The sequence below is a fragment of the Saccopteryx bilineata genome, chromosome 1, assembly GCF_036850765.1.
Source record: "Saccopteryx bilineata isolate mSacBil1 chromosome 1, mSacBil1_pri_phased_curated, whole genome shotgun sequence".
NCBI lineage: Eukaryota > Metazoa > Chordata > Mammalia > Chiroptera > Emballonuridae > Saccopteryx > Saccopteryx bilineata.
The window spans coordinates 214505369-214649547 of record NC_089490.1 but is presented as its reverse complement, the minus strand read 5'-3'; the positions used below and the strand labels follow the sequence as shown (position 1 = coordinate 214649547).

The 144179-nt window shown below is 43.2% G+C and overlaps 2 protein-coding genes and 1 long non-coding RNA gene across 7 annotated transcripts; 1 reads left to right on the top strand and 2 right to left on the bottom strand.

The window, feature by feature from the left end:
• Positions 1-45987: 45987 nt before the first annotated feature.
• On the top strand, positions 45988-133154 carry TARBP1 (TAR (HIV-1) RNA binding protein 1). Of its 4 annotated transcripts, none has more exons than XM_066235322.1 (30): positions 45988-46904; positions 51101-51198; positions 52586-52655; positions 54874-55022; positions 56912-56964; positions 58615-58712; positions 60830-60965; positions 62010-62106; positions 63156-63245; positions 66231-66372; positions 71012-71108; positions 72756-72928; positions 78359-78456; positions 81621-81782; positions 84800-84987; positions 85404-85662; positions 85767-85952; positions 87923-88113; positions 88282-88353; positions 91317-91437; positions 108354-108464; positions 110049-110198; positions 112495-112581; positions 120881-121077; positions 125596-125677; positions 127438-127609; positions 130424-130615; positions 130763-130887; positions 131306-131442; positions 131775-133154. In XM_066235322.1, the coding sequence occupies exons 1-30, from the start codon at positions 46019-46021 to the stop codon at positions 131941-131943; spliced, it is 4788 nt and encodes a 1595-aa protein (XP_066091419.1). In that variant the 5' UTR covers positions 45988-46018; the 3' UTR covers positions 131944-133154. The 4 variants fall into 4 exon arrangements, with proteins under 4 accessions (XP_066091419.1, XP_066091410.1, XP_066091428.1 ...); XM_066235313.1 differs by having other exon boundaries at positions 71009-71108; XM_066235331.1 differs by lacking the exon at positions 81621-81782 and having other exon boundaries at positions 71009-71108.
• LOC136308159 (uncharacterized) lies at positions 78944-114961 on the bottom strand. Its single transcript, XR_010726060.1, has 2 exons — positions 114840-114961; positions 78944-79447 (listed from the first exon to the last, which is right to left on the bottom strand). It is a non-coding gene; the product is annotated as an uncharacterized lncRNA (long non-coding RNA).
• A 114-nt stretch (positions 133155-133268) lies between the features above and the next one.
• COA6 (cytochrome c oxidase assembly factor 6) lies at positions 133269-142512 on the bottom strand. Of its 2 annotated transcripts, XR_010726056.1 has the most exons (5): positions 142356-142512; positions 141831-141983; positions 138713-139067; positions 136096-136233; positions 133269-133617 (listed from the first exon to the last, which is right to left on the bottom strand). XR_010726056.1 is itself a non-coding variant. In XM_066235349.1 (3 exons), the coding sequence occupies exons 2-3, from the start codon at positions 141972-141974 to the stop codon at positions 133522-133524; spliced, it is 240 nt and encodes a 79-aa protein (XP_066091446.1). In that variant the 5' UTR covers positions 141975-141983; positions 142356-142509; the 3' UTR covers positions 133269-133521. The 2 variants fall into 2 exon arrangements, 1 of the variants encoding a protein (XP_066091446.1); XM_066235349.1 differs by lacking the exons at positions 136096-136233; positions 138713-139067 and having other exon boundaries at positions 142356-142509.
• Between the last annotated feature and the right edge of the window lie 1667 nt (positions 142513-144179).

Sequence of the window (144179 nt, the reverse complement as noted above, 5' to 3'; positions counted from 1 at the left end):
AGGCTAGTTTGAGCGGATTTGTCCTTTCTCAGTTTGAAGAAAGTCGCTCTCTTGACTAGGAAGTACGGTGACCCACCAGCAAGAGAGCCTGGCCACCTGTGGCCTCTGTGCTTCTATGGCGGAGGATGAATCAGGAACTTGTGAGTTAGGGTGAATCCAGTTGCAGCAGAAGTGTGGACAAGAAGGCACATTAAAAGGCCACTGTTTGGCCACTGCAGAGGGGAAGAATGAAGCCTGGGGGGCAGGGTGACAAGGGAAACAAGGGAATGACGGGAGAGAGGGCCTGGGCAACCACACTCTGCACCAGCAGCAGCTCTGACTGCTCAGCACTCCAGTCTGTGCACTCTCTCTGTGCATTGCTGTTTGTAGGATCATGGGGATGAACATGGAATGTTCTAGAATAGAGTCAGGTTGTGGAGCATTCCCCAGACATTGTAACATCCAACCAGTCACTCCTAGCCTTCTAGGGTTAATCCCTGTGAAGAACAACCGCGAATATTTTTTGAGCACCTGTCATCTCACAGCACACGAGTATGAATTATCTTCCTCCCTTCCCACATCAGCCCTGTCACCATTCCCAGTGAGGCAGGTAATCTATGTTTTTCATCAGAGGGAGCCAGGGTTTGGGGGGCTAAGTAAGCTGACAGTCAGTCGTGAGGGGAGCCTGTCTGTGGTGTCCCATCACAAGGCAATGGCCTGAGGCTTTGGCCTGTTGACTTCTCATCTTTAATATCATTTTTGTATTTGATGTCAAAATGAGGGTCCTCATGGGGTACACACAGAAATGCATCACCTCTTTGCTCTGGCCTGGCAGCTCAGTCATGTGCTGTGTTATGTCACCAACTTTGTTCCCCAGTGCATTGGGCCATCTCTGAGTAGGACTGAGATACCTGCTACCTGGGCAGGGTTTTGGGGTCACTCCCCCACCCTTATTCTACTCACTGACCATCATAATGACCATAAAAAATGTCACACTTTTACTAATAAAGTTAGTATCAGAGTCACTAGACCTTAGCCTGTTAGCTCACTGGTAGAGCGTCGGCTTAGTGTATGGATGTCCTGGGTTCAATTTCTGATCAGAGCACACAGGAGAAGCAACCATCTCCACCCCCACCCTATCCCCCTTCTCTATCTCCTTTTCTTTCTCTCCTGTAGCTATGGCTCAGCTGGTTCGAGTCCATCAGCGCTGGGCGCTGAAGATGGCTCTGTAGAGCTTCCACCTCAGATACTAAAAATAGCTCAGGTGTGAGCATGGCCCCAGATGGGCAGAGCATCAGCCCCACATGGGGATTGCTGGATGGATCCTAGTTGAGGTGCATGCAGGAGTCTGTCTCTCTGTTTCCCCTCCTCTCACTTGGAAAAGAAGAAAAATAAAAAAAAAATAAAGAATCACTAAAATGTAAGCTTTCAGGTCAAAGCCACCAATAAGTATTTTCAGCAAACCATTGAATTTGACATTTTTAAAGTGAAGATTATTTTCCAGAGCTGATGCCACGTTTGTATGTTTGCTATTTGCTGAGTACCTACAATGTGCTTAGTATGTTCCCATTAACACAGACTCTGTGGGCATGGCCATGTAGCTCACAGGCTTAGAGTGGGCATTGGCACCTCTCTATACCCTGAAGAAAGCTTTTCTTGTCATTTTGCACAGAACTCAGCTCTCCCTCTCCCTGGTGACAGCTCCAGCTGTGAGAGAAATTAAAAATACCATCTTGGAATCGTTATCTGATACTCCTCAGTGTGATGGCTAATGTTGCCAACAGGACCTTTCTACCAGCAGCTGGTTGAGGCAAGGGGAGAAAGAGGTAGAGAAGGTAGCTGTCACTGTTGTTTCTAAATAACAAGACTGGTTTTATCACCACAGTGTAATTATTAGTGCTGCACATCACTTTACATCTTATTTATGTAATATTCCATGAAGCTAAAATTTTATTAACAAATGGTATCACAGACACTTGCTAAATTGGGTTGAGTACTGGCTCCTCCTTAGATCATAAGTATATTTGTTTTCTATTGCTGTGTAACAAATACCCACAAACCTGGCACCTCAAAAACACAGGCATTTATTCACTCAGAGCTTCCACAAGTGAGCAGGGCAATCTGCACAGGGTCGCATGGGATGCAGGGTGTTGGCTGGGGACCCATCCAGGCTCAGGCCCCCAAGGCCCATGGTGGGGAGCCGTGACACTGCAGCCCTCCTGGCACCCCACTTCTGCAAGGCCAGCGAGGAAGGGAGAGTCGCTGCTCAGAGTCTCCGACTTCTTGACTCCTTTTAAAGAGCTCATCTGATTAGGTCAGACCTACCCAGGATAGTCTCTCTTTTGATTAACTTAAAGACAGCTGATTAGAGATCTTAATTACATATGCAAAATCCTTTCACCTTTGCGACACAACATAATGAAATCACAGGAATGATAGCCCATCACCTTTGATGCATTCTGTTGGTTAGAAGCCAATTAAGGCCCTGCTCACGTGAAGAGGGGGAGACGCTCCAAGGGCTGGGGCGTGGGGTCAGCCCATAAGGCAACTCATGGATTGGAAGGTTGTCTTGTAGATTTTTTTGATCTGTCGTTATGTTTAGCAGAGCAATCAGCACATAACAGAAAAATAAGTGGTGGACACTGAACATTTAGTGATTGCAAAGAAATTCATGCTTTTAAGATACAGAGTTTCTTCCAGAGTACCCTCTGGAAAAGGTCATTTTTTTCCTCAATAGGTCTTAATGGGTTGGGGTAGATGGGTGTGTGAATATGTAACAATAAAAAAAAAGCACATGAGCTGAAAGAAAGAAAAGAGAGCTGAAGAACTGAGGCCCCCAATTCCAATCCATCCTCTGCAAGCTGTGGAGCTCACCTCGCTACAGAGGGGGATATGGTACCTGCCATCCTCGCAGGGCTGCTGACAAGCAAAATGAGACGATGGGCGACGGCTTTGAAAGAACAGATTGTGGCACAAAGCTCTCATTGTCCTGACCCAGACCACCGAGGAGCCGGTGGTTAATAATATGCTGCTATCTCAAAAGGTGGACATATGATCACATAGCCAGGAGTTTTCTTTTTTCTTTTTCAATGACAACCAGTGAGGCATGTTTGAGAAAGAGCCCCAATCTCTCCCATAAACTGGGGGATGAGTTTTCTGTGTAATATGAGAGAGAGCCCCTTCCAAAGTTCCTTCCAAGTTTAACCCTAAACTTGAGGTCTAGGTCAAAATCTCTTGTGCAGCCTCCAGAGCTGACTTCCAAGGTCTCCTGTGAGTATGCAAGGCACACAGAGGAAGTGAGGTCTTAGGGAGTCTGGGCCATCCTCAGTCACGTGACGATTCCCAATTAGCCAGAGCGCAGCTGCCTAGGACAAAGCAGATGGAGGCCAGGCTGGGAGGCGATCCGCAGAGACCACTGTGAACAGGCTGCCTTCCCACCAGGAAGAGTTGGTTGATAGTATTTTAAGATCAGTTTAATGCAGGAAATAAACATGTAATAAATAATAATAGTGTCATAATAGTGATTGTTGTTGCAATGGTTATATCTGTTGAAAATATAAGATCTAGCGCAGGGGTCGGGAACCTTTTTGGCTGAGAGAGCCATGAACGCCACATATATAAAATGTAATTCTGTGAGAGCCATACAATATGTTTAACACTAAATACAAGTAAATGTGTGCATTTTATGTAAGACCAACACTTTTAAAGTACAATAAGTCTCTGAATTCTTTTTAATAACGTTGTTAAGCTGTTGCTAACCAATGATGAATAAAGTACTTCTTACCATTAATGCGACTTCTGGTGCTGCATGGTTTTGCTGATGGCTTTGTAGTCTGGTTGATACGTGGTGAGGTTAAGCTTCATGCAGGCGTTGAGACTCCATCTGTTAAATGTGATCGTAGGTTGGTCTTAATGTTCTTTAGATGTGAGAAAGACTGCTCACATGCATACGTAGAGCCAAACATTGTCAGTACAGCAATACTCACATGCGGCAGTGTGTGGTATGTGATGGGAAGTGTGTTCTAAGTTTTGACAATCAGCTGGTCCGTGGGTTGAAGTTTTTTCATTTCCCCCCACTTGTGTTTGCTCGCCAACTCTGCTTGCTGTCATGCAGGTCTTTCCAAATCTTCATTCAGTGACTTGAACTTATTCACCCACATGTGTGAGGCCTTCAGGTCAGCAGCTTGTAGCTCAAAATCTCTGACAGAGACACCAGGGATGTAACTCAGGTCAGCGCTGTCCACTGCACATTCGTGTGGATGGATGATGAACTTAAAAAGACAGGTGCACTCATGAAATTCTCCAAAGCGCGCTTTCAATGACTGCAGGAGATTAGATATGAAGCTCGCTAGCTGCTGGAGATCAAGATGTTGAGCAGGGTCACTTGCTGTGCATGCATCTTTAAACTTAACTCCCAGTTTTTCAAAGTGTAGTAAACGACCTATTTCAATGTCAGTGATGAAGAATTCTAGCTTGTTTTCAAATGCAAACACTGCTTGTTGAAGGGATAAGACTGTATTTCCAACGCCTTGCATTTTCACATTGAGCTGGTTTAGATGTTCAGTCTATCACGAGATAGTAGAACTTCAGGAGCCACTCAGTGTTAGCTAACTCAGGATGCTCGACATTTCTCATTTCAAGAAAAGTCCGAATTTTGCTCAGACAAGCTTCGAAACGGCTGAGCACCTTCCCTCTTAACAACCAACGCACAATGCAGTGGTCCCCAACCCCCGGGCCACGGACCAGTATTGGTCCGTGGGCCATTTGGTGCCGGTCTGCAGAGAAAGAAAAAATAACTTACATTATTTCTGTTTTATTTATATTTAAGTCTGAATGATGTTCTATTTTTAAAAAATGACCAGATTCCTTCTGTTATATCCATCTAAGACTCACTCTTGACAGTTGTCTCAGTCACGTGATACATTTAGCCATCCCACCCTAAAGGCCGGTCCGTGAATATATTATCTGACATTAAACCGGTCCGTGGCCCAAAAAAAGGTTGGGGACCACTGCTGTGCAGAAACAGACCAGGATAATTATTCCCAACTTCATCCAGCAGTGTTTTAAACTGGCAATCATTTAAAGCTCGGGCAACAATCAAATTGACCACCCGAATGACCAGTGACACCACTTCACCAAGCTGCTCGCCACACATCTGAGCACAAAGCACCTCCTGATGTAGGATGCAGTGAAAACTTAGGATGGGTCTCTTTTCATGTTCACGAAGAAGCGCTACGAATCCTCTGTTTTTCCCCACCATGTATGGAGTACCATCAGTACACACCGAAATAAGTTTATCCATTGGTAGATTTTTTCTTTAGTGAACTCAGTGAAAGACTTGAATAAATCCTCCCCTCTTGTTGTCTCTTTCATAGGCAAAACAGCAAGACTTTCCTCACATAGTGTGTCACTGACAGCATACCTTGCAATCAGCACACGACACTGAACTGGGATAAATGGCTTATGTCTGTTGACTCATCCAAAGCGAGAGAAAAGAATGGTGCTGCATTTATGTCCTTCACTTGTGTTGCCTCAATTTGATTTGCCATCATGATGGTACGATCGTGAACAGTTCTTGCCGACAGAGGCATGTCTTTTATTTGTTTGATTATCTTGTCTTTATCTGAAAAGTCGTCAAAAAGTTCACTGGCAAAATCAAGCATGAATGTTTTGGCATACTCCCCATCTGTGAATGGCTTTCCGTTTCTCACAATTGCTAAAGCACCAGCAAAGCTAGCCAAATTCCAGTCACCTTGTTGGGTCCAAACACGGAGTTGCTGCTGACTAGCTTGCACTCTACACAGTAGCTCTTTTTTTTTCTTTTCTGAAGTTGGAAACAGGGAGGCAGTCAGACAGACTCCCGCATGCACCCCACCAGGATCCACCTGGCATGCCCACCAGGGGGCGATGCTCTGCCCATCTGGGGCATCGTTCTGTTGCAACCAGAGCCATTCTAGCACCTGAGGCAGAGGCCATAGAGCCATCCTCAGTGCCCGGGCCAACTTTGCTCCAGTGGAGCCTTGACTGTGGGAGGGAAAGAGAGAGACAGAGAGGAAGGAGAGGGGGAGAGTTGGAGAAGCAGATGAGCACTTCTCCTGTGTGCCCTGGCCAGGAATTGAACCCGGGACTCCTGCACGCCAGGCCGACGCTCTACCACTGAGCTAACCAGCCAGGGCCTGCACAGTAGCTCTTGACATGCTTTCTTCCTGCTGTCCCCTGCTGGATATTTCGATGCAAATGTAGTATGGCATGTGTCGAAGTGCCACTTTATATTTGACCGTTTCATTGATGCAATTTTATCATTGTATATTAGACACACTGCAGAACCTGCTCTCTCCACAAAGGCGAATTCCTCTGTCCATTCCTGCTGAAAAGTACTATACTCCTTATCTTTTTTTTTAATGGGGTGACATCAATAAATCAGGGTACATATATTCAAAGAAAACATGTCCAGGTTATCTTGTCATTCAATTCTGTTGCATACTCATCACCCAAAGTCAGATTGTCCTCCGTCACCCTCTATCTAGTTTTCTTTGTGTCCCTCCCCCTTCCCCTCCCTCTCTCCCTCCTTCCCTCCCCCCCATAACCACTACACTCTTGTCCATGTCTCTTAGTCTTGTTTTTATATCCCACCAATGTATTTTTTATTCATCTTCTTCGTCAAAAGGGTTTCTGCAATTAGCTAGCTGACTACTTGATTAAAAGGAGGGAAGTTTACTTCCTGACCTCACAATGACCCGTGTATGTTATGCATTATCCAAAAAAATTTGGTGTTGTCCCAGAGGACAGCTGTGATTGCCTCCAGCCACCCGCAACCATGAACATGAGCAGTAGGAAATGAATGGATTGTAATACATGAGAATGCTTTATATTTTTAACGTTATTATTATTTTTTATTAAAGATTTGTCTGAAAGCCAGATGCAGCCATCAAAAGACCCACATCTGGCTTGCGAGCCATAGGTTCCCGACCCCTGATCTAGCATATAGATTTCCTGGGCTAATTTTGCCCTTATTTATTGATAAAAGAAACTGGCAGATGTATTTTATAAAACAGAAGATAATTTAAAAAGAAAATCATTGAAGAATATTGTAAGGTATTTTTCCCCAGCAAGGAAGAAGGAAGGGCGTAGCCATGAAGTGTGGAATAATAAAAGCTTTAATCAGAGCGTTTCCCGGATGATGTTCTCTGGTCCAGGGGACAGGGGCCAGAGAAGTCGCATGGGGGGGATCCACGTGGGGGAAATTTAAAGGGTCATTAGGGTGGTCGAGTTAATATAACCGTAGTGAAATTTCATTGGCTGACAGACGATTACTCTTTTCCAAAAGACTCCTGGGAAGTTTCTTTTGGTGTGCATGGGTGTGGGCAGTTCCAGCCAAAGTTCCCAGGTCTGGTTCCTCACGAGACCTTCCCCCATTGCCTACGAACTTCACAAACATCAACTCATTTTCCTTGTTTAACCATTACCTTATTTTTTTTTGACTGAGAAAGAATAAGCCAATCTTGGTTGTTGTTGTTGTTTTTGTTTTGTTTTCTTTACAGGGACAGAGAGAGAGAGAGAGAGAGAGAGTCAGAGAGAGGGGTAGATAGGGACAGACAGACAGGAATGGAAAGAGATGAGAAGCATCAATCATCAGTTTTTCGCTGCGACACCTTAGTTGTTCATTGATTGCTTTCTCATATGTGCCTTGACCACAGGCCTTCAGCAGACCGAGTAACCCCTTGCTTGAGCCAGCGACCTTGGGTCTAAGCTGGTGAGCATTTTTTATTTTGCTCAAGCCAGATGAGCCCATGCTCAAGCTGGCAACCTCAGGGTCTCGAACCTGGATCCTCAGCATCCCAGTCCAACGCTCTATCCACTGCGCCACCGCCTGGTCAGGCTAGTCTTGGTTTTTTAAAGAACTGATATTTATACTCTGTTCCCATCTTGGGCCCTCCCTCTGCTCAGTTCTTCCAAGCTGCTCGTTAGACACAAGGCCAGGCCTGGTTCTAAAGTCTCTCCTGGGTTTCAACCTTCAATCCCAGGTTGTGGTCATTTACATGGAAAACAAATGAGCATTTTGAATGATCCGGAAGCCAGCTCAGTTTATGATCTGCACACCTCAGAGCTTTCAGTTCCTGGAACCACTCCAATAGCATTATCTCCGTGTGAAGCTGCTGTCTCATCAGCAAGAACACTGGTGTGCCCAGAGGGCCTGGTGGCTGCTTCTCGAGTCTTCCTGTGCCGAGTCAACGTAAATGCTGGAGCATGAGGCAATGTGAGTAAACTGCTGTGCTTTGAGTCACATGCCTAAGATATGTTTGTATATGAAATGCTTGAAGCACCACTTCTACAGGGGCATCTACGATCAAGGCCGAGTGAGAAACAGGAAGTGAAACTTGTAATAACTGCCTGGTCTGGACTGGGGACTTCCTTGGAATTTTCAAATGAGGAAATCTTGATGTGTTTGAAAGCCATGTTGACAAATGAATACTATATTTTTAGCATGCCTTCAGTGGAAAATGTACAAGATATGTGAACAATATATTTCCAAATATGTCACATATTTATAAAACATAGTCAATACACGACAGATTGAGAAGGATATGTGGAAAAAATAACAGCTGTGGTATACCCTATTTCTTAGCAAATTCATACCAACAAATAACACTCATGTCCTACGTTGTGCAATATCTACTTTTTAAGCATTTTAGGAAAAGATATAGATAGAGAATGACAACAAAAATTTGCAAAATAAAAATTGCAAGACCGATGTAGATTTAAGTGGCACGTCACATGTTTATTGCATGTAAAACGAGCTCTGCATAGGTGACCCCGTCGCCCCCATCACGCGCCTTTTGCTGGAAATGGTCTGAAGTGAGGTATGTGAATGATCTGAATTTTAAGGTGAGCTAACATGCTGGATGGGAGTGAAAGTAGATGGAAAGTTTCAGCACTTAAAACAAGCAATATGTGTTCAATGATGTTATGATTTACTTGGATGGAATAGAACTGAAGTCAAAGATGATATTTCACAGCATTTAAGACTAGACTGGGTTCTAAACTGAGAAAAGTCTGACTAGGGACATGTAGATTTCAAGAGTAGGCCACAGGATTCCTAAAGCAGGAATTAGCTTAAGAAGCCATATTTTTAAGGGGATAGTTTTAGCAGCTGTGAGTATGACAGTGGTAGGGTGACCTCTAAGGATAATGTGAGGAATCCCTTGCATTTGTAACATAGATGTTTGTGATATACAAATGCGTCTTCTGGTTTTCAAACCCATAATTTTGTGTGAGTTATGAAGCAACCCTGTGAGGCAGGCAAGAACAGGTTTATCACTCACATTTCCCCACAAAGAAATCCAGTATGTGACTGCAAGTCACAGTTAAAAACAGGAAGGGTGGTTCTTAACAACAGGACTGTGTTCCTTTAGGATAATTCCTAGGAGACAAGGGTTACAGAGATATTTTTCCCCTTCCTCTTATTTTTTAGTTTTTTTCCAAATTTTCTGCAAGGAACAAATGTTATATTATAAAAATGATGTCACACTCACACCTTTGAGTCTTTTCTTAGCTCCCTACTTGAAACTGGCATGTCTCTCCTGTGCCATCCGTGACCGGCCTCTGCCCCCAGAACTGGGCTCAGGGAGCTCGTCTCTCTTTTTAGACAGAGCTGGTATAAGTCAATGTGGCACAGACCAGGCGGTGAATCTGGAAACTGAATTTGCATCCTATTTTCAACAATGATGGGAAGTGCCTTTGTATGTGTGACCTAGTTTCCTGTTCTGCATTCTTTCTACCAGATATGAAGTGTTTCAAGATTCTGAAACAAACATTGCCTTATGAGAGAAAGGTGATACCATTAGGATGTTAAAATACTGAGGTTGAGTCTTCTGCTGAGACCTGGCCTATTTCAAGGAGACTTGGGCATCAGGAGTGTGGGAGGGCGGGGTTGGGGGTGGGTGGGTATGGGAGAGGTCGGAGAGTGAGGTGTGTCCGCTGAACTGAAATGGACCTGACCAGCAGGCACCAAGCTTCCTCTGGCCCTACCCTGTGAGCATGGCTCTAATGGGTCGATCCTGATTAATGAATGTGCCCAGTAACTCACGTAAAGACGCCCTCTGATCTAGTGTCACAGGTGATGGACCAGCTGCTTCACTGACCTTGGACAAGCAAAGTTAGCCTCTCCATTCCCCACTTTCTCTATCTGTAAATAATTTCACTGGGAGGCAGAGAATATTTGAGATCAAATATCTGAAGGATTTTTAACTCCTAAAATTCATCACTTTTAACCTTTGGCGGGGGGTAGAGGGGGCTCTTGAACCACTGAGAATCTAATAAAAACTTGGAGACCACCTCCCAGAAAAATGTATACATACCCATCAACTTTTCATATCAATTCAAGTGGTTTATAGATTCCCTAAAGCTAAACTTCCTTTAGGTTGAGAAAAAAAGGGGGAAAAACATATCTTAGAAGTGCTAAAAATACTTAAAGACTAATAATGTATCATTTTTATTGTGTCACTGACATTCTTGTGGACTTCATTCAGGTAGCTAATATACTATGACATCATCATTATTCTCATTTCATTATCATTATTAAAAATAAGGGCCCTGGCCAATTGGCTCAGTGATAGAGCATAGGCACGGCATGTGAATGTCCCGGGTTCGATTTCCGGCCAGGGCACACAGGAGAAGCGCCCATCTGCTTCTCCATCCCTCACCTCTTGCTTCTCTCTCTCTCTCTTTTTCTCCTTCTTCTTTCCTACTGTGGCCATGGCTCGACTGAGTGAGTTGGCCCTGGGCACTGAGGATGGCTCCACGGCCTCCACTTCAGCCGCTAAAAAATGCCTCTGGTTGCGACAGAGCAAGGACCTCAGATGGACAGATCATCGCCCCCTAGTGGGCTTGCCGGGTGGATCCTTGTCTGGGCCTGTGTGGGAGTCTGTCTCTGTCTCTCCTTCTCTCACTAAAAATAAAAAGTCTGCTGCCTGACCAGGCGGTTGCGCAGTGGATAGAGCGTTGGACTGGGATGCGGAAGGACCCAGGTTTGAGACCCCGAGATTGCCAGCTTGAGTGTGGGTTATCTGGCTTGAGCAAAATAAAAATGCTCACCAGCTTGGACCCAAGGTCGCTGGCTCCAGCAAGGGGTTACTCAGTCTGCTGAAGGCCTGCGGTCAAGGCATATATGAGAAAGCAATCAATGAACAACTAAGGTGTCGCAACGAAAAGCTGGTGATTGATGCTTCTCATCTCTCTCCGTTCCTATCTGTCCCTATCTATCCCTCTCTCTGACTCTCTCTCTCTCTGTTCCTGTAAAGAAAAAAATAAAATAAAAATAAATAAATAAATAAATAAATAAAAAGTCTGCTACTATTTCTGTTGGTCATCCTTCCCCTACTCCCACCCCTTGGCCTTTTTCTTTTTCTTTTTTTTTGGTTTTGATTATTTACACTTTGGAGGCTTGGAATTCAACATGCTTTTGCTGTTGGTCTTCTATGCAAGAGAACATAAATTCCTTCCATCTCAGCATAATCTAGTAGATATATAAGAATATGCATAACGGAAGCGAGTTTTTAAAATGGATTCTTCTTCGTCACTCTTCTACAGTTAAAATTACTAAGCCTGAGAGAGCATGAAAAGTGGCCTCTCCACACTTTATAGAGGACACTTGACATAAGCATTCAATCCAAGAATGATGAATATTTGCATAATTATTATTCTTTTTTTTTTTTTTCATTTTTTTTTTTTCTGAAGCTGGAAACAGGGAGAGACAGTCAGACAGACTCCCGCATGCGCCCGACCGGGATCCACCCGGCACGCCCACCAGGGGCGACGCTCTGCCCACCAGGGGGCGATGCTCTGCCCATCCTGGGCGTCGCCATGTTGCGACCAGAGCCACTCTAGCGCCTGAGGCAGAGGCCACAGAGCCATCCCCAGCGCCCGGGCCATCTTTGCTCCAATGGAGCCTTGGCTGCGGGAGGGGAAGAGAGAGACAGAGAGGAAAGCGCGGCGGAGGGGTGGAGAAGCAAATGGGCGCTTCTCCTGTGTGCCCTGGCCGGGAATCGAACCGGGTCCTCCGCACGCTAGGCTGACGCTCTACCGCTGAGCCAACCGGCCAGGGCCATAATTACTATTCTTATTTATCCTAAAATAATTGAAAAGCAATGGTCTTGAAGAAAGTTTTTTATTTTATTTATTTATTTACTTATTAATTTTAATGGGGTGACATTGATCAATCAGGGTATATATGTTCAGAGAAAACATCTCCAGGTTATTTTGACATTTGATTGTGTTGCATACCAATCACCCAAAGTCAAATTGTCTTCTGTCACTTTCTATTTGGTTTTCTTTGTGCCCCTCCTCTCCCCCCCTCTCCTTCCTCCCCCCCCCCATAACCACCACATGTCCATGTCCCTGAGTCTCATTTTTATGTCCCACCTATGTATGGAATTATATAGTTCTTAGTTTTTCTGATTTACTTATTTCACTCAGTATAATGGTCTCAAGGTCCATTCATGTTGTTGTAAACAATCCGATGTCATCATTTCTTATGGCTGAGTAGTATTCCATAGTATATATGTTGTAAAGACACATGCAGCCCCATGTTCATTGCAGCATTGTTCACAGTGGCCAAGACATGGAAACAACCAAAAAACCCTTCAATAGATGATTGGATAAAGAAGATGTGGTACCTATATACTATGGAGAAAGTTTTTTAAAAATGGTATTCTATGCATAGATTTGAAAGGAATCAGCCCATTTATTCAATAATGAAAAAAATAATTATTTTCACATTCCCACCTAATGTCTTCTGTTTTCTTCTATCATTATTTAGCTCAGCTGAGAATTAGGCATACTCTTTATTTATGCTTTTAAAAAAACTAGCATTATGAAAACAGTATCTTTGGTTGACAACTGGACTTAGTTGGCAGGAAGACACCTGAGATATTGAGGCACTTCTTCTAGTGAAACTTTCTTTTTTCTTTTTTCTTTTTTTTTAGTCACAATGTATAGTATTTCAGCACACCATGTATAAGGACCTACAGTTTTCTCTCCCTCTCTCCATATATTTATGTTCCCCCTTTACTATCTTCTATAAAAGGAGTCTATATTGACTGCAGCTGACTGAGCTGCCCGAGTTGATATCCAAGCAACACTAACCCAGATAGAGATTAGCATTACATCAGCCGGCAGGCAAGGGAGCTTGGCAGCGTGCCAGCCTGTAAACCAGACACATGCGTCACTGTTCCCTTGGTAATGCTTCTTGGAGCCTTGTCAGCTGTCCCCTGAGATTGTTTCCTTAATAAGTCAACAGACATTCCTGAATCTTTAATGCTGAATAGCTCTTTTCCTTTTCCAAAAGCACTTAGGTGACCAAGCAGCTGGTGCATCTTGTTGCTATGATCTTTTAAAATGTGTTTCTTTCATGAAATATGTGTTTGTTCTATTCAAAACGTTTGGGGGGGGTGGGAGGTTAAGAAGGTTTAGATTTCTGCTTCTACATGTGAGAGGACCTATTTTTGAAGAAACGGGGCAGCCAGCTCAGTGCTGAGAGCCGCCTCTCTGCTCTTATCTTCCTTAGTAAAAACCCTTATTCCCTCACTAGCCTATCCAAAGCCTCCAATTATCCTGTTACAGGGTGGCATTCCATAGAACAAAATGGTGGTGGAGACTGGCTGGAAGCTGCCTCCAAGTGTGCTGTGTTCTCTGACCTTGCTCTAAGAAAGTCGGTGAGACAGAAGAACGTGTGGGCAGTGACCTTGAGCTTCCCCTGCTTGCTCGAAGCCATTGTCAACTATGGCCCATGTGAAAGCCATCTCCTTGTTTATCCCTGTCTTGATTTGCTAAACTGGAAACTTGATCTCCACTTTCATCTTGGAATATTTTACATTGAAAACTACCATATCCAAGTGGGTGAAAAGAGCCTGGAGCTAAGACCCTTTCCTTCTTCCCGCACGTGGACACAGCTCACTGAAGGTTGGTTACCTCCCCGCACACTAACACTCACATTATTGTGCAGTTGCAATAGCAGTTAATCACAGTCCACAGTCTGAGCAGCTTAAATTTGGAAATAAGTCATTTGCTTTTTGGGGTTTTTTTCTGGGGGAGAGGGCGTCAAAGTAGAGGTATTATTAAATTCACTTAATCGTGAGTGACTGTGAGGGAGTAATTGGGAAAAAGACATTTCCCCTGTGTGAGCATCACGCACCACTCTCAGGGGGCTGCCTTTCACCACTAGCTGGGGGCAGCACAGGTCTTAGCCTTTGGAAACATGCTAAAAGCACGGGCCATTTGTGGCCATGGAACCTGCCTCTGGGCTGGGGCCCCTGAGCACGCTACCACCACCTTCTGCCAATACTACTTTTGTTCCACAGTTCTTATGCCCTGAATGCCAGCCTCCTGGAATCACTCCACTGAGGACGGTTCCACTGCTTCACTGGAGGGGGATGGAAACCAAGCTGCTCAGAAGGGGAGAGGTTTAGATTCACTGGATTTTACAATTGAGATGAATTTTTAGATTTAGTAAAATCCAAGCTCCTCGTTTATTTTGAGAGTGAGAACTCCAAAGTCCAGAGACGCTAAATGACTTAACTGGTATGGTCAAGTCAGTGCCAGATCTGGGATGGAAACCCACATCTCTGCACAGTCTCTGCCCTTCTTAGCCCAGCAGCCTGCTCCTGTCCAGGGGCAGGGCCAGCCTGGGCAGACCGTGGTCCTCTGCCTCTGTCCAGTGGAGCATGAGAGGCTCAGGGACCAGTAAGGCTCTGTGCGGTATGGAAGTGAATGGGGACAATAGGGTCAGCTCCAGGGGTGTCACCTGTATACTGCTTTTCCTCACTTAGCTGGGTGAGCACCGAACAACTGTCCTCTCTGCTCTTAGAACCCACTTAGACCTGCTGGGTGTATTGTCCCCAGACTGTACTTGTCCCCTGGCAGCACTGGAGAGGCAGCAAGGAGCAGCCCAGCAGTGGGCTGTGGGGTCAGGGCAGAGAACTTGGATGATGCTGGGACAGCATTGAACTAGACTTTCCCTCCCTCTGCCTGGGGATCCATGAGGGTGTGGGGGTTGGGATAGCATAGACACATGTGAGGAAGGGGAAAGGGTCTTGTATAACCAGAATATACATATTTTCCTTATCCTTCACTCCTTCCCTTTCCCTGAAATCCATGCATCCCCCAGGGGCTGGGATGTTGCATGGTTGGCTGGGCTTGGTGACTGTGATTCACAGCAAGGACTTCGGGATCTGACCTCCTGAGTTTGGATTCAGGCTCTGCCCCTCAATAGTTGTGTGATCTTGGACAAGATTTTATCCTCTTTGAACCTTAGTGTCTTCATCTGAAAAATGGGGATAATACTGGTTAGTTTAAGGAATATATAAGTTGGGATTAATTACATAAAGTCTGTAGAGTGCTTAAACAAGCACTAGGCACAGAAGGGAGTAGGACACGTCAGTCACTACTGTGATTGCCACTGATAGAACTTCTGGGGAGAATCTCAAGGCGACCAATAGACACTCATCCTTTAGTTACCAGGTGGGAATTCATCAATAATCAAAGTATGGGCTTGGTGAGCAAGAAGCACAGCATGGTGGGATAGCACAAACTGCCTTGACCTTGACCAGAAGAGTCAGAGCCAGCCGGTCCTATCTGGGGAGCCCAAATTCTACCTTTAAGGGCCAACAGCACTAGCTGCGGGTACCTGGTTCTCCCATGCAGTCTAGTGCTTGGACATGGCCATCGTCACAGAGATTAATAGAAGCAGAAAGGTAGCAAAGGTTAGCGCTTGCACAGCCACGACAGTTAGGGAAGGCTCTACCAACTTCTGCTGAGGAAACATGTAGTGTTTTATACCAGTGGTCCCCAACCTTTTTTGGACCATGGACTGGTTTAATGTCAGATAATATTTTCACAGACCAGCCTTTAGAGTGGGATGGATAAATGTATCACGTGACCAAGACAAGCGTCAAGAGTGAGTCTTAGACTGATGTAACAGAGGGAATCTGGTCATTTTTAAAAAATAAAACATGGTTCAGACTTAAATATAAATAAAATGGAATAATGTAAGTTATTTATTCTTTCTCTGGGTACCAAATGGCCCACGGACCAGTACCGGTCCGTGGCCCGGGGGTTGGGGACTACTGTTTTATACTATCACCTGTTTAGAGATGAAAAATCAAATTCGCAGACAGGTTACAGGATTTGTCCCAAAAGAGTAGTAACTGTTGAGAGTTAGGCCTCAACTCTCCTCTCCTTCCTTAGAATGTTTCTCCCTTGCCACACACACTCATATGTGTGCACACATGGACACCCATGCACACATGTGCATGCACACATATGTGCACACAGGGTGAGTGACCCGAGGCCTGTGCTCTGCTTGCCCAGTCCCCGGAACCTGCAGCACCTGGCGAGGTAACTGCTGACGCTGCGGTCTGGGCTCGCTGTTCTGAGGAGTAGACAAACCAGACCAATGACTGCAGCTCTCATTTCCCAAAAGGACCAGGGCTGAGAGACTGGGTGCAGGAAAAACTGGAATGTTCCCTTTTTTGCATCTTGACACCTGAGAAGAGGCTGACTTGGGAATCCATCTTTCTCTCTTAAGCTTTGGAATGAGTCATTTGGCAAATTGCTTCATGTAGGAATTACAAACCTTCCATGTCACCCATGGGAACCCTGGTCTTTAGAAACCACGGTGGGGGGAGGGATGTTTGTTTTGCTGTGTTTTGCTGACTCCTCACTTAAGCAGTGCGAGTGATATGGGACAGCACCCACCACACAGAAGCTGCCCATGTCACACATGCAGATGTGTGAATTCCACTTAGCCTGGAGCCCCTGTGGTTTCACCGTTGGCGGGCCCACCTTCCCTACCGCCAGCATCAGCCACAGCTCTGCCTTGTGCACCTCCCTCACTCCAGCACAGGTTTGACCAGAACCCCAGAGTGAGCCTGGGTCTGCACCATGCTCTGCAAGGGGCCCCTGGTGCCAAAAGACAACCTCATCTGAGAACACTTGGGACAGGTTTTGAGGGGGCATTTTCTTGCTTTGTGTTTTCTACAGATGTTGGGAGTTTCTTTACTCCTTTGGGGATAAAAATCTTTATAATAAAACCATAAATCTTGCCATGCCTATGATATCTATGCTTTTTCATGGTTAATTGAAAATTTTTTTCCTGCAAAGTAGCTCACAATTTTTTATAGCAAACTTTTATCCCAGGAGCAATCACACATATTAATTCAGCCCCTCAGAAAGTCTCCTGAGCACTCTCTATGGCCCAGGGAACAACACAGACATACTTCTTGTCCTCAGGAAGCTTATATTCCAGTAATGACTAAAAATAACATCATAGACATGTCACAAACCAAAACTAGAATTAGCCTGACCAGGCGGTGGCGCAGTGGATAGAGCGTCGAACTAGGATGCAGAGGACCCAGGTTCGAGACCCAGAGGTCGCCAGCTTGAGCGTGGGCTCATCTGGTTTGAGCAAAAAGCTCACCAGCTTGGATCCAAGGTCACTGGCTCGAGCAAGGGGTTACTCGGTCTGCTGAAGGCCCGTAGTCAAGGCACATATGAGAAAGCAATCAATGAATAACTAAGGTGTTGCAACGTGCAACAAAAAACTAATGATTAATGCTTTTCATCTCTCATTTCCTGTATGTCTGTCTCTGTCTATCCCTCTCTTGGACTCTCTATCTCTGTAAAAAAACAAAACTAGAATTAAAGTCAATACATGAAGCCTCAGTTGAACTTGATGGCCTACCTTTACTCATATATTTTGAAATATTGTTATGAAGTCACTTATTGGTGATCTGAATTTGAGGAGTGGGCTGCATTTCTTCTCAGAAACCCCAAGCTCACCTCCTGATGTCACTGGTCTTTGCTATACATAGACGTGACCAGATGTCCTGCAGACAGAGGCTATTATCACAGAAAATCTAGGACTCTGTTTATTCTCCTATGGTGATTATAGGCATTTGACAAGACTGCTGGAAGGGTACCACCCAACCTACTAAAATTAGGTTTTGCTGAAGGTTAATCTTGGGAAAGGATTGGTAAGTAAAATATAATTTAAATGATTCATTTTTTTTAGAGACATAGAAAACAACTATTTAAACAAGCTGCTTATTTTTGTAAATCTGGCCCTTGCTGATTTTAATGGGCAGCTCGTTCATTCATTCATCTGTTGAATGTGCTGGTGGTGGAGGCATTGTGCTGTGTGGTTGAAACACTGTTTATTTATTTATTTATTATATTTTTTTCTGAAGTTGGAAACGGAGAGGCAGTCAGACAGACTCCCGCATGCGGCCGACCAGGATCCACCCGGCATGTCCACCAGGGGGCGATGCTCTGCCCCTCCGGGGCGTCGCTCTGTTGCGACCAGAGCCACTCTAGCGCCTGAGGCAGAGGCCATAGAGCCATCCTCAGCGCCCGGGCCAACTTTGCTCCAATGGAGCCTTGGCTGCGGGAGGGGAAGAGAGAGACAGAGAGGAAGGAGAGGGGGAGGGGTGGAGAAGCAGATGGGCACTTCTCCTGTGTGCCCTGGCTGGGAATTGAACCTGGGACTCCTGCACACCAGGCCGATGCTCTACCACTGAGCCAACCGGCCAGGGCCTGAAACACTGTTTAATGACACCTGATCCCTGCCTTCAAGGAGCTCAACCCTGTGAGTGAAGCAGAGGTGGCGCCTATGGCAGGCGCTGTACCTGAGGTGGGTGATGGGCTCCACCCAGATGGACAAGGGCATCGGGGGAAGGTTTCGAAAAGAAAACACTTGAACTGTATCTTCAGTGGGAATTTACAGATAACAAGTATCTCCTCCGAGCTGCTGTCTGGCCTCCATCCTTCTCTCTCTAACATTGGTTCACGGTGGCCACATTTTCCAGCCATCAGTAAAAAGTTGCACGTGCCCTTTTATGGAATAAGCTGCTTAGTATTCTATTCTGTGCAATCAGAGATTAAGTTCCAAATTCACTGGCACTGAAGATGAACAGCTAATTGTATGCAGTAATTGCATTTAAAATCCATGTCTTTAAATGACTGATGAAATCCTCTGTTTTAAATACTCCTGGAACTCACCCTGTGCCTGACTGTGCTGAAAGGCAGCACATGTTCAGCCTTATACTGTGGGCACAGAGTCACGCTTCTCCACCTGCTTCCTATCTTGGAAATCAGTCTGTGCATTTAAAAAATACTTTTGTTAGAAAGGAAGAAGTAAACTTGTCTGTGTTTGCACATGACATGATAGTATATATAAAAAACCCTAAAGACTCCACCAAAAAACTTTAGAACTAATAAATTCAGTGAAGTTGCAGAATACAAAATCAATATACAAAATCAGTTGTTTCTTTTTTTTCTTCTCCTTCTTCTTTTCTTCTTCTTCCTCTCCTCCTCCTCCTCCTCCTTCTCCTCCTCTTCCTCCTCCTCTTCCTCCTTCTCTTCCTTCTCCTCCTTTTCCTCTTCCTCCTCCTCCTCCTCCTTCTCCTCCTCCTTCTTCCCCTTCTTCTTCTTCAATGAAATGAGGGGAGATAATGAGGCAGACTCCTGCACTCACCCTGACCAAGATCCACCTGGCAACCCCATCTGGGGCCAATGCTTGATTACCAAGCTATCTTTAGCACCTGAAGCTGATGCACTGCAGTGGAGCTATCCTCAGCACCCAGGGCCATGCTCAAACCAATCAAACCACTGACTGTGGGAGGAGAAGAGGGAAAAACGGGAGAGTGAGAGGGGAAGAGAAGGAGATGGTCGCTTCTCCTGTGTGCCCTGACCAGAAATGAACCTGGGATGTCAAATGCTAGGCCAACACTAGCCACTGAGCCACCAGCCAGGGTCAATCAGTTGTATTTCTATATGCTAACAATGATGTGTGAAAGAGAAATTAAGAAAAAACGCCATTTACAATAAACATTAAAAAAGGAAAATACTTAGAAATAAATGTAATCAAAAAAGGTGAAAGATTTCTACATTGAAAATTATGACATTGATGAAATAAATTAAAGAAGATAGAAAGAAATAGAAAGATATTACATGCTCATATATTAGAAAAATTAATATTGTTAAAATGTCCATAGTACCCAAAGCAATCTACAGGTTCAATGCAATCTCTTATCAAAATTCCAATGGCTTTTTTCACAGAAATAGAAAAAACAATCCTAAGAGTGTAAGAAACCCCAAAAGACCTTGAACAGTCACAGCAGTCATAAGAAAGAATAACAAAAGTGGAGGCATTACACTTTCTGATTTCAAAGTACACTGCTCACAAAAAGTAGGGAATATTTTATAGCTTCATATTCATTTTGAAATATCCCCTACTTTTTGTGAGCAGTATATATTACAAAGCTATAGTAATCAAAACAGTATGATATTGGCATAAAAGCAGACACATAGATCAATAGATAGTCCAGAAATAAGCCCATACATATATTGTCAGTTAATTATCAACAAAGAAGCCAAAAATATACAATGGAGAAAGAATAGTTTCTTTAATAAATAGTATTGGGAAGGCCCTGGCTGGTTGGTTCAGTGGTAGAGTGTCGGCCTGGTGTGCAGGAGTCCCAGGTTCGATTCCTGGCCAGGGCACACAGGAGAGGTGCCCATCTGCTTCTCCACCCCTCCCCCTCTCCTTCCTCTCTGTCTCTCTCTTCCCCTCCCGCAGCCAAGGCTCCATTGGAGCAAAGTTGGCCCGGGCGCTGAGGATGGCTCTATGGCCTCTGCCTCAGGCGCTAGAATGGCTCTGGTTGCAACAGAGCAACTCCCCAGATGGGCAGAGCATCACCCCCTGGTGGGCATGCCGGGTGGATCCCAGTCGGGCGCATGCGGGAGTCTGTCTGACTGCCTCCCTGTGTCCAACTTCAGAAATATACAAAAAAAATAGTATTGGGGAAACTAGATATCCACATGCAAAAGAATGAAACTGAATCCCTACTTACACTGTACACAAAATTCAACTCAAAATGAATCAAAGACTTAAACATAAGACTTGAAATCATAGAAGAAAACATAGAGGAAAATCTCCTTGGCATTGTTCTTGGCAGTAGTGCTATGGCTTTGACATGAGAAGCAAGGCAAAAAAAAGCAAAAATAAACAAGTGGGACTATATCAAACTAAAAAGCTTCTGCACAGCAGAAGACACCATAAAAAATAGAAATAAAATGAAAAGTCACCTATGGAATGGGAGGAAATATTTGCACACATCTGATAAGGGGTTAGCATAAAAAATGTACAAGGAGCTCATATAATTCAAGAGCAAAAAAACAAATAACCCAACTTTTTAAATAGGCAGAGAACCTGAATAGGCATTCTTCTGAAGAGGACATATAAATGGCCAACAGGCATATGAAAAGGTGCACAACATCACTCATCACCAGGGAAATGCAAATCGAAACCACAACAAGATATCATCTCATATCTGTTAAGATGTCTATTCTCAAAAAGACAGATATCAAATGCTAGTGAATATGTAGAGAAAGGGGAATCCTTTTGCACTTTGGTAGGAATCTAAACTGGTGCAACCAGCCTGACCAGGTGGTGGCGCAGTGGATAGAGTGTCGGACTGGGATGCAGAGGACCCAGGTTCGAGACCCCGAGGTTGCCAGCTTGAGCGTGGGCTCATCTGGTTTGAGCAAAGCTCACCAGCTTGGACTCAAGGTCGCTGACTTGAGCAAGGGGTTACCTGGTCTGCTATAGCCCCACAATCAAGGCACATATGAGAAAGCAATCAGTGAATGTGTAAGGTGAAGCAATCAGTAAGGTGTCAATGAAAAACTGATGATTGATGCTTCTCATCTCTCTCCATTCCTGTCTGTCTGTCCCTATCTATCCCTCTCTCTGACTCTCTCTCTGTCCCTGAAAAAAAAAAAAAAAAAAAGATGCTTAAACTGGTGCAACCACTGTGGATGTGTATGAAGAAGATTCTTCAAGGAATTAAAAGCAAAACTACCATAGAATCAAACAATTCCAGTTCTGGGAACTCATCTAAAGGAAATAATACTATTATCTCAGAGATGTCAGTGCGTTTATGGTCACTCAGCATTATTTACAATAGATAGGTATGAAAACAGCCTAAAAGTCTTTTAACAGATGAATAAATGAAGAAAATTGGATATATCTATATCAGTCTATATCAGAATATTACACAGCCTTAAATTAAAAAAATAAAAAAAGAAAGAAACCCTGTCATTTGCAGCAACATGGGTGAACCCAGAGGGCATTATGCTAAGTGAAATTAGCCAGAGAGAGACCAATACTGCATGGTGGCACTGAAATGTGGAATCTTAAAAAAAGGTCAAATTCATAAAAGCAGAGAGTAGAATGGAGGTTACTAAGGGTTAGGGAGTGGGTGAAATCAGAAGAGGTTGTAAAAGGGTACAAACCTTCAGCTATATGATGAATAAGGTTTGCCCTGACCCAATAGCTTGGTTGGTTAGAGCATCTTCCCCATATGCGAAGGTTATAGGTTCAATTCCTGATTAGGGCACGTACAGAAACAGATTGATGTTTCTGTCTCTCTCTCCCTTCCTCTCTTTTTAAAAATCAATAAATAAATGTTTTAAAAAAAGATGAATGAGGTCTGAAGACCTAATGTATAATGTGGTGACTACTGTTGATAATACTGCATGATATCATTTGTTAAGAGACTAGACTTTAAGTGTTCTCACCAATAAATAAACAAATAAACAAATGCAGTGATGGATGTTCTCAGTTGTGAGAATCTTTTCACAGTGTACATGTATATCAAATTAACATGTCAAACACTTTAAATATATTGCAATTTTATCAATTATACCTCAATAAAGCTGAAAAAACTTTTGTTACCTTTTATCTATGCCTCACAGTTGTTGACCTAACTGAAGTCAATAAGAAAAGAGATACTTATGGGTGGATATATATCTATGTATCTTTTTTTTTTTTAGTTTGTTCATTTTAGAGAGAGGAGAGAGAGAGAAGAGAGGGAGAAGCAGGAAGCATCAACTCCCATTTGTTCCTTGACCAGGCAAGCCCGGGGTTTTGAACCAGTGACCTTAGCATTCCAGGTCGACGGTTTACCCACTGTGCCACCGCAGGTCAGGCTCTATGTATCTTGAAGGAAAGAAAGTGAGGCAGAGAAGAAGAAAAAAATCACTGAAGTATTAGAAATAGTATGAGAACCTGTATCTATAGTTAATTAAGATAACATAATATATAATCATCATAAATTATAGTAAGATGACATGAATTGATAATAATTGTGTAATAACATGATAGCAAATGTATGTTTATTTTTAAAAGTTTTCTATAAAATATTTTAAGGTTTATAATATAAACATTTGTAATTTAGAGGATTTTAAATATATATGTAAGACTCTGCAGTATTTTTACTTTAGTGATTGGTTATTATAATGTATTCAGTCATTAACAGAATTCGTAGAACCCAGTATTCATCATAAACATCTGGGGAAGAGCAGGTACTCAGACCTTACCTGGTACCAGAGCCGCTGCTGGGGAAAGCAACTTGGGATACATCTCTGTGTTGCCAGGACATTAGGCTTAATTTTTCTGCTGGTGGAGGCTTTGGAACCATTTCAGTTGAATGAGAAATGAAAGAAGTTATGTCAGATGAATCATTTCATTTTTTGTTGCTCTTAAGACTCACTTCCCCTGGATAATTAACAGAAGATGGACAGAAAGACTGTCCCTGGGATAATTAGCAGGCAGTTTCAGGTTCAGAATGGAGCTTTCATTTTCTCATTGACTAAACTGAGCACCTAGTTTTTGCCATTTGAGGACTTGGGGGCACCAAGGAGGTGGCCTTAGATCCAATGAAGAGCCAACCCTTGTTGGAACCCAGTTCAGGGCTTTCTGTCTGTCCTTCTTACTAGCCAGACCTGGGGGAAGCTGTGGTGGCCCTTAAGAGCCCCTGGCCCACTCCTCCAACTGCCTCTCCAGGACGGCCCACTAGTCTTGGCATTTCCTAGCATGGATACACATCTTTATAATGAGATAAAGTTTCCTACTTCTAGGCAAGTAAGTCAGGCAGTGCAAATTAAAGTGGTATTTTTTTTCCTGTTTTTACATAAGATGATGCATATGTCCAGGAATTCCAAGCCCTGTTTGGTCAAAAAATAATGTGAGCATAGAGCTCATACTAAATCTAATTGCCCCAAACCCTGAAAACCAATATAGGGACAATAATATTTGCTCTTTGGGTCAAAATGCAGACCTGACTGTCACCCATTCTTTCCTTACTGTGGTTTCCATATATTTTGCTTTTAAACTACATTGTTTCTGCTTGAATTTTAATTCCATATCTGATTTACTTTAGTAGAATAATGCTTTTGGATTCAACTGTCATGCAATATGGTGCAACTTTATTAATAATCTTGATAATATTATTAATGTTAAAAATATATCTCTGGGGCCTGGCCGGTTGGCTCAGTGGTAGAGCGTCGGCCTGGCGTGCAGAAGTCCTGGGTTCGATTCCCGGCCAGGGCACACAGAGCGCCCATCTGCTTCTCCACCCCTCCCCCTCTCCTTCCTCTCCCTCTCTTCCCCTCCCGCAGTGAGGCTCCATTGGAGCAAAGATGGCCCGGGCGCTGGGGATGGCTCCTTGGCCTCTGCCCCAGGCGCTGGAGTGGCTCTGGTCGCAACAGAGCGACACCCCAGAGGGGCAGAGCATCGCCCCCTGGTGGGTAGAGCGTCGCCCCCTGGTGGGCGTGCCGGGTAGATCCCGGTCAAGCGCATGTGGGAGTCTGTCTGACTGTCTCTCCCCGTTTCCAGCTTCAGAAAAATACAAAATATATATATATCTCTCTCTGGCACTGACTAGGTGTATGAGCCCCTGCAAGTCATTTAAAAGCTTTGAACTTCACTTTCCCCAAATGTAAAAGGTGGAGACTGACATAGAATGTTATTAGTTCCTTTCAGTGCTAACACTCTATAATTCTGAAGTGTGCCCTGGTGGCTTGGGCACAACTGTTCGGTTTGATTGTGAGATATCTGGGGGCTAACCTACTAAGGACTCAGTCTATCCCCTTCCGGGCCTCTTCCCCTGTCCTCTTTCCATCTGTCCTCTGATTCTCCCTAGGAGAACCTCTCAGGGTCTGCTGCCCAGACCAAGAGCTCAGACCCACTAGCCACGTGGAAGAGGCCACATGGAGTCCAGCCCACCCTGCTGATGAGGAGCTCTGGGCCACCACTGGGCCGGCCATCCAGAACTTAATCCTGGTTTCTCCTCTGTCCCCATGTCCACTGCTATCAGGGATCCTCCTTCCAGCAGGATGGCCCTCTGCTTTCTTTTGACCACTTCATTAAAAATTTATTAATTTAGATTGTTTTCATGTTTTGAGAACAAGAAAGTAGCCTCCTCAGAAAATGAGCACACGTGGGCTCTCCCCTGTGACTTGCGTGTCCCAACAACCTCCTGGGATTGGTGGGGCACCAGCATGGTGTCCGAGTGCTGATTCCTGGATCCTCCTCCCCTCTCTCCCATGACCAGAGTCATGGGCTTGCTTCACAGACCGACCAGCAGGATCCTTTTCTCTTCTCTTTGAACTTTCTCAGCTACCCACAGCACCCAGAGGCACTCTCTGAACTCCTGGCATCTCTTGTTTAACACTTTCTCTCCTATCAGAACAAGAGAGCTATGGGCCCACCCTAGGTGCTTTTGTGCCTCATTGAGTCCCCCGCATTCGCATTCACAGTGTGTTTACAGGTGTTAAATGGAAGTGTCAGCACTCAGCCTCATCCTGAGTCAAGGTGCACTGGCTCTGAAAAGCTGCCCTGGTAGTCCCTGGCCCTCAGCTTAGACACACACACCCTCCAGCCCTCCCTCAGAGAACCAGAGAATTGGAAGAATATTTTAAAACCCCAAAGGGGACAAAGATGAAAAAAAAAAAAGATCAGTTTTTCAGCATTCCCTATAAGCAAGCTGCATCATGAATGTACAAAATAGTAAATCTTTGATAAGATGTATTTACTACTACACACTTAGTTCTAGGACTGAATACTCCTCAGACTTCTGCCAGTAAGGGGAATAAGAAAACCACAGCCATTACTCTCCCAGAGATGTACCTCATTATAGTGCACATCTATAGATAAGGGAATCTCTCTAAATGTAAAATTATCTATTTAGAGAGGAGGCAGCTATTAATTAATCAAGGACCTGCCACCTAGTTTGGACTTGACCAGGCTCTCACATTTCTCCTTATTTCTCTTCCCCAGCCTCATGGGTATTTGGGACCACTGTGAGCCAGCAAGGGAAAAGAGCAAGGAAGGGAGAGAGATGAGAAGCATCAACTTGTAGTTGTGGCACCTGAGTTGCTCACTGATTGCTTTCTCATATGTGCCTTGACCAGTGGGCTTTAGCTGAGCCAGTGACTCCTTGATCAAGACAGTAACCTTGGGCTCCAGCCGGCGAGTCCGTGCTCAAGCTGGTGAGCCTGTGTTCAAGCTGGTGACTTCGGGATTTTGAACCTGGGTCCTCAGCATCCCAAGCCGACACCCTATCCACTCTACCACCACCAGGTCAGGCAGAACCATGGCTTTTTAAAATAGTTGTTTAACTTGAATTCTTGCAAGATCTTTGGATGGTCTTTGTACCTGATTTCTTTATAATTCTCCTAGTTCCTTTAATTAAACTGGGTCATTTCAAGCTGGTTGTACAGAGGATCTTAGTGATTTAAAACAAAACATTTTCTACCTGGCCATGCCATTTGAAGGACATTTTCTTGTCCTTTCTCTGAAGCCCTGGGGTCAGAGTGGGGTGATCTAGTCTGCTTTGCATGGAGACCAACAATTTTGGGGAGTGTACAAACAAGCCAGTCCCATGGCTTGCCTTACATGAGTGCTTTGAGAAGTTACCAGTTAGTGAATAGAAAGAACTACAGAAACCTAATTTGTTTCTAAAAATGCAAAACAATAAGACATTTCTCAAAAGGGCCTCAGTCCCTTCAGTATTTTACAGGAATTCCACCTCAAGCAGCTTTATACAGCCATTGTCACTTAATTACCCACATAAATCTCACTAGCAACTTCCATAACTTCATTTGCAAATGATATGCATGCTTCCTAAATCATCCCCTCCTTTTCTCTGGGCCCCAATTTATCCTGAGAGGAACCAAGAGGAACTCGCAGCCACCGTGACTTGCACAGAGGAGTCCCGGTTGCCCAGTGTCATCCCAGGCCATCGTGCACCTGGAACACAGCATTCAGACCATAAATCCCTTCTGGCATGGGTGGGTGGGGGCAGACGTAGGGCAGAAACCTGGCACCATCTGCCTGAAAGGTTCACAAACCACAGTGAACTTTTTAGTGATCTCAGGCCAAGTTTCCGGTATGTAATGAAAACTGAAACCTGGTTTTGGGTTTCCTCACCAAATTCACACAGAGCTAGTCATGACGAGATGTGTGAGGTGGCAAGGACAAGGACAAGCAGTGCTGAGGCAGAAGGGAGACACACAGCACTGGGCTCTATTTGTAGCCAGACCACCAACTTGTGTGGCCAGGGGCCAGTCCCCTACCCTTATCCGACTTAGTGAATGTTGTCCAAGTACTGGGACCTTTTTACCACAGCTTACTCTTTCTGGGACCTGGGGTGTTGGTGGTATGACATAATAGTGCTCTTTGGAATCGCTTTTAATTATAGTACACACAATGTCAGAATATTACAGTCATCCCGTCCATACCAACATATCTCTATCTATCTATCTATCTCTATCTATCTATCTATCTATCTATCTATATTCCATTTTTAAAGAAAACTAAAAGAAATCTAATGCGTTTAATTTATTTTAGGCCCTCTGTCTGCATTACCAAGTTTGGCTCATTTGTCAGGTTTTGATTTCAGGCACACTGATGCTTGTTTGTCTTTCAACTTATGAAAAAGGTTTCTTGTATCACTTAGAAGGTACATCTAAATGACCCCCACATTCTTCCCAACTTGAAGGTTCTGCAAATGCCCTGTGAAGCAGACAAAGCCCAGGCTTTGAAGTCCGACATACTTGGTTCCTGCTCCTAGCTTTCATGTTTACTAGCTGTGTGGCTTTGGGCAAGCTACTTAACCTCTCTGAGCCTAGGTTCCTCATCTAAAAAATTGGATCAATGCCAACCATCAAATTGTTGCCATGAAGATGGAATAAAAAAAGTATGTATAAAAAAAAACATGGAACAGATTGTCAGGCATATAAATAAGTGCCAACATAAACATTAGATTCAGCTTTTCCTTATTCCCGCAAGTCTCTGATTGGTCCAAAATGTAGGCCATAATATATTTAAATATTGCTTCTTCCTTTCCAGGGTCCTACTTCAGAAAGAGAAACAAAGAAGGAAATAGTAACTCTCAGAATCCTTCTGCAAGCATCACCCAGCCACTGAAACAGATTTTGCATTCAAAAACTAGGTTATTAATTATTCATTGTTATTTGAACTGAAAATAAGAACAGGCTCCCTGCTGACAACCCAGAGCTGCACAGCTAGAGTGTTCCAATCACTTCATTTCAATTATTTCCTGGTAGGGTAGGTGTAACACACCCCAAGTCTGAGGCTGGCAAACTTCAGACCCAATAACTGTCAGCACCACTTAGTAAGTGCCCAGGAATGACTGTTCTCTCAGATTTTATTTCCACCCGGGTGCTGCATTTTTGGGGGATTATTTAACTGCATGGGTGGCCTGCGTCCCTTGGCCTCCAGCCTGTGGCTCATTCTAGCGCTCTGGGCAAGCAGTATCCACCCCAAGTGCAAGTCTTCCTGTCATGCCCAGTGGGGTGAGTAATACCATTAACTCTGGGGCTGAGGTTTGGATGACGTAAAAGCCTCTCACCCCACCATGCTGCAATCATAACACCGGAGTAACAGCGTTTGCACCGCCTGGTTCCATGCCAGACATGTGGTTGTCCCAATCAACAATCCTCGAGAGGTTTTTCCGAGGACGGTGGGTTTCAGAGTGGAACCTCTATGAAACGACTGGGCCGGAGGAGACAGCCTCAGAAACTTCAGACCAGGGGACGTGCCCCCAGGAGGGACAGGACAGGCGGGACTCTGCTGCGCAGTATGGTGCTTCCCATGCTTCTCTGTGGACGAGCCCTTCACTGAGTGAAAATGTCGGGACAGAGGAGCACAGCACCGCAGGCCTGGTCTGCACGGTGGATTCCGCGCGCCATCTGGTGGCATAAGGCTGACATTGCGTGCCTTGTCCCGGCTTGTATTCCATCAGCGTAACTTAATTCATCCAAAGAGTGCAGTGTGGGCTTCCAAGTTCTTGTGGGAAGTATCACCGGAGACCTCGAGGAAAACACAGAGCATCACATGTTCTGAATCGCATTCCTTATTCTACAATGGGATATTGTGGAAACAGGTTCTTGTAGAAACAGGTAAGGATCCTCTTGACAGCACCATGAGCACTCAGCTCTGAGCAGCCTGGACCTCCTGCTCTCCGTTCTGTGTCACCAATACACAAGTCTGGGCACAGCAGTCTTTCTTTTGTACACCCTAGAGCACACTTCTGTTCCCTTCTCCAGCCTTCTGAACCTACACTGCCCAAAGCTCGGTCAATAAGCATCTTTACCACCTTGAACTCTGCCTTGTTACTTGCTTACACTGATGTTTCCAAAGCATGTTTTAAGAACACGAATTTTACTACTCAGAATGGTGTCTCTGAAAACAAAAGGCATTTTGAGCTTGGGAAACTCTGGTTACACCCAATTATATCAAATGCTATTGAGGGACATCTCAAGAGCTTTGACAACTGAGGTTGTAGTGGATTCTGAAGAAGGAACTATGGTTTGCTAGAGTTGCTAAATGTGTTTGACAGAGAAACCTCTCCCTCACCCCCACTCTGAATTGCTTCTGAAGATACTACATTTGACAAAGTGACGTGAGGGAGAACTTGGTTTGTCTTGCTAACTGGACCCATGTATAGACATCCATCTTTCTAAAAGCGAAAGATGCCTGTGTTCGTCGGCTTCAGTTGCCATTATAAGGTACCATCCCCAGGCGGCTGAGACAGCAGAGATCCGTTTTCTCACAGCGTCTTCTGAGGCCTCTCCTTTGCGTGTAGATGGGCACCTTCTCCCAGTGTCCTCATGTGATCTTCAGTCTGTGTCTCCATCTCCTTTTCTTATAAGGACACCAGTCATAGTGGATTAGGGCCTTCCCTGATGACCTCATTTTACCTTGAATGCCTCCTTAAAAGCCCTGACTCCAACTAGAGTCACATTTTGAGGTACTAAGGGGGACTCAGTTTGACTCATAATAATATCTTATTTCTTCTATCTGCTGGAGAAAAGTTGTGCTACAGTGGAAAACTACATTCTTTAGAGTGGGGTCAGCAAACTACAGCCAGCAGGCCGATATGGCTTGCCACATGTATTTATCAATAAAGTTTTGACACACAGCTACACTTGTTCCTCCAGGGCTTGACTATGGTTACTTTCACATTCAACAGTAGAGTTGAGTCATTGTAACAAACACCATATGGCTTACGAAAACTAAAATATTTTATATCTGGCCCTTTTTAGAAAAAGTTTGCCCACCCCTGGCCCGTAGCAGGATACTCAGGGTTGTCTGCTCTGAGAGTCTGTGGGGACTTTGCATTTTCCACTGCCTTTGAGCAGCTTTACAACTCATTGGGTTGCAGATAACGTAGCAATGCAAAAGATGACAATGCAAAATAATTTATTCCCCAGACTTAAGTCAGTTTTGCCTTCATTTGCTTCTGTCTTTTGACAGCCCTCATCTATAAATGTGTCTGTTCTTGTATTCTCTTTGGAGCTGCTTGTGACATCTTACAGGTCCCTTGTTAATCATGAGTTAAATAAAATCTTTCACACATGCTTACTTTATAATTTGAATAAGAATCATGATTTTACTATTTTGAAAATCTTCCTTTAACATATCAGTGCTACTCTCTTGGGGATGATAATAGCACTGGAATTACAAGGGGCAATGCTTTTGTTCTTAGATGACATGAACTGAAGCAGTGTCATGATGCCCACAGTTTATTTTCAAATGGTTCAGCTCATGCACACACACACAAACACACACACACTAGTTACACATACATATGATAGACAGAGGAAGAGAAAAAGAAAAGGGAAGACATAAATGGTAAAATAATAGCAATGAGTGAATCTAGGTGCAACAGCATATTCTAAGCGCCCATAGTAATGTGTATTTAGTTCATAGGTGAAAAAATATTGCAAGTGAGGATGCAATCAAGAAGCAATATGAAACTTTAAATAACAGTTTTATTGTTTTTTGTCAGGTACCATTTAATATTCTTTCATTAATATTTTAAAACTTTCTTATAATCTAGTTTTGTGTACTTCTTTTATTGTTCTTATTTAAGTATTAAATGCACGAAATAATAAACTGCCCTTCAAAATATCACTTTTTTTACACTTAAAACAGTCCTTACGGCAGAGAACTGGTTGTTAAATTCTTTGAACCCCACCACTGCATGTGGATGTCTCTCCAGCACCACAGAGAGCAGCCAGGACATTTCTTAGCCACTTGACTCTGCAGTGAGTACCACAAATAAGAATAAGGAAATGAAACACTGATGTCTTGATTGTCTTGTGGTTCGAGTTTCCTTACAGTTCTTAATGGTATCAAGTGGACAAGATGTTAAGGTAGAATTTTTTAAACTTGATTTCTCATATTCCCAAAAAAGTCTTTGAAAGAAATAACTCTTTTAAGATGAACTCAAGATCTGAGGACCATTCAAAGGATGTTCATGTTCAAGCTTAGGGTACTACTTTTAGGTGGAGTCGTTGAGTTCTATATCTCTCCATTACTGTCCAGTTATTGGACACTTGCCTTCCTACCCCCAGCTTGACATCATGCTCTTAATCTAGTTAGGGATTCAATTACTATGTACAGTGCCAGGTGGGACCACTTTGTAAAGTATACTGCTCACAAAAATTAGGGGATATTTCAAAATGAATATGAAGCTATAAAATATCTCCTAACTTTTGTGAGCAGTATATATGATTGCACTATGCTGTACACCTGAAACTAATACAAAAGAATATTGATTGTAAACTAATATTGAAAAATAAAAACCATTGCTAGGGACTCTTTTAATTGCAATTTGTTTGCTGTTTGGGTTGGGACTGTAATATCTGGAGCCTCAGTGTGTTTAGAGGCATGAACAGTGAAGGAACAATGAGGGAAGAAGTCAGCGAGACTCCCAAGCACTGTGTCATCAGTGTGGAGGTTTGAGATTGAAATTTTCTGCCTGAGGGAAGCAGAAAAAATGAGTTCTTACCGAATACTGCTGCTTCTAAATCTAAAAGCACACTAAAAATAGCCAAAGGGGCTGAGTTGTCCAGAGGCTTTTGAGGTTGCCAGGTGGGAGTTACTTTTGCAAAAGCTGTCCTTCAATTGCCTTCAAGCTGTTGTGTGTGAAGGGCTGTCATCTGGTCATCAGGAAGCAGGGGCCATAGTGGACACCCTTAATTGAAGAGGACCCTCAAGGAGAGACTTCCAAACTCTGACTGAGGCTGCAGGTTCTGCAGAGAGAGGCACAGTGTGGGCTCAAAGACCAGACCGTCCAGAGCTTGGCCTAGAGCCAATGGTTTTGACCACAGCTAACACTAACTAGTATGTCCCCTGTATGTTTTTATGCTAAGTAGCCATCTGTCTCCTTCTACTCGCACCTTCCATCACAAAGCTCCCCGCCTCCTGCCTGGTCTTTTACCTTTACTCAGGTCAGGTTGGTGCTGGCTCAGGGACAGGGAGAGGGAAGTAAGCCAGCCAGCACACTGATTTTTGTAAACTGTAGGAAGTATATAATGGAGGGATGTGGATAAATTAATCTCAACTGATTGATTACTTGATTTAAAAGTTAAATAGCACCTGTTTCCTACACACTAGAAACACCGAGATAATTATTCATCCATGAGAGAAACACAACTTAAAAGATAAACTACCTATGATTAGAAATATAGGATATTGACAAGTTAAAAACACAACAATCTTTAAAATGAACTTCTTGATTTCTTCAACAAACATGTCTGTTCTTTTTTCACTTTATTGACATTTGTGTTTAGCAAAGAATGTTTTTAGAAGTGCTTAAGGGTTTGTGAACCCTTGTGTACTCATCAGTGTTCTCCAGAGAAACAGAACCAAGAGGGTGTGTGCACATATAGAGAGAAAGAGAGTTATTATAGGGAGCTGTCTAAGCAATTATGGGGGCTGGGGAGTCCAAGTCTGCAGTGTGGACCAGCAGGCCAGACACCTAGGATAGCCGATGGTCCAAATGAAGTCTGACAGCCGTCTGCTGCAGGGTTTTCTCTTGGTAGGGAGGCCAGATGTTTTTGTTTCTTTGTTTCATTAAAACCATCAACTGATTGGATGTGGCCAACTCACACTATGGAGGGCAATTTGTTTGACTCAAAGTCTACTGTTATAATGTAAAAGCTCAACCAAAAACACTCTCCAAGTTGACACATAAAGTTAACCATCACTTCTTCTATGTAAAGAGAGCTCAGAAGAGAACATATTTAGTGAGAAAAAGATGTAAGTGCCACACTGCACAAGATCAGGACCAAGCCTGAGACTACCACACAGAGGTGAGTGGCATCCATGACACCTGTTTTGTGGTGTTTTCTAGATCAGCAAGAAAAAAATAAACTATACAATATCTGTGCATAAAACCTTGGAAGTGTCTCAGTAGCTCACCTAAGAGTCTTATCACACCCCTAATGAAGAATCAGCAGTATCTTTTAATGCCCTCTGGCTCTGAGCTCAGGTAGAGATTTTAACCTATATGACAAATCATCTCTAAGGACATGTATTTCCCTCGCTGGGAAAGGAAGTCCCCAGGATTCCAGGAAAAGCTACAGGGGTAGCTGCTATTATTGGTGAGAATTTTATTGGCTTGGTACATCCGAGTCTGGCTAAAGGAAGCAGTTCAATCGTTTATCAATGGGCTAGCCAAAAAAAGACAATGGTAATGGATTTCACCTCCTTCTTCATTGTAAATGCAGCCATTAAAGGACCCTTCAGCATGCTCACACTGGTGAGAACTCCCCAGGCTTCAACTTCTCCCTGCAGTGAGGTACTGCCTGCTCTGGAATCATAATTCATCATTGAACAGGAGCTTTTGTGTGACTGAATATATTGCCATCTCCTCCTGGGCCAGAAACAGCAGAGTGAAAGATTCCACAACAGAAAGCCTGAGAACTTTGATTTTGCCTCTGAAAAAGACTGGCTTCCTCCTCCTCTCTGCCTGCCAAGCCAGGGATCTGACTCGAGACTGTGGAACCGGGCCCAGATGGAAGCAGCCTCAGTGGGTCCATTGGCTCCTACTGGACAAGGAAGCACATGGACATGGGATCCCTTTTGTCTGCAGAAAAACAAAAATGAACAAGAAAGGAGTTCATGGTGAAAGTGTTGTAACATGCCCAAAGCTACAGAATTAATATTAATATTTTAGGAAATTTAAAGAACATTTTATTAATTTGGGCTAGGCATGCAGAAAGATTTTGTAAGTGTGATTTCTATGCTTGTGTGATTAGCATAAGACCAAGATGGAATTGTGTTGTAAATGCAGAAAGAGGAAGAAGACTTGGATTCCCTGACCTTCCCCCATCCCTTTGGGGGAAGAGTCAATGGCTAGCCAGGTATAGGGAGAAAAGAATTAAATCTTTTTGGGGGCTGATGGACCATTTGCAGGCATTTGTCCCTACAGAAACTACCCCTCTCCTCCTGAAAGCATGTAATTAATGTATGTATATCTAAACAAAAGGTATAAACTTATGCCGTGATGTCAGGCTTTTTCCCTTCCCATGTATATAAACAGCCCCTGAACTGTTTTGGGGGGCTGCACAATTTGGGTCTGTTGCCCTGTGTCAGCCATATGTGGTCGGCATATTAATAAATTTCCAAATTTATTAATATGCCACAATAATTATTGTGGATTATTAATAATCCACAAATTTATCCAAATAAATTTATGGATTTAGCTACTTTACAACATGTAAAGCCAGCAGGCAGGGCCAGGGCCAGAATCACAGCAGCCCAGCCCATGCAGGTTCGCACTGGATTCAGACAGTCGGTAAAGAAACAACGGAGCCACGAACTGATGGGCTGTCATCTTTAATCCTAGCTTGCACCCGGCAGGCAAGTAAAAACACACACTGGGCTCCAAAACCCACTCACGTTCAGTGCTCACAAAGCCACTGACTTATCCAAGTTTCCTAGAATCAAAGGTTTCTAGCTCACCAGCCTTATTCTCCTCAGTTCCCCATCTCCTTCCTTATCCCTGCATAAACTGCACAAACTGGCATCTCACTCAGCACTCCGCCATCTTGGCTGCTTCTCCTGGCCACATGGCCTCTTTCTGCTCTCTGCTCTGTTCCCTCTGCTCTCTCATGCTAATCATCCCAGGAACCAAGAGCGCAAGCTCCTGCTCGGTCCCCATTTTATAGTGTAGAAATCCAAACCCTTAATCCAATATACAAAATAGGGAAGTCTCTAATACAAAGTCACTTCTCTGAGGCATGATTGGATTGTACCACCCCACATCAAAACGGGTGGGAAAGGCTTAATCCCCAAACCAAGCACCAGGCTACAAGGATTCTACCTGCCCACAGAGACACACATTAATATCACCTGGGCAACGGCCTCCTCGTGGGCAGCGCCATCTTTAACAAAGTGAGCATAATATATTTTATCTGCCCAACAATCCACCCCTATGCTCACTTTACTACCCACAATCTATACCACCGGCATCCCTGTGCAAGGAAATTAGAACATTACACAAATTACAACAGCAAAAATCATACAGTTTCAACAATTATAAAGGTACACTTCACCAGTCTCTTGAGCACTTTGCCCAAAGCGCAAAATGTCCTCGGCCTTCTTTCTAGCCATGGGAAAAGCTTCCCGGGGCAGGGGAGTGCTTCCAGCAAAGCCACCCCCCACCCCATCAGGGTATTTCACATTGTCCAAAATCCGTAATCCGTAAGTCCATCCAACAAAGGAGCCAATGCCCACTCCGGTCGTAGTCCAGGAAATCAGTCCAAGCACATGGGGCGTCAGCCACCCCCCCTCATTCCTGCCATCCTGGCAGGTCTTACACTGTCCCAAAGAGGGGCACATGGCGTCCAGCCCTGTGTCCCAAAATCGCAGACCTATCAGGGCCGCAGTAGGTGCTCCTTCCAGCTGGGCTTCCATCTTCTGGAGACTGCAAATCACAACTCCAGCCCAACTCTCATCCTCCAAAGAGGAACTGAAAACACCAGCTCCCGCTGCCAGGCTCAAGCCCCGGGCTGCCGCCACCTTCTGCTCCGCAGACGTTGCAACTCCGGACCCAGCCTCAGCCTCAGCCTCAGCCTTTGACCCGGCCTCCTGCCGCTGCTGGCTCTCCGCAACATCCAGGGCAAGCTGCAACTCACGAACCTCTGAATCCTCCTCCAGTAGCTGCTCCATTTCCAGGCGAATCTCGAACACCTGGTTGGCCTCCTCCTCCAGCATTTCCTCCATCTCCAGGGTCAGCATCGGTTTCTCCAAGGTTTGCTCCATCTCCTTCCACTGCTCAGTTGGCAGGTCCTGGGCAGCCTCTTCCACAGAGCTCTCAGTTTCCTAACGCATGGCTGTAAAAGTCAGCCAACCTACGGCCCCCAAAAGGACAGCCATGGGGAACCATAACAGCAGCCAGTCCTCTACTCCACCACTCAAAGGCTCCTTGCCAATTTGTATCGAATCCTGCCACAGACTATGCCAAATGTAAAGCCAGCAGGCAGGGCCAGGGCCAGAATCACAGCAGCCCAGCCCATGCAGGTTCGCACTGGATTCAGACAGTCGGTAAAGAAACAACGGAGCCACGAACTGATGGGCTGTCATCTTTAATCCTAGCTTGCACCCGGCAGGCAAGTAAAAACACACACTGGGCTCCAAAACCCACTCACGTTCAGTGCTCACAAAGCCACTGACTTATCCAAGTTTCCTAGAATCAAAGGTTTCTAGCTCACCAGCCTTATTCTCCTCAGTTCCCCATCTCCTTCCTTATCCCTGCATAAACTGCACAAACTGGCATCTCACTCAGCACTCCGCCATCTTGGCTGCTTCTCCTGGCCACATGGCCTCTTTCTGCTCTCTGCTCTGCTACCCCTGCTCTCTCATGCTAATCATCCCAGGAACCAAGAGCGCAAGCTCCTGCTCGGTCCCCATTTTATAGTGTAGAAATCCAAACCCTTAATCCAATATACAAAATAGGGAAGTCTCTAATACAAAGTCACTTCTCTGAGGCATGATTGGATTGTACCACCCCACATCAAAACGGGTGGGAAAGGCTTAATCCCCAAACCAAGCACCAAGCTATAAGGATTCTACCTGCCCACAGAGACACACATTAATATCACCTGGGCGATGGCCTCCTCGTGGGCAGCGCCGTCTTTAACAAAGTGAGCATAATATATTTTATCTGCCCAACACAACAAAAGAAGGGTGATTATTTTCTTTTTAAAAGCTTGTATTATGTTTAAAATATAAACTGATGGAAAATTTGGTGGCTTCCATAGTAATTTTGCTACCAGTGATTGGCACTCAGGTATTGAGTTCAGCAAAGACAGAATTCAGAGTCAAGAACTCCAGTACAAGGGAAGTTTAGCGTACAAAGTGAGTGTGTACTCAGAAGAGAAGATTCAAGCATGCTGCTCAGAGAGCTGCCTTGGTCCTTTGAAAAGAAAGTCACAGAGTCAGAAGAAGAAGTGAACCAGTTGGGCTGTATGGACTCAGGGGACAAGTTACAGAGAAAAAAGAAGGGCCATTGGAGATAGGTTCAGGGGATTAGCCTGGCACAAGCTGCTGCTGCCAACTGCTCCCTTGGTTGCAATGCTTCTGGGGACCCTTAGAGTTTAGGGGAAAGAAAGCAAGATACAGGCCTGAGGAAAGAAGGGCTGGAGGAAGGGGTGGGCGTGCTCCAGGGAGAGTGCACATTGCATTCTTTTTCTTAAGGGTTTTGTTTATTAAAGGAAGGAATTTTAGGGGGAGGTCTCAGGGAAAGATCTCAATAGACTATTCATCAGCTTTCCTGTGTCCTTTAATATGCTGATGAATCAAAATGAGTGTATAGGTCATTCTTTGGTCAAGTTCACCTTAAAGAATGTTACCTAGAGGGACCAGGACTGAGGCAAGTCTGCCCCAGCATGGTCTGGAATGTGGAAGATAAGATCTTGTGATTTATTTTCTGTCCATAAATTGCTTGGCCAGTTTGTTCAGCTGTCTATCTCAGTTTCCCTGTTCCACTTGCCATGGAATTTTTCTAGCTTCTTACTACCCTGCCTAATTTCACTGGGGTCTCAGGGGTGATATCTGCACAGTGCACTGAGAAGGAGCATGTCCCTCCTGGGACTCCTATGAGCCTGTCACTCCCAGCCCTCCCCCTAGCTGGGCTAATGGAAACTTTGAGTCCTCCATGCTTCTCTCCCTGTGTGTCTCTGCTGTGTTGTGGCTCCCAGTGAAGGTCAAGCAGTACCCACCTATAATAGGGAGTTTTGACGACTATTGAAAGTCTGGCTTGTCCCCAGATATTTAAGTTTTCTCCTCCCCTAATTTACCATGAATATCTACCACAGAGTAGGGGATGCATGAGTAAGGCTAGCAGTTCCCAACCCACTTGTGGAGCTTTTTAAAAAATATATACATATGCTTGTGCCCACACTCAGAGTTTCTGGTTTACTCAGTTTGAGTTGTGCGAACTGCTGCTCTTGGAGATTAGTCCTCTGGTGATTCTGCCTGTTTCCAGGTTGAGAACCAGTGGGTTAGGCCACCACAGGTGAAGATCTTATTTCCTAGAAAGGCAGAGCTAAAATGTACATGTTCGTCAGATCTAACAGCAGTCTCTAACAAAGTCACCTTGCTGGGCCCCTGGATCGTCAGCTGGAGAAGAGAAAGGAGAAACAGTGCTGAAGGCCATTGTACTACCTTCATCTTCCAGCTGGCCTGGCCAAAGGCACAAGGCTTGGCAACTGTGACTGTGGGTCTTTAGGTAGAAATGATGGAGGTGATTGGTCAGTAAGAGAATCCTAAGCCAGGAAAGAGTGAGATGCGCAAAATTTATTATTGAGCTCATAACACTGAATACTATGAGCCTGGGCAGGAGTTACACATTAGATAGGAGTACTGGTTACGAGTACAGAAAATGGAACTATAGAAGCTTAAGCAACTAGGGGGCTGATCTTCCTCATACAACATGAAGGCCAGAAAGGGACACTCAGCAGAGCTGGGTAAGCAGCGCCAAGGAGCCCATTTCTCTCTACATTTTTCTGCCACCTCTCACGTGGGGTTTGTCATCTCCTGCTGTTCTCAAAGCCCCCTGTGTGCACTCATTGCTGCAGGAGCAAGGGGGCTGTGGCAGGGATAGTCTCTTTTATCCTGAAGCAAAAGCAAAAGACACATTCCTTGCCAACTGCTGCCTAAGCCTCTTAGTCCAGGACTGGGCATATAGCCAGCCCGTATCCCAAATGTAAGAAAGGTTGGAAAAGCAGGGAACAGGATTGCCACATTGGCTACTGAGGGGAAGATGAGTTTGTCAAAAGATGCTTTTTGTGGTGCCAATTATTTTAAGCTTTAAAAAAAAAAAAGACTCAGAAAGAAACTTTGACCCACCCCTTAACTCCCTAACAGAATTCAGACAGAAAAATCTGCTTAAAGGTAGGGAGCATCACCTTAGCATAATAATATGAACTGAGTGTGACAGACAAAAAGGAACCTGGCCAATGTTTGTTGCACTCCCCTCTGTATCCCATTGTTGTTCACCCTCACTCAAAGAATTTGTTACATGTTTGCTCTTTCTTGTCTACCTATGAATTGCCTACCTTTCCTTTGAAGTCCCAGACCCCTGCCCCTCTCCTTAGTCCAGAAGAACATGTAAGCCTCAACTGCCCCATGTGTCCTGGGTCCCCTATTCTTAGGGAACACCCATATGTACATACATAATAAACTTGGTTATTTTCTCTTGTTAATCTGCCTCGTGTTAATTTGATTATTGGTCCAGTCAGATGAATTTAAACAATTCTTTTTCCAGCCCTGGCCAGTTGGCTCAGCAGTAGAGCATTCATACAGCATGTGGAAGTCCTGGGTTCAATTTCTGGTCAGGGCACAAAAGAGAGATGACCATCTGCTGCTTCTCCACCCCACAACCCCTCCCTCCATTCTCTTCTTTCCCCTCCTACAGCCATGGCTTGATTGATTCCAGCGCATCCACCCCGGGGTCTGAGTATGGCTCCTAGAGCCTCTACCTCAGGCACTAAAAATAGTTCAGTTGTGGGCATGGCCCCAGATGGGCAGAGTGTTACATCCCAGGAGACAGACCACAGCAAACCCAAAGTGAATTTTATAAGTTTTATTGTAAACCTGCGCAGGGACTGCAGGCAACCCATGCAAGGGAACACTGTAGCCCCGAGCTTCTAAAATGGCTCCTTTTTATAGGGTGGCTATCTAGGCTGAGCAAGAATTATACAGAAGCAGATATGGCAGTTAACTATTCGCTAGGGAGGTCGCGCAGCATAGCAACGGGGGGAGGGGTATAGCTCAGTGGAGAATTTCAAACATAAACTTCTGATAAGGGTCTCTGACTCATAGTCACCCAACTTTGTGCTGAACTCTTTGTTCTCGGCCTCACAGGGACCTTGTCAGCAATTCCCTGTTCCTTTTTTTTCTAAGAGTTAGACTCTGGCAGCCACAGCACACTTCCTTGAACCTAACACAGAGCATGGGCAGAGATGGGGGGGGTTGCCAGGTGGATTCTGGTCTGGGTGCATGCAGAAGTCTGCCTATATCTCCCCTCCTCTCACTTAAAAAAAAATAAAAAGAAAAGGAAAAAAATTATTTTTCTTCCCCGACAGTGTTCTGGGAGTTAACATATTTGCTATCAGGAACAAAAAAGTAGGGTTTGTGAGTAAAAATAAGGGAGAATAGATACCAGGTTAGTATGTAATGGTGTCTGTCGCAGATTTCACAGGGAGTTTGTTTCCTACGTGTTGCCCTTCACATACAGTGTCCACTATGGAGACTTTCTAAGGGTACTCACTGGACCTGCACAGGTGGCGATCTCAGCTGGAGCCACTCTTAGACCCTCCGAGGTAGACGGCTGGAATCTTGCTGTGTGATTGCTGTTTTCTTTCTTTCTCTGCCTGTCTTCCAGTTTGCAACTGTGAACATCAAGTTGAAAGAGTGAACAAGCACACTGCGTGGACAATAGCGCCATCTTCCGTCTAGAGCCGTGATGGCGAACCTTTTTATAAAAACCGCCCATTTTTACAGTGCTGGTAAACCTGGTCCCTCCCGCCCACTAGTGGGCGTTCCAGCTTTCATGGTGGGCCAATCGCGGGGCCGTTTGGTTGCTCCGCTACCCCCCCATCATGAAACCTGGAACGCCCACTAGTGTGTGGGGGACCAGGTTGACAAGCACTGCAAAAGTGGGCAGTTTTTATAAAAAGGTTCGCCATCAAGGCTCAGAAATGGCCTGTTCTAAATGGATCAGCATTTTCTGTTCCAAAACTGCCCATTCATTCCAGAGCATGGCTGCATGTAAGTTGCATGCACTTCTTCTTTGGTGGTTTTGACCTTGGTATGTATCTCAGCTTGGCACGTTCATCGTTCCCCATTTCCTGTGGGCATCTGTCGGTGCTTCAGCACTCTGTGTGGTGGTGATTTGGACCACTGCTTCCCTAACAACATCAGGACAAAGGAGGCAACAGTATACGATGGAGTAAAGATAGTCTCTTTAATAAATGTTGTTGAAAAATTAGACAAGTACATGCAAAAAAATGAAACTAGACTACCAACTTATACCATTCACAAAAACAAACTGAAAATGAATAAATGTAAGTCGTGAAACCATAAAAATCTTGGAAGAAAACATAGGCAGTGGACTCTCTGATATCTTCTGTAGCATTATTTTTGCCAATATATCTCTGCTGGTAAATGAAATAAAGGACAAAATAAACAAATGAGACAATATAAAACTAAAAAGCTTTTGCACAGCAAAAGACAGCATTAAAAAAATAAAGACAACCCACTCAATGAAAAAACATATTCACTGATACAGCTGATAAGGGATTAATGTTACATTCTAGGAGACAGGCCACAGCAGACACAAAATGAATTTTATAAGTTTTATTGCAGACCTGCACAGGGACTGCAGGCAACCCACACAGGGGAACACTGCAGCCCCCCAAACCTGCGCAGGGACTGCAGGCAACCCACGCCTCCGAAGAGACTGGAGCACTGCAGCCCCCCAAACCTGCGCAGGGACTGCAGGCAACCCACTTCTCTGAAGAGACTGGAGCACTGCAGCCACAAGCTTCTAAAATGGCTCCTTTTTATAGGGTGGCTATCTAGGATGAGCAAGCATCATACAGAAGCTGATGTGGCTGTTAGTCATTGGCTAGGAGGTCGTGCGCAGTTACGGGGGGGGGGTATTACTCAGTGGAGAATTTCAAACATAAACTTCTGATAAGGGTCTCTGACTCAATGCAGGATGTTGCTGAACTCTTTGTTCTCAGCGTCACAGGGACCTTGTACACTCTTGGCAGCCCTAGCATGTCAGTACTCCCTGAATCTAACAATTAATCAAAATTTATAAAGAACTTTTAATATTCAACACCAGGAAGGTAAACAACCCAATTAAAAAATGGGCAAAAGAAAAAAAAATGGGCAAAAGAGCTGAATAAACACTTCTCCAAAGAGGACATACAGATGGTGAACAGGCATATGAAAAAATGTTCAACGTCACTAATCATCAGAGAAATGCAAATGAAAACCACAGTGATATACCACCTCATACCTGTCAGAATGGCACTCATTAAAAAATCAACACACAATAAGTGCTGGCAAGGGTGTGGAGAAAAGGGAACCCTCCTGCACTGCTGGTGGGAATGCAGACTGGTGCAGCCTCTGTGGAAAATAGTTATGGAGTTTCCTCGAAAGATTAAAAATGAAACTGCCTTTTGATCCAGCTATCCCACTTTTAGGAATACATCCTAAGAATACCAAATCACTGATTCAAAAGAAGATATGCACCCCCATGCTAACTGCAGCATTGTTTACAATAGCCAAGATCTGGAAACAGCCCAAGTGTTCATCAGTGGACGAGTGGATTAAAAAGCTGTGATACATATACACAATAGAATATTTGTGGCCATGAAAAAGAAGGAAGTCTTACATTTTGCATGGACCTGGAGATTATTATGCTAAGTGAAATAAGCCAGGTAGAGAAAGACAAATATCATATGATCTCATTTATATGTGTAATTTAATGAACACAATAAACTGAGGAACAACACAGAAACAGAGGCAGGGTCACAAGGAACAGATGGACAGCTGTCAGAGGGAAGAGGGATAAGGGGACAGGATCAAAGAAGGTGAAGGGAATAGCCAAATTATATATACATAACACATAGATACAGATAATAGGGTAGCAATTCCCAGAGGGGAAGGGAGAAAAGGGTAAAGGAGGTAAAATGAGAATGGAAAGAGATTTTGCATGGGGGCATGAGGTCATGATGGGGGGGGGGGTGAGGATGTTATATTAAATGGAATACCTGAAACCATGTTAACACAATAAATTAAAAATTAAAAACAACAGTAAGAAAAATACTGACATAGTCATAGAAATATTATCAAAGACAGATAATTCATAAAAAGAAATAAAAATAGCTAATTGTTGGAATCCATGGGAGTCCGAAAGACCAGAGTAACAGGCTTTATTGAAAGGAAGAAAGGAACCCTGCTGGGCACTTCTCTTGGGGAGAAGAGCGCCAGTTACAGACTACAGGCGACTTATATAGTGTTTGGGAGAGTCTGAGGGGATACTGAGGCAAAAGTCCTGGTATGTCCAGAATGTTCCTCCTTGGGGCGGCTTGTCAGCTTTTTGGAATTCCTCTGTCTCAGGGGCGATAGACCAGTAAGGGTGAGGTGTGACAGATAAGCGGAACATCAAGAGGGCAGTTTGGAATACACATATCTATCACTAATATATAAACATTTGACTTTATATTGATCAACAAGGCAAATTCAAACCAAGATATTACAATGATTCTCAAATTTGCATACACTAGTCCTTTTTGTTGAGCTCTTGAAAAAAAATACAAATGTCTAGGCTCCCAGAGACAGATTTAACAGTGAGCACACTGGGTGCGCATGCACCCTGGGCCTCGACTTCTGAAGGGCCCCACAAAACCCCAACTTTGGCCCTGGCCGGTTGGCTCAGTGGTAGAGTGTTGGCCTGGCGTGCAGAGGTCCCAGGTTTGATTCCCGGCCAGGGCACACAGGAGAAGCGCCCATCTGCTTCTCCACCCCTCCCCCTCTCCTTCCTCTCTGTCTCTCTCTTCTCCTCCCGCAGCTGAGGCTCCATTGGAGCAAAGATGGCCCGGGCGCTGGGGGTGGCTCCTTGGCCTCTGCCCCAGGCGCTAGAGTGGCTCTGGTCGCGGCAGAGCGACGCCATGGAGGGGCAGAGCATCGCCCTCTGGTGGGCAGAGCGTCGCCCCCTGGTGGGCGAGCCGGGCGGATCCCGCTCGGGCGCATGCGGGAGTCTGTCTGACTGTCTCTCCCCGTTTCTAGCTTTGGAAAAAATACAACCCCCCCCCAAAAAAAAAAACAACAACAAAAAAAACAACTTTGCACTTTTTTCTATTGTAAGGGGCCCAATATTTTTTTTTGCGCCTGGGGCCTCAACCGACCTTAATCCACCTGTGTGGGCTCCACCTCTCAAAGCTCCTGATTCAGGAGAGCAGAAGTGGAAGCAAGAACCTGCTTAACAACTTCAAAGAGATGGACTCATATTGAGAGCACTCGTTCCCCTTGTAGTCAAGTGGTTTGAGCACCCAGCATATTACGTCTTATTGTATAACTTCCCACTTCTTGAGTTTCTCATTTTGGTATAAGTGGTATATTTTATTTGTTGAAGCATCTCTAGAATTTTCTTTCTGTTGCTTTTATATATAAATATTAGAGTTTTGTATCACCAAATTTCCTTTTTAAAACTCTGTAGGCATTTCTCCCTTGTTTTCTGCTTTTTTGTTGGTTTGGTTTGGTTTGGAGGTGCAGTCTAAGGTAAACCTAATTTATAGGTAACTTTTAGTTCCTTGATGTGTTTTTCTTTATTTTCAAAATTCAAAAACATTGCTAAGATGTTAAGCTATTGCTAAGCCAAAAGTGTAAATATATTTTTATTTTTAAAGTTTAAATGACTAAAATATATAAAACCAAACATAAAATAACCATTTGTTATGTAAAAATAATTTTAAATTTAAAAACTTTAAATTATGCTTTATCCCTTTTGTTGATTACATGGCAAGCTCTGTGAAGGTGGGAGTGTTTTCTCCACTGGCTAAAGATCTTTACTACGTTGAGAATGCAAAGAAAACCCATGTCACTGATTGTTTGCCTGGGATTGAAACCAGAACTGAACCAGTACGGCGTATGCTAATATGGATTTTGTTTCCGTACTTAGCAGTACACGCTGTTAGAAATGCAGAGGATACTGACGCATGAATGTTTTGAGACTGCATGGGGGGCACAAGCATTGTGTGGGTAGGTCTGCATGCTACAGTCTGCTTGGGCATTTGATTTCAAGCACTGGCGTGGGCATCTTGTTCTTTAGCCCTATCCCTGGCACATGGCTATAGTGCTTTTCAGAGCCTCTAAAGAATTTTTGTGTTTTCGTTATTTTTATGCAGGTGTCAGCAACCCATGTCAGACTCCACTGTGTCAGTTACTTTAGGAGCGGTGCCAGCCTGCATCTTTTCAAAGATAAACTTCCATGTGTATTTGATGAGCCTCACAGACACACCTGAGTTGGGGGCCTCGGGGAGGCCAATCTACAATTAGGAATCGATGGAGCTGATGTAGATATTACACTTATGTTTCACTGAAAATTTGCCAACAGGAAAGGCTCCAAGCTTCTGTCACCGCTGTGGACGACGGCCTTCCCGGCAGAGGTGGACCACAGCGGAGCTGTAGTCCCTTCCTGCGGGAGCGTGCCAAAGCTTGCCGCGCATGCGCACGCCCTCGCTGGGTAAGCCGCGCACGCGCATTCCGCCTTTGCGTCCAGAGTGTCAGCGGCGTGCGCGGCAAATGGAGTGGGTGCTAGCGGAAGCGTTGCTCAAGCAGACCCAGGACCCTCGGGTCCTGCTCAGGACACTGTGCCGCGGGGAGGCGTCCGCCGAGCGCGTGGAGACGCTGCACTTTCTCTTGCAGCGGCTGGAGAACGAGACGGCACGCGGCGTTGTGGACGCGCTCCCAGAGGCGGCGCGCGAGGTGGCAGCGGGCTACCTGGTGCCGCTACTGCGCGGCCCGCGTGCGCGCCCTGCAGGAGCCCCGGACTCCAACCCGCCGGCCCGGCCTCGCTGGCGCGTGCTGAGGGCAGCGGGCGCGGCTCTGCGCTCGTGCGCACGCCTCGCGGGGGGCTCGTCGCTGGCGGCCACGCTGGCGGAGGAGGTGCTGCGCGACCTGCTGGCCGTGGGGCCTGCGCCCGGCGCGGAGGTGGGCGCCGAGGCAGCCGTGGAGGTGCTGACGGCCGTAGGGCCCTGCCTGCGGCCCCGTGAGGACGGGCCGCTGCTGGAACGCGTGGCGCAGGCCGCGCTGTCCCTGGCGCTGGCCGGGGACGGGGAGGCGGCGGCGCTGGCGGCCGGGCAGCTGCTGCCGGAGCTGGGCCGGAGCGGCGGAGCTGCGCTGTGGGCCGTGTGGGGCGGACTGCTGGCTCCCGGCGGGCCGGGCCGTGTGGGCCCACAGCTGCTGGTGCTGAGCGCCCTGGCCGAGCGGCTGCTGCCAGCGCCTGGCGAGCGCGAGGCGGGCCCGGACGCGCGGCGCAGCGTGCGGTTCTGGGCGGTGGTGCAGGCGGGCCTGGCGCGCGCCGGGGACGCGCTGACGCGCAAGCGCGCGCGCTACTTGCTGCGGCGCGCGGTGGAGGTTTCGGCCGAGCAGGCCGCCGACTGCACCTGCGGCTCCCGGGAAGGAAACGGTACTTTCCTCTCTGACCCCAGGCCCACCTTGTTTGGCATTTCAGAAGGGGGGGGGGGGCTCCTGGGTACGAAAACCATCCCCTCGAGGTCGTCTCTTCCATCCATGCCGGATTTGTTCATTCTCGTAATCCCCATAGCTCCCGGAAACCTGGGGACCCTCTTCAGAGGGCGTTCTCTGAAGTGACACCAGTCACTGCAGTTCCCAACCTTCTGACCCAGAGCCGTTGCAGTGCGGCGCCCGTGCAATGTTGAGGAACTGGGCCCACGCAGGATTCACACACCAAATGTGCATGCACTCAGTCGTAGTAGGTCCATTCAGATAGAAAAGAAGGCTTAGCTGCCATCCGATTGGAAGGAAAATGGTTTACCTGTACCGCCCAAATGAACTGAGTCTTCAATGTTAGAATTCTGTCACAGAAACCATTTTGAAAGTTCTCTTGGTAATTTAGGGGTAGAATTCACTAATAATACTTGTTAAATGTATGGTTTGAGTCACCCTACTGAGGATAATTTTGCCATTGGGTCAAATAGAATGAGTCAGATTTTAAGTAATTTTTTTGTTTTACATTTTGCTGTGCTTCCTACTACTTTGTCACAGGAGAGTAGATGAAATTCACTTCAGTATGTTACTCTTGATTGGTTTGTTCACTGAAATGCGTGAATATATACACTTCCCTTATCTTAAATCCATTTTTGAACTGTCAGTCCAAAATAGATTTTAAAAATGGTCTCAAAATTTCACATGCGGGAATCTGTCTCTCCCCTCCTCTCACTTGGAAAATAAGAAAAAAAAAAGAAAATTTCTGCTTTTTTCAACTGTAGCTACTTGTTCATTTATTACTGGTAAATGACTTATGTTTGGCTGAAGTAGTGAGCAGATTAAATTTTCATATAAGTTTAAAACATTAGATGGTAAATATTTTAACACTCCACAAATTGGTGACCATCCTATGAGAGTTTTCACTGGAAAACATTTGTAAATTCAAAGTTAAACACTCGTTTATTTTTTTATGTTTATTTTATTGATTTTAGAGAGAGGAGAGAGAGAGAGAGGAACATTGATCTGTTCTTGTATGTGACTTGACTGGGGATTGAACTGGCAACCCCTGTGCTTCAGAATGATACTCTAACCCAGTGGTCCCCAACCTTTTTTGGGCCACGGACCGGTTTGATGTCAGAAAATATTTTCACAGACCGGCCTTTAGGGTGGGACGGATAAATGTATCACATGACTGAGACAAGCGTCAAGAGTGAGTCTTAGACTGATGTAACAGGGAATCTGGTAATTTTTTTAAAGATAAAACATGCTTCAGACTTAAATATAAATAAAACGGAAATACTGTAAGTTATTTATTCTTTTCTCTGTGGACCGGTACCAAATGGCCCACGGACCAGTACCTGATCCGCGGCCCGGGGGTTGGGGACCACTGCTCTAACCAACCGAGCTTACAGCCAGGGCTTGTTTATTCCAATGAGCTAGTCATCCTGCCCCTTTAAAGATAAGCACTAGACTCTTGGTGCTTGCCCTCCACTTTCTTCCATTTCAGAGGACAACCACCTTTGCCTCTTTAGCTGATTATTTTGGTATTTACCCTATGTCCTGAAGTAATCTAGTTATATCATAAAATTCATTATCGTAGTTAATTTTCATTAAATGTGAGGTCAGCATTTACAACATTGTGATTATGAAAATACTGTTTACAGGTGATGGATCTGTGTAGTACACTATGATTATGTTTTCCTACCTGAAAGTTTTTCCTGGAATTATGTCATTTTAAAGTTCTCTTACTACGAATTCAGCCCCAGATTCTTTGCTAGTTGGGTAAATCTTTCCTGTACAAAATCAAATCATCAGGTGTATGATAAAATTTCCTGAAAACTTCATTAGTTTTCTTACATGTTCAGCCTGTTGCACAGCTCAGCTGACATACTAAGATCTGCTTTCACCATGACTGTGGAGATTGGTCCCTTCACCTGAGTACTGCAGTTGTTTCCTAGAGTTCCCAGTATCTGCCTTTCTAGTTTACTCACTAGTTGCAGTGCATTTTCCCTGCCTGTACCTCCAAGGCCTCCTCCTGCCCACAGTCTCTTACCAGAGCACCTGGGGAGAAGAGTTGGTGACCAGTGTGGACTCCCTTGGGGGTTCCCAGGTTTCTAATGGTCCAGCTAGCCCACACCTGGCCTTTAAAACACTCATCAAAATTTTATTTTAAAAAATAATTCTTGCCTTACCTGTGGTGGCACAGTATATAAATTGTTGACGTGGAACACTGAGGTTGCTGGTTTGAAAGCCTGGTCTTGCCTGGTCAAGGCACATATGGGCGTTGATGCTTCCTGCTTCCTTCCTCCCTCCCTCCCTCCCTCCCTCCCTCTCTTCCTCCCTCCCTCTCTCTGTCTTTCTCCTCCTCCTTCCCCTCCCCCTCTCCTCCTCCTCCCCTTCTCCCTCTCCCTCTCTAAAAATGAATAAATTAAAAAAAAAATCTTGTTTTTGTGGCCACTGCTTTCTCGTGCTTGGCTAGATGTGGAATGCTTTGTGTTTACTGTCTGCACTTGGAGAAGCTTTCTGACCTTCAGAATTGCACTGTGACTAGAGCTCTCAAAAGTTTAGGATTTTATAGCTTCCCCAACCTTTTCTCTGTTAGCATGGCAGTAATGTTCTCTTGGGGCTTTCTGTATCCTTAGTGGGAGCTGAGACCTATGCCTATATTTTGATATATTTGATTGCTGGTTTGATTGGGTGTAGAATTCTATCTTAGAAAACATTTCCATCCAAAAATTTAAAGGTATTGATCTGTTGTCTTAGAAGCTAGAGCTGTTGCTGTAGGGAAGCCTGAGCCATGTTTCTTTATATGTCTTCTCTTTGTTCTCCATGTTGGTTTGGAGAGTCTTTCCCAATGTTCTAGAAGTTCATGGGTCTGTTTTCATCCTTGTGCTGGGCACTTGCTGGACATATTCTATAGGGAAATTGTGTTCTTCACTTTTGGGAACTTTTCTTGAATTATCTTGATTTTCCTCCCACTTTGCTTTCTGAGATCATTTTTGTTCTTGGAAAGCCCTTTTTAATAGTTCCTATTCTTACTGCGTCACTGCACTATCCTCTCTTACCTCCCTTTAAGATGTTAGTGAAAGATATTTTTTTTTAGGTTTTCTTTTTCCTGTTTTCTCCAAATTTCCTTTTGTTTATTTTGGTCTTGATCTTTAACGTCAAGGTTTCTCCTGATGTATGGTGATCCTTAGATGTCTATTTATATTTAAGAATCAGGAACCCAAAATCTGGCCTAATGTTTGAAGCTCGTGAATGGTGCTTATTGACTGAAGGTCACTGTGATGACAGTGATCTGGCCAAGCCGTTTCTCTGATGATCTTGGATGTAATTACTTTTGAGTCTTCCTCTTGGGCTGGCCAGACTCCATGAGGACCTTCTAGTCTTCTGCTGAACAGTGCAGGCCTGGTCAACAGTCTGGGACCTGAGGAGCAATGGAGGTGATGGGGCAGGTAGAAGGGGGTCTTGGCACCCCTGTACATACCTGCTCACCTGACCCCATTTTTATGTGGCCCTTGTCTTGACCCCAGCTTTGGCCTCTTCATCTCAATTTAGCAGCCAATTCCTTCTTCAGAGAACAGATTCCAGTCTTTTTCCTGTTCAGGAAAAAGAGCATGGAAAAGGGACCTGCGCTCTGACTGCTCCTTACACATGTGGGACATATCCTCTGCAGTATAGTTTCACTTCCAGCGCCACTCATAGGAAGACCTTTGTGTCAGTTCCTTAGGTTTGGAGTGATTTTGTAAATCATATTTTTCTTGGCTTTCTTGTGCTAACTTAATACACACTTTTTTTTTTGAGTCTGCTTGGTTTTTGTCACTGTTCTCTGCTCCATTTTCTCCATTCTGCTGCTCTCTTGCCTTTGAGTTATGCTTTACTGATACCGTGAGATTCTTAGGGAGGGTTAGAGTTTATATGTCAAATCTGTCATTCTTACCCAGAACTCCAAAACAGTAATCTTAATTTTTTTTAAAAAAATCTCCTTTTGAGATTCTTTGTGCCTAGGCTTCCCATCTAGACTTTGAATCAAGACCCCCTCCTAGTCAGAGAAGACAGCATTTGGTCATAGTGGCATAACTTCAAGAACTATTGATACTATTAAGAAACATATGAAATTTGCCAACTAATTTTTTCTTTTTAAAATTATTACAGGTCCAAGTCTGTTCTGGTGGTCTGAGAACAAAAAAGATGAGCTTCTGAAGTTTTGGGAAAACTATATTTTAATTCTAGAAACTCTAGAAGGAAATCAGGTAAGTGTTTTAATATTTTAACAAATCCCACAAAGATCTATCTTTTACTTTCTCCCAACATTCTATAGAAGCAGTGCAGAAGGGCCAGCTTGTATGCAGCATGAAACATGCGTGCTTTGTTTCCTGGCACAAGTGCAATTTAAGCTTGAATGCAGTAAGTTAAAGAATGCCTTCAATTGACTTAAGTTATCATTCACTGACATAATTATCATCTGACATATTATCATCTGACTAAATGTTAATTTCTCTACATTGTGAATAATCTCCAAAGAAATATACACTTAGGGAAATTTTAGTTAAAGCAATTCTGAGGTAAATTGTTATTAAGTAAATAATTTACCTTTACTTTTGCAGGTTTTTTTTTAAGTTGTTACATCTGTACAGACCTGGTCCTAAAAATGGAAACTTGAGAAATCATTTTCAGTTGACTTTCAATCAGTTTTTGTAGAATCGCATTATTTTAAGTTGAGAGTTGTGATGACTTAACCTAGTTCAGTGGTTCCTAAACTTTTAACATTCATTCAAATCACCCAGGTGGCTTTTTAAAGTATAAAGTGCTGGGTCCAGTTCCCAGAGTTTCTGATTCAGTAGGTTTAAGGTGGCATCTGAGGATGTGAGAATGTACCCAGGAGGTACCTGTGCTGCTGCTCTGGGGACCACACTTGAGAACCCTGGTCTAGGGCTTCCCAGTCTGTCAGCTGCGGGCCACTAGGGGGCCAGCCAGCTACAGTCACCAAGGTGACAGTCCAGTGCGTGGCAAGCGTTGCTTGTGGAATGAAATAAAGAAGTACACACACACACTCCGCTCATGTGTGTATATGCATGCATGCAGAGATGAGGAATAAAGCAGAAGCATTTTTAAATTCAAATAAACTTTTCTGGTTTTTCTTTGTCAGTAGATCCATAAGACCCCCACTGTTTATTTAGAAACTGATTTACCCACATTTGGATGGATATGTAAATTAGACTGATATTAGATTGATACCTGCAATGTCATCTAAGTATAAAGAACATTGAACTCTCAACTGGCTATGCTTCTAAATGTGTGGCTTCATGTAGCTTGAGTGACTAGAGAATCTACTTCAGTATTTTTCCCTTTGTCATGTACTTGTATTATCAGCCGTATTTCCCAGGATGGTTGAGGATTTCATGATACAATGTAGGATATTCACTACACATGTCACATTGCTGTCATGTTCATCTAGGTTATAATCATTGGTCACTCTTACATACTTGAATCTATATTATTTAAGAACTGGGAGAATCTGCCACTTTCTGCTTATTTTTTACATGGGAGTGGGGAACAGAAGAGCTACTTTGTGTAAATAGATGAAAATTCCCATAAGATAAATTTTCATTTCATATGTCATTTTGCTTTTGTTTTCAGATGCATGTTATAAAACCAGTTTTACCAAAGCTAAACAATCTGTTTGAATATGCCGTGTCAGAAGAAAATGGTAATGGTTATTTTTACTTTGATGTTTTATAACATTTGTAGTTTTTTCCCTTTGATTTTATAACTAACTCTTGCTCATTGTAGAGAATTGGGAAAAACCCATAAAAATGTAAAGAAGAAAATAAGAATCTGCTGTTAATATTCCAGATACATATTTCCTGCACCGATTGTTAAAATATCAGTTTCTCACTTACACTATATCCAAATGCATTTGAATATCTCCTTAAGTAGTCTCTGAGAATGTAATTTAAAGGAAGGGCTGCAGAGTTTTCTATAATTTAGAAATATAGGCAATTTTCTAAGATTTTGATTATGGAAAACTTCAAGCATTCACGGAAGAAGTTTGTACGATGAATCCCATCACCTAGTTTCAACAGTGGTCAACTGTGGCAAGCCTGTATCTTCTCTCCCAGCCTCTCCTTGTCCCTCCCATCCCCAGACTTACTCTGTAATTACATATTTCAGCATATAGCCTTAAAGATAAGGATTCTTCGGTAATGTTCTAATGATGGCATATTCTACATTTGTAATAGTAGCTCTTTGGTATTATATATATTTTACCTGCTTTTCATTCTTATTCTCTTAATATATCTGTTTCATTCTCTGAGTTACACTTTTGGGGTTTCAGTTCTGTATCTTGGACTTTCTAGAAAGAGAAAGTTTCAAGTTACAATTTTAAATATGGTTTTAAGCCCTTACTCGGGACTGTATTATGAGAGCTTTCTAAGAGAAAAGAAGTTTGAGCTTCCTAAAATTATGTTATGAAATTACTTAAGTTCAGATTAACGAGACAGCTAAATGCTAGCTAACAGTGTTTTATATTTGTATGAATGGTAAAATCCTACATAATTATGTTTACACATGAGACTTAACTTATGTAAAGGGTTTTAGTACCTACTGTAGAGAACTGCAGCTTTAATAGTATGACCCTTAGGAATTGAGCTTTATTCAGTTGATTGCTAAAGTTGTTTTCTGAGACAGTAGGATTTTTCACAGACCATTGGAATCTGTTGTCCCACCTGGGGCTAGAATTTAATTGGATCCTGTCGTGACTTCACTCAGACATTTACTATTAAATGGTTCTCTTATTACTACATTTTTCCCACAGCTCTTGGCAAACCAAAGCATATAGCAGTGACAGGTTTTGAAAAATTACCATTTGTGAAAGCATTGAACAAGTATCTGGGCGTAAATGATGGGCCTGTTTATAGAATGCCATAAGTTAGAACTGCTGATTTTTTCTTCCTTCCTCTATCTCTCAAATCAATGGAAAAATTAAAAACAAACTAAAATGCTAATTTTAAAAATAGGATTAAAGGTTATGTCAAAATCATTAAAAATAACTCTGAGGTACATATTTATCCCATTTTTTCCTTTCACTCACTTAGGTATTTACTTAATAGATAATTAGTGTGGGATTTATATTAGGCACTGGGAATAAGTGGTATATGAGAATTTTTTTCTTACCATTTTCATTTGTTTTTTTGTCTGTTTTCCATGAAAAAATAATTTTGATTATAAGGTCTATGCAAGCAACAAACAAGGGGCTGGAATGGAGTACACAGAGAGTGGGACCAGGCCTAGGAGAGGTGGGCAGGGAAGGCCTGCCATAGGGTGATGCTGTTAAGGCCACAGCGCCCTGTGCAAAACGTTGAGGTGGGGCTGGCTCAGGGCTGGAGGGCCCGGCGCAGTGTGGTGGTGTGAGAGGGTAGGCAAGGTTGGGGTAGATGTCAGTCTTAGTTCATCCTTGTTCAGATTTTATTCTAAGAGCCATGAGAAGCCATTCAAGGTTTTACGCAGAGGAGAGACAGTTTCAGGTTTCTGAATGAAAAATGAACTTAATTAGGCTGGGTGAGAGAATAATTGGTTGGAATCATCCCAGATCTAAAGTTCCGGCCTGCACACAGGAGTACTATTTAAGTGTTGTACATTGCTGGTCCGATGGTAGTGGGTTATCAGAACTTATTAACTTAAGTGTTGTACACTGTAGCAGCCATGACGTTTGCTTGCTGTCTATCTAAATGAAACTGTCCAAATGTGGAATACTGAACATTTCATTATTTTGGTTATTCAGTTATTAAACGCCCTTGGATGGGATTAAACACTATTATAGTGCTACGAGGAAATTAATGTGCTGTGTATATGTGTGTGTTTATGAATATGTAGTCTGTGGAGCAACAAAACGTGGGGCTCCAATATCAACCCAATGTTTTCCACAGGACGCTGGCTCTTTCACCCCTCCTGGCATATGTGTATTTACAAAAGAATGTTTGAAAGTGAAAACAAAATCCTGACCAAAGAAGGTGTTAGCCACTTTTTGGAGCATTATGAAACAAAAGTGCTTCCATTTTCACCAGAATTTTCTGAGGTAATGATAGTCTCTCCATTCCTTATTCCCTCTGTCCAGAGATGAGGGTGAAGACATTTGTTGTTTAATATAGTGTGTCTGTAAAGTCATAGTGCACTTTTGACCAGTCACAGGAAAGCAACAATAGATGATAGAAATGTGAAATCTGCACCAAGTAAAAGCAAAACCCTCCCAGTTTCTGTAGGATGATGTGGCAGCATGTGCGCATGCGCAGATGATGACGTAACACCGTGTATACAGCGGAGCAGCCCACGGCCATGCCAGTCGAGATGTGGATGGTACAGAGGAAAGTTCAGTGTGTTCTTTGGCTCGCTAAATTCGAATCCATGACCAAAGTGCAACGTGAATATCGGCACATTTATAATGAAGCGCCACCACATAGGAATAACATTACTTGGTGGGATAAGCAGTTGAAGGAAACCGGCAGTTTGGTGGAGAAACCCGGTTCTGATAGACCATCAGTCAGTGACGAGTCTGTAGAGGCTATACGGGATAGCTAACTAAGGAGCCCTAAAAAATCTGTGTGTGAGCCCACATCGAACTGCACTGAAAAGGTATGAAACTGGGAGAGTTTTCCTTTTATTTGGTGCAGATTTCACATTTCTCTCGTCTTTTGTTGCTTTCCTGTGACCGGTCAAAAGTGCACCATGACTTTACGGACACACTGTAGATTTGCCTACACCAATTCCTAGTTCTCTAAGCTTAGCTATCATTTGGAAAAAGCTTTCTGTAACATAGTTTCCTACAAACTGCTTGCATGATGTCCACTGTGAAAATGGTTCTTTGGTATCAGCGTTATCAACACTGTAAGTCGATGGAAGCTTGTTAGTGATCTGTTTGCCTGGTTCTGGTCAATGAATTAATGGTACCTACCGTGTGAAGCAGAGGCAGCCTTTTGAGCTACTTTTATTGTATATGTAAAATAATAGAATATATTTTATTAGCATTTATATTTCTGTTTGCCAGAAATCACACAAAGAAACAAAGAATTACAACTGATTTTCAATATTATGTTATATGCCTTATGAATCATGTGATCACCTCCATGTAGTAATTTACCTCTTGTTTAGAGGTAACCTAAGTAAACTTAGAGGTTACCTCTAAGTAAACTTTCCTGTTTGACAACATGTGATAGTGGTTTTTAAATATATAATATATATAGAAAAAATTTATTTACTATAGCTGCTTTTCAAATCTTTGACACCGATCTAGTGTACAGTAATCTGTGTCTGTAGGGACAGTGACAGTTCCCCATCCTACTCGTGTGTGAGGTAGTGTTGGTGTGCATTATTTCTCCCCCATTCCTGAACCTTCCTGCATTTCCTGAAAGCTTGTTTGACCAATGTCTAGTGCTGTTTTTGGAGATATACTGCTTACAAAAATTAGGGGATATTTCAAAATGAATATGAAACAATAAAACACATTTAAATTTTTTTTATGAAACAAGAACATCAGAAAAGCAAATGATAAGTCGAAGTTGTTCAATTATTCAAATGAGATGCAAAACCAACTTTTATTTCATTAATGAAAATGCACTATACAAAAGGCTGAAAGCACTGGAGTATCTGCTCATTCTCTGAACCCCTAATTTTTGTGAGCATTATATAATCCCCCCCTGGAGTATTCAAGGCATAGGGGCTTAAACTTCCGTTCTTCCTTCTTGACCCAACATAAACTCTGTTTTATAAGTTTTTATCAGGTGGGAAAATTCTGTACTCATTTTGTTGTTCTCGTGGAATTAGGGGCCCTCCAAGACATTCTCGTAAATTACCCTACAGCGTGAGAGGTCAGCTGTGTGGCGCAGTGCAGCCCTGTGTAGGGTGAGCAATGCAGGCACACTGACTGCAGACTTACAATGACAACTTAACATCAGATACTTTTCTTTTTAGTTTATTATTGGACCATTAATGGATGCACTTTCAGAGACCTCTCTCTATAGCAGGTAAACAAATGTGATGTTATTTAGCAGCAATGCAGTAATATGTATTTGATACATAAATTTAACATGCTTATAAAAAATGACCCAATTGTTTAATGCATTTGGTGCATAGTATATGTTGCCTAATAGACATTCAGCCTTTTTGTATCATGTCACCTCTTCTGTGTTGTTCTTGCATTTCATCTACCAGTTGTATCAAGTGTTCCTTCTTTTTTCTTTCTGTGTTTCCTCTCCCACCTGAGCCCTTCTGTTCTGGGCTTTGGAACCTCTGTTTTCCATGGCTTCCTTTCGCCCCTCCTCTCTGCCCTCTTGGAAATTGTAGTGACTTTGGCTAACCAAGCACTTTAAACTTTTTCTCCTTCTCCTTTTAACTTTTTATTGTGACTTACAGAAGAGTTGTGAGAATAATACAAAGAATTTCCATCCACATTCCCCAAATGTTAATGTTTTACCACATTTGTGTAATTGCTCTCTTCCTGTGTGTGTGTGCATCCACTTCTTAGCTTTGTCTGCTGAGCAGACGTACCCATCGATACCTGTTTCAATGTGTGTCCTGTCTGTCCACCTGTGTTAAAAACCCGAGTTCACACCAGTATGTCCAATTCCAGTCCAATACCAGAGGCTTCATCCTAAATTCCTTTTCCCATAGCTGACGGTGGTAGCCCTTATCCTTAGCACATTACTTATTTGCCACCTTTGTCCTTCAAAAAGGTTGACAGTGTGATGAGTCTGTCAGTATTATGCCTTATGTGCATTTTTTGAGCATTGTTGATACTCTTGAATTATATCTTCAGAAATTTCCCTTGCTTTTGAAATATTGTAGTCTTTTTAATTTTGACTAAATTTATACTTAGAAGTCTTTGATATATTTCTAAACAGGAAAAAACCTCCTATATCAAATTCTTTAAAAAGTTTAAATTAGTCTGTGCTAAGCTGTTTTATTATTTAGTACCATTTGTTAAATATTGAAGTAGTATGGCAATGCTGGACTTGCCAATTGTTTTCAGTTTTCAAATAACACATTACTTTTGAGTGGTTTTCTGAAGCAGTTGGCTAGAGACAAGTTGGCATTTTCTAAAACAGTGAGCAGACACATCTATTATGCCTTCAGTTTTCTAGCACTCTTAATTGTTCAATTAACAGGTAATATTTCTGGAAGAACCATTTAGCAGGAAAAAAAGTGATTTTAGCAGATATTAGCAATTACGTGCTCTTGCAAAAGTAACTTATTATTAATATGTCTGCCTATGAATGTTATTTCTTTTATTTAATGTCTAATGCCTTGGCTTATATATAGGAAATAATAAAATAATTTTAATGGTCATTTTTAGACTTTTAAAAAAAGGATGCTACTTAGCAAGATTCATGTTATTTGTGTCAGGGAAAATGTCATAAAAAAGAATTTCTTGCCTACAAATTAGTGTAGCACGTTACTAACTTGTCCATTTTCCTTGAAGACCCTGGTGTTTTTGTAATCAGAAGGATATTCGATATTTTACTGAAAAATAAAAAGTAGTTTCAGAAATAGAAGAATAGAAGATGGCCTTACTATTTTATTGTTAAAAAAAAAATGGAGACTACAGTCCATGTAGTTTCCATATGCTTATTTGTAAATAGATTTTAAATGTTTTTATTTTTCTTCTTTGTCTCTAGGTCACCAGGACAGCCGATAGGAAGTGGTTCTCCATTGGGATTGAAACTAGAGAGGTTTTTAGTCACTTATATTTCTCTCCTTCCAAAAGAACTAAAGAGTATGTGCGGTGAAGAGTTTTGTTTCTTTTAAAATGTATTAGTTTTAAATGTTTATTTTAGTATACTCTTATAAGTATCATCCTTTGCCTATTGGGCTCAGTATTATCAGAATAGTTTTCCTTTTCCAGAATATACAAATTGTCAGACCTCTATAGGTGTCCACTGTGAGTGAACACGTGTTCGTAGGTGACCCATTGCCAGTGTTGGCATGACTGCATGGCAATAATTTTAGAATGTGTGCTAAGTGTGCCATGTTTTCTAATTGTTCCTACTGAATTCCAAAAATGAGTAAAATAGATTGAGGAAAGAAAGAACCTGGGTTTAGGGAAAGGTTGTAAACAGAATATTTGTTGTGGTGAAGTTGTCCATTTATAGATACTGACTTAGGAAGACTGAAAAATATACTTGGTTTTTGTGTTAGACCTTGTGTCCCATTCAGGAATGGAAAGCATTGTTCATACAAAAATACGTTTGTGAATATGCATGGCAGTGTCGTTCATAAGAGTTACAAGTGGAAACAACTGAAGTGTCCACCACAGCATAGTGCCATGAGATAGAGATGGTGGTGGTCAGCATCCCCTAGTGACTGCGTGCCTGTTGCCTGTGCCGGTGCCCAGTGTCTGTGCTGGTACCAGGCACAGAGCAGGCCCTTGTAAACGTGTTGAGTGAATTTGAAATGGATGCCTGTCTGTTGCCGTCTTCCTGTGTCTTGAGTAGGGTCTTTGGCAAAAAGTGGGAACTTAAATAGTCCAATGGAAGAGAGGGCAAGTAAAATGTTTACTCAAAGTTTTTACTTAGTTGTGTTTTCAGTCAGCAGTTTCCAGTGAATATCTTGTGTATCTGTTGGGTATTTTGGAAGATATAAAATTCATTCAATGCCCTTTCAGGAGCTTCCAAAGATTTCTTAAAAGTCATTCCACATTGATGATCTGAGGAAACAAACGTTTCACTAACTGATTGACTTGAGGTCCATAACAACCACACATAGCAGAGAAAGCAGAATGGAGCATCATCCCTTTGTATTTCAAAATAGAAAAATAAACTATAGTGATTTCATCTAGGGTAGGTAAGAAACAGTCTTTGAGAAAGATCTAATTTTGTCTGCAGATTCCAGAGGCCAGTTACCATCAGTATTTCTTAGCCTCTTTTTCTTTAACATCTGTAATAGAAGAATGGGTTGTAACAGTAAAAAATTTATCTTTTACATTTTTTAAAAATATAGCTGCATGATTATCAGAATCTCTACAATAGAGTAGAATACACAATTGTCTTACTAAACAGGGCTAAAATAGAAATAACTTTGATTTTTTAACAGCTTTATTGAAACATAATACACATACCATAAAATTCATCCTTTTAAAATGTTTACTGATTTTTTGTATAGTCACAAAGTTATAGAGCCATCACTACTATTTCCAGAGTATTTTCATCACTCCAGAAGAAACTCCATGCTCATTAGCAATCACTTCTTAGACTCCCTCCCCCAGCTCCTGTCAGACACTAACTTACTTCTGTCTCTAGAGATTTGCCTAAACATTTTATAGAAATGGAATCATAATAGGGTGCCTTTTATTTTATGTCTGGCCTATTTCACTTTGCTTAATGTTTTTAAGATTCATCTATGTTGTAGCATGTATCAATATTTCATTCCTTTTTGTGGCTGAACAATATTTCACTATACAGATATTTCTCATTTTATTTATTCATTCATCAGTTGGTAGAATTTGAATTGTTTCCTCTTTTTAACACTTTGAATAATGCTGCTATGAATATTCACATACATGTTTTATATGAACCATGCTTTCCATTTTCTTGTGTACATACCTGGGGTGAACGGTTGGGTCACAAGGACTCTTAGTCTGACTTTGAGAGGAGCTGCAGACTGCACCTCACTGCCCCACAGTTCATTTCCAGCAGCAGGTGTGATGGCCCAGCTTTCGCACCTCCTGGTGAGCACTTGTCATTGTCTGTCTTTGGATGACAGACATCCGAGTGGTGTGAAGTTTATCTCATTATGGTTTTTGATTTGCACTTCCCAACCAATGTCTAATGATGTTGAGAGTGTCGTCATGTGCTACCATGGGTAACAATGAGATTTTAAAACTTTTTCTTTCAGGTAGTTTTTTGTTCAAGTTTATTCAGAAGATGACAAGTAGACATTGGTGTGCTGTTCCCATTTTGTTTCTGTCGAAAGCTTTGGCCAGTGTCCCAAGATGTAAAGCCCTGGGCCCAGATGGGCTTCTTGCCCTAAGGTAATTCAGTCTGTGTGTTCACATATGGTTTTCTGACATTACTTTCCATCAGTCAGTTTTGTTTTCACTGTGATTTAATCTATAGTGAATGGTTTTAGTTAATATTGGCATTGAGATTTTTGAGCTCTTAATGTTAGAAGAAAAAAGTAAATTAAAAATCTCTTCATATAGTTGAACTTATTTGTTTGATGACTTACTAATTTAAGTATGTACTATATAATACAGGCTACAGCATTCTGACTACTTTATAATTAGGCCAGTAAGGTGGGGTCTTTTTATTACATTGATATGTAGGAAATTAGAGATGAAATACCAAACTGTAATATTGATTACAAAGTATTTTTAAAAATGTAAAATCCTTATTTTAAAGTATCTTCTTTTATGGTCTCATTATTTTTAAAAGAGATTTGTTTCACAGTAAACTTGACCTCTGTTAGAGACCTTAATAGAAAATAAATGCCTTGCCTGACCAGGAGGTGATGCAGTGGATAGAGTGTCGGACTGGGATGCGGAGGACCCAGGTTCAAGACCCCGAGGTCGCCAGCTTGAGCGTGGGCTCATCTGGTTTGAGCAAAGCTCACCAGCTTGAATCCAAGGTCACTGGCTTGAGCAAGGGGTTACTCGGTCTGCTGAAGGTCCACGGTCAAGGGACATGTGAGAAAGCAATCAATGAACAACTAAGGTGTCACAACGAAAAACTAGTGATTGATGCTTCTCATCTCTCTCCATTCCTATCTGTATGTCCTAACTATCCCTCTCTCTGACTCTCTCTCTTTCTCTGTAAAAAAAATAAATAAATAAAAAAGAAAATTAAAGCCTTAAAATTCTGGGGGGTAAAGTGGGACATATATACCCACATTTGTGGGATAGAAAACTGAGCCTCATGGACATAGATAAAATTTTTAAATAAACAAAAAGAAACTTTATTGGCAGTGACTTTCTGCATTAGGTATTGCAGATATTATACATCAACTTATTAGAAATTAACAATTGTCAGAATTGTCTTTGGGAACATGGATATGAATTTTTATTGCTCAATGTCAGGGACGTCCTCCAGTGTACCATGATCACACACCAGATCCTGCTGAGGGGCGCAGCTCAGTGCTATCTTCTCCAAACAGCTATGAACTTAGTCGATGTGGTAAGTGCTTGTTCTTTACTTATGATTCTTCAATTTACACATCTTTCTGAAGGAGTGGGTGTGCAAAAAACACTAGAATAGCAGTCCTGTAATGCTGTCATTGGAAAGCCATGTTTGGTCCAAAGTTGGCCCTTGGCTGGCATCCAGGAATGTGTATTTCCAGAGGGTTCCCACTCTCCAGTAATGAGAGTGGCTCACTGTCCTGAAGTGTTCCTACAACCCTGTAGCCTATGCAGAGGTGCCAATATCACCAGCTCCTCCCAGTGCCAGCCCTCAGTCTCTGATGAGCTTCCTGGGAGGAGTTTCACATGGTGTTGGGAGCTGAGCACATCTGGTGGCTTCGCTGGGAAAGGATGTGCAGAAGCTCTCACCTGGTTTCCTCTTTGTTGTTTCTACCTGTCTCAGGAATATGTGCCGTCTTTATTCTGTGTGTTTTTACAGCGCCCCAATAACATTGTAGCTGTAAAGGCTGGGGCTGGTATAAATTTAAGGTTGAACAAGTCATGTGGTCTCTGTCCCAACCACTCAGAAGCAGCCATTGACAGTTGTTAAGTGAATGTGGCCATGTTACAGTAACTTTGTTTATAAAGCTCACTGAGTGGTTTGTCTGACCTGGGCTCTGTGCAGGGTGTCTTTATTCAAGACTTACAACCTTAAGGGAATAAGAAACCTGTGTGGTTTTCTCCAGGCAGGGGGCCATTTTGTAGCTTTGAAAAGTAAGAACCGCTTTTGACTTACATAATGAGTAATTTCTTATAGAATGCTTTTGTTTTTGCTTCTAGATTGTGACCATCTTGTCTCTAAAGTATTAACCTTGATTTTAAGGAAAATAGATTTATAAAATAATATTTTATTTTACATAATGTGTTGGTGGTTTGTTATCAATATTTTCATTTTAAAAGTTGAGTAATATTTTCTTTTAAAAAGCTTTCTTTATACTTTACTAATAGTATACTTTAAGTAGTATACTAGATTTCTTGTACAGTGATTTTATTCAATTAAAATTTTTATAATGAGTAATTTTTAAACCTCCCTGCCCCCGGCCATAGGAAAAAGTTTCAGTTTCTGATATCTCAGCTTTTCTTATGTCTCTGAGACAAGAGGAGTCCTTGGGACGGGGAACATCACTGTGGACAGAGGTGAGATTGAAAGTAACCTAATGACAAGGTCTTGAAATCTTTATAAAAAATTGTTTTCTAATTGAATTCATCACTAGTCATTTATACAAAATACAAAGATTGCTTTGTTATGTGTCTACAGATATTTTTAAAATTGTACATTTGCTTTGCGTGGAAGTAACTGATAATGTGCTAGGACCCTGGTCGGCAAACTGCGGCTCATGAGCCACATGTGGCTCTTTGTCCCCTTGAATGTGGCTCTTCCACAAAACACCACGTGTGGGCACTACCTCGATAAGGAACTTACCTACCTATATAGTTTAAGTTTAAAAAATTTGGCTCCCAAAAGAAATTTCAATCATTGAACTGTTGATATTTGGCTTGATTGACTAATGAGTTTGCTGACTACTGTGCTAGGATTCTAATGGAGAGGGGAGACTGGAAAGAGGGTGAAGGTACAGCTGTTTAGACGAGGAGGTGGTACTGGAGGGCAGGCTCGGTCCTGGATGAGATTATTAGGCGGCATGATGACGTTAGACCAGTGGTTCTCAAACTTTTTGAAGTCAGGGTGCATTTAAAATCCTACAAATAATTGTAGGCGCACTATATACAGATTTCTGAGAAATATGTATATATATGTTATAATAACTAAGTCAAATATTAAAAAAAAATCAAGTCCAAGCATGCCTTTATGGTAATTAAATGAAATAAATACAACAAAATTAAATTTATTCTGATATTAAAAAACATTTTTATGTTACATATTTTGAGTTATGCTTTATAGAATTCGTAAAAAAGAGGGGTTAAAATATAAAAAATAGCAAAAAAGTTATCTTTTTATATATATAGATATATTCTTAGTAAGATTTAGTAAATTCGCCAGGTCCGGTGTGAATGTGTTAAGTTTTTTCATTCTTGTGTTTATGAGAAACATGAGCCTGATGTGTCCTAGTTATTTCTTCAATGTTTGGGCATATATTTGAAAGACATACTCTCATTTCCTTGTCAATACATTGAAAAATTCCTCTCTTTTTACTCTTAATTGTGTTGAGTGCAGAAAACTCCCACCATACATATCATCCAAACAAAGGATAGAAGAAACTTGCCTCCAGTCTTTTTTGGGAACATGGGGGGTAGTGTAAACAATCCAGCACCAGAGCTTAACAGCCTTTTGCAACCTAATCAGGCAAGTGAGGTGGGGGGTTGGGCAGACTGTCAGTTTACAGCCAATTCCCCACACCTCTGCCCCCCAAAAATCTAAACTCCAAAAACCCTGTTGGTTTTTTGGTCCCCACCAGGCACATATTTTTCTGGAATACCATAGGGCGCACCTGGAAATCTAGGGCCACACTTTGAGAACCACTGTGTTAGACTCAGCACCAGCGAGCAGTACAAGCTTCTCTTCCTCCTCCTTCTGTCAGTCAGTGGCACTCCTCTATGCAGTTGCCCTATAATCCATAAGCCTGACACCTTTGAAATCCATAAATTGCCTGACTTTATGCATCTAAATCATCATGAAATCCTGTGTCTTTCCTTTTCTGAAGCCTCGGCTCTATGGGCGGCACCACCAGTGCTGTTGCCACTGTGATGGCTTCTCATCCATCACTGTCTGGCCTGCTGCCACTGCCTGCCACATCAGGGCCTCACAGTTGGTTACTGTCCTCTGGTTCACTCTTTCGTGCCCCCCCCCTTTTTTTGTATTTTTTCTGAAGTTGGAAACGGGGAGGCAGTCAGACAGACTCCCACATGCGCCTGACTAGGATCCACCCGGCACGCCCGCCAGGGGGCGATGCTCTGCCCACCAGGGGGCGATGCTCTAGTTGCAACCAGAGCCATTCTAGCGCCTGAGGTAGAGGCCACAGAGCCATCCTCAGCATCCAGGCCAACTTTGCTCCAATGGAGCCTTGGCTGCGGGAGGGGAAGAGAGAGACAGAGAGGAAGGAGCTCCTTTCTTCTTTGTTTCGTTTTAGACCCTGGAACTCAGTTTATGCTACCAATTTTACTCTCATCCATTAAGTGCTTGGTAGAATTCCAATCTTTGTTCTCTATAGGTTATATATTTTTTTGAGTACAGGAACCTTTTTTTTTTTTTAATTTTGTATTTTTCTATTGCTTAAGAGGTCCCTGAAGCTAGGGATAATGGTTTTTTCTTTGGGAGGGTGATCTTGACTCTGCAGAGAAAGCAGGAGGAGTCAGCTTGCAATGTGTTAAAATAACTCAGACATAAAATAGGGAGAGTGTGGAATAGGGAAATGGCAGAAGGAGTGAAGAGAGGCACAGTAGGGCCTTTAAGAATTAGAATTTTATTTTATATTCTTGATCATAATGCATATCATTATGTGGAATCTGAAAAATACAGAACCATTAAGGAAAATAATAATCACCTATAATTTAATTATACATTTTTTGAACCTATGTATCTACCTATTTATCTGTATATATTCTTCCTCTTTCTTTCTCACTATATAGGTATATTTAAAATGATATATTAGTATATATGGTGTTTCTAAACAAAAGTTAAAATTACTGTTTTAATATATTTTAAAATGCACATTTGATAGAAAATAAACTTGTCAGGAGATAGGAACATTAATTATAATTTATTTTTCAAATTCTTTATTCTCTTAAAAATAAACATTCTTGTTTTAGTGCATTAAGCTAGTATGAATTTTAATTTAAGGTTGTAATTTGTTTTATGTAATGTGTTATTTTTCACAGAGATGTTCTTTAGAATACCTATCACAGTGTGCATTTTATAGTGGTACTTTAAAAATTCTTCCCTGTTAATGAAGTTTATAACATCTTGGATGGAGCTTAGGAAACACAAACACACTTTTTTTTTCTTCTGTACTATCTATGCAACTCGGTTGTGGCAACAAATGTTTTATGACTGTTGTGTTTGGTCATTTAAATTCAGTTTATTGTAGAAGAAAAACATTGCCTTTTGGAAATTAGAAAATCTTCATTCAGTTAGGTTTTTACAGTAATAACTGTTGTCTTTTCTAGCTCTGTGATTGGCTGCATGTTAATGAAAGCTGTTTTGGGCGATCCTCAGGTTGTAGCCCTGTTGGACTTCAAGAGAAGTGCTCTTTAAATGCTTATGTGAAGAACCTAGTTCAAGAGTATATTAAGTCATCTGCTTGGGAAAGTAAGTCTGAAATCATTTTTTTTCCTCAGAGTAACCAAAATGTTTTCAAAGAACTTTTACCTAGTTTCAGACCAAGATGCGGGCTTTACCAAATCAAATGCATACCAGTTTACTGCTGTCAGATGTATTTTCAGCCAAACACTGTGAATAATAGAATGTAAGGCTACTATTCCCTAATTTGTACCTTATCTGTTCTCGCATTTGAGGTTTTAAAACTATTTTATATGCTTTAAACCAGCGGTTCTCAACCTGTGGGTCGCGACCCCAGCGGGGTTGAATGACCAAAACACAGGGGTCGCCTAAAGCCATCGGAACCCCCTGTGTTTTGGTCATTCGACCCCCGCCGGGGTCGCAACCCACAGGTTGAGAACCGCTGCTTTAAACTAATAAGTGGCCAGAGTAGGAATTGGACACAAATAAATCTGTTAATTTATTCTATAATTACTAGATTCACTGTGTGCAGGAGGTGGCAGGTGTGTGCTGGGGCCGCTGAAGTAGAAATATTTGTGGACAAATCAGCTCATCTTTTGTTTGTTTTCAAAGCGTTACATTTAATGTGAACTGATTATGCAAAGTAATTTTAAGGGAAAGTTGTTAAAAAAGATCATTTTGTTAGTTTTTCTTTCTGCCAGATACTTAGCAAAAATCAATCTTCAGCTTTTTTGGGGACACATGTAAGACCACATGAGGAGGGACTAACAGCAGACCCAATAATTTGGAATTAGAAATCTTCTTCCCTCCCTTCCTCCCTCCCTTCCTCCCTCCCTTCCTCCTTCTCTCCCTTCCTCCCTCCCTCCTTCCCTCCCTCTTTGCCTCTCTTTCTTTCTTTCTTTCTTTCTTTCTTTCTTTCTTTCTTTCTTTCTTTCTTTCATGAGTGATAGAGATACAGGGACAGACAGATGGAAAGGGAGAGAGATGAAAAGCATTAATGTGTAGTTGTAGCACCTTAGTTGTTCATTGATTGTGTTCTTATGTGGGCCTTAATGGGGGGAGGGCTACAGCAGACCGAGTGACCCCTTGCTCAAGCTAGTGACCTTGGGCTTCAAGCCAGTGACCTTAGGGCTCAAGTCAGCAACTATGGGGTCATGTCTATGATTCCATGCTCAAGATGTATGAGCCCATGCTCAAGCCAGCGACCACAGGGTTTTGAACCTGTATACTCAATGTTTCAGGCCAACACTCTTATTTTCACCACCACCACCTGGTCAGGTGAGTCATTGGTGTTCTTTTTTTTTTTTTTGACAGAAACAGTGGAGGAGTCAGAGAGAGGGACAGACAGGAAAAGAGAGAGATGAGACACATCAGTTCTTTGTTGTGGCTTCTTACTTGTTCATTGATTGCTTTCTCATATGTGCCTTGACCGGAGGGTTACAGCAGAGCAAGTGACCTCTTGCTCCAGTTAGCGACCTTGGGTTCTAGCCAGAGACCTTGAGCTTCAAGCCAGCGACCTTTGAGCTCAAGTCAGCGATCCCGCACTCAAGCTGGTGAGCACGTGCTCAAGCCAGTGAGTGATATCGGAGTTTCCAACCTAAGCCCTCTGCATCCCAGTCTGATGCTCTATCTGTTGCACCATCGCCTGGTCAGGCCTGTCATCAATGTTCTTAATGTCATCTAGGATGATTTATTCAGTCCAGAAGGTTTTCACTTTACTTTGCCCAGATCTATCAAAGGAATCACTGCCTATGGCAACTATAGCCTTATGAAATGTATTTCGTAAATAATAAGGCTTGAAAGTTGAAATAACTCCTTGATCCATGGGCAACAAAATGGATATGCTATCAGCAGACATGAAGACATGAATCTCATTGCCCACCTCCATCGGAGCTCATGGGTGACCAGGTGCATTGTCAATGAGCAGTAATATTTTGAAATGAATCCCCTTTTCTTGAGCTTTTCATTTCAACAGTGGTCTTAAAATGTTGAGTAAACCACGTTGTAAACAGATTTGCTCATATCCAGGCCTGCTGTCATGTGTAGAGCACAGGCAGTGTAGATTGAGCATCTTTCTTAAGGGCCTTAGGATTTTCAGAATTGTAAGTGAGCACTGGCTTCAATTTAAGTCACAGCTGTGTGAGCCCCTGATAAGAGAGTCGGCCTGTCCTTTGAAGCTGTGAAGACAGGTACTGACTTCTCTCTAGCTATGAAAGAAAGTCCTAGATGGTATCTTCCAGTATGAGGCTGTTTCATCTACATTGGAAATCTCTAATTTTGTGTTACCATCTTCATGAATTATCTTACCAGATCTGGATAACCTATTCCAGTTTCAAGATCAGCACTTGCTGCTTCACCTGGCACTTTTATGTTAGAGAGACAGCTTGTTTTGTTAGAACTCATGAACCAAGCTCTGCTAGCTTCAAACTTTTCTTCTGTAGCTTCCTTACCTCTCTCAGCCTTCATAGAATTAAAGAAAATAGCCTGACCAGGCGGTGGCGCAGTGAATAGAGCGTTGGACTGGGATGCCAAGGACCCAGGTTCAAGACCCCGAGGTCACCAGCTTGAACGTGGGCTCATCTGGTTTGAGCAAAAGCTCACCAACTTGGACTCAAGGTCGCTGGCTTGAGCAAGGGGTTACTCGGTCTGCTGAAAGCCCATGGTCAAGGCACATATGAGAAAGCAATCAATGAACAACTAAGGTGTCACAATGTGCAACGAAAAACTAATGATTGATGCTTCTCATCTCTCTGTTCCTGTCTGTCTGTCCCTGTCTATCCCTCTCTCTGACTCTCTGTCTCTGTTAAAAAAAAAAAAAAAAAAAAGAATTAAAGAAAATAACACTTTGGCTTAAGGGAATGTTGTGGCTGGTTTGATCTTATCTTCAGACCACTGACACTTTCTCCATGTTAACCATAAGTCTGTTTTGCTTTCTCATCATTTGTGTGTTCAGTGGAGTAGCACCTTTATTTTCCTTCAAGAACTTTTCCTTTGCATTCACATCTTGGCTATGGGCACAAGAGTTTTAGCGTTTGGCCTGTCTCAGCTTTCAACATGCCTTCTTCTCTAAGCTTAGTCATTTTTAGTTTAGATTTAAAGTGAGAGACGTGGCTCAGTGGATTGACCATTGGCCTGGCATGTGGAAGTCTTGGGTTTGATTCTGGGTCAAGACACACATGAGAAGTGACCATCTGCTTCTCTTCCCCTCCCTCTCTGCTCTTTTCTCTGTTTTCCCTCCTACAGCCAGTGGCTTGATTGATTCAAGCATTGGCCTTGGGCACTGAGGATAGCTCCTTTTGATCTGAGCATCGGCCCCAGACGGGGTTGCCAGGTGGATCTTGGTCAGGGCGCAGGTGGGGAGTTTGTCTCATTATCTCCCTTCCTCTTGCTTAAAAATAAAAGGTGAGAGACATGTTGACTGTTCCTTTCACTTGAACACTTAGAGGCCATTTTGTGGTTATTAATTGGTCTGATTTCAGTATGGTGTATCTCAGGGAGTAGGGGTATCCATGGAGCAGTCAGAACACCCACTGCATTTACAGATTAAGTTTACTGTTTCACACATGGGAATGGGTCACTGGCTCAGCTAGAGCCCCCAGTCAGGCACATATGAGAAGCAGTCAGTGAGCCACTAAAGTGACACAACTATGAATTGGTGCTTCTCATCTCTCTCTCCCTCCCCAACCTCTCGCCAAAAAAAAAAAAAAAAAAAAAGAGCCTGACCTGTGGTGGTACCTGTACCTTTGGATGGAACACCGACCTGGAACACTGAGTCACCGGTTTGAAACCCTGGGTTTGCCCGGTTAAGGTACATACATATAACAAGCAACCAATGAACAGCTAAAGTGAAGCAACTACTTCTTGTCTGCTTCCCCCCCAGCCTTTCTCTGTAAAATCAATAAAATCTTAAAAAAATAAATAACCCCCCCCAAAAAAAGAAAAAGAATTACCAAAATATGACACTGACACAAAGTGAGCAAATGCTATTAGAAAATGGTGCCGATAGACTTGTTGACGCAGGGTTGCCACAGTCCTTGAATGTGTAAAAGCACACCGTCTGTGAAGAGCTCTAGAGCGAGTTGTGCCCCTTCCTCTTGTGTTCAGGGTAAAGCCAGAAACAGAAACCCTTTCTGTGGCCCACAGAGCCCCTTGTCACTCCATCTCTTTCTGTGACTTTATCTTTGTCCTTCCCTCTCACCGCAGCCCTGCCGCACGGGCATCCTTCCATTTCCTGGAACGTGACTCACTTTCCCACTGCAGGGCTCTGGCTGCTCCTCTGTTTCAAAAGGTCACGTCTCCCTTCACCTGTCTCATTCTGTCTTAGCCTGACACTCACTTCTTCGTTGTGACTTCCTTTTCCTCCCCAGACCAGGGCACATCCTCCTGTTTACACTGCCATTTGAGCTCTCATTGCAGATGTTGTACATTTCTCTGGGCATGCTTTGGTGGGCGCTTTTTCCCCTACTGCACTGAGCTGTCAGCACAGGCAGCGTTTCTGCACTACAGTTAGGATGTGGGATAAGTCGATATGCGAGGGTTGGTTCTCATTTGTACTTAAATGTGTGTGTAACCTTGAGCTATTTCCTATCCACTGCACTTCTGTAATTTAATATTTGTAAGACACACATTGAGACAATTGTTTTTGAAGCCTCATCTTTGAAGGATTTAGTTAATGCTTTGTAAACCTTAACTCTCGTTACTCAAGCAGGAGAAAGCTATTGGATGCCTGACTGGTTTGAAGCCAAGCTTGTAGCTCTGATGACCTTGCTGGCTGTGGACGTGGATGGAATGCGGAATCAAGACAGGTAACTTGAAAACTCCCCCCAAAATCTGCTCAGGATTATGGTGGTTGTTCAGATTTTTCCACAATTGGCATGAAGTTGACCACAGTGTATTAAAAAAAGGAGGGAACTGGAACACTGACAACAAATTAATTATAAACAAATTAATAGTAATAAGGGCTATTAGCTTGATAAGTTAAACAGTTAGAGAGGGTTAAGCTATGTGCAATAATTGCTGGTTTTATTTAAGAAAATTAGAAGAATGGGTTGTAAGATCCTAGTATAAAATTAGGTGACTAAATTGACTGGACTTAATTGCTTTATAAAATATATATTTTTTTAAAAAAGGAATGAAGATAAAACAGTCTCTGAGAACATGAGCAGGTCAGTTCTCTCAGGTTGTAACTGCTGCAGGAAGCAGCGTTCCTCAGGTCCTGCTCGTGCATGAGCTGCAGTGATTTGGTTACCATAGGATCTCTTCTGGACAGTTTAGTACTAACGTTGGTTATAACAGTTTTTCATAAACCTCTAATTCTTTATATATTTCTTTGATAATGTGTCTCTTATTCTTGACTAGCATTTGTTTGTTTTGTTTTTCTGAATTATGGAAGCGGGGTCTCAGCATTTTAATTTTCACATAGAAATGACCGAGGATTTCCTCTAATCTTTTTTTTTTTTTTTTCATTTTTCTGAAGCTGGAAACAGGGAGAGACAGACAGACTCCCGCATGCGCCCAACCGGGATCCACCCGGCACGCCCACCAGGGGGCGACACTCTGCCCACCAGGGGGCAATGCTCTGCCCATCCTGGGCGTCGCCATGTTGCGACCAGAGCCACTTTAGCGCCTGAGGCAGAGGCCACAGAGCCATCCCCAGCGCCCGGGCCATTTTTGCTCCAATGGAGCCTTGGCTGCCGGAGGGGAAGAGAGAGACAGAGAGGAAGACGTGGCGGAGGGGTGGAGAAGCAAATGGGCGCTTCTCCTGTGTGCCCTGGCCGGGAATTGAACCCGGATCCTCCGCACACTAGGCCGACACTCTACCGCTGAGCCAACCGGCCAGGGCCAATTTCCTCTAATCTTGTGCTCAGAGCTGAGCATGTACATTGTTCCCTGCACTTTCATGTGGGTGGCTCACTGCTGACCCTGACAGGGCACAGACCAGAAGGCCAGGAGCAGCTAGGAGGGAAAGCTCAGTCCTTGGATGTGCTGGGTGTTTGGGTTATCCATTAGAGTGCTTCTAATTACTGTATTGTCCCATGTATAAGATGCACCCTTTTCCGAAAAATTTGGTGTCTAAAAACTGGGTGCGTCTTATACAGTGGTTGTAGATTTTTTTTACTTGCATTTCCCACTTTTTTGCGCTTGTTTTTGCACTCATTGTTAAAGTGATTCGTCCTCAGACACAGATGAGTTCAAGCTAATGGATGGGAGTTTTGACAGTGATGAGGAGTAGTATGGATTTTATGATAAATAAACCTTGAGTTCAATAACTTTATGTAATACATTTTTTTTTCAAATTTCAGGCCAAAATTAAGGTGTGTCTTATACATGGGAGCATCTTATACATGGGGAGATACGGTGGTCCACTAGTTAACCAATTCCTCAGATTAAAGTGGAAAATAATTTTTTTATGCTTTTGCAATGCTTGGTTTGGGTGTGTTTTTGGTGTCTAGTGAGAAGCAGAGAACACAGAGTATACTGAGGACATTCTTGGACCCTCTTCTGGACGTCCTGGCGAAGCTTGGTACGAATGCCTACATGCCCCTGCCAAAGACCGACCGGTGCCTGCAGCTGCTGGTAAAGCTACTGCACACGTGCCCGGTGAAGGGCTCCAGCACTGAGGCTGGTGAGGACAAGGATTTTCTCTGAGTGTCTTGCTTGATATGTAGTTGATCTTTAGAATGAAAGGAGATCCTTGACCTTTCAAAATAGAAAGACAGCTTCCTGTGTGCAGTGGCTGTTTGCTGGGGGTCTCCTGGTGTGCAGGACACAGCAGGGAGGGCACAGCGCTGCCCTCACAGATGCTAGTGTTTGCATCTGTTGATTACTATTGATTTTAGAGTGTGGTTTCATTTGCTTTTACTTATTTTTTTTAAATTTATGCCTGCTGTTGACTTTTAGACCACTGAAAATGACCCCTGTTTCATGTGTGTAAGCAAGATCCATTTCTAATGCCGCTAGGCCAGATCTGCAGGAAGTAGTTAGACCGAGAGTGGCAGCAGTTTTATAATTGTGTTTAAACGTTAATCTCTGAGCATCTTTTAAGTGGAAAATACTTCCTATAGAAAGCATTGCTGTAGTAGGTGGAAGCATTGAGCTTTTTCTTTTCTCCTTAAAGTAAGGTGTATGTCAGTCCGCCATCAAAAACTCAGTGGACATTAGAAATGAGCATGTTGGTGGGTAAACCTTGATTCCCAATCCTTGTGACCAACTTTGTTTTTGAATTGAAGAAATTTAAAATTTTAAAAAATTATAGAGAAACATTGGTATTAGGTTAAACCTGATTTTGCTGAGGTTAGGTTTTAATATATGCTAGTTTCCAAGGTCTGATAGTTTTGATAATGGTAGCAGAAGCAAAAGATGTACATGTAACAGTAACTTCTATAAGATTTCAACTCTGTGAGGGTGCAAATTTGAATCATTTGACCTGTCCTGACTGTCTGACAGCTCAGCACTAGGTCGTGACACCTCCTGGAAAATTGTTCAGGTATTTGACACACAGGAGGCTATGTATGTTAGGATGCAAAGTAAACATCTGTGAGCTCAGCACCCAGCCTAGGAGCAGTTACCTGTGTTCCTCCACCCACTCCTTGGGCCTCCTACTTTTGACTTTGATCTATCACTCATGAGCACTTTAAAAAATGGTTTCACCAGTATCGTCTTGTTTTCTTGCTTGTGGACTTTATAGAAATGGTACAGTACTGGAAGAAGTCTTCTGTGACTTCTTTCACTTAGTATGTTACTAAGCTTCATCAGTCCTGCTGGGTGACCTGCACTGTGGGGACAGCATGGTTCCCCACCTGCTGCAGGGCATTAGGTTGCGTGTAGTGGATTACTGTTGCATGTGCTGCTGCGTGGACACCGTTGGTGTGTCCTGGGCTCATGGGAATCCTCAGGTAGTGTTCTTATTTTTTTTTTTTTTTTGTATTTTTCCGAAGCTAGAAACGGGGAGAGACAGACAGACTCCCTCATGCGCCCAACCGGGATCCACCCGGCACGCCCACCAGGGGGGTGACGCTTTGCCCACCAGGGGGCGATGCTCTGCCCCTCCGGGGCGTCGCTCTAGCGCCTGGGGCAGAGGCCAAGGATCCACCCCCAGTGCCCGGGCCATCTTTGCTCCAATGGAGCCTCGGCTGCGGGAGGGGAAGAGAGAGAGAGGAAGGAGAGGGGGAGGGGTGGAGAAGCAGATGGGCGCTCTGTGTGCCCTGGCCGGGAATCGAACCCGGGACTTCTGCACGCCAGGCCGACGCTCTACCACTGAGCCAAACAGCCAGGGCCCCAGTGTTCTTATTCTTAAGGTGCATGCATGTTCACCAAGGAGTTGTACACACATTTTATGTCTCATCTGGGCATAAGCATTCCCATTGCTCCACTTGCAGACCTCTTTATATTACTGGGGAAGACTCAAAGAAATACTGTTTTTCCCCAAATATAAGATGCTCCCATGTATAAGACACACCTTAATTTTGGGGCCTGAAATTTGAAAATAAATGTATTATATAAAGTTATTGAACTCACATTTTATTCATCATAAAATTCAAACAACTCCTCATCACTGTCAAAACTCCCATCCATTAACTTGTCCTCATCTGTGTTTGATGATGAATCACTGTCTTCAACAATGAGCACAAAAACAAGCGCAAAAAAGCAGGAAATGCAAGTAAAAAAATCTACAACCACTGTATAAGATGCACCCAGTTTTTAGACCCCAAATTTTTTTGGAAAACTCGTCTTATACGTGGGGAAATACGGTATCTGTTTAATTGGATAACAGTTAATTTCTACAACTGATAAGCCATCTCAAGTTTTAATTAACTTTAGATCTTAATCCTGAAAGACATCTTTGATGAGAGAAGAAGAAACGGTATTTCCATTTTATAAATGAGCAAACTGGCTAGGAATGAACTACCTGTACTGGGTTGAATAGACAGCTGCTGGGAGAGGCAGAAGCATCAAGGCGTGCTCACTGTCAGTGGTGAGACTGCCGTTTGGCAGTGTGCTTGCTGTTTGGGCAACTTTAACTTGGTTGTGTTTTAAAATTTTTTAAATTTAATTTTTAGTGTTGTATTATGGAAATCTTTAACAAAAAATAGAGATACCATAATAAATCCCCATTCAACCATCACCTAGCTTCTTACATCTTTTGGAGAGAATAAATAGACTAGAGTGACTTCCCTCTTTGTTTTGTATTTGTTCTTTTAAAACCTGTTAAAGCTGGAATGACTCATAGTAAGTGAAGGAAATTGGAAAGTGAGGGCTAGCGGCGTTTTCTCTTCGACATTTAACCTGTGGTGGTTTCTGCGCTGATGCTGAGCTTGGAAGATGTTTGTCCTAATCGAGAGAGACTGGAAGTCCTTTGATCTGGTGAGGGGTTCCTTCATCCAGGATCTGGGCCAGGCACTGTGTGGAGCCCTGGCATACACCACGGAAGTGGACACAAGCAAGCCTTGCCTGCCTTGTGCAGGCTGCAGCGTATAGTGGGAGGGGCGTGGGTGGGAGTTGCGTGGCAAGCATCAGTGCAGTAACACACATGGCAATCTGATAGGTAGGAGAGAAACAAGACAGGGGAGGTGAGATCATGTGCAGGGCCTGGGAGCTCAGGGTCACAGGGTTAGTTAGGCTGTTTGAGAGGTCTTGTTCTGGAGGTGACATTTAAGCAGAGACTTGCAGAGCTGACCAGGGAGGTCAAGTGAGGCCCAAGTGTAATGCTGGCTGTCTGAGGAGGCAGCGGTGTGAGGCATTCTCAAAGAGGAGTTTTCAGAGGTATGGTAAAGGGGGCGGGTGACTGTTGTGTAGAGCTTTGCGGCCCATTTTAAGGAGATGGCTTTTATGAGAGGGTTTGAGTTGAGGAGTGTTAAGGTCTGGCTTAGATTATAAAAAGCTCTCTCTGGCTGTATTGTTGAGAAGCCAGAGGGGCCAGAGCAAAGGCCCAAAGAGGAACTGCTGGGCTCAGAGCAGGCACCGGCCAGGGTGCAGCAAGTTAGGTTTTTTGGATATATTTTGATTGTTCTGCCAACAGGATTTCCTGATGGTTTAGAAGTGGGCTGTGAGGAAAAGAGAAAACTCAAAGGTTCATTAATTTTTGGAGAAGTTGGACAGATTGGAATTGCCTTTAACTAAGATAGAAAAACTAGATTTAGAGAAGATTTTGGAGAAAAGATGAGTTCTGTTTTTGGATAGTTTAAGTGTGAGATATCTTTTAGTTATTATCCCAGTTGAGGTTTTGACATTTGTTATCTTACTATTATTGCTTTTTAACTTAATTCCATTGTAGTTAGAGAGCATGCTTTGTACAATTTCAGTTTTTAAATATCTGTTAAGGTTTATTTTATGATCTAGCCTGTGGTCTGTCTTGAATGTTTTGTGTAACTTGAACATGTATGCTGTTGTTGGGTAATACTGTTCTGTAAATGTCAGGTATGTCCAAGAGTTGTGTGGACTTTTCAGTTTTCTGTCCTTGCTGAGTTTGTTTTCTCTTTCTCTTACTGAGAGAGGAATGCTGACATCCCCAGCTGTAATTTTAGATTTGTCTCTTTTTCCTTTGAGTTTTGTCAGTTTTGCCTTGTGTTGGTGTGTACACACTTAGGGTTATGTGTTATCATTATGCAATGACCCTTATTATTCTACTTGGTTAGAATTTGCATCGTATATGTTTTCTGGCCTTTTACTTTTATTGTATGTATTTACTTAGACAGCATATAGTTGGATTATGATTTCTTTAACCAATCTGACAGTCTCTGTCTTTCATTGGGATAGACTGTTTGCATTTAATATAATCACTACATGTTTGGATTTAGGCCTGTCATTTTATTTTTTTTAATTTCTAAAAATTTTTAATTTAAAAAATTTTTTTCTTTAGTGAGAAGTGGGGAGGCAGAGAGACAGACTCCTGCATGCACCCTGACTGGGATCTATCCAGCAAGCCCTCTATGGGTCTATGCTCTGTCCATCTGAAACCATTGCTCCATTGCTCAGCAACTGAGCTATTTTAGTGCCTGAGGCGAGGCCATGGACCCATCCTCAACGCCCAGGGCCAACTTGCTCCAACTGAGCCATGGCTGCAGGAGGAGTGGAGAAGCAGATGGTCACTTTTCCTGTGTGCCCTGATCAGGAATCGAACCCAAGATATCCACACATCATGCTGATGCTCTACTGCTTAGCCAACTGGCCAGGACCTCATTTTATTTTTTTGTATTGTTTTTTTTTTTAAATGTATTTTTTTTATTTATTTATTCATTTAGAGAGGAGAGAGAGAGAGAGAGAGGAGAGAGAGAGAGAGAGAAGGGGGGGAGGAGCTGGAAGCATCAACTCCCATATGTGCCTTAACCAGGCAAACCCAGGGTTTTGAACCAGCAACTTTAGCATTCCAGGTCGACGCTTGATACACTGTGCCACCACAGGTCAGGTCAGGTTCTATTTTGATTTATTGTTTTTTCTAACTGTCCAAAGATTTTTTTGTGATGCTGTAGAGACTACAGTGTGCACAGCCTAATTTTCCACATCCAGGTCGAATTCATATTTTACTGCTTGAAGTGAATGTAGACACGTGATGACCTTATAGGCACCTTTATCCCCCCACAATGTTATAGTTGTTTTAAATCTACATTTGTTGAAAACTCTGTCATAAAATGTTATATTTTTTGCTTTTAACCATTAAACACATTTTAAAGAACTCAAGGGAAGAGCCCACCCCATCCCCTGTGTACTGATGGTCATTTAGCTCTTTGTTCATGTCCCCCTTCCTGTATTTCTCTGTGACATCATATCCGTTTTGTTTAAAAAAAGAAAAGAACATACTTTTTAGCATTTCTTTTAGTATAAACTTGTTGGCAATGATTTCTCAGTCTGGGTTGGTAGCTGTGTGCAGAGCAGAAGCTGCTGGGGGGTTTCTAAGGTTAACGGCTTGTTTCCCAGTGGTGGAATCAATGACTGTATCATTGGAATCCATTTTGGGTGACTCACCCATGTGCTTAATGTAATTGTACTCTTACTAGACTGGTGTGTTTTGTACCAAACAACTGTTTCTGTTACTTAGTTGCACACTTTTCCCATACAGATGAGGTGTTTACCCTCCTTCAGGACTTGGTTGTGTCCACTACAGAGAGCATCTCCAAATTTCTCCTCAGGAGACTGACTATGAATGAACTGAGTAGTGTAAGTATTCATCGGTGACTTTTTAATTCTTTCCCTCAATATTGGAGTGATGACTGACTGCAGGCAAAGTGTTAAACTGAAAAGAAAATGCAGCGTATTTGTGGTGCTTAGCATATCGGGTGCATATTTGGTTCCAAGATTGAGAGTCTCTGGTTTGGCAGGTTTGGGATGGGACCAGATCTCGCTGCATCTGCATTTTTAAAGCTAGGGAGTGATTCTGCAATGAGTATGGGTGGGAAGAGTAGGTCTAAGATAAGAGGATGCTTGGTGAGTGTACCTGTTTTCTTTGTCTCTACTCTTCATGTCATCTGTTTTTTTCTAGGACTCATGAAAAAAATAATGTTCCCCCTTTCTTCAAGAATATTTTTAAAATACCAATTCTTACAAAAATATCTATTCTTAATTTTTTTTCATTTTTGGTTGAAGTCCCTAGGGACAAATGTTGAAGCAGTTAGAATCATTAGTGTCAATAATGTAAGAAAAATACTTATTTTAACAAATTTTATTAAAATATCCAGTTAAGTACATTAGTTAAATAAGCACATTATATAGCTGATTAGCAAGTAAGAAAATATAACAGGACAAGTTGATACTGAAAGACTTGAGATGTTATGATAGAAGGGCAAGGAACTAACTAAAGAAAAAGCCCTCCAAGTGAGTATTGCTTAAGTAAGCTAACATTGTAGTGGGAGTGTTTATTTTTAACTAGACTAAAATTGTAACTTTTTGTTTGTTTTGCTCCAGTATCACTTTATTATCAGTATTATTTTGGTTACAGAATTTTTTTAATGAAGTGAGAGGAAGGGAGGCAGAGAGACAGACTTGCACATGCACCCTGACTGGGATCCACTTGGAAAGCCCACCGGGGGTGATGCTCTGCCCATCTGGGGCATTGCTCTGTTGCTCAGCATTCGAACTCTTCTTAGTGCCTGAGGCAGAGGCCATGGAGCCATCCTCAGCGCCGGGCCAACTCATTCCAATTGAGCCATGGCTACAGGAGGGGGAGAGAGAGAGAGAGAAAAGTGAGAGGGGGAAGGGTGGAGAAGCAGATGGTCGCTTCTTCTGTGTGCCCTGACCAGGAAGCAAACCTGGAACTTCCACATGCCAGGCCAACAGTCTACTACTGAGCCAACCAGCCAGGACTAGAAATATTTAGACATACACAGAAGAGCTATAACAAACCTTCATGTGCACATTATATAACATAAGTGTTTTTGTTTGGAGTTTGAAGCTAAAAATAACTTTAAAAGGGGAAAGGTTATGTGATTTTATCTTTTAGGTACAAAGGTTTTAAAAAGTAAACTCAGTATGTGATAATTTAAAATTATCTGGAAAAATGCGCTCTTTAATAAATTAAGTATTAGAATTCCCAAGTATGTACATTTGTTGGATAGCTTAAAGTTCAGCAAAACTCTCTTCCCTACTTGCCACTACTCAGCAGGGTGATGGTCCATGTTCCACAACCGGCTCCCAGGGAAAAAAGTCCGATTTTCAGTGTTTGTTAGTTTCTGAGCTGGTTTCAAGCCAGCAGGGTGTCTCTGAGTGGGAGAGGCTCCTTTGCACTGCACTTCAGCCTCAGTTTACTTACCTCGTGCCCTTGGGCTGGACTTGCCTCCATTTCAAACTGTGGGCTATGCCTAAGCAAACCCATCTCCCAGTCCTGGTGGGGTCGGGTCTGGCTTGCTCTACTCCAGCCTCTCCAGGACTCTCCACCCTTGACCATTCTCTCTTTGAGTTTCCAGCCTTTCCTGTCCTCCTGCATTTTTTTCGTGAGCACCGAGACAGCTTCCAGAGTCTCTCAGCTCAACTCCACATCCCCTCTGGGACCCCATCTGGACCCAGACTCCCCCCCCACATTCTGGCCTCCACCTCGGTCAGGATGCAGAATGACTGTCTCCTAACTTTAGTGCCTGACAGATACTTTCAAATGTGTTTTCCCTGACTCTTTGGCCCCACTGGACACAGTTAATTGCCCCCCCCCCCAACAGTGCCCTCTTTATTCTGTGACATTGTCTTGTCTTGGGCTTGCCCATTTCTGTGCCTCTTACTCCTGTATTTTCTCTGAATGTCCATCCTCTACCATGTAGCCTTGGAAGTAGGAGCTTAAATCTCGGCCCAGACTGTTTTCTTCCTCCCATTGTTTCTCTGTCGCCATGATCTTCTCTGCATTTCAGGGACCCTCCTGTCTGTCTCCATAACCATCTTCACCCCAGATCTCTTCAGACCTTTGTACCCGCTCAGCCAATTGCTCTTGACAACTCAAGTTGAATTTCTCACACTTCGCTATTCACAACAGACCTCCTATCATTCCTGAGAGTTTCTCCAGTTTTTCATCCCTGTGACTGTCATCCAACCAGCTGCAGAAGCCTGTCCCACCACTGGGCAGAGTGCCCAGCTCATAGGGGTTGCTCAGTGAAACATTAAATTAAGAAGCATGTGCTTTCTTTGAGGCCTCTGAGGGTGTATTAACTGGTATAGCAACCATAATTGAGGCCTAACTGTCTGTCCATTTAGCATACTTCTCAGTTCTTTCAAAAGCCTCATGATGGGTAGATACCACCCTCCCCATTGTGTGGATAAGGAAGAGAAGCCTGACAAGCTTAGGCAGCTTGATGTAGGTCACAGAGCTGTTGAGTGGTAGAACTGAGTGGAGCCCAGTTCTGCCTGGGTCTGCGCCAAAAAGACCTGCGGTTAGTTCTGCCTCTCCCCCTCACTAGCTCTGAGATGCTAGGTAAGTTGCTTAAGCTCTCTGATACTTGACCATCATCTTAGGAAAGTGGGTCACCTTCCTTGTGAGAATGGAGTGTGGTGACCTTCCTGAAACAGAGCAAGTGGTCTTTGCTGTCAGTGATACTGTTGACGATGCATTACTTGGGTGTGAGAACTAGTGGGACATAGTTTCTGCCCTCCTAGGTCTCAACTCAGGTGGAAGCCAGAGAGTTGGTTGTGGTTTGTGAGGTAATTGTGCTAAAGGCTGGTTACTGAGGATGTATAGAGAAGGAGGTCCTTGCCCTGCAAGGAGGGAGTGTGGGAAGCTTCTCGGGGGAAATGGCGTTTTCCCCCATCAGTGTCCTGTTTTAGTGCTTTAAACAAACTACACTGTCTGAACTCTCGTAGTTCTGTGAAAATCATGGGCCTTCTTGTTTCTTTATTGTCTCTCTCAGGTGTCAGACCTGGATTGTTGCCACTTATACCTTCAGGTCTTAACTGAGCTTACAGATCTCCATCTGAAGGTGGGGTGGAAGAGGGGTAACCCCCTCTGGAGAGTGGTTTCTGCTTTGGAAATTGCATCCGTTCAGTATCTTCAGGACACGGACAGGGCACAGGTAACCCTCTGTGACTAGGGGCTTGGGTTTGTCCAGTAGGTTTACATGAATTATATATTTGCTATGTATATGTACAGTGTTTTGATATCATAAAAGGCATCTGCTGAAACTTAATTTTTAAAATTGTGTCTTTTATTTGTAGTATTTGATGAGGATTGAGACTCCCATAATATACCATATTTCCCCATGCATAAGATGTACCATTTAAAAAAAAATTGAGGTCTAAAAACTGGGTGCTTCTTATACAGTGGTTGTAGATTTTTTTACTTGCATTTCCCACTTTTTTGTGCTTGTTTGCTCTCATTGTTGAAGACAGTGATTTGTTCTAAGACACAGATGAATACAAGCTATTGGATGGGAGTTTTGATAGTGATGAGTTGTATGAATTTTATGATGAATAAAACTTGAGTTCAATAACTTTATATGTAATACATTTATTTTCAAATTTCAGGCCCCAAAATTAAGGTGCGTCTTATACATGGGGAAATATGGTAATAACAAAGGTGTGCTGACATCATTTAGATCTAGGAAAGAAATCTGCACTAGTTCCTTGCTCATGTCCCAGTATATGGCACATTACATGTACAAATTCATTAGTCCAGTGTCCAGAGCCCTCCAGACCTGGCTTTCTACATCATTGTCATCCACTGCCTCCATCTGTGCAGCCTTGCTCTGGGCCACCAGGTAGAGTTTCAAGGCCATGGGCATGTGTCACGTCCTTCCCCATCTAGGCTTTCATTCCATCCAGTCTTCCCACTGAGAGTGTCCTCCCTCCCTCCAGTATACATGTGTCAGTGGCCTGTTTTGGTCCAACTCAGACCACGTTTTCTCAGAGGCCTTCTTGGGGTCAATTTTATTTTCCTATTGCTCCTTCTGCGTCCACATGGTGTTTATCTTCATCACTTGTTTTTGGAGAGATGTATGTCTTCTCCACTGGATTTCAGTACTAGAGGCACTTCTGAAGCATGACATAATGAGGTGTAGTGGTCACAGCTCAGGCTCAAGAGTCAGCCTGAGTCAGGGTGAATCCTGGCTTTATCCTTGCTAGCTCTGTGACCTTGGGGAAATTGCCATACTTAATTTTTCTGTGCACATACACCCATACACCACAGTTGCAAAATGAGGGTTATAGTGTTGATGTGAAAATGAACGCAAGCTCATACATGTTAGAACAGTGCCTGGGATCTAGAGTCCTCAATCAGTGTTAGTTGTGTTTACTTAATATGGTAAGTGCTTAATAAGGTTGACTTGAATCATAGTTTAGTCTGGACTGCTAATTAAGACAGTGAAGCTACTTGATTGCTTTAATTACCTAATTGAAAGTTTTCACCCTGACCAGATAGCTCAGTTGACTACAGCATCATCCCGAAGCACAGAGGTTGTCAGTTTAATCCCCAGTCAGGGCACTTACAGGAACAGATCAAAGTTTCTCTCTCTCCCTCCTTCCTTCCTTCCCTCTCTTCCTTCTTCCCTCCCTCCCTCCCTGTCTTACTAAAATCAGTAAATAAAATTTAAAGAATAAATACTGAAGTTGGATCTAATTTTAAAAAAGGTTTTCAAGAACTGCCCTAAAATGATAAGGCATCTTATCTAGTACAACTTAGTACATTATACATTTGAAAGGCGAAAACCATGTACCACACACAGTATTAAAGGTGGGTTTGCTTTTGTTAGTCATTTGCTGAATTACATGAAGATTAACGAGGACTGTTGGCTCAAAAGTAACACTGAATTTTATTTTGTATGTTGGCCATGTTTCTAAACTTCCTTGTGGAGACACGGTATATTTTGGGGGGCGAGGGAAGGGATGGAATCAATAGTGGGAAGTTCCTTTGGCAACGGTGTCACTGCGGGCATATTTGGGAGAACTGCTTGGGTTTCTTGGGTGCTGGTTCTGTGTGTCCACCTTCCTGCCTGCACTCCTGCCTTCCAGTTACTGTGGGTAATTGTAACCTTCCTTCTGAGTAGGAAGCAGGCTGTCCTGGTTTGTTCCCCTGTGCTCCCCCTTGTAGAGTTTTGAGTGCTTTACGTGAGACACCCTATTTATTTCTTTTTTTTTTTTTTTTTTTGTATTTTTCTGAAGTTGGAAACGGGGAGGCAGTCAGACAGACTCCTGCATGCGCCCAACTGGGATCCACCCGGCATGCCCACCAGGGGGCAATGCTCTGCCCATCTGGGGCATTGTTCTGTTGCAACCAGAGCCATTCTAGCGCCTAAGGCAGAGGCCATAGAGCCATCCCCAGTGCCCGGGCCAACTTTGCTCCAGTGGAGCCTTGGCTGCGGGAGGGGGAGAGAGAGACAGAGAGGAAGGAGAGGGGGAGGGGTGGAGAAGCAGATGGGCGCCTCTCCTGTGTGCCCTGGCCGGGAATCAAACTCGGGACTCCTGCATGCCAGGCTGATGCTCTACCACTGAGCCAACCGGCCAGGGCCTATTTATTTCATTTTTACAGTAAGCTGGAGGTTGATTTGTGGCTGCTCCATTTCTCAGAACACCAAGGTGCAGTATGTCCACAGTCACATTGGTTCTGAGTGCACAGCAGGACTCAGACCTCAGCCACATGGCTCCCAAGTCACCTCCAAAAGCAGCACACAGCTGATTGATGTAGTTACAAACATACCTGGAGCCTTTTATTAAGACATATTTCAGCTAACATTAAAATAAGACTCACTCATGGGGTTGTTGAATCCAAATATGTAATTGAGTAGGAGGAGGCTGAGAGTCCTAACTCACAGACCGGTGCGCGTGTGTGTGTGTGTGTGGGGGGGTGGGTTGGGGGCAGGTCTTTCATGTACTGTCCCAGAACCAGCCTGCCAGGTGAGGTTCTCTATTTGCTCAGTCTCCCAGCTGCGCTTGATTGTCACTAAATTCATTCACTGCCCGTCTGTAGAGTGCGTGCATGCCCTGGATTTCCTTTGTGCCCTCTGATGTTTAGGAGCAGGAAGGGAGAGAGGGTAGCTCGGTCCTGACAGGCGAGGACCGCTCCTGGAAAGTGATGGTTGCTGTGTTTCCTCCTCAGGAGCTGACGCAGGGGAGGCAGATTCAGAGAGTGGTCAGCATGGCTGCCTTGGCCACGGTGTGTGGGGCCACTGACCAGGAGCTAGAGCTGCAGCTGGACCCCCTGGATGCTGGGCCCACGGAGAGGTTCCTTGCCTCCCTTCCACTCAATCAAATGCTGCAGAAGCCACACCCAGAGGATCAGAGCAGGTGTGTTTGGCCCCTGGAGTCAGTGCATCCACAAAAGGCTTCTACTGCGCATGTTGAAAAGCCCACTCTTGTCCACGTCATTGTGGTGACTACCCAGCAGTGCAGACAGGGTTTTGGAAACTTGGGGATGAGGCTGCATTCAGGATGATCATGTATTACCACATTATTCATCTCCATTCCTGGAAACTCATGAACTTTCTCCCCTTTTTTTTTCATTGAATCAGATAAAGTGAATGAAAGTACCTACTTTTAGGGTAGTTAGGAAGAAAGTCAATGTCCATGTGGTTTCCTTGTGTTTGGTAGACAAGATATTTAATAATTTCTGCTTAATTTCTCCTCTCGGAAGGAGAGTGTACACATGCAAATGAAACTGAGACAGACTTAAGACAACGCAATGACTTGATGTTTCGTTTCAGTTGTTTTGAAGAGTCATCATCTCGAGGATGGGGGAAAATAGCTTCACAATACATTCATGATCAGTGGGTCTGTCTCTCTTTTCTGCTGAAAAAATACCACTCCCTTATCCCAGCCTCGGAGGGTGACCTTCTGGAACCCATTCTACCTGCTGTTCAGAGGCCAGCGAGGACTTTGCGGTCTGCGCTCAGCGCCCTCACTGTCCTTCCTGCGGAGCATGTTCTTCCCGTATTCCACTGCATGAAGCTGCTGGTCCCCAAGGTAGGACATGGAGCCATGAGCTGGAGAGGAACTGGAGGGCTGACATCAGGTTCTGAATTAAGTGATAATTATGCATTTCTTTCTCTTTTTTTTTTCCGCACCAGCTTCTGGCCTCCTCTGAATCTGTCTGCATAGAGGCTTTTGACATGGCCTGGAGAATTATATCTTTAAGCAACACCCAGTTGATATTCTGGCCTAACTTAAAAGCATTTGTTCGGTTTGTTTTTGATACTGAAGTTCTTGCCGTTGCTGCAGAAATCAAGGGCCAGGCATATTTCAAAATAAAAGAGGTAACTCTCTTTTAATTGAGGTAAAAAACACTAACAAAATTTACCATCTTAACCATTTTGGAGCACATTAAGGACTGTTAAGTGTATTCACATTGCTTTGACAGATTGTCCAGAACTTTTGACTTTTGTGTATGTGTGTGTGTGTGTGTGTGACAGAGTTAGAGAGGGACAGACAGGAATGGAGAGAGATGAGAAGCATCAATTCTTCATTGTGGCACCTTAGTCGTTCATTGATTGCTCTCTCTTATGTGCCTCGACTAGGGGGCTACAGCAGAGTGAGTGACCCCTTGCTCAAGCCAGCGACCATGGTGTCATGTCTGTGATCTCACACTTAAGCCAGCAACCCTGCGCTCAAGCTGGTGAGCCTCTGCTCACACCGGATGAGCCCATGCTCAAACCAGTGACTTTGGGGTTTTGAACCTGGGTCTGCTGTGTCCCAATTTGACTCGCTCTATCCACTGCACTACCGCCTGGTCAGGCTGTCCAGAACATTCTTATCCTGCAAGAGGAATAATACACTGTGTTCATTAAACTTCTTTTCCCCCATCCCCCCAGCAACCATTCTGCTTTCTGTTTCTATGGGTCTGACTGCTTTACCTGAAAAGTACACTTGAAACCTATATAATTCTATTAACCATTGTCACTCCAATAAATTTTAAAAAGTGGGTTTCTTTTTAGTACGTAAGGAGGAAGAAAGCTATGTTTGTGACTGCATGTTAGATTTGTCATTTATTCATTCAGTCAGTGATCACTTTGAACCTTCTTCAGTGTTAGGAGTAGGAACAAAAGAATCTTAGATGTCAGAGGGCAGGTGAAATGGTAGTCCCTGAGCCACATCTGCCTCACAGACGTGTGCTCTTTGGTTTATAGGACATTTAAAACTTTGAATGTGTTGCCAGCTTTCAAGAACTGGGAGATGTGCATAAAGACCTTAGGAAATGGGATGACCTGGCCACCCTGGTTGTTCCTACAAGACAGCCGTCTCCTGGCATGGAGCAGGTGCTGGCCAGCCACCTGCCCATCCCTCTTCGCCAGTCCATACCAGTCCTCGTGTTATCTGGGCACCGAGGGCAGGTCTCAGTGCCACTTGTTATTGCATTCATGCCATTGCTTTTGTTTTTTTCTTGCAAGAGAGACAGGAAGGGAGATGAGAACCACCAACTCATAATTGTTCATGTATTGCATCTCATATGTGCCTTGACCAGAGGGCTCTAGCTGAGCCAGTGACGCTGGGCTTCAAGCCAGCAATCAATCTTTGGGCCCAAGCCAGTGGCCCAGTGCTCAAGCTGGCGACCTTGGGGTTTCAAACCTGGGACCTCAGCATTCCAAGTTGATGCTCTGTCCACCATGCCACCACCGGTCAGGCTGCTGTTGCTTTTCTTGTATGAGACTTATTTCTCTGTATGTAACCTAGTTACAGGGAACTTCTGATTTCTGGAGGCATTTGCATTTATAAACACTGATACACAGTGGGGAGCACATGTGATGGAGTGACATCAGGCCTACGAACACACATCTGCCTTTATCTAAAGGGAAGATGGGACGTATGCCCTTTTATGACCCTGCTCTCCCTGCTGCCTTCTTGGTCACACACTTGAGAGACCAAGGTCTTTGCTGCCTTAAGGGGAGGGAAACCACTGACAAAATGCAAAGAAAACTTAAATTGCAGGGGGAGGTATTTTCCTCCCTTTCTTTCTAGGTGGACAGTGGCTTTTCTTGGACAGTTCCAGGCAAATGTCACCATTAGTAAAATTTTGTTATTATTGAGAAATGAAGATTCACATTCTGTGATTACTGAACATCTTACAGAATCCTAGTGACAAAGAATTTTTAATTTTTTAGACTATTCATGCTTATGTTGGAACTACCATTTGAATGAAGTCACATGTCAGGTTTTAGCAACACTACTTTTTTTTAGAGAAAACACCTACTTCGTCAAAGGTTAGGGTGACCATTGTTTTTCATTTCAGATTGTATACAAGATGATTGAATTGTCTGCTATAAAAACCGGAGTCTTCAATACACTGATAACTTATTGCTGCCAGTCTTGGGTAGCTACTGCTTCAGATGTGTCCCAAGGGTCCTTATCAAATGCGGGAAATTATAGTGAGCTGGTGTTTGAGGCTTGTGTATTTGGAACTGTGTTTAGGCGTGATCAAAGGTGAGCATGCCATTACCTCAATCTGACCTCACTTATATTAAGTGCCTACATGGGTAGAATTGTGTTTATTTTGAGGCTTTCAATTAGCAGAATATAAAGTGTTACATAACTTTAACTTTTTTTTTAATCTAAAACCTGTTGTTCTTTGTCAATGTATTTTATGGAAAGACTCATTCAAGACGTACAGACCTTTATAGAAAACTTTGGACACAATTGTGCGGCCAATGTTGTTACTGAAAAGTAAGTACAAGGGATTTTTCACATTTGGTCATAAATGGAATATTCAGAATTTAACATATATAAAAATATTCTATATTTGTTAAGTTTAATAAACGTTTATTATGAGCTGAATGAGCTTTTAAAGGTTTGTTAGAAATTATATTCCCTTGCTAATATATTTTCTTCAGATCTGTCACTTTACTACAATTCGATAAACCTTAAAAATTTATAGTGAAAAGTCCATCACAAACAAGGAAATGACTGGGGAACACGAAACATTTCCCTCTGTGTTTGGGTTGATGGGTGATCATCAGCACACATTATTTCTTTTTGGCTAAAAGTCACTCACACAAAAGTGTCCTCCAACAGGTCCTAAAGTTTAGACTTCTGGGATAAGACTATTCTTATATAATCTCTGAATTAATATTTTTGGAGCTTATCAAATAGCTTTTTAAAATATTTTATTTTTTTAACATAATTTTCAAAAACCTGTGTGTGTTTATAAAGAAGATGGTGTTGCCTGACCTGTGGTGGTGCAGTGGATAAAGCGTCAACCTGGAAATGCTGAGGTCGCTGGTTCGAAACCCTGGACTTGCCTGGTCAAGGCACATATGGGAGTTGATGCTTCCAGCTCCTCCCTCCTTCTCTCTCTCTCTGTCTCTCTCTCTTCTCTCTCCCTCTCTGTCTCTCTCTCTCCCCTTCACTCTCCTCTCTAAAAATGAATAAGTAAATAAAAAAAAAAAGAAGATGGTGTTGTAGTTGGGTCAGTGATAGAGCATCAGCCAGGTGTGTCGATTTCCCAGGTTCCATTCCTGGTCAGAGCACAAGAGAAGCACACATTGGCCTGACCAAATGGTGGCGCAGTGGATAGAGCATTGGACTGGGATGCAGAGGAACCATATTCGAGACCCCAAGGTCCAGCTTGAGCGCGGGCTCATCTGGTTTGAGCAAGGCTCACCAGCTTGAGCCCAAGGTCGCTGGCTTGAGCAAGGGGTCACTCGGTCTGCTGTAGCCCCCCCTGGGTCAAGGCACATATGAGAAATCAATCAGTGAACAACTAAGGAGCTGCAATGAAGAATTGATGTTTCTCATTTCTCTCCCTTTCTGTCTGTCTGTCCCTATCTGTCCCTCTCTCTGACTCTCTCTGTCTTTGCCACACATACACACAAGAAACCCCCCCCCCAAAAAAAGAGAGAAGCACACATCTGCTTCTCCACCCTCCCCCTCTTGATTCTCTCTCTCTTTCTTTTTCTCTCTCCTTCCCTCCTGCAGCCATGGCTCAATTGGAGCGAGTTGGCCCCAGGTGCTGAGGATGGCTCCATGGCCTCTGCCTCAGGCACAAAAAAATTACTCTGGTTGCAATGGAGCAAGGGCCCCAGATCCCAGATGGGCAGATCATTGCCCCCTAGTGGGCTTGCAGGTGGATCCTGGTTAGGGCACATGTGGGATTCTGTCTCTGCCTCCCCTCCTCTCACAAAAAAAAAAAAAAGAAGAAGAAGAAGATGATGTTGCCTGACCAATGGTAGAGCAGTGGATAGAACTTTGACCTGCGATGCTGAGGTCCCAGGTTTGAAACCCCAAGGTTGCTGGCTTGAGTACAGACTCAACAGGTTGGGGTCACTGGCAGGTCACCAGCTTAAGGAAGGGGTCACTCATTTGTTGTGGTCCCCCTCCCCCCCATCAAGGCACATATGAAGAAGCAATCAATGAATAACTAATGTGATGCAACTATGGAACAATGGGTTGATGCTTTTCATCTCTCTCCCTTCTTGTCTTCCTGTCTCTCTCTTTCCTCACTAATATATATATTTAAGTGAAAATGGTGTATTATATTTTTAATTTCTTTTACTTTATTCAAAAATTTTTTAAAGATTTATTGATTTCAGAGAGAAGAGAGAGAAAGAGAGAAAGGGATGGGGAGGAGGAGCAGGAAACATCAACTCAGTAGTTGCTTCTTGTATGTGCCTTGACCAGGCAAGTCTGGGGCTTCAAACCAGCAACATCAACATTCCAAGTTGACACTTTCTTCACTGCGCCACCATGGGTCAGGCCATTCACTTTGACTTTAGAGTTTAGGACAACATATGACAGTTGTGTGCAGTTATCACAGGGTTTATTATTTTAAGTGACAGTTATTTTTTTATCTTCTGCTGTTCATTGAAAATACACATTTTTTCATTGTTTTTAATTGATCTATTTTCTTAATCAGTTTAGTGTAGTAACAAAAGTAAAATTAAAAATATTTTTTTGATTTATTTTAGAGAGGAAGGGGAGAGAGAGAGAGAAACAATGATCTGTTCCTGTGTCCTGACTGGGGATCGAACTGGCAACTTTTATGTTCAGGCTGACACTCTTAAAATCTGAGCTATCCGGCCAGGGCAACAAAAGTAAACTTTTTTAGTTGATAGTTCCAAAATAACTTTGATTTCTACTAGACAAATGTTCTGTTGTTAAATTAAAAAGACATTTGTTTTTACATTATAAGGTATAATGAACTTTGGAAATATTAACGGTGTCACTTACTTTATCTTGACACATCTTGATAGGAAAATGCTGGGTGCTTCCCGAGCTCACCCTTCACATAGAGAAAGTACAGTTGTAGCCCAGCTGAGCCACTAAGGCCTCTGAGGCCTCATCTGGGCCCTGAGAGAATGGGGCTGTCCACGTGCTCAGCAATCGCTGCCTAAGCAGTGATCTCTTTTATCCACAGATAGACGTCACTGACCCAGGGTCAGCTGTGTGTGTGCAGTCTTTCCACAGGTCTGGGTGCCTTTGTGCTCATCAGACTTGCTGTACGGACTCTCCTTGCACCAATTCATTTGTTACCTTCTGTCTCCTGAATTTAAAAAACACTATCATTAATTATGGACCTAGTTAATTTTAGAAAACTTTGGAAGGTTTTGATATTTGTTTTGGCATTTTGAAACTAATATTTTTCTGTTGTTAAAATGTATTAACATAGTCCATCATTTCATATTTTTTAGTACCCAAAGAGAGGACCATTATGTCAGAATTTGTGCTGTCAAATTCCTGTGTTTATTAGATGGCACAAATATGTCTCATAAGTTGTTTATGGAAGATCTCGCAATCAAGCTATTACATAAAGTAAATATTTTTTTTTACTTTAAAGTTTCTTTGTTTTTGTGTTATTAACAAGTCAATATCTAACATTTTATCTTGACAAAATACGTATTTCTAAATGTTTTCATATCAAGAAAAAGCATGAGATTTATGTTCTATATTTTTAGTTAGATCTTAGTAATTGTCCAACTCAGGTTTGGTTTTCAGTCTGCGAAGTTATTTTTTTTAATTAATTTACTGTGTTTACATATAGATTCTAGTGTCTCCCCGAATATATCCTCCCCTCCCTCATGTTCCTCAGTACATTCCCCCCTGTCCCCCTCCCCGTAACTCCCTCCCCCCTTCCCTCTAGGATTTGCTTTTCTGCTCTCATCCCATCCTATCAGCCTATCATCCCCTTTCCCTCTGGTCCCTTTGATCCTGCCTCTGTCTCTATTCCGTTCCTCAGTTCATATTGTTTGTCTGAATTCTCAGATGAGTGAGGTCATATGATATTTTTTCTTTCTCTGACTGGCTTATTTCACTTAACATAATAGTTTCCAGGTCCATCCATGTTGTAGCAAAAAAGAATGTTTTCTTCTTTATCATGGCCCCATAGTATTCCATTGTGTGTATGTACCACTGCTTTTTAATTCACCTGTCTACTGATGGACACTTGGGCTGTTTCTAGATCTTGGCTATTGTAAACAATGCTGCCATATACATGGGGGTGCATTTCTCCTTTTCACTCGTTGATGTGGTGTTCTTAGGATATAATCTCAAAAGTGGGATGGCTGGGTCAAAAGGCAGTTTGATTTTTAATTTTTTGAAGAATCTCCATACTGTTTTCCACAATGGCTGCACCAGTCTGTATTCCCACCAGCAGTGCAGGAGGGTTCCCTTTTCTCCACATCCTCACCAACACTTATTCTGTGTTGTTTTGTTGACGAGCGCCATTCTGACTGGTGTGAAGTGATATCTCATGGTGGTTTTAATTTGCATTTCTCTAATGATTAGTGATGTTGAGCATTTTTTTCATATACCTATTGGCCATCTGTATATCCTCTTTGGAGAAGTGTCTATTCATTTCTTTTGCCCATTTTTTGATTGGATTGTTTATCTTCCTGATGTTGAGTTTTACAAGTTCTTTATAAATTTAAGTTATTAACCCCTTTTCGGACATATTGTCAAATATATTCTCCCTTTGTGTGGTTTCTCTTTTTATTTTGTTCATATTGTCTTTAGCTGTGCAAAAGCTTTTTAGTTTGATATAGGCCCATTTGTTCATCCTGTCCTTTATTTCCCTTGCACGTGGAGATACATCAGCAAATATATTGCTGCGATAGATGTCGGAGAGCTTATTGCTTGTTTTCCTCTAGCATGCGTATGGATTCATGACTTATATTTAAGTCTTTTATCTATTTTTTTTTTTTTTACAGAGGCAGAGATAGACAGGGACAGACAGACAGGAACGGAGAGAGATGAGAAGCATCAACCATCAGTTTCTTGCTGCGCGTTGCGACTTCTTAGTTGTTCATTGATTGCTTTCTCACATGTGCCTTGACTGCGGGCCTTCAGCAGACCGAGTAACCCCCTGCTGGAGCCAGCGACCTTGGGTCTAAGCTGGTGAGCTCTTTGCTCAAGCCAGATGAGCCCGCGCTCAAGCTGGCGACCTCGGGGCCTTGAACTTGGGTCCTTCCGCATCCCAGTCCGACGCTCCATCCACTGCGCCACCACCTGGTCAGGCAGTCTTTTATCTATTTTGAGTTTATTTTTGTGAATGGTGTAAGTTGGCTGTCTAGTTTCATTTTTTTGCAGGTAGCTGTCCAATTTTCCCAACATCACTTGTTAAAGAGACTGTCTTTTACTCCATTGTATGCTATTACCACCCTTGTCAAATATCAATTGTTCATAAAGGTGTAGGTTTATGTCTGGGTTCTCTGTTCTGTTCCATTGATCTATATGCCTGTTCTTATGCCAGTACCAGGCTGTTTTGAGTACAATGGCCTTGTAGTATAACTATATGTCCGGAAGTGTGATACCACCCACTTGATTCTTCTTTTTCAAGATTGTTGAGGCTATTTGTGTTCTTTTTTGGTTTCATATAAATTTTTGGAATAATTGTTCTTTATCTTTGAAGTATGTTCTTGGTATTTTCATAGGAATTGCATTGAATTTATAAATTGCTTTGGGTAATATGGACATTTTTTGTTGTTAAAATTTTTTTTTTATAAATAAATTTTTATTTTAATGGGGTGACATCAATAAATCAGGGTACATATATTCAAAGAAAACATTTCCAGGTTATCTTGTCATTTAGTTCTGTTGCATACCCATCACCCAAAGAGAGATCGTCCTCCGTCACCCTCTATCCAGTTTTCTTTGTACCCCTCCCCCTTCCCTTCCCTCCCCCCATCCCTCGTAACCACCACACTCCTGTCCATGTCTCTTAGTCTCGCTTTTATGTCCCACCAATGTATGGAATCCTGCAGTTCTTGTTTTTTTCTGATTCACTTATTTCACTCCGCATAATGTTATCAAGGTTCCATTCTGCTGTAAGTGATCCGATGTCATCATTTCTTCTAGCTGAATAGTATACCATGGTGTATATGTGCCCCATCTTCTTTATCCAATCTTCTATTTTTTTTACAATGATTAAAAGCCTTTAAGAAAACTCTTGGCCAGTACAGCAAGAATCCATAAAAGAGTAGTGTCCTTAACATGTTCACCAAGTCCAAATTGGCCCCATCTCCATGCCAAATCCCTGAAAAATGCAACCCAACCACAGTTCAGTCTGTTAGGAGCTGTCACAGGGAGCAGGAGTCCAGGAAAAGTCCACACAGGAAAAGTCCGCATGGCACTGGAATTGTTGTCACCATTCTGTACTTTGCAGCTCATGTCCAAGTCCCAATGACTGCTGCTTCTAGCTGGTAATGATTCAGGTAGACTGGAAAAGCCATTTGCAGCATGCGTGGATATGGAGCTTCTGTTCTCCTCTGCCTGGAGAGTTGAGACCAGGTTGCTTTTCCCTGGAGCTCTGCGATTGTGGCATGGTAAAGAGAACCTTGGGATACACTAAGTTGGGTGGCAAAGGTAAATTCATAATACAAGTTGGCAAAAGGGGGAAAGAGAGCTCTAAATTAGGAGTAGGTCCCAGCCTGAAATATGAGTGGGACATTGAGGTAGGAGGGATAAAGGAAACACTATATATTAAGCAAAGCAGCAGTAAATGGGACTATCAACACCCACAACAGAGATCTTTGAGGGAAGAATAAAAAACCGGACTATTCAGGCAAAACATAGTTTAAGTGGCCCTTGTGCAAATGAGATCAGTTTACCTGCTTCTTAGAAGAAATACCCTAGGCTTGTCCACAGTGTCATAGATGGGGCCGATGGCCCTGGGCGCCTTCAGTGGCAAACCCCAGCTTTCTGGGCAAGGTTAGGTCATAGGTGGCTGGAGCAGGGCTGGAAGAGACTGAACCCTCCCTTAGAGGAGTGAGGGGGAAGCCTACCTTCCAGTGTCCGTTTCCTCACAGCAGAGGCATGTAAGCCTGGCAGGCTTTAGCTCAATGACCTTCCTTTCCACTATTGAAGCAGGACCCAGATGGCATCCTAGGAGACCCCTTTGGGGCGTTGGAGCCTTTAAGGGTGTATCCTAAAAGCTGGTAGTTCCCCTGATCTCTATTGGGCTTTTTCTGCCTCTAGGTATCTTAAAAGCCATGCTCAGAAGATCTCGCTGAGGGGTTTGAGGATCCCCATCTGCCTATATAAATCTTTTCCATATATCTGGAGCTATTTGGAAAAAGACAAAACAGTGTTATTAGCTGGATCTAATAAAGAAGGTAGTAGTTTGCAGGCGAAAAAGATTTGGTGTCTCCTGTTCATCAGTCTTCAAAAGAAATGTAAATTTTTTTTTTTTTTAAGTAAAAAGCATGATATGGGAGACCCATAGGAGTCATTGGCTTGGTGTGCAGGATTCCCGGGTTCAATTCCCAGCCAGAGCACACAGGAGAAGCGCCCATCTACCTCTCCACCCCCTCTCCCTCCTCTCCGTCTCTCACTTCCCCTCCCGCAGCCAAGGCTCCACCAGAGCAAAGCCACCCCAGGGCACTAAGGATGGCCCCATGGCCTCCGCCCCAGTCGCCAGAATGGCTCTGGTTGCAACAGAGCAACACACCGGATGGGCAGAGCATTCCCCCCTGGTAGGCATGCCAGGTGGATCCCGGTCAGGCGCATGCGGGAGTCTGTCTGACTGCCTCCCCATTTCCATCCTCAGAAAAATACAAAAAATAAATAAAGAAAACAACAACAACAAAAGGCATTCCCTTGTGTTAAAGCTCCAGGGAGCAGGGAGCATGGAGTGAGCTTGAGTATGTCCTATGAAACATGGAGCTCTATGTTGACATATAATTCTTTGAAGAAGGAGGAACTGCTGAAATAGTTCATCAGCATTTGTCCTAAGACAGCAGTCTTTATAGTGGAAACACCATAAGTAAATATTTGCTGTCTGTCTATAGATTAAAGGGGGAATATGGCAAATGCTGAAAAGCCATGCTCTTTGTGCCCCTCCCCTCCCCCAACCCCCTCGCTCTCCCCCCCCACCCTGTACCCCCAACACTGTTGTCCATGTCTCTGAGTCTCATCTTCATGTCCCACCTATGTATGGAATCATATAGTTCTTAGTTTTTTCGGATTTACTTCTTTTGCTCAGTATAATGTTATCAAGGCCCATCCCCGTTGTTGTAAAAGATCCTATGTCATCATTTCTTGTGGCTGAGTAGTATTCCATAGTATATATATGCAAAAGCTTTTTAATCCACTCGTCCTCTGATGGACACTTGGGCTGTTTCCAGATCTTTGCTATTGTGAACAATGCTGCCATAAACATGGGGGTGCATTTCTCCTTTTGGAACAGTTCTATGGTGTTATTAGGATATATTCCTAAAAGTGGTATAGCTGGGTCAAAAGGCAGTTTGATTTTTAATTTTTTGAGAAATCTCCATACTGTTTTCCACAGAGGCTGCACCAGTCTGCATTCCCACCAGCAGTGCAGGAGGGTTCCCTTTTCTCCACATACTCGCCAGAACTTATTCTGTGTTGTTTTATTCATTCTGACTGGTGTGAGGTGATATCTCATTGTGGTTTTAATTTGCATTTCTCTAATCATTAGTGATGTTGAACATTTTTTCACATGCCTATTGGCCATCTGTGTGTCCTCTTTTGAGAAGTGTCTATTCATTTCTTTTGCCCATTTTTGGATTGGATTGTTTGTCTTCCTGGTATTAAGTTTTACAAGTTCTTTATAAATTTTGGTTATTAATCCCTTATCAGACGCAATGTCAAATATATTCTCCCATTGTGTAGTTTGTCTTTTTATTCTGTTCTTATTGTCTTTAGCTGTGCAGAAGCTTTTTAGTTTGATCAAGTCCCATTTGTTTATCCTGTTTTTTATTTCACTTGCCTGTTGAGACAAATATATGGCTGTGACAGATGTCAGAGAGTTTACTGCCTATGTTTTCTTCTTAGATGCTTATGGTTTCACGGCTTACATTTAAGTCTTTTATCCCTTTTGAGTTGATTTTTGTGAGTGGTGTAAGTTGGTGGTCTAGTTCCATTTTTTTTTGCAGGTAGCTGTCCAATTTTCCCAACACCATTTGTTGAAGAGGCTGTCTTTACTCCATTGTATTTCCTTACCTCCTTTGTCAAATATCAGTTGTCCATAAAACTGTGGGTTTATTTCTGGGTTCTCTGTTCTGTTCCATTGATCTATGTGCCTGTTCTTATGCCAGTACCATGCTGTTTTGAGTACAATGGCCTTATAATATAACTTGATATCCAGAAGTGTGATACCTCCCGCTTTATTCTTCCTTTTCAAGATTGCTGAGGCTCTTCGTGTTCTCTTTTGGTTCCATATAAATTTTTGGAATATGTGTTCTATATCTTTGAAGTAAGTCATCGGTATTTTAATCGGTATTGCATTGAATTTATAAATTACTTTGGGTAATATAGACGTTTAAATGATGTTTGTTCTTCCTAGCCATGAGCATGGTATATGCCTCCACTTATTCGTATCTTCCCCGATTTCTTTTATCATTGTTTTATAATTTTCTGAGTACAAGTCTTTAATCTCCTTGGTTATATTTATTCCTAAGTACTTTATTTTTTGGGTTGCAATGGTAAAGGGGATTGATTCCTTGATTTTTCTTTCTGACAGTTCATTATTAGTGTATAAAAATGCATCTGATTTCTGTGCATTGATTTTATATCCTGCCACCTAGCCGAATTCATTTATCAGGTCCAGTAGTTTTTTGACTGAAACTTTAGGGTTTTCTATATACAATATCATATCATCTGCAAATAATGATAGTTTTACTTCTTTTCCAATTTGGATGCCTTTTATTTCTTTTTCTTGTCTGATTGCTGTGTCTAGGACTTCCAGAACTATGTTGAATAAGAGTGGTGAAAGGGGTCACCCCTGCCTTGTTCCTGATCTTAAGGGGATTGCTTTTAATTTTTGCCCATTGAGTATGATGTTGGCTGTGGGTTTGTCATAGATGGCGTTTATCATGTTGAGGTATGTTCCCTGTATTCCCACTTTGCTGAGAGTTTTGATCATGAATGGGTGCTGGACTTTATCAAATGCTTTTTCTGCATCGATTTAAATTATCATGTGGTTTTTCTCCTTTCTTTTGTTTATGTGATGAATCACATTGATTGATTTGCGAATATTGTACCAGCCTTGCCTCCCAAGAATAAATCCCACTTGATCATGGTATATGATTTTTTTCATGTATTGCTGGATCCGGTTTGCTAATATTTTGTTGAGGATTTTTGCATCTAAGTTTATCAGGGATATTGGCCTATAATTTTCTTTTTTTGTGTTGTCTTTGCCTGGTTTTGGAATGAGAATTATGCTCGCCTCATAAAAGGAGTTTGGAAGACTTCCTTCCTCTCGAATTTTTTGAAATAGCTTGAGAAGGATAGGAGTTAGTTCTTCTTTGAATATTTGGTAGAATTCACTTGTGAAACCATCATGCCCAGGACTTTTCTTTTTTGGGAGTTTTTTGATAGCTGTTTGAATCTCATTTGTTGTAATTTGTCTGTTTAGGTTTTCTGATTCTTCCAGATTAATTTTTGGAAGATTATATGATTCAAGGAATTTGTCCATTTCATCTAGGTTGTCTAGATTTTTGGCGTACAGTTCTTCATAGTATTTTCTTAAAATATTTTTTATTTCTGTTGTGTCAGTTGTTATTTCTCCACTCTCGTTTCTAATTTTATTTATTTGAGTCCTCTCTCTTTTTTTCTTGGTGAGTCTCGTTAAAGGTTCATCGATCTTGTTTACCTTTTCAAAGAACTAGCGCCTGGTTTCATTGATCCTCTGTATTGTTTCTTTAGCCTCTATGTCATTTATTTCTGCTCTGATCTTTACTATTTCCTCCCTTCTACTAGCTCTGAGCTTTACTTGCTGTTCTTTTTCTAGTTCTTTTAGATGCAGGGTTAAGTTGTTTATTTGAGCTTTTTCTAGCTTCTTGAGGTATGCCTGTAATGCTATAAACTTTCCTCTCAGGACTGTTTTTGCTGTGTCCCATAAATTTTGAGTTGATGTATGCTCATTATCGTTTGTTTCCAGGAATTTTTAAATTTCTTCTTTGATCTCAATGTTAACCCATTCGTTATTTACTAACGTGCTATTTAGTTTCCAAGTGTTTGAATGTTTTTCAGTTTTTCTATTGTGGTTGATTTCTAGTTTAATGCCATTGTGATCAGAGAAAGTGCTTGATATGATTTCAATCTTCTTAAATTTGTTGAGACCGCTTTTATGCCCTAACATGTGGTCTATTCTAGAGAATGTACCATGAGCGCTTGAAAAGAATGTATATTCTGTTGTTTAAGGGTGAAAGGTTCTGAAGATATCTATTAAATCGAGTTGATCGAATATGTCCTTTAAGTCTGCTGTTTCTTTGTTGATTTTCTTTCTTGAGGATCTATCTAATGATGTTAATGGGGTATTGAAATCACCTACTATTATATTATTGCTGTTGATCTCGCCCTTTACGTCCATCAAAGTCTGCTTTATACATTTAGGTGCTCCTATATTAGGTACGTAGATATTTATAATGGTTATATCTTCCTTTTGGATTGCTCCCTTTATCATTATGTAGTGACCTTCTTTATCTCTAACTATGGTCTTGGTTTTAAAGTCCATTTTGTCTGATATAAGTATTGCTACCCCAGCTTTTTTTTCATTTCCATTTGCGTGAAATATTTTTTTCCATCCTTTTATCTTTAGTCTGTGTGCATCTTTTGATTTAAGGTGTGTCTCTTGTAGACAGCATATGTATGGGTCCTGTTTTGCAGCTACCCTATGTCTCTTGATCGGATCATTTAATCCATTAACATTTAAGGTTATTACTGATATGTAATTGTTTATTGCCATTTTTTTTCTTTGAAACTGTATTCCTCTTTTGCTATATTCTTTTTTTCCTTTGATCTGTTTACAACAGGTCCCTTAGCATTTCTTGCAGCCTTGGTTTGGTTGCAGTGAATTCCTTGAGTTTTTTTTTTTTTGTCTGTAAAGCTTTTTATTTCTCCTTCAATTTTAAATAATAGCCTTGCTGGATAAAGTAGTCTTGGTTGTAGGTTCTTGTTCTGCATTACTTTGAATATTTCTTGCCATTCCCTTCTGGCCTCAAGTGTTTCTGTTGAGAAGTCAGAAGTCATCCTTATGGGGGCTCCTTTGTAGGTGATAGTCTTTTTTTCTCTAGCAGCTTTTAATATTTTCTCATTATCATTTAGCTTTGGTATTTTAATTATGATGTGTCTTGGTGTTGGTTTCTTTGGGTTTCTCCTTAATGGAGTTCTCTGTGCTTCCTGAACATGTATAATGTTTTCCTGCCTTAATTGGGGGAAGTTTTCCGCTATTATATGTTTGAACAAAGTCTCTATCCCTTGTTCTTTCTCTTCTTCAGGAACCCCTATGATGTGGATGTTATTTCTCTTCATGTTGTCACAGAGCTCTCTTAGAGTTTCTTCAGACTTTTTGAGTCTCTCTTCTTTTTTCTGCTCTGCTTCCATGCCTTTATTTATTGTGTCCTCTAACTCACTGATTCGATTCTCTGCTTCATCCATCCTGCTTTTAATTCCTTCCATTGTGTTCTTTATTTCAGGTATTGCATTTGTCATTTCTGACTGATTCTTTTTTATTATTTCAATGTCCTTTTTTATATTTGTTATCTCTTTATTTAGGTTTTTGTAATGGCCATCTATGGTTGTTCTGATATCTTTGAGCATCCTAACAATCGTTATTTTAAACTCTGCATCTGGTAATTTGGTTATATCTGATTCACTTAGGTCCTTTTCTGCGGATTTCTCTTGGTTTATTTGTGTTGTATTTCTCTGCCTCCACATTTTCTCTTCACGGGAGTGGCTGTGATAACATGCTCAGGTGCACAAGCGTTGGTGGCCTTGGCCTTTGCCCCGCCCCCGTGTGTGACGTTATGCTTGGTCTTGAGGGCCCTGTTGAGCACCTTTGCTCAGCTGCGGGTCTCCGCCTGTTTCCAGGCTTTTGCCCTGCCCTTGCAGGAGGAGCCCACTCAAGGAACGGCTGCTAGCCTTGGCTCTAACACCAGGCAGGACTGCGTTCCCAAGCTCAGCTCAGTAGCGGAACTCCGCCTCTTCTGGGCTTTTGGCTCTACCCCCACGGGAGGAGCCCACTACCAAGTCCTGCAAGCCTGGGTTGCATGGGGCGGGGCATGGCTGTGCTCCTCTGCCCTTGCTCAGGGGCTGGTCTCCACCCTTTCTAGGGTTCCCGCCCTTTTACCGCAGTCTGCATTACAGGCTGCCGGCAGCTGAGCTTGACCAGCTTGACCGCTTTTGCACACCCCCTTCTCCCCAGTCGGGCAGGATTGAGCTCACACCTGAGCTGAGTGGTGGCCAGCTGGTTTCCGCCCCTGCCAGCAGAACAGCGCTTTTGTTTCCCGCTGCCGCCCGCCCTCCGGCGCGCCCTCAGCTGCGTGGGTGGGGGTGTTGCAGCTCGGACCATAAGACTCACTACTGTAGCCCCAAAAGCTCCCTCCTTCTATGTGACTCTGCTCTGAATGCCACGGGGGAGCTTGTTTGGCTGCTCTCCTGCTTCCCTTTGCTGGTATTGCTGTTTCCGGGGGAAATACTCACTTCAGCTTTGGGGAGTGACTCGTCCCTGGGGTTAGGGTGGCTATCTCACAAAATGCTTCTCCCTGTGCCTCCTAGATTACACTCTCTTCCTGTTAGTCTGGTCCTCTCCTCTCTCCCCGCCCCCCGGCCCCAGGCGCCCCGGGTGGGTGGGTATGAGAGAGATGTTCTGCGCGGTCCCTTTAAGAAGGATCCTGGGTCTGCGAAATCACTCTTTCTCAAAAACAGTATCCTGACTTGTTTCCAGCTAAATACTGTCCTTATGCCTCTTCTGGGGTCTGGGGCTGCAGGCTGGGGCTTTGTTCCTGAGGCTCAGGACCCTTCCACCTCTGCTGAACTCACTTTCCGCCACGCGAGTCTCTCCCTGCTGCCGTTCGCTCCGGGGAGCTGGGCAGCCCTCTCCACGTTTCCCCGTTTCCGCTTTTCCTACCAGTCTCTATGTGGCTTCTTCAGTGTTCCTTGGTTGAAGAGTCCTCTTAGTTTAGTCCAAAGTTGGTTTTTCCAGCTAATATGGACATTTTAATGATATTTATTCTTCCTAGCCATGAACATGGTATATGCTTCCACTTGTTTTTGTATCTTTCTTGATTTCTTTTATCAATGTTTTATAATTTCCCGAGTACAAGTCTTTAACCTCCTTGGTTAAATTTACTCCTAGGTATTTTATCTTTTTTGTTGCAGTAGTGAAGGAGATTGTTTCCTTAATTTCTCTTTCAGACAGATCACTACTGGTGTATAAAAATGCCTCTGATTTCTGAGTATTAATTATATATCCTACACCTTGCTGAATTCCTTTATCAGGTCCAGTAGTTTTTTGATTGCGACTTTAGGGTTTTCTATGTATAGTATCATATTATCAGCAAATAATGATAGTTTTACAATCATTATTTGGATGCCTTTCATTTCTTCTTGTCTGATTGTTGTGGCTAAGACTTCCAAAACTATATTGAATAAGAGTGGTGAAAAGGTTTTGTTCATGATCTTAAGGGGATTGCTTTTAACTTTTGCCCATTGAATATGATGTTGGTTGTGGGCCTGTCATAGATGGCCTTTATCATGTTGGGGTATGTTCCTTATATTCCCACTTTGCTGAGAGTTTTGATCATAAATGGCTGCTGGATTTTATCAAATGCTTTTTCTTCATCTATTGATATTATCTTTTTTAAAATTTTTTTTATTTTCTGAGGTTGGAAACAGGGAGGCAGTCAGACAGACTCCTGCATGTGCCTGACCGGGATCCACCCGGCACCCGGCATGCCCACCAGGAGGCGAAGCTCTGCCCATCTGGGGCGTTGCCCTGCCGCAACCAGAGCCATTGTAGTGCTAATATTTTGTTGAGAATTTTAGCATCTAAATTCATCAGGGATATTGGCCTATAGTTTTCTTTGTGTTGTCTTTGCCTGGCTTTGGAATCAGAATTATGCTCGCTTCATAAAAGAAGCTTGGAAGTTTTCCCTCCTCTTGAATTTTTTGAAATAGCTTGAGAAGAATAGGAGTTACTTCTTCTTTGAATGTTTAGTAGAATTCGCCTGGGAAGCCATCTGGCCCAGGGCTTTTGTTTGTTGGGAGTTTCTTGATAATTGTTTCTATCTCATTTGTTTTAATCAGTCTATTTAGGTGTTCTGATTCTTCCAGATTGATTTTTGAAAGATTATATTTTTCAAGGAATTTGTCCATTTCACCTAGGTTGTTTAATTTTTTGGCATATAGTTCTTCATAGTATTTTCTTACAATATTTTGTATTTCTGCTGTGTCCGTTATTACTTCCCCACCCTCATTTCTAATTTTGATTCCTTTCTCTTTTTTTCATGGTGAGTCTGGCTAAGGGTTCATCGATCTTCTTTACTTTTTCAAAGAACCAAGCTCTTGGTTTCATTGATCTTCTGTATTGTTTTTTAGTCTCTATGTCATTTATTTCTGCTCTGATCTTTATTATTTCCTTCCTCCTACTTCCTCTAGGCTTTACTTGCTGTTCTTTTTCTAGTTCTTTTAGTTAATGGATTAAGTTGTTTATTTGAGCTTTTTATAGCTTCTTAAGGTATGCCTGTAATGCTATGAACTTCCCTCTCAGGACTGCTTTTGCTATGTCCCACAGATTTTGAGGTGTATGCTCATTTTCATTTGTTTCAGGAAATTTTTGATTTCTTCCTTGAGCTCATTGTTGATCCATTCGTTATTTAATAACATGCTGTTTAGTTTCCAAGTATTTGAGTGTTTGTAAGTTTTCTTATTGTAGTTGATTTCTAGTTTCATGCTATTGTGTCAGAGAAGATGCTTGATATGGTTTCAGTCTTTTTAAATTTGTTGAGACTCGTTTTATGCCCTAGCATGTGGTCTGTCCTAGAGAATGTACCATGCACACTTGAGAATATGTATATTCTACTGCTTTAGGGTGAAAGTTTCTGAAGATGTCTATTAAATCCAGTTGATCTAGTGCACCTCTTTTTTTTTTTTTGGAATTCTTCAGTGTATTGACAAGGAAATGAGAGGGTTTTTTTTTTTAATTTTTATTTATTCATTTTAGAGAAGAGAGAGAGAGAGCGAGAGAGAAGGGGGGGAGGAGCAGGAAGCATTAACTCCCATATGTGCCTTGACTGGACAAGCCCAGGATTTTGAACCGGCAACCTCAGCATTCCAGGTCAACACTTTATCCACTGCGCCACCACAGGTCAGGCCTAGTGCATCTCTTAATTCTGCTGTTTCTCTGTTAATTTTCTTTCTTGAGGATCTATCCATTGATGTTAGTGGCGTATTGAAAACCCCTACTATTTTAGTATTGCTGTTGATCTCTCCCTTTATGTCCATCAAAATCTGCTTTATATATTTAGGTGCTCCTATATTAGGTGCATAGATATTTATCATGATTATCTCTTCCTGTTGATTATTCCCTTTATCATTATGTAGTGACCTTCTTTATTCCTTACTGTAGTCTTTGTTTTTAAAGTCTATTTTGTCAGATAAAATTATTGCTACCCCAGCTTTTCTTTTTCATTTCTATTTCCATGAAATATTTTTTTCCGTCCTTTTACTTTCAGTCTATATGTATCTTTTGTTTTGAGATAGGTCTCCTGTAGGTAGCATTTGTATGGGTCCTGTTTTCTTATCCATTCAGCTACCATATGTCTTTTGATTGGAGCATTTAATCCATTTACATTTAAGGTTATTATTGATATGTAGTTTATTGCCATTTTTTACTTTAAATCTATTTTCCTCTTTTACTATATATATCCCCCCCCCCCCCCCCGCTTTGTTCTGTCTACAGCGGGCTCCTTAACATTTTTTGCAACACTGGTTTGGTTGTGATGAATTCCTTGAGATTTTTTTGGTCTGGGAAGCTTTTTATTTCTCCTTCAATTTTAAACGATAGTCTTGCTGGATAAAAAAGTCTTGGTTGTAAGTTCTTCTTCTGCATTACTTTGAATATTTCTTGCCAATCCCTTCTGGCTGCAAGTGTTTCTGTTGAGAAGTCAGATGTCATCATTATGGGGGCTTCTTTGTAGGTGATTGACTGTTTTTCTCTTACAGCTTTTAATATTCTTTCTTATCTCTTAGCTTTGGTATTTTGATTATGATATGTCTTGGTGGGGGTCTCTTTGAGTTCATTTTTAATGGGGTTCTCTCTGCCTCTTGAACTTGTGTGACTCTTTCCTGCATCAATTTAGGGAAATTTTCATCTATAATTACTTCAAAGAGCTTCTCTCATCCTTGTTCTTTCTCTTCTCCTTCAGGAACCCCTATTATGAGGATAATGTTTCTCTTCATGTTGTCACAGAGCTCTCTTAGGGTTTTCTCGGACTTTTTGATCCTCTTTTCTTTTTGCTTTTCTGCTTCACTTATATTGTCCTTTAAGTCACTGATTATATCCTCTGCTTCATCCAGCTTGCTTTTAATTCCTTCTAGTGTAGTCTTCATTAATGATATTGTTTGTCATTTCTGTCTGGTTCTTCTTTATGATTTCCGTGTCCTTTTTGAGGCTTACAATTTCTTTATTGAGGTGTTCATTAAGTCCATCCATTGTAGTTTTGAGATCCTTAAGCATCCTAAACAATCATTATTTTATACTCTGCATCTGGTAATTAGATTACTTCCGATTTGTCCAGGACTTTTTCTGAGGAATTATCTTGTTGATGCATATGACTTATGTTTCTCTGCCTACCCAGTATTCTCGGTATGACTTATAGGTTTCTTTCAGTTGTGGTCTCCTTACCTAGTAGAGCTGCTTTGAAGTCTTGATTTGTTTGTTTTCTTCTCAGTTTTCTTAACTGGGTAGTAATCTTTTTTTTATCTTATTTTTATTAATTTTAATGCAGTGACATTTATAAGTCAGGGTACATATGTTCCGAGAAAACATCTCCAGATTATTTTGACTTTTGATTATGCTGCATACCCCTCACCCAAAGTCAAATTGTCTTCTGTCACCTTCTATCTGGTTTTCTTTGTGCCCCTCCCCTCCCCCTACCCCTTCTTCTCCTTCCTTGCCCCCTCCCCACCCCTCCACTCCACCCCCTGTTACCATCACACTCTTGTCCATGTCTCTGAGTCTCATTTTTATGTCCCATCTATGCATGGGTTCATATAGTTCTTAGTTTTTTTCTGATTTACTTATTTCACTCCGTATAATGTTTTCAAGGTCCATCCATGTTATTGTAAATGATCCGATGTCATTTCTTATGACTGAGTAGTATTCCATAATATGTACCAAAGCTTTTTAGTCCACTCGTCCTCTGACGACACTTGGGCTGTTTCCAGATCTTTGCTATTGTGAACAATGCTGCTTGTTTACTGATCTCAGCAGGGGGCTTATTTGAAAGTGTATCCAAGAACGTGGCAGGTGTAACCTCTGAGATAGAGGGGGTGGGAGCTGGGTGCTTTCTCAGCTCCAGTAGGGGGAAGTGTATCTCAGGTCTACATGGAGACCTGAGTTACTGCCCCTCCTCCCCACTTCCTGTTTTCAGCTGTGTCTTTTTGTTCTGATTGGAGCTGGGAGAGCTTTCTGGAGGTGGATCACCCAGAACCACTTTAGGCTTGTGCTGTGTGGAGGGAGCAACTCTCCCCCAGCTATGGCCACCTCTGCACTGGATGAGTCAGCTTCTAAGGTCATCCCATGCATTCCTCTGCCCCTGACCATCTGTCTCTCTCTCCCCACTTTCCTTTTGGAAGACAAGCCAGCCCTCTCAGCTCACCTCGTGCCCAGGTCCCCAGGCAAGTTGCTGTGAGCGATATTTTCTGCTCTTCTCCTTTTAATGAGAGCCCTTCTGGGCTCTCAGCCTCCCCCTCCCCCTTCACTCCTGGAAGCAGGGGAGCTCCCGCTCTCCCTACCAGATTCGGTGTGGCTTCTTCTTTGCTTCTTGGTTTTTGAGACCTTTTCTTTTAATCCAAAGTTGGTTTTTCGTGCTGATTGTTCCTAAATTAATTTGTAATCCAATTTGGTGGTGTGAGCTGGGAGTCTGTGTGTCTGCCTACTCCACTGCCATCTTGGTATCCCCTGCGAAGTTATTTATAAACGGGCATTTTGCACTTCTGAAGAATGGGTCTAAAACACTGGGGAGAAGCTAGAAACGGTTCAAGTCAAGTACAGTGTTTACTTCTGAACTTGAGGTCTACTTTCTAACCTCTGGTTTGGATGGCAGGATGTAGGGGTGACTGGACCTCCTACTTAAGTCACCACATTGAAATGCAGTGTTCATCACACATTTGTCAGCTTTGTTATCTAAAACCTAGGGGGTGTTTTTTTGTTTTTGTTTTTTTCATTTTCTTTTGCATTTTTCTGAAGCTGGAAACAGGGAGAGACAGTCAGACAGACTCCCGCATGCGCCCGACTGGGATCCACCCGGCACGCCCACCATGGGGCGACACTCTGCCCACCAGGGGGCGATGCTCTGCCCATCCTGGGCGTCGCCATGTTGCGACCAGAGCCACTCTAGCGCCTGAGGCAGAGGCCACAGAGCCATCCCCAGCGCCCGGGCCATTTTTGCTCCAATGGAGCCTTGGCTGCGGGAGGGGAAGAGAGAGAGAGGAAGGTGCGGCGGAGGGGTGGAGAAGCAAATGGGCGCTTCTCCTGTGTGCCCTGGCCAGGAATCAAACCCGGGTCCTCCGCACGCTAGGCCGACGCTCTACCGCTGAGCCAACCGGCCAGGGCCTAGGGGGTGTTTTTTATGCAAAAATTTCCTCCTTTGCAGTGTAGGTGCCAGGAGCACTGTCTCCAAGAAAACCGTGCCTTACTGGTTTCCTGGAGGAGAGCAGACTTGTGGCAGATGCTGCCCCAGGTAGAATTTGTATTGTAACACACATTGATTCTGCTGGTGTGGACAGCTCAGCTGCCCTTCTCTGTCTGGCTATGGTGTTGCCCATCCATTTTCTGTGGTGCTCCGGACATCGTGGTGTTTTGACCAAATTGCCAGTACTGTTATTCTTATCGCACAGAAGACAGTGGTGTGCATGAGAGGTGCCTGCATTGGTGCCTCAAGGACTTGTCAGATAGCTCTGTCCCATCTGTAGCTTTGTGTCACCCTGACCAGCCACAAGGAATAAAAGGTCTCTCCAAAGACTTTCTGTACTGAATACTGTTACACAGTTCCTTTTCTAATTTTAAAAGCAGATAACTTAAGCAACTAAATGTTTTGAAAGGAAACTAATGAAGTATCTTTCTTACCTTCCTTTCTGCTTTTCGGAGGATAAGTCTCCTATGCCCAGTTTAAACCTTCTAAGTTGAAGTTGTTGATTTTTGTTTTCATTAATCACAAATTCAGTAAGTAATTTAAATTGATTCCCTCCCCTGCCACCCACAGGATGAACTGGTGTCCACATCTACAACTCGATACTATGTGAATTCTCAGCAACACCGAGTGAAAAACCGGATATGGCAGATTCTGCTCCTCCTTTCCCCCAGATTTGATCAGGTGCATTTATTGTATCTGTACCTTTAATCATAAAATTTCCATTATGAATAAACTGTTTAGTAGAAACTGTCATGTGCTATTGAAAAAGTAATTTGCTTAAAATTTTACTTCAGTTCTTCTTTTTATTTTTCTTAAGTGAGAAGCAGGGAGGCAGAGAGAAACTCCTGCATGGGCCCAGACTGGGATTCACCCAGCAAGCCCCCTATGGGGCTCATGCTCTGCCCATCTGGGGCTGTTGCTCCATTACTCAGCAACCTAGCTATTTTAGTGCCTGAGGCAAGGCCATGGAGCCATATTAAGTGCTAGGGGCCAACTTGCTCCACCTGAGCCATGGCTGTGGGATGGGAAGAGAGAGAGAGAGAGAAGAGAGGGGGAGGGGTGGAGAAGCAAATGCTCGCTTCTCCTGTGTAGCCTGACCAGGAATCGAACTAGGACTTCTACACGCTGGGCGCTGACACTCTACCACTGAACAACTGGCCAGTCCTACTTTAGTTCTTAAAGTTAAATTTATTCAGAACATTTTTTTCACAGAAATAACTTAAAATTAGGTATTGTAGAAATAAATGAGAAGCTGGTTTACATGGCCCCATTGTTTTTCTTTCAATATTTTTAAAGTTTTATATGCCATTTGATTAGAAAATCTAAATAATTCCGATTTTGCAACAGATAAGTTGTTTTGGAGTATTACTATTTTGGGTTATCTGTACTGCAGAAACCACAAATTTAGGAACTAGGTGATAAAGCTAGTGAAGGTGGAATTCCACACCAAGCCTAACCTAAATTCACACTGTTCTTTGTCCTTTATCCTAAGGTCTTGAAAGGAGCTTTTCTGCTCTTTTACCAATTAGAAATTCTTTTAAGATAAATTTTTTAAATAAATATACATAATAAATGTTTTTATGTGCTTATATATGGAGATAATGCATTTTACCTGCTACTTAGAGATGTTCAATTACCCAGATAATAGCGCAATTTTGAAGAGGAGGACAGGCTTTAGGACCCTAGTTCCAGGTTTTCTGCCCAGGGCATCTTGGCACATCTTCCATCTGAATCTGAAATCTGCCACTTTCTAGATATATGATATATATGCTATATGCCACTTTAAGACAATTATTAATTAACTTTTCTGAATCTTTCTTGTAAAAATACAAAGAATAAAAACCTTTCTTACAGAATTGATGTCTAAGTAAAATGTGAAATCCTCAGGAAAGGTACTCATCATTACATTTCAGTCAGCAGTTTTTAGATTCGTTGCTTGCAGCGGTATATTCAGTAGTCACTTAAAACTTTAAACTGTTTGTTTTAGGGGTGACTATTTTTTAAATCAAAATTAAAAACCATTTTAAAAGTTACTAGGAGACTAGATCTTATTGTTTCCACCATAAAAAGGAAATAATTATGTGACAAGATAGTGGTGTTAGCCAGTGACACAGGAGGAATCATGTTGTGATACATAAATGCATCAAGTAAACATTTTTATCTCTTAAGTTTATGCAGTGTTATGTGTTAATTATGTCAGTAAAAATAAATTTAAAACAATAACCATAACATAACAGTTTAATTTTTTAATTTTATTTTTCTCAGAATTTCTTGAGTAGAATCATTGACAAGATTTTCCAGGCTGGTTTCATCAATAATCAAGCATCCATAAAGTATTATATAGAATGGATTATTATCTTGATTCTTCATAAATTCCCTCAGTTTCTGCCAAAGTTCTGGAGTTATTTTTCTTATGTAAGTAAAGGAGATTTTCATATTTTTTTTGAATTAATAAAAAGATGTGGGCTGTGTTGGGAAGTTTGTTACCCTTTTTTTTTTTTTTTTTTTTGGTATTTTTCTAAAGTGAGAAGCGGGAGACAGAGAGACAGACTCCCGCATGCACCCGACCGGAATCCACCCGGCAAGCCCATTGGGGAGGTATGCTCTGCCCATCTGGGGCATTGGTCCATTGCAACCAGAGTCATTCTAGCACCTGAGGCAGAGGCCATGGAGCCATCCTCAGTGCCCAGGCCAACTTTTGCTCCAGTGGAGCCTTGGTTGTGGAAGGGGAAGAGAGAGACAGAGAGAAAGTTGAGGGGGAGGGTGGAGAAACAGATGGGCACTTCTGTGTGCCCTGGCTGGGAATCGAACCCAGGACTTCCACACACTAGGCCGACACCACACACTAGGCCGACACTGTACCACTGAGCCAACCAGCCATGGCCTTTGTTAGGCTTTAAATAGTTCTTTTTATCATTAATTGCCCTGTCCCCAATGTACTGACATCCCAAGTTGTATTTTGCAAGATTCGAATTAATTGAGGAGACCGAAATCCCTGGCTTATCACAAGTGCACCACCATTTTTATTTGCAAGCTCTTCTATCCCAATAAGATGAAGATGGAAAGGCATTTGTTATTAGGGAGTAAGGGAAATCTTACTAAGAGGTCTTTGTTTGATCTTAGAAATAAGAATGATAAAGAATTAAGTGCCTTCCTTACATTTTAAAGAACTTTTGAGTTGGGAAATTGCAAACTTAAGCAAAGTACAGGGACTGGAAGGAAACTCCTATTACCCAACTAAAAACAAATCTCTGTTCATTTCCATTTCATCTGTGCCCTCACAGCCAGCTCCTCCTGCCCCAGCAGTTCTTGTATCTTGAAATTATTTTTAAGGAGTTGATACTTAGATTAGTGATAGAGTTGACAGTGCAGACTTTATAACAAATAAATTGTTTCTAACACTAGTTCTGCTGGTCCCAAGTTCACACTTCCTTTTGTGACCTGCCTTCCAAGTCCTTCTTTTTCTATTTCTTCCTTAATGTTTCAGGGGAGGGAATGGTGTGTGTATTTCCTTTTCTGTCTTTATTCTGAATTCTTCACTCTTTTATTTAGTGAGAAAGACAGACAGACATACAGAAAGGGAGAGAGATGAGAAGCGTCAACTCGTAGTTGTGGCATCTTAGTTGTTCATTGATTCCTTCTTGTATGTGCCTTGACCGGGGGTCTCCAGTAAGCCAGTGACCTTTGGGCTCAAGCTAGTGCCAATGGGGATCATGTTGATGATCCCACACCCAGCAACCTCACACTCAAGTTGGTGACCTTGGAGTTTTGGACCTGGGACTACAGTGTCCCAAATTCTACCTACTACACCACCACCAGTCAGTGGAATTCTTCACTCTTAATCTGTTGACTTCTCCATCCGGCCTTCTTGCCTTTTCTATTAAAATTTGAGAATGAGGGGTCCTTGCCTTCCTCTCTTGCTCTACTGAGATCGTGTATGATGAGGGTTTCCTCTGCAGCTCAGACCACTTTCTTCTTTTCCTTTGTGTTCCTCACTGTCCCAGCAGCTATCATGTTAGCAGCTGCATTCCCCACAGTTGACTGTCACTGTGGTGTGCCCCGTGTCCCTCCTAGGATGCCCATCGTCTCCGTTCCTTCCATGTGTTTGCTTGCTTTCTTGGTTTTATCTTAAGAATCACTGTTGAGCCCTTTGCTTCTCTCTCTCTGTACTCCTTGTGCTTGCAAACCCTGTCTCCACTGGTTCACTGCCTTGCCAGCCCCTCTGCACACTGTCAGCTTCATCCGGGCACAACTGAACTGATAACAGTCTTTCTCCCTTCCTGTTGACCTTCATCCTCTTGGACTCCAGTGGCAACAGCATCCTCAGTTGTGAGTGACAGAGTGGAGTCTTTATGTTTCACATCCCCAGGTTCTCCTGGTCATCCTTCTCGTCGTGTCCACCTAATGCAGAAAATAACCTGTCAGTTATTCTGGAGTTGTTTCTCGGACTTGCTGTGTTTTTATGAGTCTTGTCTGCTCTGCAGCGGGTCAGGCTGGCTCTGTGGACTGTTAGCAATGCTATCCTGACTCTCGCAGCCCCAGTGACCAGCCACTCTCTTGTGTCTGCTTAGCTTGCTCTCTTACTTTTTATGAAGAGCTTTCAGACCTTGGAACGTCTTTTCATATCTGCTCCTGTGGACATCAGTCAGGGTTTTCCATTGGAAGCAAATAAAACAACTTTGACTATTTTGTTTATCTGATTTTTTTTCAGGGTGAAGAAAACCTTAAAACAAGCATTTGTACATTTTTATCAGTTTTACCACATTTAGACATCATTATTCAAAATGTTCCAGAAAAGGTGAGTTTAAATTGTAAGAAGAGTTTAAAGTTGTCCATCAAAATAGAATTTCATATATTTGTACTACTCTTTGTAAATATAGAGCATTCTTTATGTTTTTGCAATTTTTCCCCTTCCACTACCCCTAAGATGCACACACTTGTTCTACAACTTGCATGTATATGTAGTGAGGTATATACAGCATCACCAGACATATTGATGGGAAATTTTTAATGATATGACTATTAATTTTATACAAGTATCTATATATGATTATTTAAATGGGACTTCCCCTCTTGCATTTAAATATTCCTTGTCTAATATAGTTATTCAGCAGATGCTCCTGCAAAGAAACTTATAGTCAAAATATTAAAAGCTGTTGGGTAATTGAAGGTTGATATAAATGACTGTCACCATGTGCAGGTTCAGAGTAATTGCTTTAGTGCAGGGGTCCCCAAACTAAGGCCCACAGGCTGCATGTGGCCCCCTGAGGCCATTTATCTGGTCCCTGCCGCACTTCCGGAAGGGGCACCTCTTTCATTGGTGGTCAATGGTTGACGCCGCAAAGCGCGGCATTGCTCGTCGCTCACGTACAGTACTACTTCCAGTGATGCGGGTTGCACGCGTCCCACGGCTCCGGAAGCACGTCATATCACTTGTTAAGGCTAGCAGTGACAAATATGGAACCGGACATTGACCATCTCATTAGCCAAAAGCAGGCCCATAGTTCCCATTGAAATACTGGTCAGTTTGTTGATTAAAATTTGCTTGTTCTTTATTTTAAATATTTTATTTGTCCCGTTTTGTTTTTCTACTTTAAAATAAGATATATGCAGTGTGCATAGGGATTTGTTCATATTTTTTTTATAGTGCGGCCCTCCAACGGTCTGAGGGACAGTGAACTGGCCCCCTGTGTAAAAAATTTGGGGACCCCTGCTTTAGTGGATTACTAGAGAAGTAGGGACCTTGGCTAATTCTGGTTGATCACTATGGTGTTTGTGAAAAATTCAGGAAATGTGCCAGTAAGATTTAGAGCTAGGTTCTGTATTGTTGAATCTAGTGAAAAGATACTGTTAGGTTGTAAACTTTAGGAGAAACTTAGTATATGAAATAGAAAGTATTGTTTAGTGTTGAAAGTAAAATAAAAATATAGAAAAGTTTTTCTAGAATTTCTCAGTGTGCTTATCTTTAAACAATGGTAACAGTCAAATTTAGGTGTTAAGCTATTTCATCAATACTAAGACAGAACTTCCTCTCCACCATCTGTTAACTTCTCAAATCATGACAGTTTTAAAAGTGACGGTTTCAAGCCCTGGCCAGATTGCTCAGCTGGCTGGAGTGTTGGCCTGGAGCACGGAGGTTGCCAGTTCAGTTCCCCCATAGGGCACATACAAGAGCAGCTCAATGTTCCTGTCTCTCCTTGCCTCTCTCAAATAAATAAATGAAAAAGTGATGGTGTCTGTCAATGTCTGTCAGTCAGGTGGCAGTGTGTCAGTTACAGATACTGGTAAGATCAAGAAAGCTCTGGCACCTGATAACATTCCATGTTATCTTCCTGTTTTAAATGTGTGCACAGAGAAGCTTGCTCCCCGTCTGCTGAGAGAAGGGACAGACGCTGCACGAGTGCTGGGTGGTAGGGGGCTCAGGGACAGTGTAGACAGATCTGAAGACAAACCTGTCTTAGGAGCTGTTCAGTTAGATCTGGGATAAACAGTGTGTTATTCTTTCATTAAGCCCTTTTTGTACTTGCTGTATATTAGATATTTTAGGTTTATTTTAATTTTCAAAACATCCAGAAAATGCTGACTAATAGAATAAAATAATCTCAAATTTCAACATCTTCTGGGGAAAAAAATCTATTGAGAATTGAGATACCTAAGTAAAGATCAGATGAGTTTACTTTGTTAGTCTTTCCAATTCTGATTTATAAAAACCGTCATTACTTGATAAATGTGTGTTTTTTTAAAGACTTCTTAGAAAACAATCATTTAAGACTTTCCATTTTCTTCACTCCACTGTTTCTTCACGTGTATGTGGGACAGAGGTCAAGTTCTAAGTGCTCTATGGAAATTAAAAGAAGGAACCTAGCTACACTCATAGTCGTGCATGGCCCTGCCTGCTGCTCACTGCAGGAGCCTTGTAGGTGGACACCTGCTGTTGCTCTGAAGCAGGACCCTGATGAGGTCTGGGAGTGGCTGCGTCCCCCTGGCCAGGCAGAGCTGCGCAGGCCACCCCAGCGGGTTGGCTGTAGGACTCAGAGGGGTGTGTTCCCTACTTACGGTTACCCAGGATTCTGTTCATTCACAAGCATTATACAGCCAGCACCCAGATCTCGGTTTCTAACACCATTCTCTAGTAGGAGGAACCAGGGCTCCTTGGAGAAACAGCAGATTCCATAAGTAGGGCAGAAAATACACAAGCTAAACCTGGAGCATCTTGTTGTGGCAGGAAGTCAAGAGATGCTTTATACAAACACACCCAGAGATGACATCAGAGTAATGACGGGGTAGGAAGCGATACCGATAAATCTCCCCCAAAACTCAACAAGATCTTCAACCAGAAACAGAAAAACCTATCCTTGGAGCCTCCAGATGTTTCGCAATACACCCGAAGGTATGGTCAAGCGAAAAATTGGCTAAATATATAACCAAACCCCGAAGGAAATAGGGAGTAAGAAATGCTCCGCCTTCCTCACTAACCTAAATAGGGCTGCTTTCACTGGTAACTGAGAATATAGAAACTAAGGCGGGCAAAGGGGGTGAATAGATCCAGGCCGCGGCACAAACGGCCGAACCAGGCTGTGGCACGGAGATCCAAGCCGAGGAAAAACTGTTCCTGTGACAACCCGGGCAATACAGCTAACACTCGCGCCAAACCCAGACAGACAAGCGGGGCAGCCATTTTACCTGATCTCCTGGTCGGCGCGCGCAGATAGTGGGCGAGAGATTCCTTCCAAAGCCCCGGGAGGGTGCACCCGTGTTACTCCACAGAGAGGCAGAGTCAGAGGCCTTTGTGTGGGCCGAAAGCCTCTGGGCCACCCCAGCACCCTGGCAGAGCCGCACACAGAAAGGGAGCGAGAGCTAATTCCAACACTGGAACTTTTCAGTGCGGGCGGGAGGTTTCACTCAGAGGGCAAGACTCCGGCCTCACATCCTGGTCTGCGTGCACGGAGAGTGGGCAGGAGACTCCTCCCAGCACCGTGTTGTCCCACAGAGGGGCAGAGTCGGGGGCCTTTGTGTGGGCCGAGGGCGGAGTCTCAGGCCGCCCCAGCGCCTTGAAAAAGCCGCACATGGGGACGGAGCGAGAGCCAACTCCAACGCTGGAACTTTTCAGTGCGGGCGGGGGGTTTCACTCAGAGGGCGAGACTTCCGGTCTAACATCCTGGTCTGCGCGCACAGATAGTGAACAAGAGTTTCCTCCAAGCGCCCCGGGAGTGGGTGCCCGCCCGTGTTACAGAGTGGCAGAGCCAGAGGTCTTTGAGTGAGCGGAAGCCCCGGCTGATTATGCTAGCGGCTCTGACTGACTGAGCCTTACCCAGAGCCCTATGCTGAGTGGGAATAGAGTGGGGAGTGGCCAGCTCTTTGAGCCTCTTACTACCAGGCAGAGGCAGCAGCAACCCCATAGCTGGATTCTCAGGCTACTAATTGAGGAAGGAAAGACTAGGAGACAGGCTCCAGGAACACGGACTCTCTCACTGTCGGAGCCTATAAATGCTAATGAGCCTCGACTGCCAACGAGACTGAAGCACAATACATGACATCGCCATAGAGACTTATCAACTGCAAACCTCTACCTGAGCATGCCAAAGGGGCAGAACCCGGGGTACAGAGTCACCGACCAGGAAGAGGGAGAGAAAAGTAAAAGCAAGAACATAACCTCTCAAAATCAAGAATAATCCGCAGACTTTATAACCTATCCCATTTTATTATATTTGTTCGTTTGTTTCTCTTCATCCTTGATTTTTTTTTTTTCGTCCTCTAATTTGGTCGTTTAACTCTCTACTGGTCTTACTCTCTCCTCTCCTTGAACTACACTACCCATAAGTGTTACATCTCCCATTATCTTTTCTTTCCTCTTCCCTTCTCTCTATGAGGGTTGCACTCCAAAACCCTTAACACTCTCTCTCTCTCTCTCTCTCTCCTCTTTTTTCTTCTTTTAGTGGTTCCCTCTTTTTTTTCTCTCTCTCTTTCTTTTCTCCCTCTATATTAGTTTCTTCCTTTCTCCTTTACGTCTCCTCTCATTCAAACCTCAATAATGAACAAATTATCTTATCTGGGACTCAAACTTATGTTTGTGGCATTTTGGGGGGTTTTTACTTCACCTTTTTAACTCACTAGCAGTGCTCCCACCCCTGGCTCTCCATTTTATCAAGCTCTTGTTCCACTAAATACAATAGTAATTTTTTAATTTCCCCCCCCCATTTTCCTGTTTCCCTCTTACTCCTCTCATCATAACTCTTAGTCAACCAACACCTAAACGCAAATCATTTTATTCTTGATCCAAATTTTTTCATTATTTGCTTTTTGTGGGTCCATACCCCCCCCTTTTTTATTTTTTTTTATTTTTTATTTTTTTTCTTGCCCCTTTATTACTTTTCCCCAATTCAGGCCCTCCATTACAGGCATTGTTTGTTCTATTAAATACAATATAATTCACAGTTCACCACAAGATTTTCTCAAGAAAGAGGGGAGAGGAGAGGAGAGGAAAAAAGGAGGGGGGGGAATAATTTCCTTTTTAAAATTTTTATTTTATTTTATTTTTCTTTATTTCATTTTTAATTAAACCAACTTTTCTCAATTTTTTATTTTTTTAACTTTTTATTTTTTATTAAATCTCATTAATACTATCAACAAAACCACCCTCAGATGCCATTAAGGAAGAAAAAATCATGGATACAAAAGAAAGAGAGGTAACACAGATAGATGAGGAAAAATCTATGGAGAAAAAATTTAATATATTGGAAACCTTGGAGTTAAATGACAGAGAATTCAAGATAGAAATCCTAAAAATACTCAGAGATATACAAGAAAACACAGAAAGGCAATTTAGGGAGCTCAGAAAACAACTCAATGAACACAAAGAATCTATGTCCAAGAAAATTGAAACTATAAAAACAAATCAAACAGAGATGAAAAACTCAATTCACGAGCTGAAAAACGAGGTAACAAGCTTGGCTAATAGAACAGGCCAGATAGAAGAGAGGATTAGTGAAATAGAAGACAAGCAACTTGAGGCACAACAGAGAGAAGAAGAAAGAGACTCAAAAATTAAAAAAAATGAGATAGCCCTACAAACACACCCAAATACATACAGACACACACGTGGGATGGGTGTGCAAAGGTGCACAGGAGCCAATGGAAAGGGCTCCCAGTGGCTAAGGCTGAAACAACTTGAACAACTAAATCAGTAAAGTAATCTTGGATTACAGCCCAGAGTATAATTGAATAAGTAAATAAATCAGAGGTGACTAACCTCCTGTGCAGAATTACAAATGGTTTATGTAGGTCCTGCGCCCTCAAGGAAGGGGTGCACCCCCACCCCCACCCCCGTGAGGGCTGCATTCAGGACGTCCTTGCAAAGAGCGGCCAGTGTGTGTTGGGTACTGCACTGGGGAAATCTGTGACAGTGACAAGTCATGTTGATGATCTGTCCCTGATAACCTCTGTCTCTCCTTCCCAAAACACCACGGACCCAGTGACATGAGAAGCACACACCCGAACCCAGTCACAGGACAGTCTATAAAACCCCTGACTCCTGCCCTGGCCGGTTGGCTCAGCGGTAGAGCGTCGGCCTAGCGTGCGGAGGACCCGGGTTCGATTCCCGGCCAGGGCACACAGGAGAGGCGCCCATTTGCTTCTCCACCCCTCCGCCGCGCTTTCCTCTCTGTCTCTCTCTTCCCCTCCTGCAGCCAAGGCTCCATTAGAGCAAAGATGGCCCGGGCGCTGGGGATGGCTCTGTGGCCTCTGCCCCAGGCGCTAGAGTGGCTCTGGTCGCAACATGGCGACGCCCCGGAGGGGCAGAGCATCGCCCCCTGGTGGGCAGAGCGTCACCCCTGGTGGGCGTGCCGGGTGGATCCCGGTCGGGCACATGCGGGAGTCTGTCTGACTGTCTCTCCCTGTTTCCAGCTTCAGAAAAAACAAAACAAAACAAAAAAAACAACCCCTGACTCCTGTGCCTCAAGCCAGACAAGCCATCAAAGATAAGGAAAGTCTGAGAGACTGTCATAGCCAAGAGGAGGGGACATGGAAACTAAACGTAACAGGTCCCGGATGGGATCCTAGGACAGGAGAAGATACTAGTAAAACTGAGCAAATCTGAATAAAGCGCAGACTGAGGATTAAGGCTGTAAAGAATGGTGAGAAATTCAAGGGCAGGGGATGTACCCAGCGCTCCAGTGGTATTGCTTCTATCTCCTGTCATATGAAGTGGACAGACACTGCTTACTGTGACTACACAGGAACCTTGTGTTCTCAGTGACAGGCACCCTCTTCTCCCAGCCACCTATGGTCCTGACTTTTTATAGTGTATTGGTTTCCAGTGCACAGTGTAGTGGTTGGACACTTCCATACCACACAGTGTGCATACCACACCAAGGCCAGCAGTCACCTGTCACCGTGCCGCCATCACACTGTTATTGACTAGGCTCCTCTTTGCCTTTCCATGTGGCCCCATCCCCTCCTCCATCAGCTGTTGGTGAGATCTCTGCTTCTGAGCCTGTTTTTGTTTAGTTCATTAGATTCCACATGTAACTGAAGTTGTGGGTATTTGTCTTTCTTGATTTACTTTACTTAGCATGATACTCTCTAGGTCTAGCCATGCCATCACAAATGCTAAGATTTCCATCTTTTTTTATGGCTGAGTCATATTCCGTGGTATATATGTACCTCATCTTCTTTATCCACTGATCTGTCTGTGGATACCTAGGTTGTTTCTGAATCTCTGCTGTTGTAAATAACACTGCAATGAACAGAGTGGACACATATCTTTTTAAATTAGTGTTTTGATTTTCTTTGGATGAATACTCGGAAGTAGAATTGCTTTGTACAATGGCAGCCCTATTTTTAGTTTTCTGAGGACCCTCTACACTTGTCCACAGTGGCTACACCATGTTTGGCCCTTCTTTATACCTGTCAGAGTTTGGGATCAAAATATTTTAGTGCTTCCTGTTACTAAGCATGCTACCAGGCTGTGCAGATACAGCGGTCAGCAGGCCAGCTATATCTGAGAGGCATGCAGACCAGAGAGTGGAGCATGCCATGGGGTGGGGACTCCCAGCAGAGGCCAGCGACCCACTAGTACAACACAAAGACCTAGAGACAGGAAGAGTCAGCGGGCATGTGAAAGGGGGTGAGGCAAGGTCGGGTGTGGAAGACACTGTTGGTTGGAGGTAGAGAGCCCACTGTGGCTGCAGAGTGAGCAGGTCCAGCTTTGAGAACTTGTCGCGGAGGTCACAGTGCTGGAGAGTTTGAGCGGTAGAGCCAAGTTCACCTGGGTCTAAATCTTAGCTTCGCCTCTTGGTGTGCAAACTTGGTCAAGTGAGTTAATCTTTTTAAACTGCCCTTTCCTCAGCTCCTGGTGTGTGACATACAGTAAGTGTTCAGTAGGTGAGGATGCCACACTTTGTCTAAAGGGCACAAGAGGTGCTGCATTTTTGCAGAAGTATGACATCAGATCTGTGTGGCGTGTGCAGGTGCAGGGCTAGGCGTATGGTAGCACTAGGGCAGCTGAGTGGCTGCATCTGAATGTGCCTCCTGGGGACCTTCCCTGGTGCGGCGCCAGGCTGGCACTTCCCTCAAAAATTGGTTGGGCTGTGTCATTTTGAAAATCAGGGACTAGGAGTGCCTGACCTCTCCAGGCTCTGAGTTCACAGGAAAGGACTAAAGCGGGCTTAAACTTTTCATTGTTTTCTCCCCATTTCTTAATTTTTCTGCCACCACTCAGTGCTCTGGGTGCAAGGTCACCATTAGGGAAGGAGGAAAAGCACACCTCATGAGACACCTGGCTGGGGAAGCACTTCCAACTTTGCCGGAAGTGGGGTTCTTAGAGTACTTCTGACTTCTCAGCCCAAAGCAGGGTAGTCCAGGCTGGGGGCTGTGTGCTTTAATGTTGTAGTTGTGTAGTGGTTATGGGAAGGAACTTTATCCATCTGCCCAGGTGCTGAGTGTGGGGGAAGCAGGGCAGCACTGGAGTGAGCACAAAGCATTGGGGGCCTGATGCCAGCACATTCATCTGAGGAGAACACAGTGACATCAGTGTTTATTTTGTCTTTGTCATCCAGTCAAGGGTCTAATGGTCCATCTGTGGAATTTTTTTTTTCCAGAAGCACATTCTGAAGCAAGCCCTGGTCACCGTGCTGCAGTGGGGTTTCAGCCACAACTTCAGTGTCCGGCTCTATGCACTGGTTGCTCTTAAGAAAATCTGGGGCATGTGTAAGACGCTGCAGGTGGAAGAATTGGATGCTCTGACATCCGTGATTGAATTCAGCCTCAATCAAGTGGAAAACGTGCATGGAGCAGGGTAAGGAGCCCGTGTCTGCCGTGCTTTCAGTGACACCGAGGGCAGCTGTAGAAGGGCCCATCTCGCCTCACTGTGATGTCACGTGGGAGCCAGAGCGGGATGAGGCAGAACAGACATGGGCCTCTGTGTGACATGCAGTTTAATTACCGTTTGGATGGTTGGGCGCTCCGTCGTGACCTGAAGCACTGCTAGTGGAGCAGGGAGGGGCGCATGACCCAGGGTCTTACAAAGGCCTCACTGGGGGAATCCCTGCACACTGAGGGGCCTGCTGTCTCCTGCTGTCTGGACTTGCTTCCTTGTCTGTACGTGCTGTTTTACTTTATTATTGTTACTGATTATCACTCCAGGAATGCCAGGAGGTTACAGATTTCAGACACCCAGGCAATATAAATCTACCAAGGTTTTTCTTTCCATGCTTGGAAGCACCCACTAACTTATATAAACCAGTGGGTAGAGGTTGGAAGCAGCGTATCAGGCATACAAAAGTGCTCGTAAAATCAGTAACATCATCAGGTCTTTAACCCAACCATCACATTAGCGCGCACGGTCCAAATAAAATGCTTTGTGAGTCATGACAGCCCCTGTGGTGCCATGGCCTGGGTGCTCTGTGGCTCGGACTGGAACCCTCTACCCACCATAACTGCTACATTTGTTGAAAAGAGACATGTAAATGATGAATGGGCAAGGGAGGTTTGGGGGCTCAAAAGAAAGATACTCAGTTCACAAATGTAGATCCTAAACTATGGTTCCATGTGATAGAAGAGCGGAAGGGAAGAGTTAGGTGGGAGGCAGGACAGGCTAGAGATGAGGGTCAGGGAGGAATGAGGAGCACAGGACTGAGTGCCCCCAGGATGTTGTGCAGTGTTCTGTGCGCTGGGAGCGGCCTCGGCTGGATGCCCTTGCACTGCCTGGAATGTTGAACTTTCCTGCTGTATTCTGGCATCTAGCATTCTTGATCATTTTCAGACACTCTCAGATATCTCCTCCTTTCTTGGCATGTGGGTGTGTCCACATTTATTATTTCTTATATTTGGTGGCTACTTGGCTGAATCTGTTTACAGGAGTAGATTTGGACATTAATATTTTTTAGGGCAGCATTTGTATTATGGTGTAAGCCAGATTCATACTGCAAAAGTTGTCCCTGATCATACTAATTGTACAATTCAGAGAAACTATATCAGTATTATAATAGAACATACTCCTCCCTCTGACTGGTATGTGGTGTGGGTCTGAGTTAGAGACCAAGGATGGGACATAGGCTACAGTAACCAAGGACTCTGAGCCTGTCCTGAGTGGAAGAGGTCCAGGGGCCAAATGGAGCTGTACCATGCAGATAGGACCTATGTGTCAGTGTGCAGTTTTCTGTTGGGTACGTTTTGACTTGCTGTTTGGGGTTGAGGTGTTCAGTTGGTTGTTGATCCTGAAATTCTTAGTGGCTGTGTTTTGATTTCTAAAAACAGTTGGCTCAGCTACTATTTTTTATGAAGCTATGAAACGCCCTTTTGGGAAATAACTTATTCTTTTGAAAATCCTAGAAGTAGGGAGGAGATATAACCAGTAAGAGTAGGTAACCCTGGCGGGAAGCCCTCTCAGCTCCTTGAACCACCTGTGCCCTCGGCATTGGCTCTGTGACAGCCCCAGGCAAGGTGTGGGGGTCAGCAGCAGGCAGATAGTAAAATTTCTGTGCAAGTGGAGTTCAGTCAGGTAGAGGTAGACATCAAATAATCACACCAAGATGAAAAAGATTTACATCATGGTGAGCCCTCTGGAGAAGTCCAGGTTGTGGTGAGAACATACATGTTTACTCAGTTTCAGTTTAAGTTACAGTCTACAGCAGGGGTAGTCAACCTTTTTATACCTACCACCCACTTTTGTATCTCTGTTAGTAGTAAAATTTTCTAACTGCCCACCAGTTCCACAGTAATGGTGATTTATAAAGTAGGAAAGTCACTTTACTTTATAGAATTTATAAAGCAGAGTTACAGCAAGTTAAAGCATATAATAATAATTACTTACCAAGTACTCTATGTTGGATTTTCGCTAAGTTTGGCAGAATAAATCTTTATAAAACAACTTACTATAATTAAATCTATCTTTTTATTTATACTTTGGTTGCTCTGCTACCACCCACCATGAAAGCTAGAACACCCACTAGTGGGCGGTAGGGACCAGGTTGACTACCAATGGTCTACAGGGTGAGCAGGAAGTAGGCAGATGCAGAATGGAGATGATTTCTGGGCAGAAGAAACAGTGTGCGGGACCCATGGAGGCTGGAGAGAGTGGCTGTGCTCCAGGGTGACAGGAGTAGAGGAGAGAGCAGGGCAGCAGGAACCTGGAGGTGGTGGTACAGGGACAGGCTGGGTGGGGCTTCCATTAAGGGAATTGTGACCCACCCCAACCCTGAATTCAAACTTGTGACATCAGTCAGTTTCCTTTTGCATTTTTAAACTATGAGGAAGGAGCAGGCCCTGGCTTAGTAGTTCCACTGGTTAGAGCCCTTGTCAGCAAACTGTAGCTCGTGAGCCACATGCGGCTCTTTGGCCCCTTGAGTGTGGCTCTTCCACAAAATACCACATGCAGGCACTACCTCAATAAGGAATGTACCTACCTATATAGTTGAAGTTTAAAAAATTTGGCTCTCAAAAGAAATTTCAATTGTTGTACTGTTGATATTTGGCTTTGTTGACTAATGAGTTTGCCAACCACTGGTTAGAGCATTGTCTCAATATGCCAAGGTTGTGGGTTTGATGTGCTGGCCAGGGCACAGACAGGAATCAACCAATGACAACATCGAATAGGTGGAACAACAAATCAATGTTTTGCTCTTTTCCCCCACTCCCGCTCTTCCTCCCCTTCTCCCTCTCTTTTTCCCTCCCTTTCTCCTTCTCTCCCCTCCCTCCCTCCTCCCTTCCTCTCTCTAAAGTCAATTTAAAAAAATTTAAAGTGTAAGGAGCAGATCAGTGGTGGGCAAAGTTGTGAGTTAGATTAGTATGAGGTTAGTGGGGGCCAAAGGGGTGCACAGGCCTGAGGGACAGTGAAGAGCCCAGTCACCCACAGGACTCAGACCAGTTTCTTTGGTGAGCGGAACCAAATTTAAAAGGGTCAAAGAGTGGGTGGGACAGTATGTTCACATTTGTTAAATCCAGTGATAGGTTCTTGGTGTCTGTTGTTTAATTGGCATATTTAAAAGACTACATGTCTTTAATTTTTAAAAAATGGATGACAAGTAAAACAGTCAAGTTGTACAGATAATTCTGCAATAACTTTACTGTAAAGTGTAGGAAGACCAGTAGATGGTGGTGGGCGGGCTGTCAGAGGGCTTTTTAAAATTTTTGTAACCTTAGTGTTTAAATAGGTATCAGTGCAGACAGGTGCCATGGAAACAGGATGGGCTACTATCCCTCCCTCCTCTCTTCCCCACCAGAGCTGTTCCTCCCGAAAATGGGGGTTTCTTCTAACAGTGTGGCCGTGCCTTGGTTACTCCCAGCTCCATACTAATGGACACTTCGATAAGACTTCTGTTTTGCTCTTCAAGATTAGACAGAAGGCCATTTGGAGCAGGCTGGAGAAAAGCTAGAGAAGAGGAATTCTGGAAGGAGGGATGTGGGGCAGAGTCCAGGGGGATCTAGAGCACACCTTGGGAGACTGTCCTTTGAAGAGAGCAAAGGGAAAAGAGGGCAGGTGCAGAGGGAAGGGCAGGTCTGTCCCTGCCCTGTGAGGTGGGAGGGTGGCCATGCCCTGCTGATGGGGAGCCCGCTGACTGCTGGCAGTGAGCAGTGGTCTGGGAACTTGAGGGAGTGAAGATGCACTGGCCATAGGAGAATGACCTGGCCAAAAGAGGTCTAAAATTGCTTCCTTAGCTTTTTGATTTAAACTGCAACCTGCCAAGGATATTGTAATTTTATCCTTAACTCTTTTGCCTTTTAAAACTTGACATATGTTGAGAACTCAAGACCTTGTCATACTAAATTTGTTTGATTTATGCAAGTTGTAACAGTTGGGCTATGTGTCGTGAATCTTCAGAGTAGAAAAGGGGACTCACATACTGGTTTCTCTAGCCTAAGGATTCCAACCTAGACTTTTTACATAATTGCCTTTAGAATTCCTTTTTCCAGAAGCATTTAGGTTGTCTGTCTGGCAGCTCTTCCTGTGTTTTCTCATTGCTGTCAGTTGGCCATCACGTCAGATGGAGTACCAGCTTCTGCATGCCCTACTGGATTGATCCCCATACTTTAAGTGCAGAGCTGGGCTTCATTCATGTTGACTCATTATTTGTTGTATGACTTTGAGAGAGTTATTTAGTTTGTCTGTTTTTATGTTTCATTTCTAATGGTCAAATACAGTGTCAGTTTTTAAAGGATGTTGATCTTAGAAATATGGGTGTATAAATCTTAGGATAAAGTTCACAAAATATTCCATTCATTGTAAATTCCGCTGTACCTCTGTAAGATATCTGATTTTCCCCCTTCCAGAATTATTTTTCTTATCTTTACCTCATACTGTATTTTTAATTCTTAGGAACGCCAGGAAGAATTGGCAACGCATCCAAGACCATTTCTTTTTTGCAGCATTTCACCCACTTAAGGATTATTGTCTGGAGGTGAGCAGAGACGGTCTTGTGAACTCTCCTCTACTGTGAACCCTGATGCCTCCTTTCTTCCATAGGAAGAGTTATGGTTAGCTTAACTTTCCCCTTGCTTGCAAACTTCACCTTAACCCTGTCGAGTTCTAAGTTGAATTTTGTCACTTTATGCAGATTCCTTGCTTGCATTTCACACTCAAGCAGAGAAAACTGGCTAGTCATTCTCACTCACTGTTTCTCGGGCAGTTAAGGCTTATAAACACTGGGAGGGGGAATATTGAACTCTAAACAGCAGTCTGTTCTGATATTAAAGGAAATGAGTGAGACCATGTGTGCAGGTGAGATGTTGTAATGAAACCCATTGTAAACAAAAGAACAGAAAGATTAACTCTTGTTGACTGCCTTTTCTGGGTTCTGGGCAACAGAAATAGTACAGCAAATGTCACACCACCCACCAAATATACTGGTGTGATTTTAAGAACCATAAACATGTTTATATAACTAGCATGTCAGTCAATTTACAGTCATATCTAAATTACTGAGATTTGTAGAAATTGTATTACTTTCTCCCTTTGAGTTGAAACATTGACCTTGTTCTTTTCCTCTGAAGAACTTGGAAGGATCAGTGACTTTAGCTGCTGTGCACAGGTGAATTACTTTAGTGGATTGCTACTCATCTGGCCTTTGAAAAACACGTTGTGAGATCTTCACAGAATGTTCATACTTCCTGTTGCTTCATTGCAGAACGTGCAATGGATTTTTCAAATATTTTAACAGGCTCTGTTCTGTGTCCTTTAGTGCTCAGAGTGCTTGTCTGGCATCTCTGAGGAACCTTTAATATTAATAACTCTCTAGTTTTAGTTCAGCCTCTTTGTTCAATCTCCCAGCAGGAGTGAGTCCCCTGGGTCCTCTTCCTGCCTTTAACTGCCTCACTCTCATGTGGTATATATTCGTGATATGAGTCATAACTCTTTATGTTCAATAAAATAATGGTGCACAAACAAGAACGGTCTCTTTAAACATGTGTAGCTATGTTAGTACCTACTCACATATCTTGTTATACTAGTTTAAATGTACAGATACTGCATGAAGAAAACCATATTCATTCTAGAGTCTTTTATGAAGACTTGCATCCTGTTCTAAATTTATTGTTTTATTCTAAATTGCCTGTTACTTCTGCTTCTTTTATGCCATTTCACTTTTGGTGGCTTTCTGGTTCTCAGTTTTCAAAGGTAAGCAAAAGGGTTTTTCTATGTCATGACTCAGTTGTTATTGTTTGTAGTTGTGTCACACTGTGCGCTATACAGAACTCTTTTTTTCATGTGCTGTTTTACCTTGATATTATTCACACTTTACAAACGAGGAAGTTAAAGCCAAGAAAGGCTAAGTGGCTTGTCTAATGGTAGAGAAAGTGAGGATTTGGCATCTAAAGAGCTTGAACTTGATAGCTTAATTGAGAAGGTGGTGATCAATAGCATTTTCCAAACACTTCCTGCTTTGTTAGAGCACGTGGTTTACGGTGGTTTATGACATGTGCTGAGGCAGCAGAGTGGAGGAGCTGCCTGCTCTTGAAGACTTCCCAAATTAAGCCCCGAATTTCTTTGAAAAGATGATACATATATATATAGACAGTTGCTGCAAGATATAAAGTATGTACTGTGATCAGATATGATAGTTTGGGAAAATACATTAGTGATAATAGTTGCACTTTAAACATGTTATGTATTTCTTTGTTATTTTTAAGGGAAAAAGTTTAGATTTTACGGTTTTCTTTGCAGACCATATTTTACATCCTCCCACGCCTTTCAGGCCTTGTTGAAGATGAATGGATCTCCACAGATAAATTCGCCAGGTTTACTGACATTCCTTCCCACACGGGTTGTCTGTGCTCCAGCTCCCCAACTCGGCTTCACCAGCTGAAGCCAGGAGACTGGGCACAGCAAGATGCAGGTAGAGGAACTTTTGTTTTTTCTCCAACTCTTGACTTGCTTAGGCTTATTAAGTTACTTAAGACAGATGGTTGATAAAAGCATTTTTTCATTGACGTGGTGAACTCACCCAATTTTAAAAATCACAACTAATCTTAATAGGTGTGTTGTTGTGGTCCACACTCTCATAACTCTGTCACAATTTGTTCTGACTCCCTAATGCATAACCATCACTGAATTTTTTTGACAGAGACAGTGAAAGAGTCAAAGAGGGACAGACAGACAGGAGGGGAGAGAGATGAGAAGCATCAATTTTTTTTTTTTTTTTTGCGGCAACTTAGTTGTTCATTGATTACTTTCTCATATGTGCCTTGATTGGGGGGGGGGTTTACAGCAGAGTGACTGACCCCTTGCTCAAGCCAGCAACCTTTGGGCTCAAAGCAGCGACCGTGGGGTTATGTCTGTGATCCCACGCTCAAGCCAGCAACCCTGCGCTCAAACTGGATGAGTCCATGCTCAAGTCGGCAACCTCAGGGTTTCATACCCTCTGCGTCCCAGTCTGAAACTATCCACTGCACTACTGCCTGGTCAGGCACAAATTTTGTCTCCTTTAAAAAATCTAAGCAGACTTTTCTCTTAGCTTGTGTGGCCTTTGTATAACTTGCTCCCGCACTCCTGATTGTCCTCCTCCATCTAACCTCTTCTTCCCTGAAGTGCCTCTTACAACTGTAGTTCTCTAGAATGTTAACATTTTCAAGAGTCCCCTAGACAACTTGTTCAAAGGGCAGATTCTTGATTCCACCCTTAGATTTCAGTGTAGTCTGTTCTGGGAAAACTCATTTTTTATCAAACACTGTAGACAGTTCACTAATGCATTTTAAGGTATATACCTTAAATTTATTCATTCAGCAAAGATTTAGTGATTGCCTCCTGTGTATTAGACATAGATCAAGCTTGACCACATGGAGCTGATGACCCACAGGAGAGACGACCTCAACAAATACTAAGAGAAAATGAGGTGGTAAAAAGTGCTAAGGAAGAAGTAAAAGCAGAACAAGAGCTAATGACAGGATGAAAAAGACCTGTGTAACGGGCTGACATCGTGTGGGGACCTAAGTGACATAGTGCAGAGACCTGGAGGAGGAGCATCCCCCAGACTGAGAACAGTAGCTGTGAAGGTTTCATCAGTGTGATGAGGACAGCCTGCCAGGTTGGCTGACAAAGCCTGGGAGGGAAGGGGGACCAACAGCTGTGTGGACAGCTGGTCTGCATTCTGCCAGGACAAGGAAGAGGTTGAAGGGGCCCTTCTGTTCATTTGTTTTTGGTAAAGAGAAGGATACTGCAGTTTGGTGTTTATGCTCAGACTTAATGTTAGTGTCTCCTGAAAGGTTTTTTTTTTTGGCCTAGTTTCCTTATTTAATCTCCACAGCTGGAAACCACCATCTGTATTATGGTGACTTTCAGAGCTTTCTCTGCCCAGCCTCTTTCCTGGGCCACTAGACACTCCATGAGCTTTTTACATTCAACATGTCTAAACTGGATGTATCTTTCTGCCACACTTGCATCCTCTAAACCAGTGGTCCCCAACCTTTTTTGGTCCACAGACCGGTTTAATGTCAGAAAATATTTTCATGGACCGCCCTTTAGGGTGGGTCAGATAAATGTATCATGAGACCGAGTCAAGTCAAGAGTGAGTCTTAGACAGATGTAACAGAAGGAATCTGGTCATTTTAAAAAATAAAACATTGTTCAGACTTAAATATAAATGTAACGGAAATAATGTAAGTTATTTATTCTTTCTCTGCAGACCGGTACCAAACGGCCCACGGACCAGTACCGGTCCACGGTCCGGGGGTTGGGGATCACTGCTCTATACCCTTTCTCTTAGTGGTGTCACTGTCACACAGAAGTCATCCCTGCCTGTGTTCTCTTTTGCCACATCTGTCCATTTCTTGGTGACTGCTTCCCAAGCCTGGCTTCTTCTCCTGCAGTGACTTAAGTATACTTGTCTCTGTCTCTGCCTGGACTAGTGCAAAAGCCTATTCATGGTTTACTAGCCTTAATCTGTCCCCCATATTGCCTTCAAGAGGGGCTTTCCTAAAACAGAACCTCTTATCCCCATCCCTAAAACCCTTTAATGGCTCCCATCTGTAAATTCTTTATCATTATGTACAAAGCCCTTGTGGCCTGGCTGGAGCCTCTCCCTCCTTCCATTGTCTGCTATGACACCAGCGTGCTGCTGCTGTGCAGGCGTTCTGTTCACGTCTACGCACACATGGCATCTGCTCTGCACTGCTGCCTGCTGTGCACTCCGTGTCCCTTTCCTTCAGCCTTCTTGAGTCTTCCTCTTTGCCCTTCTTCCCCAGACATGAGTGGTCCTTCTCTGGGTGAGCATACCCTTCTGCAGTACTGTGTGTGGTTATCATTGTGTCGTTCCCACCCCAGTAGGCCAAGTGCTTCTTGGTTGCTCGGTCAACAGTCTGGGGTGGGACAGAGCTGAGGAAGAGCCTGAAGGGTCGTCTCAGGCCTGCACTAGAGGTCAAAGCACTGACACCTTATAGTTCTGAGATGCTTCCCAACTTTGGTATGCTACAATGTGGGGAAAAAGAATCTAGGGGTGTCTGGTATTTTTATGAAATGTTGTAATATTGGTCAATAGAGTGGAATTTGGAAAAAAAATCACTATTTAAAATGGCAGTTATGTCTGAATCCATGTAAAGTTTTTTACTAAATATCATCCTAAACTATCATTTTAAACTTTAAAAATACATAAAATATTTGTGTATATGAGAGAGAAAGAGACTGTTCCATTATGGAGTTATTTTTTCCCTCTCAGGTTTTAACTTGGGTGAAACAGCTAACCAGTCTGAGTGGGCTGATGTTCAGAAGAAGATAATCCCATGGAAAGATAATGTTCCTGATTTAGACCTGGAGCTAGAATTTCAGGATCGAGCTGCCAAGCTTGGAAAGTCTATTAATAGACTGATTGTAGTGGCCTCACTTATTGATAAACCAACCAATTTAGGAGGTAAAATTGTGGTCTTTTGGGGGCTTAATTAAAAACTCTTTTGACTGTTCAGTCAGTGCACTGTCACATTTGGGTACTCCTGGGGGCAGTGTAGGATGTAGGGGCTCAGCTCTGTGCTGGGGACCGTGACCAGCTTGCTCTATGCAGGGCTGTGCCGCACCTGCGAGGTGTTCGGGGCCTCGGTGCTGGTCGTCGGCAACCTCCAGTGTGTCCACAACAAGCAGTTCCAGCACCTCAGCGTCTCCGCAGAACAGTGGCTTCCTCTAGTGGAGGTGGGTGGAAAGTGTTTGTTGCTCAACTTTGTAGTATTCCATCACTTATCAGGTCATTTGCAGTAATGTGAGCCTTGAACAGTATAAAAATAATAGAGATTAAAATACAGCCCAGTTTTTTTCCCCCTATTCCTTTATTGTCTTTCACATGGTTTGTATTTTTAGAAATCAATAATGTAGAATTCTTTTCAGTAAAATGTGCCCTGCTGCAACTCACTGTTGATACAGGAATAATTTTTTTAAGTTTCTATGATTTTGGGGGAGTTCTTTTAACAGTGCATAATTCTGTCCTTTCCTGGAAAAATAATTTTTTAAACAAGCTTAGTTTAATAAAAGATTTTTCAAAACTCAGCTTTTGCTCCAAGCAGGACTATAACCAAATGATTTAATATTCTGCTGTTTTAAAACTAATATTAAGGTAAAACCACCTGAGCTGATGGACTATCTACAACAGAAGAAAGTGGAAGGCTACACAGTCATTGGCGTGGAACAGACGGCCAGGAGTGCAGCCCTGACCCAGTACTGCTTCCCTGAGAAGTCGCTGCTCTTGTTGGGGTGAGAACATGCACTTGGAGAGGGTGTGCTCTCTAGGTCTCAGTATGAAAAATGGTTCAAAAGTTTAACAGTTTACCTGGACTCCTAATACTACACACTTGCATTTGACCTTTGACTGGTAATATTTATGGAAAGCCCTCCTACTTTTCATTTTATTTCACCTGTTTGGGATAGTCAGGTGAACATACAAGTTTTTTTGTTACCCTCTTATTTTCCTGGTAACTTAGACTTACTTCATTTTGTTCATTTCTCTTCTAGTAACATTCAAAGTATCTGAGAAAAATATTGCTTATTACAAGAAAAGTAACCGTTCTTCTCCCATTTTTCTTCAGAAATGAACGTGAGGGGATCCCAGCAAATCTGATCCAGCAGTTGGACATCTGTGTGGAAATTCCTCAACAGGGTATTATCCGCTCGCTTAATGTCCACGTGAGTGGAGCTCTGCTAATCTGGGAATACACCAGACAGCAGCTCTGTGGGCAGGGAGGCACCCCGGCATGAGGGCTGGGCCTTTTCTGAGATGCGTTATTGGTGTTACTGAAACTTTTTTTTTTTTTTTTACTTCTTTATTCTTTTCTTTTTAAATTGGAAACGGGGAGGCAGTCAGACAGACTCCTGCATGCGCCTGACTGGGATCCACCCGGCATGCCCACCAGGGAGCGATGCTCTGCCCATCTGAGGCATTGCTCTGTTGCAATCAGAGCCATTCTAGCGCCTGAGGCAGAGGCCACAGAGCCATCCTCAGCACCCGGGCCAACTTTGCTCCAGTGGAGCCTCGGCTGCAGGAGGGGAAGAGAGAGACAGAGAGGAAGGAGAGGGGGAGGGGTGGAGAAACAGATGGGTGCTTCTCCTGTGTGCCCTGGCCGGGAATTGAACCCGGGACTCCTGCATACCAGGCCGATGCTCTACCACTGAGCCAACCGGCCAGGGCCGTATTTTTTAAAAACTATTTGGAATAATGAAATAAGTTCTGAATTTACTGGAATAGTTTGTATTTTTTTTCTTACAATTTAATGCCAAACTTTTTTATGTGCCTTAAACACATTACTATATATTGTCCCCTTTAATGAACATTTTGAGCTAAATTGTATTGCATCTTTAATAAAACATTTTAAGCACTTGTGGAAATAAAACAGTGTATTTTTAAAAGGTCACTTCTTTCTGAGAAACTACTGTAGTGCTGTTAGAAAAGTGTACTGTGCAGTAGATGGGATGTGGCCGCTGGAGTCTGGGACTGTCGCCCCCGTGCAAGGGCTCTGCGTAAAGAGGGGTGAAGAGGGTCACTGGCCTCTCTCTGCTGTTTTGTATCTACTTGTTCCTCAAGGGGGAAACATGCTAAGTAGGGTGTTGAGCCAACTTCCCTATAGAGTTCATAATGCTCAGGTAACAGGGGACCCACTATAGTGGTGAAGATGAGACGTGAGAGAGGACAACGTAATTGTTACTGATTTTTGGGAAAAACATTCATTGTGTTAAGTATGATATTAGCTAAGTTTTTTTGTAGATGGTCTGTGTTATTTTACCTGTGTATTTTAACTTACCAATACTCGCCTTTCTTTGTGCCTGTATTTAATTGAAACATTAAAAAAAACTATTTGGGATAATGAAATAAGTTCTGAATTTACTGGAATGGTAACTGCCTGGACACATAATAACAACCTACTTTTTTTTAGTATCTATAATAATATTTGCCTGCTACCATCCTCCAACCAAAAAGGTGGTACATTTTTTAATAATAAGCTTTAATTTTATTTTTTCTTAAAACTTAATTTTTTATTTATTGAATTTATTGGGGTGGCACTGGGGTTAACAAAACTACACAGGTCTCCGTCTATCACCAAAAAATATATATTTCTTACTAAATGAAAACTAAGCATGTTCCATTCCATTTTATCTCAATTCTTCATAGTCTAAATGATGGACTCGCCTGTTACTTGATTGTTTTAATTATTAAAAATTACATACACAGAAGTATCCATGTTCACTGTGATTCACACTACTATTGTCCCATAGTGAATGCAGCACTTCTGAACATCCAGAAAGACTAGTTTCTGCCTTTCTGCAAATGTCAGGCACTGCCTACGACCCCGTAGTTGTTTCTGAAGGCTGGAATTTTCCTGCTTCAAATTTTTCTTTAAATTTTAAGTAGTCTCTTCTTTTATCAAAATATTTAATCTGTTAAGAAAAAGGGGTTTGAAATAAGGGTAAATTATACAGCTTAAACAAAAGCACATATTTAAATGTAACAGATTATTTAATATAAATTGTGTTAGTGGCATAAGTCATTTATATTCTAAAACCATTAAGTCTTGGAAAATGGTATAGACCAATAAGTCACACCTCTTTTTGGATTACAGATCCTATTGAGCATTTGAATAAGCTATGAACTTTCATAAGAAATGTAATCAAGCCCGACTAGGCAGTGGCACAGTGGATATAGAGAATCGACCTTGGACACTGAGGACCCAGGTTCATAACCCTGAGGTCGCCAGCTTGAGCCTGGGCTCATCTGGCTTGAGCATGGGATCATAGACATGACCCCATGGTCATTGGCTTGAGCAGGGGTCATTGGCTCAGCTGGAGCCCCCCCATTCAAGGCACATACTAGAAGCAATCAATGAATAACTAAGGTGTTCTATGAGTTGATGCTTCTCATCTCTCTCCCTTTCTGTCTCTTTCTCTCTCTCTCAAAAAAAAAAGTAATCAAAATCAAACAGGAAATCAAAATGAGACAAATGAAAATAAGAGACAACCTTTCAAAATGAATGAATGTAGCAACAGCAGTTCTGAGAGGGAAGCTCATAGTTCTACAGACCCACCTCAAGAAACAATAAAAATCCCAAATAAACCTAAGTTTACAACTAACTGAACTAAAAAAAGAACAAAACTCAAAGTAAACATAAAGAAGGAAATAATTAAGATCACACTGGAAATAAAATAGAAAAGATCAATAAAACTAAAAGCTGGTTCTTTGAAAAGATAAAATTGACAAGCCTTTAGCCAAATTCATCCAGGAAAAATAAAAGAGTCGAATTAAAATCATAAATGAAAGCAGTTATAATCAACATCACAGAAATATTTTAAAAAATCATTAAAGACTATGACAACCAATCATACACCAACAAATTCAATTTAGAACAGATAAATTTCTAGGAGCATATAACCTTCCAAGATTGAACCAGGAAAAATAGGAAGTTTGAAAAGATTGACTACTATAATGAAGTTGAGGCAGTAATCAAAAACCTCTCATCAAACAAAAGTCCAGGACCAGATGACTTCACAGGTAAATCTACTAAACATCTAAAGAAGAATTAATACCTATCCTTAAACTATTAAAAAAAATCATAGACTGAATTTCCAAATTCATTCTATGAAGTCAGCATTATTCTGATACCAAAAGCAAAGACATTATATAAAAAATTACAGGGCAATATACTTGATGAAAAATTCTCAACAAAATATTAGCAAACTGGATTCAACAATATTAAACTTTCTGAAAAATAAATACAAGTATTTACATAATCTTAAGGAAAGTACAAAGATAAATATTAATAGTAACTAAATTCTCTAAGTTAAAAAATGAGCATTTTCCCAAAGACACAGAAATGGCCAGCAGGTACATAAAAAGGTGCTCAAAGTCAGGAATCATCAGGGAAATACAAATTTAAAACACAATGAGATATCACCTCACACCTGGGTTAACATTAGTAAATCCACAAACAAGTGCTCGCCAGGACGTGAAGAAAAGGCAACCCTTGTGTACTCTTGGTGGGAATGTAAACTTATGCAGCCACTATGGAAAAACAATATGGAGATTCCTCAAAAAAAAAAAAAAAAAGAACAATGAACTACCTTATGACCCAGCAATTCCACTTGTGGGTATTTATCCACTAACTTGTAAAGATGTATGCACCCCTATGTTCATTGCAATGTTATTTACGATAGCTAAGATACGGAAGCAACCTAGGTGTCCATCAAAACACTACTGGATGAAGAAGATATAGTGCATATATACAATGGCATATTAACAATAAGAATGAAATCTTGCCATTTGCAACAACATGGATAGACCCAGAGGGCATTATGTTGAGTGAACTAAGTCAGAGAAAGAGAAATACGGTATGATTTCACTGATATGTGGAATCTAAAAAAAACAAACATGCATAAACAGGGCAAAACAGAAACAGACCCACATAAACAGAGAACTAGCTGATGGTTGACAGAGGGGAGGGACGAGGTATCTGAAGTTCTTAAAGCTCCACATCCTGAGCAGTAAAATCCCAGAGGTAGGAAGTCAAGGCCAACCAGGGAACCATCAGTGTCTGTACCTGAGTTGCTTTGCAGGACATCACACATTTTCATTGTCAGAATAGAAAACACTAGTTCTTTTGTTAGAAGATTTTTTCTTAGGACTTAATTCAAATATTTCAGTGGTGCCTGAGGAAGTAAGAACCTGTCCAGCCCTGTCCCCAGCTGGGGTAAGACACAGATAAAGCAGCTGCAAAGTGAACAGAAGCTTCTCCTAGGACACAGAAGCATGGGGTTTCCTGAGAGACCCCTTTGAGCAACTACTGCTTTCTTATTCACCAAGAAACCTTATTCTCTAACATCAGACTCAGAAATTTGCTCCTTAAAAATGTGTCAGTGCCTGACCTGTGGAGGCACAGTGGGATAAAGTGTCGGCCTGGAACTCTGAGATTGCCGGTTCAAAACCCTGGGCTTGCCTGGTCAAGGCACGTATGGGAGTTGATGCTTCCTGCTCCTCCCTCTGTCTCTCTCTCTCTCTCCTCCCTGAAAATTGAACAAATAAAGTCGTTTAAAAAAAAATGTTAGTAAGAATGAAAGACCCCACTTTTGCCTGGAGTATCTAAGGCACTCAGCCTTGATTTCTAACATAGGCACAGGACTTTCAGGCAAGGGTTCTGAACTCTCCATACAGCTTTCATCTCTGGAAAATAGGACACTAGGTCCACTTTTCAATCTAGGGCTGACAATGACCTATTTATATGCAGCCCTGGTTTTGCTCTGAGCATATCAAAGCCCTCACCTAAACTCAACGCCTTCCCTTAGGTGAGATAGATGCACACAGTTCCACTGGTGTCAGTTCCCCAGGTTCCATGACTGGCGGCATGTTAATATATCTGACCAGCAGACTGCAGATTTATCACTTCTGGTGGTCTCCAGCTGGCTGCACTGGCAGCTATTGTAAAAGGGTTACCACAGGAGGAGTGGACAATGTCCTTAACATATTTGTACCAAATCAATAAATTTGTATTTCCTGTCCCGTCTCCAACAGCCTAATGGACAATTCTATTCAGAGGTTCTGCTGACATTTCAGTCCCAACTTGTCCAGAATTTAGCTCCTCTCCACACACGTTTCTCCTGTAGTACCTACTTCAGAGGCCATGGCACTGTCACCTTCTTGGTCTCCACAGCACAGGCCCTCTCACTGGGACAGCTCTCACAGCTCTTTACTGGCTTTCTCTACCTTCCCTGATCCACCTGTCACACTGCTGCCAAGTACGGTCCTTTTGACCAAAACCTGGTCTCCTCACCTGCTTGTTTATAAAGATTTTTCGAGGTATCCCCATGGCCTTCAAGGTCAACATCCAAACTCCTCAGTGTAAGACAAAGCCATTCACAGCTTAATCTCTGCCCACCTGTCCATCCCCTGAATTCACCACCAGCCCCCATGCAGAGCTACCCGGTTTCCTGAATGTGCTCCTTTCCTTTGCATTTGCTCCTACGGCTTTTGTCCAACACTTTCTGCTCCCCAGCCTTTCCCTCATTCAGTTACAATGGAGGGGAGGGGCAACATAGCACTTCGTCTACAAGGCTAATGAGTCAACAAGCATTTCCTGATTATCACTGGGTAAGTATAACATGAGTACCCAAGGTAGTAAATGAGAACTACCTAATGACACACAGGGTAGTAGTGTGTACATCAGAACTGGAAATTCGAGACTTTCTATAGTTTTATAGGAAAAAGACACCCACAATTGATAGTGGGACTAGAAATCTTGATGTCTGGTTGCTCTGTTTGTGGAGGACTCTGTTGGATGGTGCAAGAATGACAGACCTAAACCCTGCTCCTTAATTTATGAACAGAGACTAGGACCACTAGACAAGTGAGCTGCAGAGTGCTATAAAAGGGAAAGCAAACTGCTAGAAGAATAACTGGTTTCTGTGAGGATCCCATTAGCTGTTTGGCATCCTTCAATGTAACAAATTTGTTCTCAGTGTGTTTTATGATAGAAGTATTCACTGTGAATCTCTATTTGGTGGTGGTACTTTTATCTTGATTCTTGGGCTGCAATTTCAGTTAAGTAAAAGAACCTAAACTTTGGACTCAGAGACTTACATTCAGATCCCCTTTCTATGGGTTGGCTGACCTTGAACAAAGGTTTCCACTCTCTGAGCCTTAGTTCCTATAGTGTAAGAGACACTGTAGCACTCCACAAGTTGAGTGAGGATGGAAGCCCATGCAAACAATGCCTCACACAGCATGCCTCCAACAATACTGCAACTTCCTCCCCACCTCTCACACAGCTCTGGAAACATCTCAATTCTTATTCTACTATAGCTACTGGGTTAAGACTTGAGTACAGTGCACAGGTGAAAGGGAGCAGAGAGGTGAGATGCAGCCTGAGCAGGAGGAGCAGTTGCAGCTGGAGCAAGTAGGGTTTCACAGTAAACAGTGTTAGGTGGAAAGTGGCCATCACTGTCTGCTTCAGAAGTCCAGGAGAACAATGCAGTGTGCCCACTTCCCTCCCGGCCAGACTCTTCTGTAACTGCAGGTCTCTGTCCTTTCCTCCATGTCACAGCTCAGGTGAGTTCAGGAACCTTGTGGTTGATCCTGCCAATACCCTGGCTCCTTGACCTCTTCAGTGGTCTTGTCCTCCAATCTTCTTGCCTCCCAGAATCAAAGCCTAGACCTTGTCCTTCCAGCAGATACAGCTCTCTTGTAGTCTCAATTCCAAGCGTCCATCCTCTGACCACCACCTCTCCACTTTCCCTCTAGGGCCCTGATGCCAACAACCCACTGATTCCACCAACTTCACCAACTGTCTTCCCTTTCATATCCTCACTTTTCTCCTTTCTCCCAACTCAAAGCTCTCCAATGGCTCCCCGTGTCACCTAGACTAAGCCATCATCTGTGGCCTCAAAGCACCTCTCTGCCCAACTTCTGCTGTTTTCTCCTTGCTGTTCCTAAAACACACTGAACCCATCTCAACTGCAGGGCTGTCATATGTGTTACTGTGCTTCCTACCTGTCAACTCTCCTGCAACAACTCAGGAGGTGAGAGATGACCGCTGCTTTCTGGGCCTGTGCTGATCTTGGTGTCACTGAGGTGGGGAGCATGGGAGGACAGGCCTGCTGGGGAAGGCCGAGTCTTATCCACGCAGAGGCTGGTCCTTGTGCACATCCAACTAGAAAGTTCAACAGCTGCTTGTGGAGGTGGTGAAAAGGTTGGGTTGGAGATGCTGTTTGGGCATCACCCTCTAAGTAGAACTTCAGGCCACGGCTATGGACAAGGCTGGCTGGGGAGAGAGGGTGGCACAGAAGGGACTCGAACAAGCATTGGCATTTACCAGACACAAGAAAGCACTTCCAAGAAGCAGTGGCTGTAGGGACGGAGGAAAACGAGGGAGTGAACTATAAAGGGACTCATTAGACAAGATTTCTGTACTTAAATAGCCTTGAATTATGACTGTTTCTGGAACCACAGGAGACTGATGCAGGCTCTTTTCCTGGGTCCTTTTCTTGTACAACAGGCACAGGAAAAGGTATGTGGGGCAGGAAGAGCATGGGGTCTCAGACTGAGCTCAGATCTAAGCTCTGCTCTTACATGTGACTTCATTTCAGTGTGCCTATGTCCTTGACTACACAATGGGTCACTTACTATGAGGAATAAATGAGATGACACATCTGAGGTGTGCAGAGCATATACTCAGTAAATGTTAGCTGTGACTAGCATGCAGTGACTACAGGTGACGGGGGCCTCCCAGCATGGCACTTAGCTTATGTATATAATAAACATACAATAAAGCAGCAACCGGCAAAGAACAGAAGCTACCCTGTTAGGGAGTGGGAGGGTCTACTAGTCACTGGGTTGGAGAAAAAGCAACAGGTGTCAGGGGAGAGATGATAATGCAGTGTGTTTGACCAAAATGGCTAAGACAGGGATTCCTGACCATCTTATCCACCTGAATCACCTGCAGGGCCAGAGCCCTTATATATATTTAAAAAAAATTTTTTTCCCTCAGAGACAGAGAGTCAGAAGGATAGACAGGGACAGACAGACAGGAACAGAGAGAAATGAGAAGCATCAATCATTAGTTTTTTGTTACAACACCTTAGTTGTTCATTGATTGCTTTCTCATATGTGCCTTGACCATGGGCCTTCAGCAGACCGAGTAACCCCTTGCTTGAGCCAGCGACCTTGGGTCCAAGCTGGTGAGCCCGCACTCAAGCTGGCGACCTCGGGGTCTCGAACCTGGGTCATCTGCATCCCAGTCCGATGCTCTATCCACTGCGCCACCGCCTGGTCAGGGCCAGAGCCCTTTTAAAAGAAGTTTGCGTTCTATTTTCAGAAATTCAGCAGATCTGAAGTGAGGGCTGGGACACACCTATTTTTTTTTTTAAATCAATCTCTACCTGATTTTGACTTGCAACCTGAGTGGAAAATTTGGCTAGGCTGTCAAAAGACGGGTCTCATTGTGACAAGGCTCTCCTAAGAAAACACAGGGAAAAGGTGGTGGCAGACCCTGCCAACACACTGGCTGTGACTTACTCAAAGGGCTGGCTCTTCATCTACATCACCTCCAGACCCAGGTGCTTCCCTGTCCTCAGTCCCACCTTGTTCTCAGTGACCACAGGGCTGGAGAACAGAGTGAAGAAAGGACAGCATAAGCAGTAATGGATCAGCCCAAACTCCCATATTTTCACCTACTTCTTAAGCCAGGAATTACTCTCAGTGAATTTAAGGTGAAAACCAAAAATGTAGAATTTTTTTTTTTTCCTAAATCATCATCTAATCCAGTGTTTTTCATCCCCAGTTCGTAGACTGACTGGTCTGCCATAAATTTCATGCTGGTCCATGAAAGAATTAACCCCCTGGTGTTGTACAGTGATTATAGACCCAATGATGTTAGTTGAATTTGCTTATGCTCAGGGTGATTTGTGCCCTAGCAGTCCCCAAAATAATTCTCCTACTTTCACGGGTCGCCAAGTGTAAAAAGGTTGGAAACTTTTTATCTAATCCAATCATCAAGCCTCACATTTAACAGTTTTTAGTTCCTATGTCAAGTTAGACTTGACTTTCACAGCAATCCCATGAGACAGGTTGCACTGTGCTGGTTTTACAGGGGAAGGGGTCATCTAATGTAACTGCTGTTTACTGAGTTCACTCCCAGCCTAGCCATCCAATATGGCCCCACCATCCATCACACCCTTCTGTGATCTCCTTCAAGTCTCAGGCTCCTCTCTAAAAATTTGAGGTGTGAGAAGATGAAGACCCTCAAGCCACTTCACCTCTACCATGACCTGTTCTCAAACTACCTGTATGCTCTGGAGCAGCAGGATGCTGTGAAAGAGTGCAGACAGACCAGGTTCCAAGCCCAGGTCGGCAGTGGGGCTAGCATGACAGCTCTGCCCTGCAGTGACCCACGCTGAGCACTGCCCCTTGATGCCCTAAGCTTCAGGTGCCTCCTCTGGGGGGTGACACAGCAGCACTTGCCTTCAAGAGCCCTGACGAGGGCGGGTCACACTCACACAGGATTGCTTACTAACAGGCCAATGGTGCAGGTTCCTTTTCCAGCCCCTCCTGCAGTAAGGGCCGCAATACTGAGCAGGAATGCCTGTCAGGGAGGCCTGAGGCAGCTGGTGGCCGACAGAACTTATACTTTCTAACCTCTTCCTTATATTTTGGAATGACTTATATTTGGTAAATGACTGTCATTTTGGATGGGCAACTGGGAATACTTTTATTGGTGACAACAGCCAGTATGGACTCTACAACCTTCACATGCCAGCAGGGTGGTTAGCTCTTGCATGATGGGCCCACGGACCGGCCATCGAGAAGCTCTGCTCTGGGCAGATGCGAGCAGCCCTGTCCCTGGGGAAGATTCCGGCGAAGTTGAAGTTTTTGGGGCTGCAGATTTTGGCTCTGCTTACGGATTTACTTTGTTTTTCAAAGATCCTTACAGTGTCATGTGACATTTCCCGAAGGCCTGTCGGGCCTACGCGCACAGAGCGAGCCTGGAGGACGGAGCAGGGTCCCCCGCGGCGCGCGGACAGACGGACGCTACTGACCCCGCCGCGCTCCACTCCGCAGCCGATCTCCCGAAGCCCAGCGGCACACGGGGCCTCATCCTGGCTTCACTCACCCACTGCTGGGGACAGCTGGCCTCGAACGAGCGCCTCAGCTCCGCACACCGGGCAGCGTCCTCCGCGCGTTCCTCCAGGCAGCGCCAGTACCTGTCCCGGGACGCCCAGCAGGCCCGCCGCTCTGCCATAGACGGCGCCGCCATCCCCGGGAGCTGTGGGCCGGACGGACAAAAGGCGTGAGCGGGCGAGGCCCGGGACCCCATCTCAGCCAGGCTCGGGCTTCATGGGACAGGGGAACCAGTCGGCCCGCACAGCGACACCAGCCGGGCGGCTGTGTCCGAAATCCCCAACGCGGGCCGCGGCCGCTGGGCCTCGCTGTCACCAACGGTCACTCTCTTGTCCCTTCGATAAAACGTGGTGGCGGTGCCCTTTACCAGGAGCCGTCCGGACCCACTTGCTTTCCGAATGCGCGCTGCCGCGAACCCACCGACGGGACAGGCGTCCGCCCGCCATGCAGACGCACAGGCGCAGCGCGCAGGGCGGCCACTGTCCCGGTCTCCGCCCTGCCGGCCCACAGCACTCACCTCTCTGCCGCCCAGGCCCGGGCAGTAGGGTCGCCTTGCCCGCAGGCTGGAGTCCGGCTCCGCACCACTCCCCACCGCAAACAAGCAGGTCGCACGGACGGTTCGCCAGTGTGGGGATGACCCTCACGGGCCGCCGTTCACGTCCCAGGAGGGGAGTTTCCGCTTCCGCTCTCGCCGGGGCGTCACTTCCGCCCTGCTCGGCAAGGGAGGCAGTTCGTGGGCTTGAGGAGTTGGCTTCGCCGGCTCTGAGCGGCAGGGTCTAAGTGACATCTCGGCTTCTTTCTGGCAGTTTTTCGCGAATCCAAGCTTCTCTGCATCTCACCTGGTGCTGCTTAGAAAGCTTAGTGTGCCCGCCGAGCAGGCAAGGTGGCTTCGCGGGGACCTCACCCGAAGGAGGGGGAAACACCTAAGAGAGGGGAGTCCACCTGGGAAGGGGTGCACCCAAGGTGGGAGAGCACCTGAGGGAGTAGCACCTGAGAGAGGGGAGCATCTGAGCGAGGGGAGCACGTAAGGGGGAGAGCACCTGAGAGAGGAGCACCCGAGATGGGACAGCAGCTGAGGGAGGGGAGCCGGACCAAGCATGAACGAGCCTCAGCTTCTTAGATTTAAAGTTTAAAACAAACAAAAACACGAAACGTCCCGAGAAAGAGACAACTGAGGACACGGTACACGTGGCAAATGCGGGGCCAAGATGAGTGCGCAGGGCTCCCAGCGCCCGTCTAGGGCTCCACTCCCTCACCTGGCCTTGAACCCCTGAGGCTTTCCAGTGTGGGGGGGGGGGCACGGGCCCTTTCAGTGGCATTTGGGGACCCCCAGTGAAGGAATACGAGATCAACCCGAGTGGCGGGGACCCCCATTGAAGGAATACGAGAGCAACCCAAGTGGTGGGTACCCGACTCCCGGGAACTAAGAGCCCATTCGAGTTCGCAGCAGAGCTCTGCGGACCCCTGGGTCTGGAATATGCCGAACTCGGTACAAATTGACGGGGGGGGGGGGAGGGGGGACGGGGGAAATAAACACTTTTAATTTACTTGTGGCTCCTTTTACTACCAAAACGCCAAGTTATTTTTTTAAAAGGAATGAAAAGAGCTGCTCCCAATCTTTTAAAAGTATGCTTTTTTTTTTCTTTTTTTAAGCAAGTGGAAGGAGATAGGCAGACTCCTGCATGCGCCCCGACAGAGATCCACCCGCAACTCCTGTCTGGGGCAATGCTTGCAACAAAGCTATTTTTAGGACCTGAGGCAGTGGAGGCTCCCCACTTGCAGAAGTCCATGGCTGGAACCAATCAAGCCATGACTGCTCCAGTGGAAGAGAGGGAGAGAGAGAAGGAGGGGGATGGGTGGAGAAGCAGATGGTCGCTTCTCCTGTGTGCCCTGGCCGGAATCAAACCCTGGACTTCCACATGTTGGTGGAAGCTCTACCACTGAGCAAACCTGTTAGGGCCAGGATGCTATTTTTAATACATAAAAGAAATACTCTGCAGAAATATTCCTTTACAAAACACGTTTATGGATCAAAAGAGTCGTCTGGCATCTGGTTATCTCACCGACACCATCTGCCCCATCACTGGTCCTGCTCAAGTTCTAGTGCTCCAAGCTCAGAAGCGGTTCACAGCTCTGCACCTGAGTGCGGTTTGATCCTTTCTGAAACTCAACATGTGCACATTTTCAGGAGGGATTATGAAGAGCTAAGTGCCACCAAGCACAGCTCCTAGAACGGAGAGAATACTTCTGTAATAGTTGATGACTAACAGATTTGTCTGCCAGAGCCCCACTCCCACCCCTATCCTGTTTCTTTTACACTGTGTCTAACAAGGGCAGTTTG

Excerpts from the sequence above, each read along its gene's own strand:
- TARBP1 (XM_066235313.1), top strand. The coding sequence starts at position 46,019 with ATGGAGTGGGTGCTAGCGGAAGCGTTGCTCAAGCAGACCCAGGACCCT. Across the intron at positions 51,199-52,585 it reads AAACTCTAGAAGGAAATCAG|ATGCATGTTATAAAACCAGT; the intron begins GTAAGTGTTTTA and ends TTTTGTTTTCAG. Across the intron at positions 66,373-71,008 it reads TAAGTCATCTGCTTGGGAAA|CAGGAGAAAGCTATTGGATG; the intron begins GTAAGTCTGAAA and ends TCGTTACTCAAG.
- COA6 (XM_066235349.1), bottom strand. The coding sequence starts at position 141,974 with ATGGCGGCGCCGTCTATGGCAGAGCGGCGGGCCTGCTGGGCGTCCCGG. Across the intron at positions 133,618-141,830 it reads CCAGCTGTCCCCAGCAGTGG|ATTAAATATTTTGATAAAAG; the intron begins GTGAGTGAAGCC and ends TTTTCTTAACAG.